The 144,179-nt window shown below is 39.0% G+C and overlaps 3 protein-coding genes across 6 annotated transcripts; 1 reads left to right on the top strand and 2 right to left on the bottom strand.

The window, feature by feature from the left end:
• Positions 1-210: 210 nt before the first annotated feature.
• Positions 211-66,779, bottom strand: LOC100374270 (palmitoyltransferase ZDHHC18-like). 2 transcript variants are annotated; one of them, XM_085505150.1, is made up of 10 exons: positions 66,383-66,779; positions 39,316-39,476; positions 38,928-39,083; positions 33,018-33,155; positions 32,845-32,896; positions 23,248-23,350; positions 22,977-23,086; positions 16,514-16,628; positions 16,369-16,386; positions 211-2,101 (listed from the first exon to the last, which is right to left on the bottom strand). In XM_085505150.1, the coding sequence occupies exons 1-10, from the start codon at positions 66,559-66,561 to the stop codon at positions 1,724-1,726; spliced, it is 1,410 nt and encodes a 469-aa protein (XP_085361276.1). In that variant the 5' UTR covers positions 66,562-66,779; the 3' UTR covers positions 211-1,723. The 2 variants fall into 2 exon arrangements, with proteins under 2 accessions (XP_085361276.1, XP_085361275.1); XM_085505149.1 differs by lacking the exon at positions 23,248-23,350 and adding an exon at positions 23,999-24,101.
• On the top strand, positions 66,113-81,428 carry LOC100374118 (transmembrane protein 242-like). 3 transcript variants are annotated; one of them, XM_078008784.2, is made up of 4 exons: positions 66,113-66,186; positions 79,481-79,581; positions 79,866-80,009; positions 80,705-81,428. In XM_078008784.2, exons 1-4 carry the CDS (start codon positions 66,123-66,125, stop codon positions 80,873-80,875), a joined length of 480 nt encoding a protein of 159 aa, XP_077864910.1. In that variant the 5' UTR covers positions 66,113-66,122; the 3' UTR covers positions 80,876-81,428. The 3 variants fall into 3 exon arrangements, with proteins under 3 accessions (XP_077864910.1, XP_002734265.1, XP_077864911.1); XM_002734219.4 differs by lacking the exon at positions 66,113-66,186 and adding an exon at positions 66,771-67,110; XM_078008785.2 differs by lacking the exons at positions 66,113-66,186; positions 80,705-81,428 and adding exons at positions 66,771-67,110; positions 80,400-80,615.
• Positions 81,429-93,478: 12,050 nt separating this feature from the next.
• Positions 93,479-94,054, bottom strand: LOC102804328 (uncharacterized). Its single transcript, XM_006815808.2, has one exon. The coding sequence runs from the start codon at positions 94,052-94,054 to the stop codon at positions 93,479-93,481; it is 576 nt and encodes a 191-aa protein (XP_006815871.2).
• Positions 94,055-144,179: the final 50,125 nt, after the last annotated feature.

A 144,179-nucleotide genomic window follows, 5' to 3' on the forward strand; every position in this document is an offset into this window, starting at 1 on the left:
GTGTGTTTGTATGTCATCAGCATAGGCATGTCTGTGTGTCCATTCGTCTTAACCAGTAAGTCTCCGTTTTCAGTCTGAAAAGGGACTAAAAAGTACTACATATTTTTGATGCAAGTATAGACTTGTATAATAAACTGGCAGCCCTATGGGTTAGTTGTTTTTACTTCAAGTTGATATAAAATTTTGCTTCAATAAAGTAAAAGAGACAACTTGTATGATCAGCTAGAAATGTTATGATTTATTTTCATCTTGGGCAATAGTTGTATCCCTGCAAACCAACATTACACTGACACTCATAGTACAAGAAATAATAACACTCTGCTACAATATAAACAAATATCACATTCTACAAAAACCACTTTTTTTTAAATTGTACATAATTTTGTGTATTTTTTATTTAATGAAAAAATATCATTTTGCCCTCAAATCTGTACATCTTATGTTAACTGGAGTATTTTGTAAATAATATTTTGTTAGAGAAAGGGGAGGAAAATTGCATGATAATCATAATTCTTGTGACAGCTTTTTCTCCGCCTAGATATGCTAATCATATCTAGTATAAAACATATCACACCTATCAAAGTGAAAAACTATAAACAATTACACCAGGGCCAGATTTTAAGTCAATTCATTTACACAAATCATATAAATTTGTTTTTACAGGGAATTTTACAATAGATGTCACTCTGCATTTGAGTTGTGTTTAGTGAGTGGGTCACACCATAATCTAAAAGTGATCATTCATGTCAGCAAGTTATTGTTCTGGAGGGTTGCCCATACCTAATGTAAATGCTGATACTATTTTTGTTTACTCAATTACTTTTTCATTACATGACTTTTTTTTTAAAGAAATTTGCAATAGCCACAGAGTATGATTTTAGTCACTAGGCTACATAGTGCTATAAAGTCAGCAGTTATAATCATTGCAATCACTATCAAGAAATCATTCTTGTATCCCTATGTGACATCTGTCATTTGCAATCTACACATTTAAAATATGTCAACCCCAATACTAACATAGATCAGTTCACAAAAATGAAACATGGAAGATAATGATTTTATGAATTGTCATCAAAATAGGAACTTTTATGAAGAATATAAATTATCATATGAATGGTGCAGGGTTTGACATCAAAGACAACACACGTATATTAGCACATAGCAATTACATTCATTTACTGTCATTTCATGTACAAAATCCTCACATCATAAAAACAGATGATGTTTCATGGTCATTATCATGAAAATATTGCATACAATTTGCCATACATATTATAGATTACACACAAGAATACTAAAAGCCGATCTGACCCCCTCCCCTTGACATTCACCCCTCCCCACATGATGTGAAACAACCCGCACTGATAAGAGTATTTCAAAAATAAAATAAAATAAAGAGGGGAGTGTTTAAATTATTCAAATAATCCCAATAATTATTATATATACATAGTTGTACTTACATAACAATAAAAAAAGATAAAATCAACCTTTGTGTGAAAGTCTGCACTTCACAGTGGTGGTTGTCTTAAGACATATAGTACAAAATCTACTTATATTCTGAAAATATGCATCACTTTTCAAGTCTTTTCTGAAAATACCATAATTGCCAACACTATCTTATTTTCAAAATCCAACAAAATGTGCTTGGATATTGATACATTGTAATTACTTGAGACAATTGAAGCCTAGTCTTATGGGTTGAGACAACATTGAACAGCAGTCTTCAAACAGTGCTTAACTTTACAAGACCCATTGCACTGTCTTCTTCAAGGGTGTCCATTTCCTGTGATATGCTGTGCTTCACAAAGGGCCTGACAGGTGGATGGGCCCCTGGGGGTGGGGGAGACAGGGGATGCATGACATTGTTCCCGTTATTCTCCTCTGTTTCCCCTCCCACCACAACTGGTAGGTGATTGACAGTTGGAAATACCAGAGATGTCTGACTAACTGGTGTCATCTCATTCACTATGGGTGATGTGGGCTGACTTGTTGCTGCAATGGTTTCATTACAAACAGCATCTATATTATTGCTATCTACTGTGGTTACCAGAGTCAAATTAGTTTTACTATTATCTTCTTTAGTATCATTCATTTCATCTGGCTGCAAAGATATGATAAAAAATAGAAACACAATAAAACTCAGAAGTGAATTAGTTTACATCAGACTATGGATATATTAAAATATACTGGCAATTTTAACACACAAACAAAGAAATAAACATAGTGTAACTATGACAACTTTGCGCATTGAGAATCTAAGGTAAACAAGTCATTGAAAATGACACGGTCCCCATTAAATTTTCAAAAGTATGTGATGTATGTGCCAAATACGAATGAAAATAGTACATAAATTGTGGAAATATAGTAGTAAGGCCAAAAAGTCAGACGGCTGTCAATTGGCCATCCTTGACCAGATTTTGAAACAAATTGTCATGGACATGCATCCTAACATGTATAAAGTACATGTATTGAATGAAAACTGACAGAGCACGTCCAAGTTATCGCATAAAAAAACCCCCAAAAAACAAGATGCCTGCCAGTCGACCATCTTTGATACAATTGCGAAATAAATCGTCATGGACACGTATCCTAACATGTATAATCTATGTACCAAGTTTGAATGACAACTGACAAAGCATGTCCAAAATACAACATTTTCAAAAAACAAGATGGCTGCCAGTCGGCCATTTTGAATCAAATCACTAAACCACTGCATGTGCATATGTCCCACATAAGATACTAGGCACATGCAGAGAATGAACGGGATTGGTCAAAGGGATTCTGAGATATGACTCCGAACGGACGCACATACGCACGGACGGACGGAGACCGAATTATAAGTCCGTTTTAGGACAAACATGGCAGTGATTCTTATATCAAAACCAAACATGGCAGTGATTCTTATATCAAAACCAAACATGGCAGTGATTCTTATATCAAAACCAAACATGACAGTGATCCTCATATCAAAACTAAACATGGCAGCGATTCTTATATCAAAACCAAACATGGCAGTGATCCTCATATCAAAACCAAACATGACAGTGATCCTTATATCAAAACCAAACATGGCAGTGATCCTTATATCAAAACCAAACATGGCAGTGATTCTTATATCAAAACCTAACATGGCAGTGATTCTTTTATCAAAACCAAACATGGCAGTGATCCTTATATCAAAACCAAACATGGCAGTGATCCTTATATCAAAACCTAACATGGCAGTGATTCTTATATCAAAACCTAACATGGCAGTGATTCTTTTATCAAAACCAAACATGGCAGTGATCCTTATATCAAAACCAAACATGGCAGTGATTCTTATATCAAAACCTAACATGGCAGTGATTCTTTTATCAAAACCAAACATGGCAGTGATCCTTATATCAAAACCAAACATGGCAGTGATCCTCATATCAAAACCAAACATGACAGTGATCCTTATATCAAAACCAAACATGGCAGTGATCCTTATATCAAAACCAAACATGGCAGTGATTCTTATATCAAAACCTAACATGGCAGTGATTCTTTTATCAAAACCAAACATGGCAGTGATCCTTACATCAAAACCAAACATGGCAGTGATCCTTATATCAAAACCTAACATGGCAGTGATTCTTATATCAAAACCTAACATGGCAGTGATTCTTTTATCAAAACCAAACATGGCAGTGATCCTTATATCAAAACCAAACATGGCAGTGATTCTTATATCAAAACCTAACATGGCAGTGATTCTTTTATCAAAACCAAACATGGCAGTGATCCTTATATCAAAACCAAACATGGCAGTGATCCTTATATCAAAACTAAACATGGCAGTGATTCTTATATCAAAACCTAACATGGAAGTGATCCTTATATCAAAACCAAACATGGCAGTGATCCTTATATCAAAACCAAACATGGAAGTGATCCTTATATCAAAACCTAACATGGCAGTGATTCTTATATCAAAACCTAACATGGCAGTGATCCTCATATCAAAACTAAACATGGCAGTGATCCTCATATCAAAACCAAACATGGCAGTGATCCTTATATCAAAACCAAACATGGCAGTGATTCTTATATCAAAACTAAACATGGCAGTGATCCTTATATCAAAACCAAACATGACAGTGATCCTCATATCAAAACCAAACATGGCAGTGATTCTTATATCAAAACTAAACATGGCAGTGATTCTTATATCAAAACCAAACATGGCAGTGATCCTTATATCAAAACCAAACATGGCAGTGATTCTTTTATCAAAACCAAACATGGCAGTGATACTTTTATCAAAACAATATATGGCAGTAATCCCCAGTAAATATACCATATTCATCAGACTTGGTGTTCGTTTTGGTATTCACAAGATATCTGGGTCAGATGTTTCTTGTGAAGCCAAAATGACTAGAATTCACGTAGAAATTGTATTGATTGAGTTTTCAGTATCTGTTTTTCTGTATGATCTTTGGACCCTCCTTTATATTTAATATGATGACTATTTTATTCTGTTGACATTATGTCCAAGTAAGCAAGTAAAATTAGAAACATAACAAGATTTCATATGTCCATGCAAACAGTGATTTAGCTGTTTTAGAATCTGACAGATGATGTAACGTTTGAAGTTGGTTCATGGCTCAGTTTGTTTTACATACAATGAATTAGAGAAACTTGTTGTCTTGATTGGTTGGTTCTTGAGATGCATGTATCTGTGGAACAAGATTTAAGCAAACAGTACAACAAAGGAATTGTTTATTTTCTGTCCACTATTGCTAGAACTAAAATCAAGTTGAGTTAACACTGCCAAAAGTCTTCAAAGCCATTTGTTTTAGGTTTAGCTCATATCTGTGATAGTGGCAATAGTGTGGTTTATTCCCAACCTCCTAACAGAGTTGTAGATGAATTGGCAGTTTGCAAGAAAGAGCTTTTAAAGCTAAGTATACTTCATACACAATGCTGATACATGCCTTTCTACCCCTTGTAATATATGTAATATTTTTAATCCTAAAAGTTGAATGAATGGGGTAGATATATTTCTAAGTATGTATCAACATTGCATGTACTTGCTTTAAGCTACTATTTACTGTAATGGCATTTACTTGGTGTTTATTTTCACATGTTAACCTATTCACCACCAGATTTTCTCGACCATTTTTTTTTTACTTTTTTTCTTATAGTCTTCAATATATGATTCTAAATAACCATAATTTTGGAGACAATAGACAAAATTTGAGGTAGAGATGCAGTTTACCTGGCAGGTATTTTAATTACCGGTAGTTATTTAGGAAACCAAGATGACCTCTCTTGTCCACAAAACTACAGAAAGCTTATTGTATGAATTTTAAAGTTTTGTTAGTATTTCTTTAATGGACACTGTAGTTTGAAATATGCACAAAAATGTGCTTTTTTGGTCAAAAGTGATTTAAAAAAAATTAGCTCCTAAACCATGCTTCTGTTTCCTGTCAAAATTTGTTTATGGGTACATCTGTTTACTATGAAGAAAGTGCCGTTTTGAAAACTGTCTACCAGTTGTCAATTTTGCAGGGCAGCAGCTCAAATTTTACTACTTCAAGTTTATGGATAAATTAACACCAAGGCTAGTTGTCTGTACGATTGTTGTAACACAGTTCAACCAAAAACAATGCCCCGACGGTGTTTTGAAGATAAACACATTGTCAATCATTTGTGAAAATTTCAAAACAAAAGGTCAAAGCGTCTAGGAGCTATTTTTTTTTTAAGTTCTGGGATGTGCACTAAAAAGAAGCTGAGATAATTGCTAATTTGCATAACAATTCACTCAGTAAGAAGTTTGCTAATGCTCATAATTAAAATGACTTTAACAGTTAAATATAGTGCATAATATGGAGATCCCGTCATTTCTTTTTTTCACCATGTTTCTTTTTTATTATTTATGTACAGCCTTGCTAAATGTTGCTAAACATTCAAAAGAGAGAATGTTTGCACCTGTTATCTATATTTAAAATTTGTTTTTTTGAGTATGTTCCTCTATTCAAAATCCTACAAACTTTTAACAGGCAATAGCCAAGACTGTTTAGATAATAAAAAGCAAAAAAAAAAAATTCACTCCAAAGTGCTCACGAACCTGCATCTCTACCTTTAGTCAATTTTCAGTTTTTTTACAGAAAAAAAATAGGCTATTTTTGTCCCATTTCCCAAGGAAATGCAGATTATAAACAGGACTATTTTGTGAAGAAAAAGGGGAACTGGTGGTCAAAAGATCAAGCCTACTCACTGAGTTCAAACTATTGCAACATGGAGTTCTATTGTAATTTTACATTATTTAATTTACACTACTTTACCTATCAGCAGAAATAATAAGATTAAAACCCAGTGAATAACTAATGCCTTTACAGTATTGCCATGGTCATTTGAAAACCTTTCTATACAGGTATTATAGAGGGCACTATTCCACATAAAGCAGCAGTTAACAGCAAGTGGACACTAGAAAACACTATTCACACAAAGCAATTATCACAGCAGCATAATAGTTCTCATAAAAGCGATCACAGAAAATATATACAATTAACTGAAAATATTCTCTGTCATATACTAGATGTACAAGACATGAAATGTCACAGTCCCCGTTATTTGATTATAAAGTAGTACAAGGAACATCTGCAAACAGGTGAATAAATATGTACTCTTTGTGGATACAACTCATCATAAAGTGATTTCCCATAATCTAGTTTTGTACTGACAACTAAAAACTTCCACTGACCCATGTTCAGAATCTCAGAGTACACAAGTGCAACAAAACTATTTGTCATACATGTATACTTGCTCAAGAAACTGCATTCATAAATCTGAGTGAACCTTGATGTACATGACTTCTTTGTTAATCAGGTCTTAGTATATTACCAGGACCTGGGTTTGTTTCAACATCACCACTGGGCATCAGAATCATTCTCATGTTGTCAAATACAATTTTTTATTAATACAGTAAGGTTTATTATTTAAAATGTATTCATTGTACATAGAACAACATCTGTTAATTTAAACAATTGTAAAAGCTATGTTTTCAGAGCAAGTACATGTAATAATTAAGGAAGCCAGTAAAGGTTGGTCTGCTCCTAACCTTCAATGGAGAAGTAACAATAATTGTTTGAAGTTTTTTTAGTGCAGTGATATTATTGCATTTCATCATTATTAATGGGTATAAAATACTGTAAACCATTTAATTTTCACTTCTAGATATATTCAGGATTCTATGAAATTTCAATAAAGTCCCTGACACTCCATGTTGTAGGAACCCAGAAAAAATTGCCTTGCAAAATTGAAGCAGTTCACAGCACCACTGTAAAAAAAAAAAGTTTAAAATGAGTATTGTTAAAGATATACACATGTGGGTTCATAAGACATATGTACCAATCTGAGCGGTTCTAGAGATTAGTATCACAAGATTTTACTCTCTGTGATTCAATATCAGCCCTATGTATAACGCTGTGTTGATCAGGCGAACTAATTGACAATGGCCCTACAGGTATCGCTATGCAATCACAGTAGTTTTGTATTATTCTTGGGAAAATTACCTCTTGACTCTTTTATTAAGAAACAAATGATAAAATATGCCAATCGTATTGCAAATTCCACAAATACTCTACTTCAAGAAGCATACTATGTCAATAAAATTATTAAAAGTAAATGGTTTAAAAAACTTGATCTGATATTAAATGAAACAAATATTATCTCATTATCAAAATTAAAAACAATTGATGAGAAATTAAAAGAAGAGTTTACAACTGAGTGGAAAAATGAAATAAATAATGACAATAGGAAAAAATCAAATTCTAAAAATAAACTAAGAACCTACAAACTTTTTAAAACCAAAATAGAACAAGAAAACTACTTAACAATTATGAAAAACAGTGAACTTCGCAAATCCTTAACAAAATTTAGACTTGGTAACCACTGTCTGAAAATTGAAACAGGCCGGCATACAGGATTGGATTTTAAAGACAGAGTCTGCAATATGTGCGACAATGACCATGTTGAAGATGAACAACATTTTGTCATAAATTGTCCTCATTACAACGAAATAAGATTAAAACTTTACATTGTAGCTAATAAATGTATACCAAATTTTGACAAATTTAGTAATGAAAATAAATTCATATCATTACTAAGTGACGAGAAAATGTCTATTCCTTTAGCGCAATATTTAAAAAACTGTTTTAATACAAGACAGCAGCACCTACATAAACTAAGCCAGTAATACATTCCTTGTATTCAAATTATTATCTTTTTTTTTTTTTTTTATGCCTTTTTGTTCCCTTACTTTTTATGTGGTTATTTTTCTTTTACTAATATCTGATTTGTAACCCTTTTCATCCCCTCCGGGGGATGTTGTGTGTTAATAAATAAATAAATAAAGATCTCTTGCATTTCGACCATGGAAAAATATTTGTTTTTGAGAGTGGCCGAATTATTAGAAGAAAAACAGAAACTATTTTTTTTTAGTATAAATTCTAGTAACTGAAATGCAGGATTGGTAAAGAACAAGACAATAAGCAAGATTGATAAACCTTCAGCGAGCACTCCTGAAATTTCAGATCATTGATACCATGTTTTTGGATACATTCAATAAAATTGGGTTATTTATTTGATGTAATGAAACATGCATTCACAGCAGACGGAAATTCGTTTGAGATGTTACTGGATTTTTGTATTCAGTTTTCCATTTCAACCACCATCATCACTTAGTATAAAGCTGAGATCATGCATAAATGCACAGTGTAGTGCCACCAGAAAACCAATTGCTTGAGAATATTTTGCACCATTACACCATTTCAAATATTATATTAATTCACAGACAACAAAATAAAGATTTCAATAACATACAAGTTTTCCCACAGTTGATGATTGTATGGCAATTACATGGCTTCACCAGTTTTACTCTGGAAGAAGTTGGAAACAGATAACAGGAAGGGGCTACATGGCTACATCTTTTTTTTTTGAATTTGAATCAAGCATGATTTTTAAATGTCTATTTCAGGGCAACAGAAACAAAAACAATAAATGTGTAGGTAGGCATTTTAACAATTGCACAACTAATATTGGATGAAAACGTCATTACCGATATAAATCATAATTCTGTTCAAATTAAAAATAAGATCACATTTAATTTAGTCAGTTTTCATAATTAAATACATAATAACATGTACTTATAAATTTGAATAAGGTTCAACGGCTTTTTCATTTAGTGCCAGTTTATACACCATAAAACTTCTGGTTTAGGTGTCACACTCAAAGAGTGAAAGGCCTTTGGTTTGGCATTGCGAAATGTTGGAATTGAATCCCCCCAAAAATTCAGTAAAGTTTACGAAAAGTAAAGTATTTTCTAAAAGAAGTTTCGAATAAATACAAACACGAATACATTGCTTAGTTGTTACATGGAGGGATTTATAGTTCCATGGTTGTTAGTACCGGTAGTAAATGATCACGGTAGCACAATCTGGTCATTCTGTGTTTCGCAAGTGAATAACTTACTTGTTTTCGAAGTATTGCTATTGTTTATTATTATTCAGTAATGATTATAATACGCACAAAAAAATAATTCGTTGAATTTTTATGAATTGGAAGTAATATTCAACTTAGTTTCATCGTAAACGAATGATTTCGGTCGAATGTAAATGCGATGCGATATCCGCCATGTTATTTCAGTACACGTGGTCATTTAAATATGTTAATGACGGCTCAGTGACCTCGTGGTGAACGCAACAGGGGATTCACCGATGTTTAGCAAGATCTTTATGCTTTGATTTTGACGGGGAAAACGGCATGATTTTTTTTAAATCGAAAAATTAGTTGTTTTCAAAAAATAAACTGAGCATTCAAAGAATAATTTAACATTGTTCGCAGAAACAGCTCATTGTCGAAACGAAGCTTACCCATTCACGCTATTCACAATAAACATGATACTCTTGAATAGGTGTCAATGACTACGGTAAAATATAAATTAGACTCTTTTAGGCATCAGGAGTGAATGAAATATCCAAAACATTAAAAAAAAAACTGCAGAAAAAACGGGCGATTTCACGGTCCGTTCACAGACTGTGGTCCGTTGCAGACTGCTCGACCGACCGTCCATACACGTGTTGTCACTGTACATCCGCCATGTTGAATCGCACAAGATCGCCAAAATCTTCATTGCAACTAACAGTTCAATGCTCACAACATAAAAAATACGAATATAATCATAGGCAACCTGCTATTATATCATGAATAAATTGATCGACACAGGGAAATTCTCCCCCCCCCCCCCCGAGTTGTGAATATTTCGGAAATCGCTACACAAGCAAAAGACCGGAAAACGATTTACCGGTACTTGAAAACTATGTCCTCGTGAATTAATCGTTCGTGTACAATAATTTGACAGGGTATACAATTCACAAACTAGTTTCGTAGATTAGAGACAATTGTTTGCTTTTTTTGGTTTTTCACAAGAATATAAAGCTGGCAATCATCATAATATTCACGTCCGTACGCCACGAAATGTACACCAATCGTACCCCAATAAACTGGAAAACTTACCTTTGCAAACACGTCTCTTATGCCGCCTTCTTGAAGTTCTTGAAATCAAATAAAGTTACTAGTTCTTCTAGTAACGAGTGAATGAGACCACTGAGCCGAACAGAATACATGTATAAACAGTACTATAATAAAATGCACGCAATGGAGAAATCACGTGCCGTAATAACAGCAGCCTTACTCACAGATCTAATCTACTGTAAAATATTTTATTTCAGCTGGAATTATCATTCGCTGAAAAGACTTTTTCTGGGTGTTTTGTATTGAATTTATTTTCATTGATTTTTGACAAGTTGACTGTAAAATATAAGAAAAGGGTATATTCGGTGGATTTTATTTTAACTGAAACATTCCTTCAGCGAAAATAGCAAAAAAATGTTGCAAGCAAAAATAAAGTATTTTACAGTAATTAATTTATTCTGAGCATGCGCAGACGTTTTGTCAATGTTGCCGGGAGAGGCAATTTTTGATAAAATCATGAAAAAGACCCACTTGGGATTTTCAGATCTGGAAAAAAAAATTACGTGCATACTCGGAGGGGACATGTTCATCAACCTGCCAAGTTTCACTGATATCTGCTGTAGAATTTCTGAGAAAATGTTGGAGACGGAATTATGGACATAACCTGAATTATTAGTCCCCTTTTCAGGCTGCGCCTGAACGGGGACTAATAACCCTGGTTTGAAAACAGGGAGTTATGTGAACTGAAGATTTCACTTAAAACACATAATAATCTCAAAGTGTCAAGAAAATAAACATGTTATGTTATGATTTCCAGTGGTAAACAGCTCAAAGGTCACATGTTCTCTATTTGAGAAAAACCCACATCATGTAATGCATATGCTTAGTAATTATTAATAAACAGAATGGGGTTGTTCATTGCAAGATATTGGAAATTCTTAAGCATTAAAAAAAATCCCTTTCTAATTGCTCAACCACCTCTAATCAGACCCCTACTGTGGTATGACCTACCTCTACCAGTCAAGAGGACAGCAGTCATCCATAAAGAAATCCAGATTTCAAGCTCTGTAAAGACCTTATATCTACCTGGATGGAGTCAGTAGCCTTTAGTTGGTTTATTATATAGCTGTTAATGTCTAGGCTGGTATCTGTATCTACCTGGATGGAGTCAGTAGCCTTTAGTTGGTTTATTATCTAGCTGTTAATGTCTAGGCTGGTATCTGTATCTACCTGGATGGAGTCAGTAGCCTTTAGTTGGTTTATTATCTAGCTGTTAATGTCTAGGCTGGTATCTGTATCTACCTGGATGGAGTCAGTAGCCTTTAGTTGGTTTATTATCTAGCTGTTAATGTCTAGGCTGGTATCTGTATCTACCTGGATGGAGTCAGTAGCCTTTAGTTGGTTTATTATCTAGCTGTTAATGTCTAGGCTGGTGTCTGTATCTACCTGGATGGAGTCAGTAGCCTTTAGTTGGTTTATTATCTAGCTGTTAATGTCTAGGCTGGTATCTGTATCTACCTGGATGGAGTCAGTAGCCTTTAGTTGGTTTATTATCTAGCTGTTAATGTCTAGGCTGGTATCTGTATCTACCTGGATGGAGTCAGTAGCCTTTAGTTGGTTTATTATCTAGCTGTTAATGTCTAGGCTGGTATCTGTATCTACCTGGATGGAGTCAGTAGCCTTTAGTTGGTTTATTATATAGCTGTTAATGTCTAGGCTGGTATCTGTATCTACCTGGATGGAGTCAGTAGCCTTTAGTTGGTTTATTATATAGCTGTTAATGTCTAGGCTGGTATCTGTATCTACCTGGATGGAGTCAGTAGCCTTTAGTTGGTTTATTATCTAGCTGTTAATGTCTAGGCTGGTATCTGTATCTACCTGGATGGAGTCAGTAGCCTTTAGTTGGTTTATTATCTAGCTGTTAATGTCTAGGCTGGTATCTGTATCTACCTGGATGGAGTCAGTAGCCTTTAGTTGGTTTATTATCTAGCTGTTAATGTCTAGGCTGGTATCTGTATCTACCTGGATGGAGTCAGTAGCCTTTAGTTGGTTTATTATATAGCTGTTAATGTCTAGGCTGGTATCTGTATCTACCTGGATGGAGTCAGTAGCCTTTAGTTGGTTTATTATATAGCTGTTAATGTCTAGGCTGGTATCTGTATCTACCTGGATGGAGTCAGTAGCCTTTAGTTGGTTTATTATATAGCTGTTAATGTCTAGGCTGGTATCTGTATCTACCTGGATGGAGTCAGTAGCCTTTAGTTGGTTTATTATCTAGCTGTTAATGTCTAGGCTGGTATCTGTATCTACCTGGATGGAGTCAGTAGCCTTTAGTTGGTTTATTATATAGCTGTTAATGTCTAGGCTGGTATCTGTATCTACCTGGATGGAGTCAGTAGCCTTTAGTTGGTTTATTATCTAGCTGTTAATGTCTAGGCTGGTATCTGTATCTACCTGGATGGAGTCAGTAGCCTTTAGTTGGTTTATTATCTAGCTGTTAATGTCTAGGCTGGTGTCTGTATCTACCTGGATGGAGTCAGTAGCCTTTAGTTGGTTTATTATCTAGCTGTTAATGTCTAGGCTGGTATCTGTATCTACCTGGATGGAGTCAGTAGCCTTTAGTTGGTTTATTATCTAGCTGTTAATGTCTAGGCTGGTATCTGTATCTACCTGGATGGAGTCAGTAGCCTTTAGTTGGTTTATTATCTAGCTGTTAATGTCTAGGCTGGTATCTGTATCTACCTGGATGGAGTCAGTAGCCTTTAGTTGGTTTATTATATAGCTGTTAATGTCTAGGCTGGTATCTGTATCTACCTGGATGGAGTCAGTAGCCTTTAGTTGGTTTATTATATAGCTGTTAATGTCTAGGCTGGTATCTGTATCTACCTGGATGGAGTCAGTAGCCTTTAGTTGGTTTATTATATAGCTGTTAATGTCTAGGCTGGTATCTGTATCTACCTGGATGGAGTCAGTAGCCTTTAGTTGGTTTATTATATAGCTGTTAATGTCTAGGCTGGTATCTGTATCTACCTGGATGGAGTCAGTAGCCTTTAGTTGGTTTATTATCTAGCTGTTAATGTCTAGGCTGGTGTCTGTATCTACCTGGATGGAGTCAGTAGCCTTTAGTTGGTTTATTATCTAGCTGTTAATGTCTAGGCTGGTATCTCTATCTACCTGGATGGAGTCAATAGCCTTTAGTTGGTTTATTATCTAGCTGTTAATGTCTAGGCTGGTGTCTGTATCTACCTGGATGGAGTCAGTAGCCTTTAGTTGGCTAGTATCTTTTCAGTAACAAACTCTTTCTTAATTTAGCATATGCACTACAGGTTTGTACTTCTTAACGGACAAAACAAACAAAGCAATATCTACATGCACATTCACATGGAATAAAAATAGCAGTATTGGCCAGACCCAAAATATCTTTTGTCCTGTGTGATGTATACAGTGAGTCTTGCAATTTTTACAGCTGGGGCCAGGGTAGTCTTGTACTATACATTTTACACAACCAAAGAGGTGAGGCTTATTTTTCAGTGAAGAATAGTAATTATTAACAATCAATTGACAAGGGGTTGTTGGACAGAATAGAATCATTTCAAATAGAAAGACAAACATAACACTGATTGGGTACTGATTCTGAATCATGGCGAATAGGAGGGTTGCATAGCAACAAGCTACCTATACATCTCACAATACTGATAACACACAGAAACAAGGAAGTTTTAAGGCTGGCAGAAAATTAAGTTGATGAAATAAATAAAAGCAAACTGCCTAAAAAATTAACTAACCTGTGCTGGGATTGGGAATAAGGCACACATTACACAAAGATTATCAAGGTTTGGTTATATCATTTGACACATCACCGTGCTGTGAGTAAGATGACTCCTGCATGCAGGAAAAAAATATAAGGTTTTGGAAAAAAAAAAATATAAATAAATAAATATACATAAATAAAAAGATGGCTGAACATAATCAAATACACACAGATTACAGCTGGAGCAAACAACAAGATAAATATATTTTATTACTCAAGTAGTAGCATTGGCTGACAACACAGCTATATGCAAACAAGAATACAAATTTCTTGTCTTGTGTAGTGGCTGACAATGTTGTGATATTTAGACTAGTTGATGACATTAACAGGAATGCAATTCAAATAAAACTTGCTGTTTTTCAATGTCATGACAGGTAATAAAACATGGCCCACAGTTTCATGTATGTTATTGTTTTTACCATACAAAAAAAAATATTTACCGAGTGATCATAACAGCATACAAGTAAAAATTCAGCTTGTATTCATTGTAAGCCAAATTTTCAGTTGCACGCTAACACTTGACAATGGTTTTTTCATGCATAATTTGACCTGAACTGTGCAGTAGATAGTGCAGCTGAAAATTATCCAGAATTTTTAAATATTGAGGATGGCGAATGCAACACAAAAGTGATTTATCGATATCGATCTTTCAGCATTTTTTGATAAAAAAACCCAGGAATTTAGTAATTTTTGCAAAATAATCTAAACATGGAAAAAGTATTAGACCTTTTTCACAGGTAGTAGGAGCTCATGGTCAAAACTGAGCTTATCCATTCATGCCAGTCATAATAAGTGTAGGTGTCAGTGGCTATGAAAAACATTAATTTGACTTTAATTTAGATGCCAGAAACATTCCAAAAATGGTGCATAAAGTAGAATACTTTTGTCCCCTAGCAAGAAACACATGAACACTGTTGAGAGTGTACACCGGTCTTGTACAAACTATACTTTATCCAGTTTACTTAGTGTAAGGAGAATGTTTAATATATACAATGATATGTTTTTATGACACAATGACAACAACAATGCCAATTCTGTATAAAGTAATACTTCACTGGGCTTTTAGCCATCATCCATGATCACTATGTGATGTCATCTTAATAAAGTTTATGTTCACCAACTGTCAGACTAGATATAAGCAGTCTAGATTATATAGTGAAAGTTATACAGAGGCTATGAAACTCCATGATCAGCAGACTCAGTAACATTTCTTCAAACATACACATTGTGTGACAGACAAATCGTCTTGATGTTATTTCACATTCACTTACAAAGCAAACATACACATTGTGTGACAGACAAATCGTCTTGATGTTATCGCTATCACCCATACAATACTCCAGCTTGACTCCTACATGTATATGATTTTCTTTTCACAAACTTAGTTACAATATTCATATGACCTTTGAACTGACCCTGATAACCAATCGCATTGTACCACAGATGTCACTCATAAATAAACATACCATATTCCTTGCCGTATTTGGAATATAGTGGATAATTCAACATTGTTGAAATTTTTCAATTTGACCCAATGTGCTGTTGGGAAGGAACTGACTCTGCTTGTGTCACATGACTATGTTTACTAAGATAGAATACATGATTGGCAACCAGTTCATCAGTATTCCATCAATAACATATGTATCTACTTTTTAGATATGCACATACCCATTATTATATAGGAATCAAGCTGAAGTCTTGTGTTGGCGATAGCGATAACACTGCAATCAATGGTCTTTGGAAGTAAAAGAGCAACCGAAGAGCATTAACATGTGCCTAAATTGATACGAGATCTACCAGTATATTCAAACCACCTGTCTATAGTGATCCCTTTTAGGCAGTCTCAAGGCATAATGTAAGAGCAACCTATGTATAAAGACTAATGTGACCACCTGCAATATTTTTGCAAATTTTCTTTTGATTAGAGACCAAAATAATAATCACAGTTAGCGTGTGCTGGTTAGAATCACCAATAAATGCAATCACCATATCAACCCATTACATGTGACATACTAATCAAAACAATGACCAAGAAAAATTAAAGTTACACTTACACTGTCTTCCCCATCACTCTAAATAAAAATAAAAATGAGAAACAAAACAGAACAAAACATAAGCCATCTGCAGACAAACTTAAATACCTAAAGCTACATTCAGTAAGAGTCAGTCAATTTTAAAGTAACTTTGAGACATACTCACCCTTGGTTCAGTAAATGTAGTTGCTCCATAGTTTTGAGGCGATGGCTGACCTGATCCTGTTGTGCTGTCTGGTGTGACTATTTCTGGCACTACCACACCTCTCCTGTCCATTAAGCTAAGAGAAAAGTAAATAGATTTTATCAAAGAAAGGTAGATACACAGCAATAAGAAATTGAGATGGATACAGGTAAAAACACATGTAAATATGTATTGTATAAATGTGCATAGCTTGGTGTTAACCAATCCTTAATTTGTTTAATGTGCAAATTGCTGAAACCACACTCCATGTTTCAAAATTCTTGTCATAACAGCATTATAGCAACTTAATGCACAATGAATGCATCAACCTGGCCCAGTAAAGCATAGGCATCTGTAGACTGTAACCAAGGTGCTTCTGTTAGTGAGTGAATCTGCGCTAGTGACAGTGACCTCCCCACTGAGCCTACTGCAAACTCAGCCAGGTGGAGAACAATCACAGACACAACCACGGTTCATGGGTATGGCACAACCACTGATCATGGGTATGGTACAACCACCAATCGTGGGTATGGCTCAACCAGCAATCGTGGGTATGGCTCAACCAGCAATCGTGGGTATGGCTCAACCAGCAATCGTGGGTATGGCACAAGCACCAATCGAGGGTATGGCACAACCACCAATCGTGGGTATGGCACAGCCACCAATCGTGGGTGTGGCACAACCACCAATCGTGGGTATGGCACAACCACCAATCGTGGGTATGGCACAACCACCAATCGTGGGTATGGCACAACCACCAATCATGGGTATGGCACAACCACCAATCATGGGTATGGCACAACCACCAATCATGGGTATGGCACAACCACCAATCGTGGGTATGGCACAACCACCGATCGTGGGTATGGCACAACCACCGATCGTGGGTATGGCACAACCATCGATCGTGGGTATGGCACAACCACAAATCGTGGGTATGGCACAAGCACCAATCGTGGGTATGGCACAACCACCAATCGTGGGTATGGCACAACCACCAATCGTGGGTATGGCACAGCCACCAATCGTGGGTATGGCACAGCCACCAATCGTGGGTATGGCACAGCCACCAATCGTGGGTATGGCACAGCCACCAATCGTGGGTATGGCACAGCCACCAATCGTGGGTATGGCACAGCCACCAATCGTGGGTATGGCACAGCCACCAATCGTGGGTATGGCACAGCCACCAATCGTGGGTATGGCACAGCCACCAATCGTGGGTATGGCACAGCCACCAATCGTGGGTATGGCACAGCCACCAATCGTGGGTATGGCACAGCCACCAATCGTGGGTATGGCACAACCACCAATCATGGGTATGGCACAACCACCAATCATGGGTATGGCACAACAACCAATCATGGGTATGGCACAACAACCAATCATGGGTATGGCACAACAACCAATCATGGGTATGGCACAACAACCAATCATGGGTATGGCACAACAACCAATCATGGGTATGGCACAACAACCAATCATGGGTATGGCACAACAAGCCATCATGGGCATGGCACAACCAGCCATCATGGGCATGGCACAACCACCAATCGTGGGTATGGCACAAGCACCAATCGTGGGTATGGCACAAGCACCAATCGTGGGTATGGCACAACCACCAATCGTGGGTATGGCACAACCACCAATCGTGGGTATGGCACAGCCACCAATCGTGGGTATGGCACAGCCACCAATCGTGGGTATGGCACAGCCACCAATCGTGGGTATGGCACAGCCACCAATCGTGGGTATGGCACAGCCACCAATCGTGGGTATGGCACAGCCACCAATCATGGGTATGGCACAGCCACCAATCGTGGGTATGGCACAGCCACCAATCGTGGGTATGGCACAGCCACCAATCGTGGGTATGGCACAACCACCAATCATGGGTATGGCACAACCAACAATCATGGGTATGGCACAACAACCAATCATGGGTATGGCACAACAACCAATCATGGGTATGGCACAACAACCAATCATGGGTATGGCACAACAACCAATCATGGGTATGGCACAACAACCAATCATGGGTATGGCACAACAACCAATCATGGGTATGGCACAACAACCAATCATGGGTATGGCACAACAACCAATCATGGGTATGGCACAACAACCAATCATGGGTATGGCACAACAACCAATCATGGGTATGGCACAACAAGCCATCATGGGTATGGCACAAGCAGCCATCATGGGTATGGCACAAGCAGCCATCATGGGTATGGCACAAGCAGCCATCATGGGTATGGCACAACCAGCCATCATGGGTATGGCACAAGCAGCTATCATGGGTATGGCACAAGCAGCTATCATGGGTATGGCACAAGCAGCCATCATGGGTATGGCACAACCACCAATCATGGGTATGGCACAACAACCAATCATGGGTATGGCACAACAACCAATCATGGGTATGGCACAACAACCAATCATGGGTATGGCACAACAACCAATCATGGGTATGGCACAACAACCAATCATGGGTATGGCACAACAACCAATCATGGGTATGGCACAACAAGCCATCATGGGTATGGCACAACCAGCCATCATGGGCATGGCACAACCAGACATCATGGGTACGGCACAACCTGCCATCATGGGTACGGCACAACCTGCCATCATGGGTACGGCACAACCTGCCATCATGGGTATGGCACAAGCAGCTATCATGGGTATGGCACAAGCAGCCATCATGGGTATGGCACAACCTGCCATCATGGGTATGGCACAAGCAGCTATCATGGGTATGGCACAAGCAGCCATCATGGGTATGGCACAACCAGCCATCATGGGTATGGCACAACCAGCCATCATGGGTATGGCACAAGCAGCTATCATGGGTATGGCACAAGCAGCCATCATGGGTATGGCACAACCAGCCATCATGGGTATGGCACAACCAACAATAATGGGTATGGTACAACCACTGATCATGGGTATGGCACAACCACCAATCATGGGTATGGCACAACCAACAATCATGGGTATGGCACAACCAACAATCATGGGTATGGCACAACCACCAATCATGGGTATGGCACAACCACCAATCATGGGTATGGTACAACCACCAATCATGGGTATGGCACAACCACCAATCATGGGTATGGCACAACCAACAATCATGGGTATGGCACAAGCAACAATCATGGGTATGACTCAACCAACAATCATGGGTATGGCACAACAACCAATCATGGGTATGGCACAACAACCAATCATGGGTATGGCACAACAACCGATCATGGGTATGGCACAACAACCGATCATGGGTATGGCACAACAACCGATCATGGGTATGGCACAACCACTAATCATGGGTATGGCACAACCACTGATCATGGGTATGGCACAACCAACAAGCATGGGTATGGCACAACCAACAAGCATGGGTATGGCACAACCACCAATCATGGGTATGGCACAACCACCAATCATGGGTATGGCACAACCAACAATCATGGGTATGGCACAACCAACAATCATGGGTATGGCACAACCAACAATCATGGGTATGGCACAACCAACAATCATGGGTATGACTCAACCAACAATCATGGGTATGGCACAACCAACAATCATGGGTATGGCTCAACCAACAATCATGAGTATGGCTCAACCAACAATCATGAGTATGGCTCAACCAACAATCATGGGTATGGCTCAACCAACAATCATGAGTATGGCTCAACCAACAATCATGGGTATGGCTCAACCAACAATCATGGGTATGGCTCAACCAACAATCATGGGTATGGCACAACCACCAATCATGGGTATGGCACAACCACCAATCATGGGTATGGCACAACCACCAATCATGGGTATGGCACAACCACCAATCATGGGTATGGCACAAACACCAATCATGGGTATGGCACAACCACCAATCATGGGTATGGCACAACCACCGATCATGGGTATGGCACAACCACCGATCATGGGTATGGCACAACCACCGATCGTGGGTATGGCACAACCACAAATCGTGGGTATGGCACAACCACAAATCGTGGGTATGGCACAACCACAAATCGTGGGTATGGCACAAGCACCAATCGTGGGTATGGCACAAGCACCAATCGTGGGTATGGCACAACCACCAATCGTGGGTATGGCACAGCCACCAATCGTGGGTATGGCACAAGCACCAATCGTGGGTATGGCACAACCACCAATCGTGGGTATGGCACAGCCACCAATCGTGGGTATGGCACAGCCACCAATCGTGGGTATGGCACAGCCACCAATCGTGGGTATGGCACAGCCACCAATCGTGGGTATGGCACAGCCACCAATCGTGGGTATGGCACAGCCACCAATCGTGGGTATGGCACAGCCACCAATCGTGGGTATGGCACAGCCACCAATCGTGGGTATGGCACAGCCACCAATCATGGGTATGGCACAACCACCAATCATGGGTATGGCACAACCACCAATCATGGGTATGGCACAACAACCAATCATGGGTATGGCACAACAACCAATCATGGGTATGGCACAACAACCAATCATGGGTATGGCACAACAACCAATCATGGGTATGGCACAACAACCAATCATGGGTATGGCACAACAACCAATCATGGGTATGGCACAACAACCAATCATAGGTATGGCACAACAACCAATCATGGGTATGGCACAACAACCAATCATGGGTATGGCACAACAACCAATCATGGGTATGGCACAACCAGCCATCATGGGCATGGCACAACCAGACATCATGGGTACGGCACAACCTGCCATCATGGGTACGGCACAACCTGCCATCATGGGTATGGCACAAGCAGCTATCATGGGTATGGCACAAGCAGCCATCATGGGTATGGCACAACCAGCCATCATGGGTATGGCACAACCAGCCATCATGGGTATGGCACAACCACTGATCATGGGTATGGCACAACCAACAAGCATGGGTATGGCACAACCACCAATCATGGGTATGGCTCAACCAGCAATCATGGGTATGGCACAACCACCAATCATGGGTATGGCACAACCACCAATCATGGGTATGGCACAACCAGCAATCATGGGTATGGCACAACCACCAATCATGGGTATGGCACAACCAACAATCATGGGTATGGCACAACCAACAATCATGGGTATGACTCAACCAACAATCATGGGTATGGCACAACCACCGATCATGGGTATGGCACAACCAACAATCATGAGTATGGCTCAACCAACAATCATGAGTATGGCTCAACCAACAATCATGGGTATGGCTCAACCAACAATCATGGGTATGGCTCAACCAACAATCATGGGTATGGCACAACCACCAATCATGGGTATGGCACAACCACCAATCATGAGTATGGCTCAACCAACAATCATGGGTATGGCACAACCAGCCATCATGGGTATGGCACAACAAGCCATCATGGGTATGGCACAACCACCAATCATGGGTATGGCACAACCAACAATCATGAGTATGGCTCAACCAACAATCATGGGTATGGCTCAACCAACAATCATGAGTATGGCTCAACCAACAATCATGGGTATGGCACAACCACCAATCATGGGTATGGCACAACCACCGATCATGGGTATGGCACAACCAGCCATCATGGGTATGGCACAACCACCAATCATGGGTATGGCACAACCAACAATCATGAGTATGGCTCAACCAACAATCATGGGTATGGCTCAACCAACAATCATGAGTATGGCTCAACCAACAATCATGGGTATGGCACAACCACCAATCATGGGTATGGCACAACCACCGATCATGGGTATGGCACAACCAACAATCATGAGTATGGCTCAACCAACAATCATGAGTATGGCTCAACCAACAATCATGGGTATGGCTCAACCAACAATCATGGGTATGGCACAACCACCAATCATGGGTATGGCACAACCACCAATCATGGGTATGGCACAACCAACAATCATGGGTATGGCTCAACCAACAATCATGAGTATGGCTCAACCAACAATCATGGGTATGGCACAACCAACAATCATGGGTATGGCACAACCAACAATCATGAGTATGGCTCAACCAACAATCATGGGTATGGCACAACCAGCCATCATGGGTATGGCACAACCAGCCATCATGGGTATGGCACAACCAGCCATCATGGGTATGACACAACCAGCCATCATGGGTATGGTTCAACCAACAATCATGGGTATGGCACAACCAGCCATCATGGGTATGGCACAACCAGCCATCATGGGTATGGCACAACCAGCCATCATGGGTATGACACAACCAGCCATCATGGGTATGACACAACCAGCCATCATGGGTATGGCACAACCAGCCATCATGGGTATGGCACAACCAGCCATCATGGGTATGGCACAACCACCGATCATGGGTATGACAACCATCATTCACACTTTATGCAAACCACCACAGAGCTTTGAAATGCATCTTTACCTTGCATGTGTAGGTCCACATAAAACACCACAGCAATTCTTACATATAGAGCCATAACTGTAAGGATTGTAATTATTTTCTCCCCTCTTTGATGACCATGAACCTTTAATCTGAAATGAACATAGTATATAGTGAGACAACAATGCAGTATCTAAACACTAGAATCCATCACCATGTTAATTCATGCAATGGGTGTACACTGCTATCACATTCATAGGAGTGAGAAGAGTAAAACAGTGAATAAAAGGTGATGTCAAGTGTGGACACTTACGTCTTCATTGGTCGTACTATTAGTGCAGGCCAAATACGTATGGTACCCTACCAACCCAATAACGGTGATGAAAGAAAAGATAGCAACAATACCAACAATAACATTGCAAACGCAGTCAAGGAAATAACAAACCAATAAATAACATGCAGTCTTTCACTCATCAATGTGGATCTATCATTCCATCTTACTCTACATAGTGCTCTATAGTAAACCATACTCTTAATCATCTTTTCTTTCAATCAATACATTTGTGCACTTTAAATGCATAATTTGTTTTTTGATTTTTTCCAAATTATGAAAGTTTATTTTCCCAGTTAAATAACTGATACTTAATCATGTAGCACAATGAACATTTCAGGCATAAAACATTTTCAATTTACTACAAAAAACAGAATTGGTCTTCAACACTACATTGACCTTTGGCATACTACTGCATATATTCCTATATTTACTCAAATGTGTAAAGGCAGATAGAATTAAATTAATTCTATTTTGAGAAGATAAAAGAAGAATTATGAAAGTCAAAGGTCAGTACAATATTACAATGTTATTTTACATCTGGCATCTCACTTATTACCAGCTTTCAGCTAATATTGTTCAAATTCAAATAAAATAAAATAAAATAACTTTTTTGTAATATAGATGGACAGAGCTTGAAAATCACTAAGAAAGAGAATAAACTAGTTGTACTAAAAGCATCATAAGCAAAGCATAGACAATCCTGTGAATACTATGGTGTGAATTAACTTACATCTTCATTAGTAGTCTGATTAGACGTTATCAGGTAGGTGTGAAATCCTGCCAAGCCAAGAATAGACCAGATAGAAACAAAGCAAATTACGGCTTCCAAGATGGTGCACAAAGTGAACGTCAAGGAAATTATTGACAATGGGTTAACAACATATATACAACAACTAGTAGTAGTAGTAGTGAATGAACACATTATTATTTGCTACTTGTGGGATATTTAAAATTTATGACACAACACTCCCTGTGATATTGCTGTAATTAAAAACTGAGTGATATCATGGGGTTGTCATGTAACAATCTCTTCATCATGTATAGTTTTACAATCTATAGTTTTACAGATTATTTTACATGATTTTGATATCCTTTGTAACAAAATGCATACTACGAATAAAGCATAAGCATGCATGGTCTTGGACAAAGTTAATGGAACAAATTTAATAATTGAAATTGCAATTTTGAAATTCATAAATCAATTTTGTTTAGCAGGACTGCTTTATAACATTCACTACACAATTTTGCAATTCGGTTTCCAACAAAATAAAGTTAACTGCGGTTAAGATACACCTGCATGATAAATGAAATGTCAGAGTGAGAGTGAATACAAAGTAATAACATTGCATTCCAAGTATGATGCTGTAGTTTGCACTGTTCAATTTCCAATCTCCACAAACTGTCATGTTTTCCATTTGATTACTCATTCTCATTCAATCATAAAATACCAGCTAGAACATGGCCAGTGCACAAAACAATCAGTTGTAAAACATTTAAACATGCAGTGGTTTTTTTTATGGGCATGGTGATAACCAATAGATCAGACCCAACAGTAAAAATATTTTCTGACAACTCAAATATAAAATCTTATTTTACAATTCCTGCAAGATGTGAAGTAGAGCTGTGACAAGTAATGGTGCATATTGGTATATTTTTATATGATGAACAGTATAGTAAACAGTGTAAATCACACTTATTGTTAGTAATATTTATACATAATATACCGGTAGTTGGTAACATACAGAAAACATAGTAAAATAAATGTCAATGGGAAAACAAAAGACAAAGCAAGAATGCACAATCACAAGAGTTACCAGATCAATGTTCAACCCAGGTAGCATTTGACTTCCCTAAACCATGAATGGAACAGGCCAGTCAAGGTAAAGTCAGATCTACTCTTGAATCAGCTCATTTCTAAAACAAATAATTGGTGAAATGCTGTTTATTCACACACATGTATGGTGTGACAATATAATTATTATTATACTAGTACAATGTATATCATTGCCATGAATACATCAGAATTTTGATTTGACAGGACCCTGTCTTCAGATGATAGTTGAAATCATAAATAGTTTAATATATTGGCCTGTAGTGAGATAATATAGTGAGATAATAAAATGAAATGAAGTCATTGTCATAACAAGTCCCCGCCTAGTTTTTAGTGAGTGATTGATAGTATTAGTGCCTAATAATTATTTACACAAATGTGACAGACATTATACAATGTTGAGCCAGTTTATTTGCACGATTTTGTGCAAATGTGTAAATATGGCTCTAAAAACATGTCCACTAAAAACAAAATGGCCATCATTCAGGTGTATCAAGAACCCATTATGTCTGATGGACATCCCAAGTTTAAATCAAATATGTCTAGCACAACCAAAATCCAGTTCTGGAATGGCAGAAATGATTTTGATGAATTTTTAGCACTAAAATGGCCACCATTCAGCCATCTTGAATCAAATCATGACTCAAATGCATGTGCACATAAGCCAATATAATGTATGATGTATCTGCAGTTTAGTCCAAGTGTGTGTTTGAGATACAGCTAGATACGGATGAACAGATGCATGAAGGTCAATCATAAATCCCTATTTTCAGACTTTATCAAAACACATACACATACATGTATCCCTGATATGGGTATATATGACTGCTAGACAAATATAAAATCACAAGGTAGGAAAGCTTTGCAGACCCCGAATCTATAAAAAAATTAAAATAAAATATTATCTGGACATTTAAGCTTACAATCAGTGATGGGAGAATGCACTTGATATCATGCAAAATCTGGCACTTTTTTTGAAAAAAAGACTAAACTCCCTGTGATTGGCAATTTTGAAAATAGTATTGCACATATGCGCAGATGATCCAGGGCTAACATTAATGTCACAACATTTTTTGTGCATTTGCACATTGGATCCACCATGTTTTCTTTGCAATGAGTTACTTGCCAGTGTCCTTTGACCTGATAGGTCGAAAATGCCAATAACCAATCATGAAACCACATTACTGCCGATAGATTACAACATCTTTTGAATATTGTTGATTATAGATTGTGGAAGTAAATTTAATTATTATTAAAGTTGCAGCATGATCTAAGAGTTTTTCTGCACGACTTTAAAAAAAATGCAATTAGCACTTTTTGAACGGTAATTATGAGTATTGAGAGATGATAATTTATTCATGCTACAAACTGCAAGTCTTTACTACGATGCTAACTTAATCCTAATCTGTTTATTTTCGGCCATTAAACTACCTACCTACACTACCTACATTTTTTTTAATCACTGAATTCAACTAACCTTGCTGTTTCTTAGAACTAATTATTCAAATATGATAATTTTTACAGTAATTTATGCAGGCCATTGTTAAAATTTAGCAATATTGCCAGACATTGATATGGGTTGTGGTTTTGTGATTTGGCACTAGAATATGCATGGAAAATATTAATAATAAGTCATTATCTATTGAACATTGACTTTAATTCAGTTTAATGCTGGGAAAACAAATAAATGGCATTATGAAAGATGGTCAGTTTATATAAAAGTGAAAAGAAAGTCACTTTTCTGAAAAACAGTCAGCAACCCAGCCAACCAAATGCTGTATACAATTGTTCACTCAAGAGAAACAACAAATTCGCATTCAAGGTTCAATAACTTATAATTTTCAAAAATGTTATTCTGATGACATCAAACCTATCAATGTCTTGGTAAAGACAAGCCATGCATGGCACAGTCCCCCTTAGTTATCAAATTCAAAATATATAGTTTTGTTTATAGTAATATAGCTGGAATATAACCATGTCAGGAATATGATTTTTTTAACATTACAAGACATGACATGTCATGTCATAGCCCCCGCTCAGAAAAAAATTTAAAAACTTGTATTGAACTTAGTTTGTGTCAGAGTGAATTAATTCATTATGAGCTGTATTAAAATTTAGTTATTAAATGTTCAGAATTGTTGTGTTACAATTTTAGGGGGTGGGGTAAAAATTTATTCATTTGGCTTTTCTGAGACAATTTATAACTTGTTAAACATATAATGCGATGTGCACTTGTAAACAATTATTACCTGTCCCTGTACCAACTTTGAACAAAACTGGATGATACATATCTGAGTGTTAACAGCTAGAAAAAGCTCGTTTTTTTTTAGATTTTTGAGGGAAAAAATGGCCTCCAAGTCGTAAAACTTTATCCAATCAAACAGGACATGAATGACACTGAAAGTTGCAACATATAATTTGTCCAGTTTTTGGCATGGATGTAAATTGGCAAACATGATTTCTATGGCATTTTCAAGTTTATAGCACTCTCCATCCTGGTCTCAGCAAGAACACCAGAGAGCAACAAACAAGTACAACAGGTAAAATGACATGCAAGTATGCAAATCAGATCTGCAAATATGTTGAAGAGTCAGTGTTGTGTCTGTTTGGATAAACTTCCTTGTACAACTGTATTCCTAATACAAGAACACTGTCAATCACAGAACTTTTCCAGCGAAAAACTTCTGATATTTCAAACAGTAACAGGGCAAAGATACTGTTTGTCATACAAGTACTAGCACCAGATGAGGAACTGAGAAACTGCAATGATCCTTGGTGTACATTACATGTGTCAACAAACTTTACTTCCCATGTACTTCATATGTACAGATCTACATGTAGTTTGTGGCCCTGAATTAGTTTCAATATCTCTAAATAAGGACAAGAGTACTTCTCATATGACAATGATACAAATAAAGTGCAAGAATCCAGAAAAATATTATCAAGTTTTTATTATCATACATTAATATTAACAAATCGTGTGAAATTAAACTTTTATGTACAGAGAAACACATATTTATGCTTTGGTTGACAGCACTTCTCAAAAAAAAAAAAAAAGACGACCTGCAAAACTTTATACAATTGTCAGACATGCAGCGAATAGTATGCTTTTGTAATATATGCAGTTTCAGTGGCTTTGCTTTCTGAGAAAAAAATTCTGGCTCTGCACCTGAAAAAAACAAAAAAACATTTAGTCAAAAGTAAGCAGAGGTTGTAGCATATATGCTCCCATTAGCTGTTAAATTTAATTAAAAAAGATATTTGTGTATCGTCTTTTCAGTACGAAAACATATTACTTAATATATTTATACCAGCCAGAAAGAAATTGCAAGTTTTCACTGAGCAATTAGGAATATACATGGACAACAATTGATACATGTCTAGCAATATACTGTTTGAAAGGCTGCAAGATGTAATGAAATAGCAAACCAATCACTACTCGAGTCAGACTGGCTGGGAAACTACACAATACCCCCCCCCCCCCGGTACATACAAAAATGTATGCAAATGATATATGAGCAGCTCCACCAAATATAAAAATATTCTTTCCATAGTTATGACTCTAATGTGAATGTGATTTTCCACTCCTTAGCAATAGTAGTTAGAGTATTGTATTGTACTGTATCGTACAAGTTTATTGTGATTCTATATGTGTTTGTGATATTAGTTAGCTTTATTAAGCATTCTGTTTAGTTGGTTAACTTTAGTGTATCTTAATGTAGTTTATTTTATTTTTATACAAACATAGAACAACTCACTATAGTTTGTTTTTAATGTTGAATAAAAATTAAATCAGTCACTATATAGCGGTGACGTATTGCGCGAAATTGTTGCAAGGACAATACTTGTCTCGATTTGCGTGTCATCGTGCGTCGATAAAAAATGCATGTGTCGATTAAGTTCGTCTAGTGTGACATTCGTGGCTGGCGACAAGATGCCGTATAATCGTTTAAATAGGCGTCAAGAAGGAGTGAAAGGCCCTAATTTGGTTCTACGTCATGAAATGTTGGAAAATTACAGTCAATCAAAAAAACTGTTCACATGACAACAAAAAATATTCACTATATTTATTATGCATTATTTTTTGTTGGTATCAAATGATCATGGTACGGTAGCTTACTTGTTTTCGAAGTGTTGTAATTGCTGATTAGTACTCAGTAGTGATTATATTAACGTACAAAAAATAAATTCGTTGAATTGTTATGAAATGCAAGTAAAATTCAACTTAGTTTTATCGTAAGCAAATGTTTTCAGTTACATGTTAACGCTCGATGAGACGATATCCGCCATGTTATCCATGCCCACGACGCGTGTTTATTGACCAGATAGGTCAAGTCGTTAATCAACCAATCAAAATGCTGGATGGTGCCCATGTGCTCAAATTATCATAAAGCATTTAAATATGACAGTTCAGCGACCTCATGGTGAAAGCAACACAGAAGACCAGATTTACCGATGTTTTAGTGCGATCTTTTGGCTTCGTTTCGCATGAGGAAAAAGGCATGATCTTTTTTAATCGGATTTAGAAAAATAAATAAACGTACCGTCCCAAATAAAAATGTACCGGGTGGAATTTTTCTGTGGAAAAAATAAACGTACCGGTACGTTCAGCGTTTTGGGCAAGCTCTCCTGAGTAGCGACATATTTTCAACTTCGCCTATTGGGTGATCAGTGGATTACGTAAATAAACCAACACTTTCAATGAGTACATGCCGACCCAACTAAACTTGTTTATGGCTGTTTATGAACAGCGAGGACGCATCTCATAGAACAATAGCTGTGGAAATCATAAACAAATGTAAATGTTGCGGAAATCAAGCATGGCGATAATGATTTTGAGCGAGGCAGAATCTGGCAAGCGTCTCAAAGCAGCATTGCGCCAACACCACCACGACGTTTGAATCCCGGTGAGAGCACTGCAAACCTCTTAAATCACGAGGTAAACTTTCAATTTACACAATACATAATCAGTTCCTACAACCACAATAAAAAGGCAGTTTTTCTGGCGAAACTCTCGCCAGGTTAGCAATAGTTTCTCACGATCACCAAACCCGAGACACAAACGATAGTGTATAAATACCATAACAAGCACAGTTTCTTACCTTTGAAATTGACAAGACACAATTTTGTCCATATAAGCGTTGCGCAAATAAAGATACAATATCCTCACAAAAATGACTGATTTCCACCGAGACGAGAACTGCGTAAGCGTCATCTAAAACTCGGATTAAACTCGGGTAATTTCGGGAAAAGTCGGATTTTGAAGGGAAAATGTTAAAAATCAAGAGAAAAACACAGTGAAACTTTGAAGAATCGAAAAAATAACTTGATGTGCATAATAGCACCATCAATTTCTGTCTCAACCAACTCTGAACTGAATTGGTTCACACATGTGTGAGAAAAAGCTGGTAACATGAAAATGTGCACACACATTTGCACAGACACAACCCAAATTAATACTCCCCGCCCGGATCGCAGATCCGGCGGGGGCTAAAAATGATTGACATTTGTATCTGATCGTCAAACAAGTACTTGTCCACATTGAGAGATATTGCTCTGGAACAGCATTCAAAATCAGCCATTTTGAATATATGTATATATATAACATGATGTATAACGAATATATAAAATTTAAATATAATAAGTCAAAGCATTTAAGAGATATGGATCTAAAAGCCCAATCATTAAAACAAAATGGCCGCCAGTCAGCCATTTTGAATCCAATCTGAAACAAAAAATGACGAGCATCAGGAACCCGTAATGTCTAATGTATGTACCAAGTTTGAACGAAATCCACCCATAAATGCTTGATATTTGATGATTTTTTAGCACAAAAAAGACTATCATTCGGCCATTTTGAATAGGATAGTCAAACCAATATATCTGTTTATCTATGACATGATGTATAATGAATATTTAAAATTTGAAAATATTATCAGTCAAAACAAGTCAGAGATATGGGTCTGGAAGTCCAATCATTAAAACAAAATGGCCGCCAGACAGCCATTTTGAATCCGCTCTGAAAAATGAATGATGTGCATCAGGAACCTGTAATGTCTAATATATGTACCAAGTTTGAACAAAATCCATCCATAAATGCCAGAAATGCTTGATATTTGATGATTGTTTAGCACAAAAAAGGCCGTCATTTGGCCATTTTGAATAGGATCGTCAAACCAATATTTCTGTCTATGACATGATGTATAATGAATATTTAACATTTGAACATAATCAGTGAAAGCAAGTCAGAGATATGGCACGAGAACCACATTCATTAATACAAAATGGCCACCAGTCGGGCTTTTTGAATCTTATCTGAAAAACAAAATTATTTGCATCAAGGTTCCATAATGTCTAATGTATATACCAAGTTTGAACAAAATCCATCTGTAAACAGCCGAGAAATGGTTGATTTTTAGCACAAAAATGGCCACCATTCGGCCATCTTGAATCAGATTGTAAAACAAAATAATATGCATCAAGGTCCTATAATGTCTAATGTATATACCAAGTTTGAACAAAATCCATCTGTATACAGCCGAGAAATGCTTGATTTTGATGATTTTAGCACAAAAATGGTCGCCATTCGGCCATCTTGAATCAGATCGTGAAACAAATTGACGTGTATATGTATAATATCATGTATGATGTATGTGTGAAGTTTGATTGTGATTGTTCCAGGCATTTCTAAGATACAGGTCCAGACGCACGCACAGACACACGCACGCACGAACACACGGAGGTCAAAATGTAAGTGGACTAAACAGGGACTAAAAAACATTTTAGAACAAACATACTGGTAATTTTGAATATGGAAAGTAATCATTTACATTACTACTTAGTGTACTCATCTCAAATGGTAAAACACTAGTTCCAGGGACCTACTTTAATTTATGCAAGGTTTACTTGCAATTAGATAGTGTTTTTGATTTAAGGCATGAACTTTCCTATGTTGTTTATGCATACTTCATGACAGGGTAACATTGCTTAACACATTGCCTACTGACGCCATCCTATTTCCAATTATTTTGCCTATCTGTGACGACCTATCTATGATGACCAATCTGTGACGACTTTTAGCAGGTGATGTGTAAACAGAGTCATGGACAAATTTAGCAGATGTTTTGCCAATGACAATGAACCAGGCAGCTCCAAGGACAGCTGTTATCTTATTGTATGAATACAAGACAAAATAAAGCAATAGTCAAATGCACACATGACTCACATCTTCATTGGTGGTTAAATTGGAAGCTGTGAGGTAGCTATGGAAGCCAGTCAGTGCCAGCACAGACCATACAGAGAAGAAACAGAGCAAGATTTCTATAATGGTGAAAATAAATGTTAAGGAAGACGAGGATGCAAGATACAATGGTGATGTGTAGAAAGATAATGACATTTTAACAATAGAACGAATGATAAGAGAAGATGACATGCAATGGAGGAAGGAGTAAGCAAGATGTAAAGTGAGTAATAGCAAAGCAGGATGAAAACTAAATTAATAAAATTGTTGACCTTCTCTAATCTTATTCAATAAATGTAGAGGTATTCACACATATATCCACATACATGTAATAGTAACTACGCTACAAGTACATGTCATATAAATGTACATGCAACAAATTAATAGAAACCTATTATCTAAACCATGCCTATATCAACACAAACCAAAGCAAAAAAAAATCGAAACCAGTCTGTCATGAGAATGAATGTTAGAAAAATTTATGTAAAAACAAACAAAAGGATATCTGGCAGGTGTCTGTTTAATTGCATCAAGAAAACTCCCAGCTTCATTTGTTCCTGGAAAAAATTAACAGTAAATTAACAGCATTAGAAGTACATTGCTTGATAAAAAGCATGGTACATAAACATAGATTGTCTAAAATGCAGAATACTGATTTAAGTTATAAGATATACTTACTGAGAATAAGATGCGTAATAACACATGCAAATACAAACACACATAAGAACGCCAGTGATAAAATAAACATATAGAAGTATCTGTAGTTTCTTTTTCCAACACAATTACCAACCCATGGACAATGGTGATCAAATCTCTCTGAAAAACAAAGGGCAATATGTTAAGGTAGCGGAATAGTTTTTTGGGCACTTTTCACATTTTTTTTTGAAAATCACAAGCATAGCTCCATAAGGCATGCCACATACATTAGTGTATTTATTTTATTGAAAAAATAATATCTTGTACAAGTAAACTGGTTTTTTCCTTGTGTGCAAACAAATACCCAAGTTTTTTGTTTATCCAGTGTACACCCCATGAGTGCTTCTCATTAATATTCATGGTTAACAAACATAACTGAACTGGGGCTAAGCTATTTACAAACAACTGATAAGATATCTGTTTGTAGTTTACACACAGCTGATAAGATGTGTGCACTGCTTCGTTTCAAGAGGAGGAAGCTGTACAGCAAAAACAAAAACAAAAAACACTTTCGAAACACAACAAATTTTGTATAAACAAAATAGTACATGAGTGTATCACATGTTACCGGATTTTGCCATAAATTCGCCCGGGCCGTTTAACGGCAGTTTGGTATTTTTTAAGATTTTTTTAAAAATATTTTGGGAAGACAAATTTATGTTCTAAATGTTATTTTAATAAATCTGTTGTCAAAATAAAAGTACACTGTCACAGTTGGAGATTTTTTATTTCTGTTTGATACATTATATGCTTTTTAGGATCAGATCGGGGGGCCTTGACCTTTACCGAGTTCCGTGTTGATTGACATTCAACGAGATCCGAATTTTTAATTTGATGGCTGGTTTGAATATATCCACTTTTACAGTGATCAATATAAGCGTTTGGAAATAGCATAATTATATTGCGTGAGTGAAAGAAGCCAGTGAAACAGCGTGTTCTATTTATTTCTAACGCGCGTGGTCGGCGTCTTTGATTGCGATTGTTTTGTATTTTTGTCTTCGAAATGTATCACTCGCTGCGTTTTTTTTTTTGGGTCACGTCTCGCAACTGAAAGTCCAAGCTGACTTTGTTTTGGCTGTAAAACTAAAAGCCCCCAACGTCGGATTCGTCAGCGTCATTCACAAATACTTGAAGGGCATCTGTGATATCTTCACCTTCAAACTGTCTTCGTCTAAAAAGTCAAATTCGTCATCTTCTTCTCCACAGTTAGCTTCCCCAGCTAACACCTCTTGAAGTTTGCTGTTCAGTAATTTACTTTCATTGACTCCACCGTCATTCACAGCAGTTTTCGTTTCCTCAACGGCGGTACTCACAATGGTAAAGGATGTTTCCCAAGATAGTACACGTATTCAATGCGTAAGTGTGAATTATAAACAGACCAGAAAAGTCCGGTTAAAGCAACAAAAAGACGACAAAAAGACACTTTGAAGCCCCGTCATAGCCATAACAAGAAACCACGTGGGGTTGTTTAGTGTCTGTCAATATTTTAGAACACTGCATTTTCATTGGTCGAATTACGTTGAAAGAGTCGTCAATTGAAACAAATATTACAGTCTGTTGACAGTGATTGATCACTGTTATCATCATGAGAAAAAAGAGTTATCCGCAATATACTTGCTGTTGGGGAGCCACACTACGGTAGCTTCCTTTGCCGAGATCGCCAGAATCTTCACGATAAAGTGGCAAGTTTAAAACTTGATGCAGCACAATTATTTGCGAACATAATGGACTTGAATTTAGCTGATGGTGGTTGTTACTATCTTAAAATAAAATAAAACCAAAGTCCGACGTACCTGCAAAAAGAGTGCATGTAAATGTGCTGTAAGACGAACACTTTGGTAAGGAGGGGCAGTGTTTCCTTCGAATTTGTCTGCAAATCGCTTTAGGCTTATTCAGGTAAAATGAAAACTCAACTTGTACGAACACTACAAAAGGTCCCTCCCGAAAATAACAAGTCCAACAAAAACAGTCTCGTCGGATGATGATTTACAATATTTTCGTGTTGAAAATTTACTCTGCATTTCTTCCAATTCCACACATAAAAAAACTTACCCCACAGCCGTCATTCCATTTTCTTATTCTACCGTAATCTGCGCAAGTTTGCTCGCGGGAGTCTGATAATTATTGTCGGAAAGTGTTCTTGTGTCTCTAAAAGACTTTGAAACTTGTGGAATACTCAAGAAAATAAGTTTGCAAATAAAACGACCCAAACATAAATACGCTATGTTGACAAACACTTCAACTGCCCAGTGTAGTATTTGTGTTGTTTGCTACCTGCAAACAGAACCGCCCACTTTGCATAATCCCAGCTGTAATGAATGACGTCACCGTTCGTTATCAGCACAGACAGTGTCAAAACTCCATAGCGTGAAAGAAAACGGTAAAAATACAGTTTTTTCACAGACATAAATGTCGAGTCATGATTTTTTCTGAAAACAACCTTCAAGGTAATTTATTTACTGCCAATCTATATAATTGTTGCTGCTAAAACGGGAGTTAACCTTGATTGAAGTTTAAAATCATAAAAGTGCCGATTTCTCGGTGTTCGATTTCTGGCAATTGCCGTTGACCTAATTTTAAATGGCGTTTCAATGAGTAGCGCTACGATGTCGCCGTTTGGCTTTCCGTACTCTCGAATATGTTGGCTTCGTATCCGTATTTACATTTTTGCGAAATTCTATCGCGTATTTTCACAAACCTCGCGCAAACCACCGGTATACACTAACTTCAACACCAAAAAACGTGCTTGAAATTTTCCATTTTCGGAGAGGAAAAAAAAACTTAATTTAAAAAATAGAAATACGGATTTAAACTTCATGACCTTTGCTTCAAAACAGTGTAAAGTTTTTGGCCGCATGCATGACCGTAGAGCTGACATTTAAAAATGTATTCACGTTAGTTGATTATCAGCCGCGCCGATTTTCAGAATCACGTGACGCTAAAACAAACACAGTGTTCACAAAATATTAATAATAGAAAAGTACAAGTCAAGGGCTTTCCAAACATGTATAGGTTCTTGTAAAATTTACTCCGATTATAGATGTTTACATTTTCCATGCCAAAAAACTATCTCGCTACCTTAATACTCAGTCTCTTCTATTCTTTTTAGCTCATGACAGACAATCAACAAGCCAATTTTTTATTCATAAGTGTCCTTCTTAGTATGGCATATTTGCTGGATATTCTTGGTTTCAACATATAGAATAAAGAATATCTCATGATGACATTAGAATAACAAATTCATGAAATGAGTGTAGTAATTTTCATAACATTCACTAGGGAGGGGGTCAAATTCACGTAATCATCAATTTTAATGATGTTGACTTAAAGTGCCTGTGCAATGCCCACCCCCACGTTTCCCATTTTAGATCTGTGTCCCACTGAAATGGGCAGATATTGATTTTTTTGCTAAAAATAATTACTCGTATCCAAGTAAATTTGGGTTATTTCTCGTGTTGTAGCCACGCCCACCTATCCTGAAACGGTCGACTGTTTCCGGATTTCCGACTCTCGCCGAAAGTGCGCCACCAAATGCCAAAATGTGAGAGGAAGTCATACCCCTGAGCTGTAATAACAATGGTCATTCAGTATACTTTTAAACGATATACATTTTTCAGTCGGCGTTTTTTTTTCTTTCTTTTTTTTTGAGAGAGAGTTTTTAGATGTCGTGTTGTGGGCAGTTGCAGTGAAACGTATAGTCATAGTGTAAGTATTCACACGTTTCTAATCGACCCGAAGGTTCGACATCAGTGGACGAAAGCCACTTAACCACAGATTCCTTTTTTTTTGGGGAAAAATTGTCCTTGTTCATGAAAAAAACAACTAGGTTTAAAGAGAAATGCCGACAACATAAACCTGGCGCAACACTTTTGAAAGAAATAGATTCCGGACCATGATCACCGAGGCGGATTTCAGAAGAGAGAGGGACGTCCGGCAAGTGTTTCAAATGAGTTGACTTTTTTTGCGATCCTGATTATTGTTTTATAGAGACCATTTAGTTCCTGTTAAGTAAAAGGTAGCAATAATTTTGACAGTGACACGAAAACGAAGCGTCGGACAAACAGGAAATTACACAGCCCTTAAAAACTGCCAATTGTTTTCATTTTCGAAGGCTAAAAGTTTCAGAATTGTTTGGTGATTGGTGTTGAATGTCGAATTCACACCTCTAGCTTGATCTGCGTAATAATTTATGAAATAAGAATCCGGGCTTGGTCAATGTGTTTCCACCAAATAAAGTTTTAATATGGTGTTTTAATTATGACAATCACGCCATGGATCACGCTAACTCGAATCCACTCTGAATTTATCTGTACGTGTGTCGATCTCGATTATTTTTGTTATCCAATTAAACGCCGCTTTTACAGACTGTAACGCACTTGCCCTCGTTGTGACCCGACGCGTTCACCTATTTCAACAAAATTTCAATTTATTTCCACGCGGCTGTCATTTATTTAGTAACTGTGATGTCGTTTTTTTAATTATTTTATAGTGATCACTATAGTCTAATGTTTAGAATGTCAAAATATGTTCTCTTTTATTTTAATTTTAAAAGTTTTACTCAGACGATCGATGAAAAAGAACAGTGTAGTGACGTGCCTAGTGACCTGCTAAATAACGAGATAATTCCGACGTCAAATTCTATTTTGTCCAGCAACAGTGTACAAACGTGCGCCGCTGATGATCACGGTGACCAGCTACACCAGAACAGACATATTTCGCATCAAACTCAACCCCATGCAACAAAAATTGATACTATGTGTTCATTGAGGCTCATTCCTTCTCGACGAAAATATACATAAGTGAAAATTTAGTCAAAGATGAGAAAACTGCAGAAGAAATTTGCCTTATTTACACGTATCGGCGATGCAAGCTGCCATGCGACTTCCCCTTCTGACGTCACAAGGGGAATTTCTGTATGCAAATAAGAAGCTAATGAGGAGCCTCGTTTTAAAATACACAAAAATAAAGTTGCCGTAGATTGAGTTTAAAACACATTTTTTCACTTAAAAATATAATTCATGCTTAGAAACATAAAAATTAATAATATTTATGTATCAATGGATAATTTTAGGCGTGAAAATAGCAGCCATTTCACAGGCACTTTAAGATCTATTTTACATCAGTAATTCAGCAAATCAAATTGTTTCGTACAGTGATTCCCACATCAAATACGAGTGTATTCAACTACAGTGAAATGTATTCACACTGTCACAGTTCTGGCCCTCAACTTTTCACACTGACCACTTGCTTGCGTTCAGTTAAAAGATATATCGTTTTCATGAGTGACATTTGTACTTGAAAGTTAAAACCATTTCATTGACACTCTTAATCTATTTGTATGAAACTCATCATAAAATTCATTTAAAGTAAGATAAAAATAGAAATAAAGTTTGTTGTACAACGTTTTAGTCATGTTTATTAATTGCTTTAAAACAATAGATCTTAAAATTTTCTTTGTAACATGAATATATTACATGTTCAAAAGATTTAAGTTTGCATAAAGCTATACATGAATGGACGTCTTTGATTGGTTAACTAATTGACCCATATTTCTTGTGTATGATCCAAGCTTGCCTGAATTTTGCAGTTATGTAATTTCTACTTGAGTATATAAGTTATTTTGACAATTTCCTTGTACCATAACATTTTGGGAAAACAGATTACACTGTTATCTCAGTGAGTTATGTTCATTTATCATTTCGTCATTTAAACTAGAAAATAAAAGACACTACTAAGAATAAATGCAGAACACAGTTGCATCAAATAATTCAGCAGAATAGAACAGGATATTGATTTTAAAAGGTCATTTGTTGAAGGGAGAGAGGCAAAACATGAATATGTTAACTGTACAAGGGTGTGCCTGTACCTAATTGATCTACAGTAAATACTTACCTACACAATTATCACATATACTACAATGTGAAGCTCTGGGTGGTCTAAATATCTTACATGTGAAACAATATTTAAGTTTAACTGTCTGTCCATTTATAATGACTTCTTTAACCCTAGGTGGTGGTCTGTATGTGGGGTTGTTGGGATTAGGCACCTCTGAAATGAGACAAACACATGTACTATATTACAAATGAACACAGTATGGTATATGGAGTACATTGTTGTTTTTGTGAACTATACTATTGGTATAACAACACAAAGCCCTATCAGACACAGTAGTATACTCCAGTATATACCAGATGAGCTGGCTGGTAAAGTTAGTGATACAGCAGTACTGTTGTGAAGATAAGAATATGTCAAGTCTATGATACGTAATGTTCCAACTCACCAATTTGTTTTTCTATATCAGCTGCTTCATCTGGGGTAGCTCTGGGAATGACTCCTGGGTCGCTAAAAGCAGTTCGAAGTAAAGTCGCCATGACGAATAAAAATAGTAAAATAGCTACGATTGGGATGGCTGGAGTAAGATTCTCTGCTAGGTATGGGCAACTGTGGAGAGAAAACAACAGCCATAAGAGAATGTTGAAATTCATGTACCGTACTTCCCCCGAGTATAAGCCCACCTCTCTGTTTTTGGACATTTAACAAGTTGAAGGCATCCCCGAGTATAGGCCCAGGGTGTTTTTACCGGGCGTTGACGATATTTATTAAAATATGCATATAACAAGCCATGCATGGCACAGTCCCCTTTAGTTATCAAATTTTAGATATATAGTTTTGCTTATAGTAATATAGCTGGAATATAACCATGTCAGGAATATGATTTTTTAACATTAAAATGATTGACATTTGTATCTGATCGTCAAAAAAGTACTTGTCCATATTGAGAGATATTGCTCTGGAACAGCATTCAAAATCAGCCATTTTGAATACATGTATAGATATAACATGATGTATAACGAATATATAAAATTTGAATATAATCAGTCAAAGCATTTAAGGGATATGGCTCTAGAAGCCCAATCATTAAAACAAAATGGCCGCCAGACAGCCATTATGAAACCGATCTGAAAAATAAATGATGTGCATCAGGAACCTGTAATGTCTAACATATGTACCAAGTTTGAACGAAATCCATCCATAAATGCTTGATATTTGATGATTTTTTTAGCACAAAAATGGCCACCATTTGGCCATTTTGAATAGGATCGTCAAACCAATATATCTATGACATGATGTATAATGAATATTTAAAATTTGAACATAATCAGTAAAAGCAAGTCAGAGATATGGCACGAGAACCACATTCATTAAAACAAAATGGCCGCCAGTCAGCCATTTTGAATCTTATCTAAAAAACAAAATTATTTGCATCAAGGTCCCATAATGTCTAATGTATATACCAAGTTTGAACAAAAAATGCTTGATTTTGATGATTTTTTAGCACAAAATGGCCGCCATTCAGCCATCTTGAATCAGATCGTGAAACAAATTGATGTGCATATGTATACTATCATGTATGATGTACGTGTTAAGTTTGATTGTGATTGGTGCAGGCATTTCTAAGATACAGGTCCGGACGCACGCACAGACGCACGCACGGACGGACGGACACACAGAGGTCAAAACATTAGTCCCCGTTTTTGAACTGTGTCCGAACGGCGACTAAAAAGGGAACTTCATTGCATAAAAATCATGATTGGTACGGTAGTTTGGTTCCAGTTCTACGAGAAAACTTAATTTCAGAGTGCACGGCGGGCAAACGTACGTGATGGAACATAGTTCACACGTTTTATAATCTGTTATTTATTCAGGATGAACCACGATGTTGCAATACTGAAATATTCCATATTTCTTTTGAGTAGTAGTTTTACAAACAGCAAAAATCGATAAGTCGTGAAACGTGGTCACTGATCATAGTTTCACTTCTCCAAATAATCTTGTCCATTGCGTCTATCATGAATGGGGTGTGAACGAGCAAACTATTCTTCGACATGACTTTTTGGAGGCTGTGAAAGGTTTAAATACTTCCCTCACCCTTCCTTTCAAATCAACAGCTTTTAGGTGAAAAAATCACTGTTTTTTTGTCAAAATCAGTGTTAACAGATCGCATTTCAACATCGCAGTAATTCACTTCTGCAATGCGTTGAAATAAATACTTCGTCAATAATTGGTAAACTTTGACTGTATGACACAACATTTTCATTGGTTATCGAAGACGTGACCTGTTAGGTCAAAGGAAGTTGTTCAGGTCAAATTATGATAAAACCATGGTGGAAATAGCTTTGTATCAAGTTTGCGTACGATCTTGCCTTCGACCGTTTTCCTACAGACCCTACCCATTTTTGCACTGTAAATTCAGACCGCATGTAAACCGTATTGTAATAAATTGTTTGTATTTTTATGAACATGTTTGTTTCTTCATTGTAAAAAGTGTTGTTGAAATCAATGGCAACTCGCTTCTCATTTCTTCCCTCAAAAAGACGTAATATTCCTCTGAGACCGGCACTGTAAATGAAAAATGTAATTTGGATAATGTTTCGAGGTTGGGAAGATGGTTACAGTTTTAAATGCACCAACAAAATATTTTTTTTTCTGAGGTGGTCTTTGAGTATAAGCCCACCCCTTACTTTTTAAACCCTGGGGAGTACGGTACTACACTTTACTATTACTGAATTGAACAACAAATGTATGTATGTGTGTGTGTATGCAAGGCCATCTTGCTGAGTCGCTACATGTACAGTGTATACACATATTTCATCATGTACACTAAACTAGCATGCCATTTGACTAACCCAGCATGGTCTATATGTCGATCTTACTTGTTACTGTAAGACAAAAATACTGATATACTGACCATTTTAAAAACATTCAATTCCCACTGCTATGAATGTGATTCAACAAGTCATTGTTAATTAGTTGCATTTAGGAGAAATGTTATTCATGCCTACAATAAACATTGACAAAAAGCAAGATGGGTGCAAGTCTGTTGTCTTTTATCTAATCACAAATTGAATTGTAATGGACATCTATATGCTATAAGAAAACAACGTAGGCAAATCAGTGGTTATATGATCAGGTGAATGAATCTATAGTGTATTAACAGTAAATGAGATTGAATATTAGACCAGTTAATATCGTCAAAAAATCAGATGTATCTTTGATCCATTTGAAACAAAACATGTATACCGTAATGTACGTACCAAATTTGAACAAAAACGAACAAAGCATATAACATTTTCAACAACAAAAATGGCTGCCAGTCTACTACACGTGCATATATCCCACATAAAATATTAGGCATACCGGTATGCATATATCCCACATCAAATATTAGGCATACCGGTATGCATATATCCCACATAAAATATTAGGCATACCGGTATGCATATATCCCACATCAAATATTAGGCATACCGGTATGCATATATCCCACATCAAATATTAGGCATACCGGTATGCATATATCCCACATAAAATATTAGGCATACCGGTATGCATATATCCCACATAAAATATTAGGCATACCGGTATGCATATATCCCACATAAAATATTAGGCATACCGGTATGCATATATCCCACATAAAATATTAGGCATACCGGTATGCATATATCCCACATAAAATATTAGGCATACCGGTATGCATATATCCCACATAAAATATTAGGCATACCGGTATGCATATATCCCACATAAAATATTAGGCATACCGGTATGCATACATCCCACATAAAATATTAGGCATACATCCCACATAAAACATTAGGCATACATCCCACATAAAACATTAGGCATACCGGTATGCATATATCCCACATAAAATATTAGGCATACCGGTATGCATATATCCCACATCAAATATTAGGCATACCGGTATGCATATATCCCACATAAAATATTAGGCATACCGGTATGCATATATCCCACATAAAATATTAGGCATACCGGTATGCATATATCCCACATAAAATATTAGGCATACCGGTATGCATATATCCCACATCAAATATTAGGCATAATGGTATGCATATATCCCACATAAAATATTAGGCATACCGGTATGCATATATCCCACATAAAATATTAGGCATACCGGTATGCATATATCCCACATAAAATATTAGGCATACCGGTATGCATATATCCCACATAAAATATTAGGCATACCGGTATGCATATATCCCACATAAAATATTAGGCATACCGGTATGCATATATCCCACATAAAATATTATGAACATGTTTGTTTCTTCATTGTAAAAAGTGTTGTTGAAATCAATGGCAACTCGCTTCTCATTTCTTCCCTCAAAAAGACGTAATATTCCTCTGAGACCGGCACTGTAAATGAAAAATGTAATTTGGATAATGTTTCGAGGTTGGGAAGATGGTTACAGTTTTAAATGCACCAACAAAATATTTTTTTTTCTGAGGTGGTCTTTGAGTATAAGCCCACCCCTTACTTTTTAAACCCTGGGGAGTACGGTACTACACTTTACTATTACTGAATTGAACAACAAATGTATGTATGTGTGTGTGTATGCAAGGCCATCTTGCTGAGTCGCTACATGTACAGTGTATACACATATTTCATCATGTACACTAAACTAGCATGCCATTTGACTAACCCAGCATGGTCTATATGTCGATCTTACTTGTTACTGTAAGACAAAAATACTGATATACTGACCATTTTAAAAACATTCAATTCCCACTGCTATGAATGTGATTCAACAAGTCATTGTTAATTAGTTGCATTTAGGAGAAATGTTATTCATGCCTACAATAAACATTGACAAAAAGCAAGATGGGTGCAAGTCTGTTGTCTTTTATCTAATCACAAATTGAATTGTAATGGACATCTATATGCTATAAGAAAACAACGTAGGCAAATCAGTGGTTATATGATCAGGTGAATGAATCTATAGTGTATTAACAGTAAATGAGATTGAATATTAGACCAGTTAATATCGTCAAAAAATCAGATGTATCTTTGATCCATTTGAAACAAAACATGTATACCGTAATGTACGTACCAAATTTGAACAAAAACGAACAAAGCATATAACATTTTCAACAACAAAAATGGCTGCCAGTCTACTACACGTGCATATATCCCACATAAAATATTAGGCATACCGGTATGCATATATCCCACATCAAATATTAGGCATACCGGTATGCATATATCCCACATAAAATATTAGGCATACCGGTATGCATATATCCCACATCAAATATTAGGCATACCGGTATGCATATATCCCACATCAAATATTAGGCATACCGGTATGCATATATCCCACATAAAATATTAGGCATACCGGTATGCATATATCCCACATAAAATATTAGGCATACCGGTATGCATATATCCCACATAAAATATTAGGCATACCGGTATGCATATATCCCACATAAAATATTAGGCATACCGGTATGCATATATCCCACATAAAATATTAGGCATACCGGTATGCATATATCCCACATAAAATATTAGGCATACCGGTATGCATACATCCCACATAAAACATTAGGCATACATCCCACATAAAACATTAGGCATACATCCCACATAAAACATTAGGCATACCGGTATGCATATATCCCACATAAAATATTAGGCATACCGGTATGCATATATCCCACATCAAATATTAGGCATACCGGTATGCATATATCCCACATAAAATATTAGGCATACCGGTATGCATATATCCCACATAAAATATTAGGCATACCGGTATGCATATATCCCACATAAAATATTAGGCATACCGGTATGCATATATCCCACATCAAATATTAGGCATAATGGTATGCATATATCCCACATAAAATATTAGGCATACCGGTATGCATATATCCCACATAAAATATTAGGCATACCGGTATGCATATATCCCACATAAAATATTAGGCATACCGGTATGCATATATCCCACATAAAATATTAGGCATACCGGTATGCATATATCCCACATAAAATATTAGGCATACCGGTATGCATATATCCCACATAAAATATTAGGCATACCGGTATGCATATATCCCACATAAAATATTAGGCATACCGGTATGCATATATCCCACATAAAATATTAGGCATACCGGTATGCATATATCGTTCAAACAGAACTAATAAATTGAGGGAGTTTGTAGGAATGAAATTTAACTAAAGTGACCATGACTTCCTGCCTAATTTTTTGACTATTTTTAATACAATTTACAATCTAAACAAGCAGCCAGTCGGCTGAGATAGCTCCGCTGTTAGCAATGCACATTGCAATTAAAGAACAGAAGATATCATTAGAAAATGAACAATATGTATAGTATCAGAGCAACAGGACTTACTGTTTTCAACAAGAATTCAAAAATATCACTTTTTCACCAAAAATAATCATCAAAATTAGAAATTTAAGATATCACCACACAATTAACAAATCAGAATGAGGTCCACATGTAGTACCTACTGTAACAGGATTAATTATTCACTATGTTTTAATTATGCTTATTTCGCTGACTGGAAAATGCGCTAAATTAAAACCCAGTGAATATGTAAAATTTAGCATAGAAGACATTATCTAAATGATAGAACAGTGAATTTAAAACTCACTGAATATGCCCAGAATGGTAAATCAGCGTAATTTAAACCCAATGAAAATTTGTCATTTTACAGTATATATGCAATATAAAAGCAATCAGACTTGTGGTTTTTAACAAGTGGAAAAAATAACTTTTTACCAAAAATTAAAAAAATATTCACTAAAATTAGAGAATTAAAGATATCATCATGAAATGAACAAATCTGAGAAAGGTCCACATGTAGTACCTATATATGTAATATCAAAGCAATTGGACTTGCGGTTTTAACAAGAAGTCAAAAATTACCGGTACACTTTTTACCAAAAATGACAAAAATATTCACCAAAATTAGAGAATTGAAGATATCATCACAAAATGAACAAATCTGAGAGAGGTCTACCCAAGGTACATATACACCAAATATCAAAGCATTCAGGCTTGTAGTTTTCAAGAAGAAGTCGAAAAAGTAAAACATTGACACGGACGACGGACAATCACTCATATGATAAGCTCGGCTCGACAAAGTCGACAGCGGAGCTAAAAATAGACCAATGGCCTGTTGCTCAACGGCTATTGTACAACAGATTAGTGCTGTATATGACAAATACCCCAAAAGGCAGTGAGTGAGACAATAAAACATAATGCTAAAAGTGGAATTTTTTCCAAAAATAACAGAAATATTCAATAAAATTAGAATCAAAGAGAGCTTAAAAAAAATTCCAGCGTGTTGAGAGAATAACATAACATGATATTTGCAATTATCTGATTTCGTAATACATGTATATACCAAGTTTTGTTGAAATATGTTGAATAGTTCTTGAAATAGCACCCAAATAGCTTGAATTTCACTAGCTGATATTATCTAATTTGCATAAATTTCCACCAAAAACTAAATATATCTGGAAACTGCCCCAACACATCTATGCACCAAGTGTTATAAAAACATATTAAATGATTCTCAAGATGTCACCAAAATAGCCTAAATATGGGTATGTAAATTAGGCAATTTGCATAATTTTCCACCAAAATCAATCATGTCTATACATATTTAAATATGTTGAGTGGTTATGTTTTCATTACAATCACAATACACCAATCAAAGAAAACTTAGAACTCCCATGTGCTATGTGAGAATGAGAAACAGTTGACAGAACAAATGGGAAACATTACATATCTCCCTGTGAGCATATAATTTCAATATGGCATCATTGTATAATCTTCCCAAGTTTTGTCCATTTTCCGACAACTGTAGTGCATTAAGGTAATAAAAAAAATCATGAATTTTTGAAATTTTTGATAAATTTTGCCACTTTTACTGACTGGGTGAAGTGTTATCCAAGCTACATGTGTACCAAGTATCAAAGAATTTGGACTACTGGTTTTGAAGAACAAGTCAAAAGTACTATTTTTGATGAAAAATGACAAAATATTTGCTAAAAATAGAGAATTGAAGATGTCAACACAAAATGAACAAATCTGATAGAGGTCTAACCAATGTACATGTGTATATACCATACTGGTTTGAGAGCAATCGGACTACGAATTTCAGAGAAGAAGTCGAAAATAGCATTTTTGACCAAAAGTGCCCCAAACATAGGGAATTGTAGATATGGTCACAAAATGAACAAATCCGAGAGGGAACCACCCAAGATGCATTCTAAGAAAATTTGACAGCCATACAGTTTGTGGTTTACAAGAAGACGATGAAAATGTAAAGTTGACGACAATGGACAATCAGTAATACCATAAGCTCCGCTTGATGTTGTCTACAGCAGAGCTAATAAATGATAAGGTGTCTGGAGAAAAATGAAAACTATTTTACAATGTTGCAATAATTTTTTGCCAGTTTTCCATTCAATGCTGGCCATGATTTTTTTCAAATGGTCCATCGCACTTATGGGTAAGAACATCAACAGGATAAACACAGTGATAGGATACAACATATGCTATCCATTTATTGTCAACTTCAAGATAAAACTACAGATATACTGGAACAAGATAGCAAGATACTGATCTAAAAAATGATACATGTGATATGATATATTTGTGCTAATAAACATTCATTCACTGGTAATAGTATTAGAATCATGGCCGAGGCAAGCACCAATGGGGGTGAATAGTGCATGGCGAACACTATTCACATAACGTCTCAATGGGTCATGCTTTTTTATTATACTGAGCCTATGATGCTCAGTTTCATCAGTTACTGGAGTCTTCTGCAAAAGAAAAAAGGAAATATTAGCAAAAGTATTTTAGATGGGGCATTTTGACAAAATGAATAATGCTCTTTAGTCCAGCTTTGATTGGCCACCATACACTACTTTTCTACTTTTACAAATTGACAATAAATGGTAACTTTCAAACTGCCTACAAACAAGACAAGAAATGTTACAGTCCCCGTTATTTGATTATAAAGTAGTACAAGGAACATCTGCAAACAGGTGAATAAATATGTACTCTTTGTGGATACAACTCATCATAAAGTGATTTCCAATAATCTAGTTTTGTACTGACAACTAAAAACTTCCACTGACCCATGTATACTTGCTCAAGAAACTGCATTCATAAATCTGAGTAAACCTTGATGTACATGCCTTTTTTGTTAATCAGGTCTTAGTATATTACCAGGACCTGGGTTTGTTACTGGATATTTGTATTCAGTTTTCCATTTCAACCACCATCATCACTTAGTAAGCTGAGATCGCGCATTGGGACACTGACTGTGCATAAATGCGCAGTGTAGTGCCACCAGAAGACCAATTGCTTGAGAATATTTTGCACCATTACGCCATTTCAAATATTATATTAATTCACTAACAAAATAAAGATTTTCAATAACATACAAGTTTTCCCACAGTTGATGATTGTATGGCAATTACATGGCTTTGCCAGTTTTACTTTGGAAGAAGTTGGAAACATAACAGGCTACATCATTTTTTTTTCTGAATTTTAATCAAGCATGATTTTTTAATTTTTTTTTTTACAAATGTCTATTTCAGGGCAACAGAAACAAGACCAATAAATGTGTAGGTAGGCATTTTAACAATTGCACAATTAATATTGAATGAAAACGTCATCACCGATATAAATCATAATTCTGTTCAAACAATTAAAAATAAGATCACATTTAATTTAGTCAGTTTTCATAATGAAATACATAATAACATGTACTTATAAATTTAAATAAGGTTCAACGGCCTTTTCTTTTATTGCCAGTTTATACACCATAAAACCTCTAGTTTAGGTGTCACACTCAAAGAGTGAAAGGCGAAATGTTGAAATTGAATCCCTCAAAAAATTCACATAATGTAATATGCATTACTTTTTTTATAATTTTGTTGATAACGAAAAGTAAAGTAGGTTCTAAAAGAAGTTTCGAATAAATACAAACACGAATACATTGCTTAGTAACGGTCGCAAATGATCACGGTAGCACAATCTGGTCATTCTGTGTTTTGCAAGTGAATAACTTACTTTAACTTAATACTTGTTTTCGAAGTATTGCAATTGTTGATTATTCAGTAATAACGCACAAAACAGAAAATTAATTCGTTGAATTTTTATGAATTGGAAGTAATATTCAACTTAGTTTCATCGTAAACGAATGATTTCGGTCGAATGTAAATGCTCAATGCGATACGATATCCGTCATGTTTCCATTACACGTGGCTCATTTAAATATGTTAATGACGATTCAGTGACCTCGTGGTGAATGCAACACAGTACTGTAGAGATTCACCAATGTTGTAGCAAGATCTTTATGCTTTGATTTTGACGAGGAAAAAAAATTAGTTGTTTTCAAAAAATAGACTGAGCATTCAAAGAATAATTTAACATTGTTCACAGAAATAACAGCTCATTGTCGAAACGAAGCTTACGCTATTCACAATAAACATCATACTCTTGAATAGGTGTCAATGACTACGGTAAAATATAAATTAGACTCTTTTAGGCGTCAGGAGTGAATGAAATATCCAAAATATTTAAAAAACAACAACAAAATCTGCCGAAAAAACGCTGGGCGATTTCAAGGTCGTTGCAGACTACTCAATCGACCGTCCATACACGTGTTGTCACTGTACATCCGCCATGTTGAATCGCACAAGATCGGCGAACAGTTTAATGCTCACAACATAAAAAATACGAATATAATCATAGGCAACCTGCTATTATATAATGAATAAATTGATCGATACAGGGACATTCCCCCCCCCCCCCCCAGTTGTGGATATTTCGGAAATCACGACACAAGCAAAAGACCGGAACACAATTTACTTGAAAACTATGTCCCCATGAATTAATCGTTCGTGTACAATAATTTGACAGAGTATATAATTTACAAACTAGTTTCGTAGACTGGAGACAATTGTTTGCTTTTTTGGGCTTTTCACAAAAATATAAAGCTGGCAATCATAATATTCACGTCCGTACGTCACGGAATGCACACCAATCGTACCCCAATATACATTCAATTTTACTAAAACTGGAGAACTTACCTTTGCAAACACGTCTCTTATGCCGCCTTCTTGAAGTTCTTGAAATCAAATAAGGTTACTAGTTCTTCTAGTAACTAGTGAATGAGACCACTGAGCCGAACAGAATACATGTATAAACAGTACTATAATAAATTGCATGCAATGAAGAAATCACGTGCGGTAATAACAGCAGCGTTACAGATCTAATCTACTGTAAAATATTTTATTTTAGCTGGAATTTTCATTCACTGAAAAGATTTTTTCTGGGTGCTTTGTATTGAATTTATTTTCATTGATTTTTGACAAGTTGATTGTAAAATATAGGAAAAAGGGTATATTAGCTAGATTTCATTTTAACTGAAACATTCCTTCAGTGAAAATAGCAAAAAAATGTTGCAAGCGAAAATAAAGTATTTTACAGTAATTAATTTATTCTGAGCATGCGCAGACGTTCTGTCAATGCTGCCGGGAGAGGTAATTTTTGATGAAAATCGTGAAAAAGACCCACTTGGGGCTTTTCAGATCTGGAAAAAAAGTTATGTGCTTACTCGGCAGAGACTTGTTCATCAACCTGCCAAGTTTCACTGATATCTGCTGTAGAATTTCTGAGAAAATGTTGGAGACGGAAAATGGAATATGGAAAACGGACATTTGATAAAACGTGAATTATAAAGTCCCCTTTTCAGGCTGCGCCTGAACGAAGACTAATAAAGTAGATACAAGTAGAATAAATAACAGACAGACTTATACTGTGTACAATTATCCATCAATTCCAAGAGTAATATGTGTAGTACTGTGTAACAGTGATGCATTACTGACAATGAATCTGTGTACATATTTAGATTGGGCTGAAAGATTGAATTCAGTTCATACCCCCTGATTATTAACATAAGGTGGTAAATTTGGTGATTAAGACCTTAATAAGGATTACAACACCTCTACATATACATAAAGATATATTTCCTTGTGACTTGTGAATTAATAATTGACGCCAAATAAATGAATAAATAAACAAAGCTGCACCATATGCAACCAAATGGTTCCACCATCCAAAACACACAAGTTCCATGCCTATATCTGAGTAACTTCAGAAAATTATCACCGCAAATGAGTAAAATAAAAATTGATATTTAAAATACATTATCACATACAATTCTGGGTCCTGCTAATAAAGTAATAGCCTATAAAAGTACATAGGAACATTGTCTGTAATGCATCTTTCTGCAGCTCTGACTGGCCTACGTTGAGCTAAACAGCCTGGGAGCTGCAGGTTCATGCGTAGAGTAAACGTACAGTTCGCCGCCCCTAAATCTGGGGGTGGGGGCACTTGATTTTCATGCAGTTCTACTTAATTTCATAACACTAAATACGATTGAAGCATAAATACATTATTGCATGCTAATTTTTTTAACCATTAATCCAGTGTGAAGACAAATGAAATGTTTTAAGAGATTACTTGGACGTGAATTTACAAATGATGAACGACAAAAAATCCAACATGGCCGATGTGAAAGAAATTGATCGCAATACTGAGGAAAAATAATAATTGCGTTTCCAATAACCCAACCTACCCATATTTTTGATGAACTTTTATTCAAACTTTTACTTTATGCAAATTAGCCAATTTTTATTTTTATGTAAATTAGCTATCCTGTGTCCATAAAAATAAGTTTCTTAATTTATTTTGTCAGATTTAGTGGATGACCAGAACAGAAATCAACTATTATCACAAACTTGTGATTAATGGTCACTCTTAATTTTAATTTTAAGTTTGAATGAAATAAACAACTGTGATGATGATGATCTCATAAAAGGTAGTCCATTGCCAAAGAAAAAAATATTATGCAAATTAACTAATTAATATGCATGGATGTCAACTAAAAACTAATCAGGTCTGCGCATTAGCCCAGACCATCTATATATAAGTACGCTTCTTGTATATACTCGTTGAGCACTCTATGATTATCCGACATGGAGGAATTAAATCTTGGCTACTCCACGAAGAACATACCAATACCTACCCAGAAAGATTATCTACATCGCCTTATAGAGAAAACAGCACACTTCATACGAAGAATGCGATGGAAAGCTTACTTCTTCCTTCACCCGAACAAAGCCTCAACCACCAAGCAGAACTACGGCTTCAATTCAACAAAAAAACCCCACCCATAGACGAACTAAAAGAATTTGAGAATGGCATGATTAACATTATCAGATCCACCAAGTTTAAACAAGTACCGGTAAGTAGTAATTTTTTCAATGATCTCAACAGCGACATCAAACGCATCAGAAACAGCAGCACATTGACTGTACCGGCCGACAAAACAACAAACTTCTACAAGATGGACCCAACAACGTACAGCAAACTACTGGAGAAAAACATAACTAAGTCTTACAAAAAAAACACAGAAGATACGGCTAGAAAAATTAGACAAGAAGACAAGAATATTGCAGTGAAATTAAACAATTAAACCGCAAATAGAGAGGCCTTCATCACCCTGAAAGACCACAAACCAAATTTTGCAAATAATCCTGCGTGCAGATTGATCAACCCTACCAAACCAGAAATCGGCAAAGTAAGTAAACAAATTTTGCTTTGATATAGTAGAATTCTACCCATCCATTAACAAAGATCTTCTGAAAGCGTTACACTTCACCTCTTCATACGACCATATTTCGGAAGAAGAAATAAATATTATTCTACATTCAAAAAAGTCCTTGTATAATGGCTACTACTGGCTGAAGAAGAGCACTAGCTCATTCGACGTAACTATGGACTGTTTGGACGGCGCAGAGACGTGTGAATTAGTTGGATGCTTTTTATTGTCACAGCTACATGATATTTGCGGGAAAAAGATCGGCCTGTACAGAGATGATGGCTTAGCCGCTGTAGACAACACACCCAAAGAAATAGAAAGATTAAAAAAAGCCATCTGTTGTATTTTCAAACTACACGGTCTGAAAGTCACAATCGAAGCTAATAAAAATATTGTCCACTTCCTGGACATCACATTCAACCTCACTGACAGCTCTTACAATCCATATATTAAACTCAACAGCCACCCACTATACGTACATAGAGAGAGCAACCACCCACCCTCCATCACAAAGAATATACCGGCAGGAATCAACAAACGATTGTCATATCTTTTATCAGACGAAAAACACTTTGATCGCGCCGCTCCACCCTACCAAACAGCTCTAAATCAAAGTGGATATGATTATCACCTCAAATTCGAACCCCCCACAGAAAGAAGAAGAACAAACAGACCCCGTAACAACATCCTCTGGTTTAACCCCCCTTCAGTAAAAATGTCACTAACAGCGTCGGGAGAAGATTCCTCGCCCTGGTTGATAAGTGTTTCCAGCAGGAAAACAAACTCAGGAAAATGTTCAGCCGTGACACCATCAAATTGAGCTACAGTTGTACGAATAACGTGAAGCAAATCAATGCAATCAAAACAAAACAAACAACAACTTACAGCGGCCAACACCAATACACCCAGTACCGAGATTGACAGATTATGTAACTGCCGTAAGAAATCTGAATGTCCCTTTAGTAGTCCAGAGTTTTAAATCCGGTTTTGTCCCCGAAGACGAGGGTGGCCGGATTCACCTTAAACTAGTGGCAATCGCTCTTACCCCCTCCCTCCACTTTGCACGATTTAAAGCATCCCTCATCCTCATCCCAACCTTCCCACTCTCCTCCTCCACTTGCATCTTCCACGTCTTCTTTGGCCTTCCCCTTTTCCTTGGACCACTCACCTCTAAATCAAGGGCCCTTCTTAATACATGCCCATCCTCCCTCCTCAGCACATGCCCATACCAACGTACCCCATTTGCCTTCGCCAACCGATCTACCGCTTCCTTCAAACCCAACATCTGCATCAAGTCCTCAGTTACTTTTCTGTCCATCAACTTCACCCCACACATCACTCTCACCATCGCTCTCTCTGTCCTCCTTAAAATACCCTGCTCATTTTCACTCAAATACCATGTCTCGCTCCCATACAGCAATGCTGATCTCACACAACTCTTATAAACTATTCCTTTCATCTCCAAGGGAAATCTCTTCCCATATAGTAACTCTCCACATTCCCTAAACTTCACCCAAGCAAACCTTGCTCTAGCTGTCACAGCCGCCTCACACCCACCCACACTTACCTTGTCCCCCAGGTATGTAAACTCCTTCACTGACTCAACCTCATCACACAACTTTTCTTCCTGTTCCACCACCCTTCCAACTCCATTCTTACATCTTCCACATGCAAAATCCCTTGCCAATCTTTGGGTTACACTCTTCATCTTTGCACATCTCCCATGTATCCACTTCCCACATTTCACACACCACACTGAATTTGCCTTTACCCTCTTTCCACACATGCCACATGGGTCAACCTTACTCACCAAGGCTTTCTCCTCCGTCCCACTCACCATCACTTTTGTCTTTCCCAGATTTACCTTCAAACCCTTACTCTCAAATGCTTTTTTCCATTTCACAAACTTCTCCCTCAATCCCTTTAATAGACGGAAATTGTTTACAATCGACCTTGGTTTACCAAGCTAATAATATCAGACGGCTAGACATCAAGTGTGAAACATATGTGGGACTAACAGGAAATGAATTTAAAACCCGGTACAGAAACCACACTGCATCGCTACACAACCAATCATTGAGAAACGCAACAGAGCTCAGTAAAGACGCTTGGTCATTAAAAGACAATAACATCGATTATGACATCAAATGGAGAGTGTTATCGCGTGCTGCACCATATAATACTTCAAGCAAACGTTGCAACTTATGCATTAGAGAGAAATATATTATAATTTTCCAACCACACTACTGTAGTTTAAATAAAAGAAATGAGCTTTTTTTCTTCCTGTAGACACAGAGCCAAATCGTTGCTATGCAACAACTAGTTTTAATATCGTAAACCCACTCCATTGTTATGCAAATCTGTAGCGCTTATAATGTAGTCTGTTCCGGTGGTTTATTTAATAAAGTCTTAACTCCTGATGAGTGAGGTACTCCATGTACCTTACGAAACAGTACTGTAGAGTGAACTTTACTCATGTAGTCATGTCTTAAGGTAGCGAGAAGGTTTTGTGACGTTTTTAAATAAAACATTCTCTGTCTGTGGTCTCGTTCAGAACAGTAATTTAGGTTATATATATCAAAAGACTAAGTATAGAGGTGCAAGTTCGCACAAACTGGACAGTCATTGTTTACATAATTATCACGTGACATCAAAAATGGCGAACCTTGTAAAAATGACTAAGTTCGCGATTGCGAGAGCACACTGCGGAATTTCCTGCTGAAATTTACGTCATACATTGTCTGTAATCAAGTCCATTGAAATGCGTCTCCGATAATCAAAAGACCTATTATTCCGATTTCTATGCAGGTTTGTTTTTTTGTCCTCAAATTATTTCATACTTAGCACCTTTAACAGACTATTATTCTGTGACAAAGCATTTTCTTTAAAAACCTAGACATATTTCGCACCATCATTATCTTTTGAACGATAACTGCGAGTTTGAATGTCCTAGTCCGAACGCACTTGATTTGGCGGCGGTCCCAATGAGTCGTACTCGATCACAACTTCAACTCGAGAAAAACGCGAAAAACTGTTTTGGTTAATAAAACACTGTAGATTTGCTGCATTATTATAAATATACACTAAAAATGGCCAAACATACTAACCACTGGTATCATAGAACTCATAAAGAGTGTCAGATAATGAATAATTTCAAGCTCGAGCGAGAAAAATGAAGAAAACTGCTGGCATTTGAGTCCGTACTCCAGGAACGTTCGGGTTTTCCATTGTTATGCAAACGAACAACGAGGGATAATCCTCTGACAAACATTACTGTCCCACTGTACACGCTGACAGTTTACAAACAAGCTAATCCTTCAAGTGTCTCTGATAAGACAACTAATAAAACGATTTTCATGGTGAAACAAAATGGCCGATGTTTGAAAAAAAAATGCTGTGGCAGAGTGCGACACTGAGTGGCAGATTTTTCTTTGCCTCGTCTGTCAACGCTTTCTTTCTTTTCTTCGCCATTGCGTTTGAAAAATATCACCGCCCACCTGCTCGCTCACGCGCATTTAAAATTCGGACTAACAGAATAATTTCCGAGGTTCACATTGTCTTATAATTGTCTTTCTGGTTTTTATAGATGTTGAACAGCTGACAAAAATTCAAATACTTTTTGTTTTAACTATCTATAATTATATGCACGCAACCTGATCCTTTGACCTCGATTTGGCTTGGACTGAATATTTTATTTTAAACAATATTCTGACGTGAAATACAAAATGTATTTCAACACGACATGGTTCTTTCCTGATTGTTGAGTCTTCGCAATGTGTTTTGTATAATTATTGTTGTTTTCCCCCGATGCTGAAGGACCGTAAGGCTAAATGGCAGTTACATGCATGGGCTGAGTGAAAGAAAATATTTCTAAGCCTAAAATAAAACCTAATATTACACCTCTTTGTGTATTTGTTAATTTTACATATGTTTGTCATGACAGTATGTTTGTAAATATCTAGAAAAATCTCGTCTTTCGTTGATAATATCGATTGTTTGTTTGGAATGTCGATCCCCGTTGGTTTCTCCATACTGAGTTCAGGTAAGGCGTAAAATAAAAATTCGAAGAGCATCAGGGAAATAATCATCCTTATCAATCGCTTGCTTTATTTTATTCGAATCCATGAAATTCACGATTTTTTTTACATTTGTTGGCAACTTCACTTAGTTTTTTGTGCTGTGACAGGCTTCAAAATTATTCGCTGAAAAACATATTTTGACAAACTGGTGGAATTTGACCTTAGTTCAAAAAGAAAATACTAGGCTAAGATACATTAGAGTTCACGCGAATCAGTTTTCTCTGCAAGTTGTGAAATAAAGTAAACCAGAGTAGGGTCGATGATTTTCAGCCTAGCTGCGGTTCCGTCACGGTAGTTCTTTGGTGCGACCTACAATCGAATTTCGCCCTAACAATTTCATTTGGACGTCTTTTTTTTAATTTTGTTGTACGTCGAACATAGAACCTATGGGCCGGCCAGAGTCAGTCACGTAAATAATGCGGTCGGCAACATAGGGCTATGATTCCACAGCTATTTTAAGCCTTGAAGGACTTCCGTGTGAATCCTGAGTTTCGAATTGTTCATCGACTGGCCACCAAATAGTTATGGCTATAACTAAATTTGACACGTTTTTCTTTTAAGCCCAATAAATTATTCATACATGTCAAGCTCTGTTCGATTTTTTCAGGGCATATGGCTGTTTTTAGTCGAAAATATCTTTTGTGGGAACACTTTTACGGTATAGACCGAACTCATTCAATGATCGTGACTTAATTTTAAAAATTGAATGTCAAATTTTACCAGACATGGACCGATGTGGATTCGGTATAGTTATTTTTGGAATTAATCCCTAACATTTCCTCGTTTCTCTGCTCTGTCAAAAGGAGTTACCTAGGCTTTTTTCACGTAACTGTCTCATTAAAATTAAAAACAAAATATTACAACTAGAACAAGCACCCAAAACACGTAACAAGAGGTCCCAGTTCAGTTGCTTTCACGATACAAGTGTAATACAACTATTAGTCTAAGATTTGAAGTGTCGTCCAGAATGAAATAATAGTTAATACTAGTTGTATGTTCACACTTTACTATCAAAACCACCAATGAGCGAGCGAGCGAAAAAAAAAAAACGCGATTAAAATGCGGTCGGTTTCCGGTCAGACAAGACCGCATGGTCGGAAATTAAGCGATAAGCGATCGATGTAAAAGCGGAATGAGTACTGTATGACCATGTTTCTCCGACGAAGTCTCGACTGACAATAATGCTGACAATAGACGTTAGATAAACACGCATTGTTTGCAACTGGAAGCTTATCACCCGTTATATCAGAATCGTCAACAACAGAGTATACAAATAAGATGTTATCATTTAAACCCTTTCAAAGATAAACATTATGCAAATATCCATGAAACGCCAGTTGTAGTCTTTTCTGCTAGTGTTTTAAAACACTAATTTAAGCAACGTTATTTCGCAATTTCGATCTTTTGTAAACCTGGGGTGATGTATCAAGGTCTAGAGTAACTGTTTTATCAATTTTTGAAAAATCAAGAAAAAAGTGAAAATTTCCCTTCTCGCTACCTTAATTTCTCTGTCCACGTATGTATATATATATATATATATGCATTAGAGATATATACCCGGTATATATATACATACATGGACAGAGAAATTAAGACACGACTACTACATGAGTAAAGTTGACTCTACAGTACTGTTTCGTAAGGTACACTGAGAGTGCTACCAAATCCGACTTCAGGCATCGCTACACATTGTCAGTGAAACGTGACTTCAGGCATTGCTACACATTGTCGATGAAACATCGAATCGTCGTATTTATTTGACATTTGTTATACCCATAACAGTATTTTTACAGAATAAATTAATTGCAATGATACATCATTAATAATTACTTGTCTGTTTTGGTTGTGTGTGTGTTTGCCTATCCCCTTCCCTATTTCACAATGAAAAAGTTTGATGACCCTGGTTTAAGAGCCACTGGCTACAGGGTTGTCAACATGTTACCTCAAATAAGCACCACCCAGAAATGAAAGTGTTACAAAGTGGCTCTTATTTGAGGGTTTTTACGGGAGTACCTGAGATATCAGTGTGAAAGTTGGAAATTGGTTAATTATGCAAATTAGGTGATTAATATGCACAAATATTTATCAAAAACTAATTGGGTCTCTGCATAATTTTAGATTCATTGAAATGTGATGATTAGTACTTTAGATATCAGTAGAAAAGCTGAAAATTAATTATGCAAATTAGGTAATTAATATGCACAATTATTTACCCTGAAACTAATCAGGTCTCTGCATAGTCCTAAAGGATCTATGTACCAAGTTTCATTGAAATGCGATGATTAGTACTTGAGATACCCGTGGAAAAGCTGAAAATTAAATAATGCTAGTCGTCCTTTAAATTATTTTTTTTTTGCACTTTCATACACCATTTTTCTGCTTCTCGTTGAGCTATTAATCTATCACAGTATTTCTTTACTCTGCCAAATATATATTAGGGCATGTACCTCTTCGTCAAGCCAGAATTTACAAACAATGTTTTTCCCGCCATAATTGAAATGAGAGGTTACAATCCAAGGCTTTTGCACTATCAATATCAGCACTGTAGACTACTTAGTGTCATACATGTAGTAACAATATCAGCACTGTAGACTACTTAGTGTCATAGTAGCAATATCAGCACTGTAGACTACTTAGTGTCATAGTATCAATATCAGCACTGTAGACTACTTAGTGTCATAGTATCAATATCAGCACTGTAGACTACTTAGTGTCATAGTAGCAATATCAGCACTGTAGACTACTTAGTGTCATAGTATCAATATCAGCACTGTAGACCACTTAGTGTCATAGTAGCAATATCAGCACTGTAGACTACTTAGTGTCATAGTATCAATATCAGCACTGTAGACCACTTAGTGTCATAGTAGCAATATCAGCACTGTAGACTACTTAGTGTCATAGTAGCAATATCAGCACTATAGACTACTTAGTGTCATAGTATCAATATCAGCACTATAGACTACTTAGTGTCATAGTAACAATATCAGCACTGTAGACTACTTTGTGTCATAGTAGCAATATCAGCACTGTAGACTACTTAGTGTCATAGTAGCAATATCAGCACTGTAGACCACTTAGTGTCATAGTAACAATATCAGCACTGTAGACTACTTAGTGTCATAGTAGCAATATCAGCACTGTAGACCACTTAGTGTCATAGTAGCAATATCAGCACTGTAGACTACTTAGTGTCATAGTAGCAATATCAGCACTGTAGACTACTTAGTGTCATAGTATCAATATCAGCACTGTAGACTACTTAGTGTCATAGTAACAATATCAGCACTGTAGACTACTTAGTGTCATAGTAGCATAGAATTTTTTTTAGAGTTTTGGGGGGGCTAATATGCATAATTTGGGCAGATCGACTTCTCATGAACAAATTACCATCTACACTCATCAAGGCATCCACACACCAAAAATGACCACATCCACTTTAACAATCAACAGAACTTTGAGTTACGAGCAACATATATTTTTATTTTTGTTAAACGTCTACATTTAGTACCTCAAACCTTAAATAACAGTTAACTAAACTTTGAGTTACGAGCAACATATATTTTTATTTTTGTTAAACGTCTACATTTAGTACCTCAAACCTTAAATAACAGTTAACTAAACTTTGAGTTACGAGCAACATATATTTTTATTTTTGTTAAACGTCTACATTTAGTACCTCAAACCTTAAATAACAGTTAACTAAACTTTGAGTTACGAGCAACATATATTTTTATTTTTGTTAAACGTCTACATTTAGTACCTCAAACCTTAAATAACAGTTAACTAAACTTTGAGTTACGGGCAACATACATTTTTTGTTTTGTTTAACATTAGTACCATAAAAACTTGATTAATTCGCGGTAGTAAAAATAATTATTTTTCAAGTGCGCGAGTTAATAGCGTAAAAACGGAAATTATTGGTTTTTGGTGCGCGAATTAAAAGAGTACTTTTAGATGGATTCAAAAAGGAGCTGTTTTCATAAATTTATTAGTGATTTGTTTTGTTTTCCAAAGAACAGGATTACAGAACGTTTTTTAGTGCCTCTGAGACTCGTGGCTAGCATCATTCATGGCTTATAGTCGTGCAGAGAACACGCACTGCGTCAAGGACAACGCACCATGTTACACTTGAAATTAAACAGTGAAATGGCAAAGCTCACTCTGTACACAAACAAACAATGAACACGTGGCTACAAAGTAGCCGTCTGGCTACACTGCCTTTTTTTTTTAAGACATCGCCCGGGCGATGTTATGGCAGATATTACAAAGCCCATCTTGTCTGGAAAAACAAGTCATTGTCAATGACACGTCCCCGCTCCGTTCATATTTGAGTGACATATACATTCAAAGCAGATCATGACCGAAATGCACCTGCATATGTGTTATTGTACTAAATCTGAACAAAATCCATCCATGCATGACTGAGATCCGGTTCCGGAATTGTGAAAATACGTGATTTTGATGCATTTTCGGCCTTAAAATGGCCACCATTCAGCTATTGTTAAGCGGATCATGAAACAAATGCACATATCTATTTGTGACATGATGCACCATGTGTGTGTGAAGTTTGAACTTGATCAATCCAGACATGTCTTGAATACGGATCCAGAACTGAATTCTTTAAAACAAAATGGCCACCAGTCGGACATTTCGAACTTGATCCGAAAAAGAAAAATGACGTGCATCAAGGTCCTATTATGTTTAATGTATGTATCAAATTTGAACAAAATCTGTCCATGCATAACTGAGATCCGGGTTCGGAATGGTGAAAATGTGCGATTTCAATGCATTTGCGACCTTAAAGAGGCTGCCATTTGGTTATCATTAATGAAATCATGAAACAAATGCACATACATATTTGTGACATGATGTACCTTGTGTGTATGAAGTTTGAACTTGATCAATCCAGACATGTCTCGGATACGGATCCAGAACTGAATTCTTTAAAACAAAATGGCCGCCAGTCGGCCAATTCAAACCCGATCCCCCCCAAAAAATGACGTGCATCAAGGTCCTATTATGTTTAATGTATGTACCAAATTTGAACAAAATCCGTCCATGCATAACTGAGATCCGGGTCCGGAATGGTGAAAATGTGTGATTTTGATGCATTTTCGGCCTTAAAATGGCCGCTATTCGGCTATCGTTAATCAGATCATGAAAAAAATGCATGTGCATATGTCCCATATAATGTGTGATGTATGAGTGAAGTTTGAACTTTATCGGTCCATGCATGTTCGAGATACAGGTGATCACGCACGCACGCACGGACGCACACAGGGCAAAACATAAGTCCCCGTTTTCGGACTACGTGCGAACGGGGACTAATAACCCTGCGTTGATAAAAATGATCTCAGAAAATGTTTAGAAAAAATAATGTTTCGCGTTGACCATATAATCATGCAAAGAATTCAAAGTGTTTCAATACATTGGTGAGAGGTCGCATTTTACATGAACAAGAACATGCACTATTAATAAAGAAGGAAAAGCAAGCCAAAGTCGAAACGGGGTGCATCATGGACATGACACAACACACGCTGCGACAACTGAGTGATCAGCGACATCATTTTGGGACGCAATTGAACTTCAAGTACGTCTTTGCGAAACTTGCTGCATGGCGATGCTGACATCAAGTGTGAGTTGAATGAAGTTCGACCCCCAAGTCACCTTAGCTACCTTTTTTTTTTTTCGTGCTATGCGTGTAGATCTAGTACAATTGTTATTATACACGTATCTGAAAGTACTGAAATTACATAACTTTAGACTGGCGCAGTCGGGGCGATTAATTTGTTTTTGTAGTTTAAATAAAATTAAATAAATTGCGAAATGGAGGTGTTAGCGCAAAATCCCTTGTAACTGTGAATTCACCCCGACTGGTTTACTCTGCATGGCCCTCTATCGACACTGCAGGAACCCGTCGATTTTTCAACAGGTAATTATGTTAATGAGTGTTCTAATTGACAATCATCTGAGCCAATCACAGCGTCTCTTCAACTGACCTCTGACCGAGAAGACGTCGGCTGATTGTAGCAGTCGATATTCATTTAATTCTACGACTAGTACGAGTTACTTTTATACACATTGTGATGAATTAGAAACGACGACTACGACAAACTTGAATTTCAACGAGCCGCCATGTTGTGTCTGCAGTGTGACCTTTACCATGTTGACCTCATTATGCACGTATTTCCGCACCCACCTCATTATAATATGCGCATCATGAATATTTAATAGCAATGAATTTCTTGCAGAATAAACCAGTCGGGGTGATTTCGCGCTAACACCTATTATTTTATTTAAACTACAAAAACAAATTAATCGCCCCGACTGCGCCAGTCTAACATAACTTCGATGGAGTTTGCCACCAACCTTTGGGCTGCATTCTCAAACAACCCGACTCCCGGAAGCCTCCGACGGCGTGGGCCTCACACCCTTATTTGTATTAAATATTGGAGATATTTTTTGCCACCTATTGCAAATGTGCAATAGACTGTGAAAAAACTCTCTCCATGAGTTGGTTTTGAAACCCAGTCTAGTATTCCCATGGGATTTGGGAGATACATTACCAACAATATTAATACAAGATAAATGATTTGCTTCATTGATTGAACACATACAACAATGTATATTTCCACTGAGATCAGTGACCTTTGAATGTGTATCACCAGTGATCAGTCAAGTAGAAACAGTCAAAATATTTTATAAGATTTTCTCAATTTTTGCATGATATTTTCATACAGGACTTCTCATACTCAGGGAAGACTTTATAATGACGAATAAGGTGACCAAGTTTGATGAAGTTTGGAATAGAATTAGTAAAGTCATGTGCACACAATAACAATTATTAACGACGGCGATGGACAGAAATTTTTCCCTTAATATACCTTTCCCTTCCATCTTTGATGGTACGGGCAAGGTAAAAATCGTGATTGGTATGGTAGTTTGGCTCCTGCTTTTACGAGAAAATAACATTATTTTCAGAGCACATGGTGGGGACGGAACACGGTTTGCACCTTTTCTATTCTGTTATTTAGTTAGGATGAAACTCGATGTTGCAATACTGAAGTAAACCATATTTCTTTTAAGTAGTAGTTTTAGAAACGCCAAAAATGTGATCGAATGAATGGGGTGTGAACGAGCAAGCTATTCTTCGACATGACTTGTTGGCGACCGTGAAAGGTTGAAATACTTCTTCCACTCTCAGTTTACCTTTCAAAAATTGCGAATCAACAGCTTTTAGGGAAAAAACTGTTTTTTTTTGTCGAAATCAGTGTTAACATTTTTACATCACGGTAATTCATTTCCGCATTACGTTGAAAAAATTTCTTCGTCAGTAATCGGAAAATTTCGTCATTAAGAAAGATAATAATAAAGATCTTGCCTTTGACTTATTTCCCACAGACCATACCCATTTTTACATATTCAGATGGTATAATGTAAATCACATTGTAATAAAATGTGCATATTTTTATGAACATGTTTGTTTCTTTATTGTAAAAAAGTGTCATGGAAATCAATGACGACTCAATTGTTTCTCATTTTTTCCCCTCACAAAGACGCACAATTTGCACAATTGTTCATAGATAGGAAGATGGTTACAATTTTTAACCCACCAAAAAATGATCTTTTCTGAGGTGGTCCTTGAAGCCCACCCCCTAATTTTCTTGATTTTACATGTTCAGGCATCTGGGCTTATGATCGGGGAAGCAGAAACTGTTGTTTTCATCTCGGAAATATTTTATTTTGGGATTTATTTTTTTATTTTATGTATTCAAGTTTCAAGGATATCGGTAAATCTGTGTACAAAATGATATCACACTTGCATTTAGAGTATCGCAAACTAATTTTAAAAAGTTTAATGACCCACGTACGTTTATTTGTGAACCATTTTTTTTCTACCATATCAACTCTGAGTGTTTCGAAAAAATTGCAAAAGGGTCATGTTTTACTTTTTCTTCATGGAAGCCTGTGTATCAATTTTACAGTTAAGCATGGGATTTTCTCAAAAACATTATCATAGTCAATGAAAAATGATGACCCTGAAAGTGTTAAACAATAAATATTCTATTAATTATTAGAGTGTCCCATGTTATGATTGGACAAGGTAAAATATTAAATAAAAACTGTTAGTAAAACTCATGGAGATCAATTAGGTCAAAGGTCAAATCAGGCTTATTTTTAGCACAAATAAAAGCACATGTGACATAAATGTGGGTAATTAGTGTCAAATATAGGTCATAGTGACCCATTAAAGAAGAATGAACAAATCCACACTGAATCATAGTCCATTGTAGTCACATCACATACTAAAGTGAAAACACATATGCAGCACATGTCTTGACCCAATCTATTTAATGTCACCTATACATTATTACCACCACCACTATATTAAAATAAATTTTAAATGGAAGAAGTTGCATATTAACAGGAGTAACATAGGTAATGTACAATTTTAATCTTACATACAACTTACAAGTAATTTGAGACTCAATGTAAAGCTACTCAATGCATATCAGGGTGTTCAAATCAATTATTTAGAATAGGATAGACACATTTATGGTTTACATTCACATTTATAGTCGCGTGAGTTGCGCCCTCCGCGGTGCTCCAATACTATAGTGTAGTTTTTACTTCCCCGGGCAATTTTTTGTCGGTACCAATCAAATTGCAGGAACATCAGATAGTGACGGCTATCAAGGAGTAACCATTCACGGCAGAGTTTATTTGTTGACAGGTGACAGAAAGAACAGAAAAGACAGATGATTTGGTCTTCTGCTGCTAAAAATGAACACCTGTACATTTTTGTACAACTGAAAAAATACCATATTTACTCTAGTAGTAATGTAAGTGCTTATTTTAATTACAGTGATTTTTCTATGATCAAAATAAGCAATATTCTAATGATTCTATTGAGTATACAGTCAATGATATGTTTGCTTTATATGCACTTCTAATAGAGCAAATAGGGTATTGAGTTGTAATCACATAAATGCCAAAAAAACATATAAACAGAGAGCTTGGAAAGATACTGTTTTTCCTATATATGGCTTTCGTACATGTCAGCAGATGAATGTACACATTTGGAACCTCATTAAGCACAGAGGTCTTGCAACAATTTGTATACTCCAAAATTGATATAACAAAATGAATTACAAAGAAACCCTTCACACACACACACACACACACACACACATACACACACACACACGCACACACATGTTAATTATGTATTGTTTATCAACTGATGTTTCACATAAAGCTGTGATTTGTTTCAGTGAGACAATTATTTGTTTTCCACGATTGAATTCATTTTTCCGCGAGATACAATTATGAAAAATATAAACTGATTAATAAAATAGTTTACCCGAACTATGAGTGAGTCATTGGTTAATGACTTGAAGTACGTCAGAAGGCAACGTCCATGATGAACATGAATCATGACTCACCCTAGACATGTCGCACTCAGTTTCAAAACAGAGATATAGTACCAATAAAGCCGATACGAGTCAAGCACACGGTAAGCAAATGCAACAACGTCCCATGTTCAGCACCAAAAATAAACCGTACATACCGTATGGTTTGTTTGTTTGTACAAGGGAATTTTAGTGACGCGAGTCGATGGCTTGGAATTAGTGTATTAATAGCGATCAGACAAATATTTCGTCCACATACAAAGCAGCCTGGAAATGAAAATACGATAGGGCAATACTTACTCAAAACCAAAGAAGAGACCCATAGTGATCACGATGAGTCCGACTGTAAAATAAAATACACTGGTTGATCGTGCCATCATAATTCGGCCATTGCAATAAAACTTATTTCGGCCCGGGTGGACCTCCCATTTCCTTTTGGGCATGGCGATTGGTGTGTACGTTGTTTCCGACCCGACCATGTACGCCCAGTTTAAGCGAGAATATCACGTTGAAAGAGACAAAACAGAAGTACGAACGACAGAAGTTAGCGGGGCAATGTTCTTAAATCTTCATGGAGTACCAGATCAGAATCGATTTCGAGCATGTTTCACCTAAAACGAACAGGATGAGTACAATTTTTCATGCTTTTTGTATGTGTTGGCAAGCAAAAATTGTACAGTAAAACTGAGCATGCGCAATATTGAGAGGTCAAAGGTTAGTTGAAAGCGAGGTCCACAAATATTGGGTTCATTCTACAACAAATACAACCGCAAGTTGGAGAGAACTGAATTTATCAAAGTTGAATTATTGTTATTGGTTTGACGATATTACCTTCAGTTTTATGTGAATTCGTTGGACATTGAAAACAGAACACGTGGTTAAAGGCTGGGGAACTCTTAGACGAAAACGAGGCAGTGCAGGGGATTCCATCATGGCTGACAACGTAGGAACACCACCTTTGCTGAAAGAAAATAATGAGCTCCTTGAGTCAGCCACAAAAACACAGCAAAGAATGACAATGGCCAAAGGTATGAATTTCAATAAATCAACAATTATTGACAGAAAACCATTCACATAAGTGCGTTTTAATAATTCAATACGTATAAAAGTAATCTTGAAATGTTAAATTACTTACTACACAGCTGAAAAATTTCGTTTTTAAAAAAGTTATAATAACCAAAATCAAAGAAAGCTTAGAAAGAACTCCCGTGTGCTGAGGGAATAGGGATCATGATGTAATATTCGGGAATATTTGAAAATGATAAACAAATTATGAATAATCTATTAAATTTGGAACCACCAGTAGTCATCTACACACATAGACATCGTATACCTACAATAAGCCTACTTAAAAATATGCATAAAAAGTCTACACAAAATTGAAACATTAAAAAGAAAACTGAAATAATTCATAAAACATTGGGGGAAATGAAATGCAACAAAAATAGTAAACAAATAAATACCCAAAATAAACTTATAGGGCATTTAAAAATATTTTAGAAATTTAATTAACACATAAAACGTAAAGTAGCAAGAACAACTATGTAAATTTCTGACAAACAATCACAATCTAAATATCTAAAATTCAAATCTTAATATCAAATCTTAGTATCAATATGTGTGTCAATAAATATTATATTTTTTTTTTTTTTTTAGTTACGCATATTAATAAGGAAGGCATCACAATCTTTAGAGCCCCTTCGATTGGTTCGTATATTCCGAAAATCGACATGGTAAAATTACAACCATCATACAGCTCAGTACCATAACAAATATTAATAATTTACGGCAGACTTCTCGGTACATAAAATTCATAGTAATCCCCAACGCGTCTCATTTGTTACTGCGTATGAATTGACACTATCTGGGGCACGTCGCACGCGATGAGTACCAACCCAAAATACATACAGGACATTTTAAGTGACTCAAAACAAAACCTGTTCACTAATTTTCGTTTTGAAAACATCTACGACAGCTTAAAACCCTGCACCCCGTCCCGCATGTTTGTATTTTTTACCAGACAGGAGACGCCGGTCAGCGTGGTGTTGCCCCAGTGGTTTCCACTGTGCATCCAGTAGTTAATGCCGACATCACGGTCTATACATTCCACATGAAGCATGGTATTCAGCTTAACCATATTTTCTTTTTTGCTCCATGGCTTATCTTAATAGGAACAGCAACTCGAGCAATAAATGTGCATTCTGATTTGAGGGATATCGTGCCGTGTAATATTCAATTAAACAAATAGTGAAACACGAGACCCAAGCTGGGGGCCCACATAAAGTGTAAATAGCTCCATGATATAACAAAGCCAGACTCCGATTGTTTCTTTTGCTAGGTAAAATCAATGTACAGAATACTCGGATGAAACAACTAAAGTAAACTAGGATATATTAGAGCCAATGAATTTGTAATTTCCGACAAAAAGGGCCGGGAAAAAATACCCCTCATAACAAATCACCGTGTTGAGGGGGCGGTGAACAAATGAGACATCGATTGTCAAATTGTTTTGGTAATCATCGCATGTCGATTCATTTCATTTGTACAGGGTACTCTGACACAAAAATAAGGTAATCAAGCCTACTTAGTGCTAATGATTTTGTGATTTCCCACACGAAGAACGTTCTCAGAAATAATCCAACATGCTGATTAGCCCACCAACAATCGGCACCAAAATTGATCACAGCTGTCACGGTAAATTCGGTATGTTTCAAGAGTTTTTTTTTTCCAAATCCCAACATATATTTACACATGTAGGCGAATTTTGTCAGCTCTGTGTAAAAAGATATTTTTACTGGGAATGTGCCCCATTTTACGTACGAGAAGCCCTTACCCAACGCAGTAGTCATCAACACGCATAGACATTCTATACCTACTAATCGACTTGATAGCTTCGTAATTTGGAGAGGGTGGGGGTGAAAGTGCACCATGCAAGTTTCCAAATGTGTATATATATAATTCATAAAGGAAAGAAGTACAATACAATGTTGGTAAGCAATACAAAGGAAATATCTCCTTACGGCAGCGACTTGATACAACTACATTGATGCTGGAGGTCACCATGTTTGTTCTCGCGTTCAATAATACGGTGATAAATCAGGATTCACAAGTACAACGAATTTACACAACATTTTACCATGAAATCGAACCTACTAACCATCTTCATATCTTCAACACTGCCATGTTTTTGGCGATGATGAATCTCACATTCATTATTTTCTTGACTGGGCTCACACAGGGTTCAATGGTCTGTGGCTTGAATGTAATTGTACACCACACGTGAATGTAAACTAGCTTGCACAGTAATTCGTTTCACAGTCATTGAGGTTTCATTTGTTCAATTACTTGTTTATTTATTTACTTGTACGAAATAAAAAATCATACATGTAATTTCTTAGACCTTTTCATAATGTAAACTGATACATGTCATCTCCCGGGCGGTTGCTTCGTTTTTGTACAACACACTGGAAATAACAAAATGGCTGACACCATCATAAATTGCTGGTCATAAAAAATAGAATACGCATGCGCATCATTATGCAAATTAGTCCACTCACAGATTCCTATTAGTTGTATTCATGCAATTGGGCAGAAAAAATAAAAAAAAAAAATAATAAAAAAATACATAAAAAATGCTAAATTTTAATTAAAATGTAAAATACAACAATGAATTGCAGCAGCCAATCATTAGTAACATTCTTACCAAGTTACATAAAAATCGTTTTAATGCTTCTTGAGATATAACTGAAATAGCTTAAAATTCACACATTATTATGTAGATGAGCTCATTAATATGCATGGATGTCAATCAAAAACTAATAAATTCTGCGCATTGCCCCAGACAAGTTGTATACCAAGTTTCATTGAAATCAGAACATTGGTTCTTGAAAATTCGATGGAACAGACACACAGACAGACACACTAACTGTAAAGACTTCCTTTTTGTGCATGCACACAGGAGTAAAAAATGAGTCCAACTTTATAACATTACTATATTATGCATTTACAATGTAAATAATTATGTTATAATGACGTAATTTACATACTGTATTTTAACACTACAATATCTCCATGTCACCAAGCTCGGTCAGAAATACCTTCGTCCTGCTACTCCATCCATAATCGTGCACTGGCATACAATTAAATGCAATGAAACTATCTTATTTGAATATTCACAATACTATTTTACTACACATGACACTATTACAAACGCGTTAAATAAATACAACTCAGGACGTGACACATTCAATGTCCTAACCAGGGTACCCCTGATCAAAACAGGGATAAATTAAACGATTCTATACTATATAATGAGTGGTCGACACAACTCAACGAACCGAGATTACATTAAATTAACAATATCACTAGCCTACAAACAAATGACAAGTACTGGTTTCAATAAGCTCACAATATAACAAGTAATTGTCCTACACAACAATTAATAGAGCGACGGCGTTGCGGCGTGTATACCGGTTCCTTTGTGACTTCTTCCACGTCAACTTTGCTAGGATTCGAACCTAGACTTCTCAATCCATTACGAGTGTGCTCCCGTTACACCACCAGTTACGTAGTAGTTCACTAGAACGCAGACCAGACTAGTAACACAATGTACACGTCAGCTTCTACCCGGTGTCCCAGTAGACTTTGTTGACACCACGGTACCACGTTTCCAAAGCGTGCTCCACACCACACGGTTGTCTAAGAGCAAATAAACGCATGATAATAGCAAAGTAATTTACTCCTTATGATAATAAGCATATTCGGGGCGTATAATAATTATTACGTACAACTGTTGACACGAGGTCAAGGCTTCATTCAACAAATCGGGTAACTCGTTCAGTTCAGTTCAGTTCAATTCAATTCAATTCGGTTCCATTTAAATTACAGGTCACTTACTTGCCAATGACTTTAAACCAGAGTTTCACCTGTAACTTGACTCAGTGAACATTACCATGGCTGATCTAAACTGACGGCAACGATCGTACAGCAAGCATGTACTCTCCAACAACCTCTGGCAAAAGTGCCCGACCACACGCATGTGTGAAGTTTAAATACGTTAATTAATTCCATAACCCCAGGTGGTTCCAACAATCAATGCACTAGTGGCAACACGCCATCTGGTTTGCATTGTCCAATCACGTATAATGTATCACTACATTACGTGCACCCAATCACGAATATAAATTAAATACCAAAAGTGTGACACACCATTTACACAAAAAAATACATTGTATTACAATTGGGACCGAATACGAAAATATGAGTTGTTCTATATGTAAGGTAGGTTCTCAGGTCAGCAAGTTGACAAAAGACACTATTCCCCAAATTAATTTAGAAACGTAGCACAGGGTGACCGATGTGATATTCGGATACTGTAAAGGGGGTAATTATTCACTGGGTTTTAATTTAGCTTATTTTGCTGACTGCAAAATGCGCTAAATTAAAACCCAGTGAATATGTAAAATTTACCATAGAACACATTATCTAAATGACGAAACAGTGAATTTAAAACCCACTGAATGTGCCTGAAATGGTAAATCAGCGAAATTTAAACCCAGTGAAAATTAATCATTTTACAGTAACTAAACTAATGCATTGAAGCGTCACACACCACAACGATTGATCAAGAACGAGACTAATATGATATATGTCAAAGGTCACTAGCATTTATTCAACCTTGCATGCAAATGGGGAAAATGGATTCCTGTACAGAGTGATACTATGGGGCAACCTCAACATACACTTTAGTTTGCAATAATGTACAACAATTATTAACAGTCAACAAGAGTTCACTAAATATCAGAATATACACCAATTATTGACAACAAGAGTTCACTAACATATGCAATTATTAACAGCAATAGTTCACTAATATATACAATGTCCACGATGTCCTAACAACAGGGCTGTGCTTCGTCGTTGCTAAGGTAGTAATGTCACGACACGTTGTTCAGCAATGTCGAGGTTCACGCATGGTCACACACATAACGGTCACGCACTCTTAACAAATTCAGGCATAGCCTCTGGCCTCTAGATCGACTTCGGCGATTAATATACACACTTGTTGGCGAATATGGACGAGTTGTATTTACTCGCGTATTGTAGAGCACAATGTTGATGAAGGGTATATTAACTTAAATAAAGTCTTGACCATGCGTTCGTTGAAATCTTCGTAAACAGATTCACGGAGCGTAGATTGTTCGTTCACTTTCTTTACGTTAAGAGATTCACACAGTAATGTCACTCATTGACGATATACACAATATATATATATATATGAGGAATACACGGTACTGTCACTTGTTGACAGCGTACACAGCGTGAGGCATTCACGGTAACGTTACTCGTTGACGATAGTCGCACTAAAACTAAGAGGTACTCACGGTAATGTTACTCGTCGATAATCTTCGTGATTAAGACTCTGTCATTCATAGATGATTTCTGGGTGAATGGGAACTTCACATGTAAACAATGCCAGTCCAGCAATACTGCCACTTCCGGGTTCGCAGACGAGTAGTCTCGCGGAAAATCGTCCGATGCAAATCAGAGTGATGCCATCTCACAATTCAGCAACTTTCCAGTGATGAAAGTGCTCCCTTTAGTCAGCGACTTTCAGTTTTTCCAACCATGTTCCCTCGTCAGTGAATTCCTCCTCTCCCACATGGTTTCCTTTTTACCCCTTCTGTCAATCCACGAGTGTGCGACTAGTTATCTCAAATTGACTAATAACGTGAATGAATCCCGTGATAATAAGCAGAATAAACAGATTAATTAGAACAAATAATAGGTCACTCATCAATATGACAATAAACACTGGGTATGGTACAATACAATCAGAACTATTTTCTAAGCCGCATCACATGCACTCCTTGATAGCTAAGTGTAGAACTATTTCACAACGCCACAACTTGTACATGTACATTTCTGTATGTACCATAATATCTCTATTAGGCTGATCAGTCATAAAATAACTTATCCACTATGTTTTGCTAGCATAGAAATTACACATGGTTACATATACTTGTGTAATTTCCACACAAAAATCTTGATTTTCCGTCAATAGCACTTGGACATATCATCATTTAATTTCCTTTTCCAACAACATTATTCTGAAACACAAAGAAAGCAAGAAATGTTACGAAAGTAAGTTCATTCAAATACAATTTGTCCCCGAACCACCAACACAGGGAAGAACAAAATTCAAATTTGCCAGCAACTTCAAAATGGTTGGTTTCTGCCTCGCGTAGCAACCATCTTTCTGATTGATAAGTTTGAATAATCATAGTTTTCTGAGTAAAATCTTTGTCTGAATCATATATATTAATATTAATATACAACCTGTATAGATTATACAACTATTTCACCACTTACCATGCGAAGAATGAAGAAAACGCCGGCAACAGTTACATCCACGAGTTTTATCGTTGCGGGAAAGCCAGCGGACTGAGCATGCTCAGTACTGAGCTTATGGTCCATACCATTTTTTGGATAGGGGTGCAAAGATAAAAACTGTATTTATCCGCAATTAAATGGCACTATAATAACGTTTTCATCAAAAAAATAATAATATTATTTAACAATTACGATACATCTTTAAAATATTATAGAGTGTGATTGATTTAACTCGTTGTTCTTAAAAATTAAGAGTCTACACAGCTATAGGTAAAAATTGATTAGATGCTAATAAATTACGTTATAATAACGTTTTAGAATATTATAACTATGAAATAAAACATGTTTTCAATATACTTTAATGTTGAAAATGGCAAGTCGTTACAAAACACTAATATAACAGTTTTGTGAAAATTGTGATTTGAACGTAATACAATTATGCTATAATAAAGTTTATGTTTGAGACCAGTATAATAGCAGTATATAACATTGCATTATAAATTTTTAGTTTAGCGGGGGTATTAATTTGGGTCGTGTCTGTGCAATGTGTGTGCACATTTTCATGTTACCAGCTTTTTCTCACACATGTGTGATCCAATTCAGTTCAGAGTTGGTACAGAGACAGAAATTGATGGTGCTATGGTGCACATCAAGTTATTTTTTCGATTCTTCAAAGTTTCACTGTGTTTTTCCTTGATTTTTAACATATTTCCTTCAAAATCCGACTTTTCCCGAAATTACCCGAGTTTAATCTGAGTTTTGATGACGCTTACGCAGTTCTCGTCTCGGTGGAAATCAGTCAATTTTGTGAGGATATTGTATCCCGGAATTGTATCTTTATTTGCGCAACGCTTCTATGGACAAAATTGTGTCTTGTCAATTTCAAAGGTAAGAAACTGTGCTTGTTATGGTATTTATACACTTTGTATTATCGTTTGTGTCTCGGGTTTGGTGATCGTGAGAAACTATTGCTAACCTGTCGAGAGTTTCGCCAGAGAAACTGCCTTTTTATTGTGGTTGTAGGAACTGATTATGTATTGTGTAAATTGAAAGTTTACCTCGTGACTTAAGAGGTTTGCAGTGCTCTCACCGGGATTCAAACGTCGTGGTGGTGTCCGCGCAATGCTGCTCTGAGATGCTTGCCAGACTCTGCCTCGCTCAAAATGATTATCGCCATGCTTGATTTCCGCAACATTTACATTTGTTTATGATTTCCACAGCTATTGTTCTATGAGATGCGTCCTCGCTGTTCATAAACAGCCATAAACAAGTTTAGTTGGGTCGGCATGTACTCATTGAAAGTGTTGGTTTATTTACGTAATCCACTGATCACGCAATAGGCGAAGTTAAAAATATGTCGCTATTCAGGTGAGCTTGCCCACAACGCTAAATGTCCCAATATAAACGTACCGGTACGTTTATTTTTTCCACAGAAAAATTCCACCCGGCACATTTTTATTTGGGACGGTACGTTTATTTATTTTTCTAAATCCGATTAAAAAAATCATGCCTTTTTCCCCATGAGAAACGAAGCCAAAAGATCGCACTAAAACATCGGTAAATCTGGCCTTTCGTGTTGCTTTCACCATGAGGTCGCTGAACTGTCATATTTAAATGCTTTATGGTAATTTGAGCACATGGGCACCATCCAGCATTTTGATTGGTTGATTAGCGACTTGACCTATCTGGTCAATAAACACGCGTCGTGGGCATGGATAACATGGCGGATATTGTCTCATCGAGCGTTAACATGTAACCGAAAACATTTGCTTACGATAAAACTAAGTTGAATTTTACTTGCATTTCATAACAATTCAATGAATTTATTTTTTGTACGTTAATATAATCACTACTGAGTACTAATCAACAATTACAACACTTCGAAAACAAGTAAGCTACCGTACCGTGATCATTTGCTACCAACAACAAATAATGCATAATAAATATAGTGAATATTTTTTGTTGTCATGTGAACAGTTTTTTTGATTGACTGTAATTTTCCAACATTTCATGACGTCTATTGTACATGTAGCACCAAATTATGGCCTTTCACTCCTCCTTGACGTCTATTTAAACGATTATACGGCATCTTGTCGCCAGCCACGAATGTCACACTAGACGAACTTGATCGATACTGCCGACCATTCCATGCATTTTTTATCGACGCACGACGACACGCAAATCGAGAAAAGTATTGTCCTTGCAACAATTTCGCGCAATACGTCACCACTATACAGTGACTGATTTAATTTTTATTCAACATTAAAACAAACTACAGTGAGTTGTTCTATGGTCGTATAAAAATAAAATAAACTACATTAAGATACAGTAAAGTTAACCAATTAAACAGAATGCTAAATAAAGCTAAATAATATTACAAACACATATAGAATCACAATAAACTTGTACGATCACATTAGAGTCATAACTATGGAAAGAATATTTTTATATTTGGTGGAGCTGCTCATATATCATCTGCATACATTTTTGTATGTATTGTGCAGTTTCCCAGCCAGTCAGACTCCAGTAGTGATTGGTTTGCTACTTCATTACATCTTGCAGCCTTTCAAATAGTATATTGCTACACATGTATCAATTGTTGTCCATGTATATTCCTAATTGCTCAGTGAAAACTTGCAATTTCTTTCTGGCTGGTATAAATATATTAAGTAATATGTTTTCGTAGTGAAAAGACGGTACACAAATATCTTTTATAATTAAATTTAACAGCTAATGGGAGCATATATACTACAACCTCTGCTTACTTTTGACTAAATGTTTTTTTGTTTTTTTCAGGTGCAGAGCCAGAATTTTTTTCTCGGAAAGCAAAGCCACTGAAACTGCATATATTACAAAAGCATACTATTCGCTGCATGTCTGACAATTGTATAAAATTGTGCAGGTCGTCTTTTTTTTTTTTTTGAGAAGTGCTGTCAACCAAAGCATAAATATGTGTTTCTCTGTACATAAAAGTTCAATTTCACACGATTTGTTAATATTAATGTATGATAATAAAAACTTGATAATATTTTTCTGGATTCTTGCACTTTATTTGTATCATTGTCATATGAGAAGTACTCTTGTCCTTATTTAGAGATATTGAAACTAATTCAGGGCCACAAACTACATGTAGATCTGTACATGAAGTACATGGGAAGTAAAGTTGTTGACACAGGTAATGTACACCAAGGATTGTCATTCATGACCTGTTTGATTGGATAAAGTTTTACGACTTGAAGGCCATTTTTCCCTCAAAAATCTAAAAAAAACAAGCTTTTTCTAGCTGTTAACAGCTTTTTCTCAGATATGTGTCATCCAGTTTTGTTCAAATTTGGTTACAGGGACAGGTAATAATTGTTTACAAGTGCACATCACATTATATGTTTAACAAGTTATAAATTGTGTCAGAAAAGCCAAATGAATAAATTTTTACCCCACCCCCTAAAATTGTAACACATCAATTCTGAACAATTAATAACAGAATTTTAATACAGCTCATAATGAATTAATTCACTCTGACACAAACTAAGTTCAATATAAGTTTTTAAATTTTTTTCTGAGCGGGGGCTATGACATGTCATGTCTTGTTTAAAATAGTTCATATTGAGCCTCATTTTATTACGTTATAACGTTTGAAATAAAAACATCAAAAATAAGTTATATGAAAACATTGGCGGGAAATTATTTAATGGTAGTCCAATATTGACCTTTAATAACATAATAAATACCTTGTAGAAAATTACGTTATAATGAACTAATTATAAAATGTTTCGATGTCATGTTTTTTCAGATCGTTTTTATGGAGTCTCAAAAATACGTTGTATAATTATAGTTATAAACATCATAATGACGTTTTCAAAAAACGTATTTTCACCATAGCGAAAAATAACGATATAATTACGTAATTAATTACATCACAATAACGTTTCATTCGATAACTCTATAATTACAGTTTTCAATCAGCTGTGTACCTTATACTAAAATATGTTTGGATATTTAGAGTACTAAGAAATTGACACTCTCGGTCCAGTTAAACTTAAAATACACCCAGATATAATTTTTGGTATGTGTTTTATGTATTTTCCTTGCACTGTACTTCATTTAGTAATTCGTACTTTCCCAGTTTGCGTTTGAGTTTCGTGATTTCGACATCAAAATTGCCTTTGCTTCATTATTTGCTGAGGGACGGTCGCTTAGGTATGTGCTCTGTAACTTATAGCACATGAACCTAAAAACATTAGGTAATCAAACAAAAATTACGTTGTACTAAAGTCCACAAAGTATGTTCAATTTTTTCGTAGCATTAAAAAGATTTACTCCCTCGCTTATTGTGACACCCACAAATCAACTAATTTTATTCCCCTCAAGAGTCAAAATGGTATGTGCCTCCATTTTACGTCATGACTCGAAAAAGTCTTTTTCGCTTGACGTGTTCATTTGCAAAACATTTTGGTTCAAATTCACTTAGATATCGCCAAGAAAACTCAAATTTTCAACTAAAGCTAATTTGCATAACAATGTTTTGGCCCTTTGTCACCATATTGGACACCGCTTACAACTAATGAAATTCACTTGCATTAAATTGTGTTTGCCGTGATAGGCAAAAATGTATTTGTACTAAAGTACGTTCAAGATCTGCACTTTCTCATAGCATAAACACGGTTTTTACCCTCGATTACTAAAAGCAAAATATAATCGATGTAGCTATTTTTCGCTTGGAAAGGTATTCACGCTAAATTTTGGATTTGGTAAATAGTCTCTCACCCTTTGGTTATTACACAGGGACTGTAGTTATTACAGGTATCACTGATTTTTCACCGCCGGAGTGATTCACTTTCCAAATTTTGGTTTTACGGGCGTCTCTAATAAATTACTTGACCTATCCTATTTTTGGCCTCAACTTTTTTTCGCTCGGAAGGCAAAGACGATAAGACTAGATTCTCAAGGACGTAGGTCGCTTGGATCGGACAATTTCTTTTGTTTCGAATTCGTTGTACGCCTAGAAACATGGCAACATTATTTTTTGGTGAATATATATAACATGTTCTGTTCCAATAAAGGATTTTGATATGCATAACAATTTCTTACTGAAACATTTCCTGTACTCTCTAAAATTTGACAATGAGTGATATTTTTCGACTTCTTGTTAAAAACCAAAAGTCTAATTGCTTTGATATTACATATAGAAGTACTACATGTGGACCTTTCTCAGATTTGTTCATTTTGTCATATCCTCAATTCTCTAATTTTAGTGAATATTTTTGTCATTTTTGATAAAAAGTGATATTTTTGATTTCTTGTTAAAAACCGCAAGTCCAATTGCTTCGATATTACATGTATAGGTACTACATGTGGACCTCTCTCAGATTTGTTCATTTTGTGATGATATTTTCAATTCTCTAATTTTGGTGAATATTTTTGTCATTTTTGGTAAAAAGTGATATTTTCGACTTCTTGTTAAAAACCGCAAGTCCAGTTGCTTCGATATTACATATATAGGTGTACTACATGTGGACCTCTCTCAGATTTGTTCATTTTGTAATGATATCTTTAATTCTCCAATTTGATGAATATTTTTGTCATTTTTGGTAAAAAGTGATATTTTCGACTTGTTAAAAACCGCAAGTCCGATTGCTTTTATATTACATATATAGGTACTACATGTGGACTTCTTTCAGATTTGTTCATTTCGTGGTGATATCTTTAATTTTCTAATTTTGATGATTAATTTTGTCATTTTTAGTGAAAAGTGATATTTTTGAATTCTTGTTGAAAACAGCAAGTCCCATTGCTCTGCTACTATACATATTGTTCATTTTCTAATGATATGTTTATTTGAAATGTGCATTGCTAACAGCGGAGCTATCTCAGCCAATAGGCTGCTTGTTTTTAATATGAAACCATATTATTTATTTTCCGATTGCGAAATTGAAAACTTTGTCCTGTCTTTAATGACTTGGTGGTTTATTCATTCATCTTATGTGTCATATAAACATTTTTTGATAGGTTTATTTTTATTGACTGGTGTAGCTGGTGCAGCTATGTTATTTGGGTTCACTACAACACTTGCAATGACCAAAAAAAGAAGCCCTACAATGTTTAACAAGGTTAGTTGACAAATACTACACAAACAGAAGAACTCTTCATTCCAACACAATCAGATGGGGTTTTAGTGTATGTTAAAGCATTAATTATCTTACCAGTAAGTACAATAGCAAACATTTGCTGATTGATATACTGAGTAATTGATTTCTTGACATGGAAAACAAATAGCTAAAGAACTGTTTTTAACAAGTCTGTTTTAAATTTTTGAAACTTAGCTTTTCTCACTTATTCCATATACATCATGACATGCAAGGCTAGTTTCTTTTTCTCTGTTTACTTTTTATAGGGGTTTCTGCCAGTAGCCTCGTCTGAAATGCCAGAGAGTGGTGCTGCATTGGGATTGAGGGCACTGGGATGGGGCACACTATTCTCAGTGTCTGGGGTAGGCTTCCTGACTGTTGTCTTCTGTAAAGTGTTTTCCATTCAAAGTGTAAGTACTCATTTCTGATACTAAAGTTAAATGTTAACCTGCATTAATTTCTAGCTACATGTATGTGCTTTATCTTGTGAGTATTAATGGCTGTGTCACTTTGCAAATCACTATATGTTTACTTATTCAATATACAGGCAAGTATTTTTACTTCCTATATTCTTTGCAAATTACTATCATTTGTTCAAGCAATGTTAGACTTATTTTCTGTTTGGCAATATGTGTGTATGTGAAAACAAAAATAAATAGCATTACCATCTATAAACCACTTTACTAGAAGTCTAAGATATGCCGTTTCACGAACTAGGTATGAGGTGTAATGTAAACATGCACACATGATATTGTGTTTCTGAGTGTACCAATCAACGTCATGTTTGTATTTTTTTGCAGAAGGTGTAGAGGGTGCTATATAAACATCACCTCCATGCATAGAGGGCACTGTAATGTTCTATCTCTGAAAATTATAGTACTATTGAAAAGATGGAATCAGTATTTTAGTTAATATTTTCAAATCAACATTATTACTTCGCTGTCTTCAGAGATGTATATATTGTCCATCCCATATTACATTAACTTTTGCCATAAAGCACTTCTTGACAACTAGAAGTCGAATTTGTATTTGATAATGTAGGTTACACCTATCAGATAAGTTCATTTTGTGATGATTCTTTATTTTTAAATATTTTTTCTCCTAGATTTCAGATTTCAAAGACACAATACAGTCCATAGCACCTACAATAAAAAGAAATGAAGTGGTCTTGAAAGAACTATCTTGGAGTGATGCTCTTAGTTCAAAAAACAAAAAAACAGAATCAACTTCTGATGATTTGAAATCAGATGCGATAAATACTGCTCATTCCAGATGATAGAATATATGACACGCCATACATCTCGTATCACAATGTAAAAATGCCAATTTTGATCATTTTCCCTGACATTCATATGTGTTGAAAAATAATCTGGTGATCCTATTTGTTTTTCATTTTCAGTATCCTGATGTCATGTAGCCATGATATTGAAATTATGACGAACATGCCATATCTTAAATTTGGCTCAAACTTGGAAAATTGTCTTTTCCTGTCATTCAGTTTTAGCACCATACACTAGATACATGTATTGGTGTTGAGATTATCAATTGAATGACATGCGTCTGTAAATTGTTCTGTATAATTTTTACGGTTTGTAAAATAATGCTCCAGAAAAACTGTTTACCTTCGCAACAGTGTCTAGCACACTCACCTAGCTTTCGACTCAATGTCAATTTTATTTTGTTGCCATTCTGAAGGCTTAATAAATATTATTATTATTACACAGTAATCATCAGTAACTGATCACTAGAAAAATTTATTTTCCCATTCAGAATTTATTTCTATTATTTCTCTGAAATTGTTTGTAAATAAATGAAATTAACACACTGAATTGTGTTGTGCTTTAATATTTACACAGATATTTAGTTGATTGTTTGTTTTAATACCTAGTCATATTATAGATTGAGAGAAAGTATTCAAGCTAAAATTTTGGTTCATAAACAATTATGTAAACTTTGATTATTCTCAACCATCCAAGTATTTTTACTGCCTGTACATTTGATTGTAAAGATGAAATAGTCACATCATGGCCAGAAATGTGAAGGTTCTATTAAGAGGGGGAAAGATTTTATAAACATAAAAGTACTATAGTATGTAGTGATGACGAAGTATCATACAAAGGGTGCTTTGGAAGGTAGAGAAAGCCAAAAAATTTGATTAGAAATGTTGGAAAGTAACTACTGGTACCTGATAGTTTTATTACTGTTTATAGTGTGCCACTAGAGGGCACCATTTACAAGGAAATGATCAGCTTCCAGAGTAATACCGGTACACTGCACATGGGAACAAGTCTCGCGTTAGCCTCCTTATTGGCATTAGATTCAAAACACAGCCTAAAATTTCAATGTATGCTACAACATTCAATATTCTGTACAATATGTATAGTCAAGGAATCGAAATAATATCTTTTATTTATCCTTTTTAATTTTATTGTTTTTTTTTTATATGTATTTAACTATCTTGCTTTTTACCTTGCCCGTACCATCAAAGATGGAAGGGAAAGGTCTATTAAGGGAAAAATTTTGTCCGGCGTTGTCGTTGTTGTCGTCGTCGTCGTTAATAATTGTTATTGTGTACATAATAACTTTACTAATTCTATTCCAAACTTTATCAAACTTGGTCACCTTATTCATCAGTTTAAAGTCTTCCCTGAGTTTGAACAACAGATGTCCTGTATGAAAATATCATGCAAAAATCGAGAAAATCTGATAAAATATTTTGACTGTTTCTACTTGACTGATCACTGGTGATACACATCAAAGGTCACTGATCTCAGTGGAAATATGCATTGTTGTATGTGTTCAATGAAGCAAATCATTTATCTTGTAATAATATCCTTGGTAATGTATCTCAGAATCCCATACTGGGTTTCAAAACCAACTCATGGAGAAATTGCACAGTCTGATACACATTTGCAAACCTTCCAATAAAATCTTTACAGAAAACAAGAAAATCAATATAAGCACTCCTATGAACTGGGTGCCAAACTTTGATCAAGATGTGAAGCTAATAGAAAATCTGTTTAGTTCAAAGTTATCAAATCAAAAACAATACATTAAAAATACATAAAAAAGAAAAACATTTCATCCACATTTTAAAAAGAAAATTGTTTTAAAATATATGTATTCTGTATTTGACAAACAGTTCATTCGACAAATGAAAACTCACAGGAATATGTTTCAGCTATTAGAACAGAATGATAGAGTTTTTATAATACTAGTTTAAAAACGCACTTCAAAGATTGCAGAGTTTGAAGATGTAGATTCTCAGGAGGCAACAGTACTGTTGACTTCTCCCTCCACTGGACACCAAATAACTATTTAAGTTGATTTGCATACAAAGCAGAGCTTGCAATATGATAGCTATTCATAAAGGTTTTTTTTTTTTACTTTTCATATAATACAGTAGTCACACAATGAGGCAGTTCATATTTGTCTCAGTGAATCATTAATTTTTGACAGACACCTGTACAAAATACTTGGACAAAAGCCAGCTAAGATTTTCTGTTATCTTGCATGTTTTATGAATCTATTCACGTCTAAATGCAGCACTTTTTTTTTTGCGATGAGGCATTTGTTTTTATAATAAAATATCTGAATTACTTTGAATAAAGCTAGAAATTATGTCCCTTAAAATAATTAAACAAGTAAGGCACCAATGTTTTTGTAAGATATTTACATCTTTAAAGGACATTCGGTAGACTGATTCCCCACTGTTGGTTCAACCCCAAAACTTGTTTGTATTCAAAATTAATAATGACAATGCATATTTATATTGAAACAAACTATGATAAAGGGAATTATATAATATAACAAAGGGCAAGGTCACCAGAGTTCAACTATGTTTTTGAAAGCAGTTAAAATAAAATATAAAATAACAAAAAGTTTGAAACAAAAATTGCATGCCACAAGATGCGTCAGATTTTGAACAGATTGGCCCAAGAGTATGATGTTGATTATAATTACCGGTATAGTATACTGTTGCATTCTAGACTAAACATAGGATTTGATCAATACCTGTTTTTAGATGTTAGATTATAGTGAAAATCCGTAACTGGGTTTTGAGGTGACAATCTATTCGGGGAAATAAAATTAAAAATACATTCTGATAATTGTTGTAACAACTTACTTGGAGGAAACATACAAAATTCTTCATAAAACTAATTTTAATAAAACCCAAATATGTCAACCAAATAATTTATGTCCAATCCACCATGTTATTTTTGTGTTTTTGTTCACAAACTCCTTGTCGTTGGGTCTGACTGTCTAAAAATGACATCGTTACACTACTTATATATTAGTATAGTTTGTTGGGACAATAAGCACGGTGCATGTGTGACATTTGTGTTGATAAACACTAATTTTCCCACAATCCAATGTGCTCTTCTAGGAAATCAGAAGTATGAGATTTGACCTGGGTGTAACGTGCACTAATTACCACGGATACCTAAAAAATACCTACTTAAAGCTTGGTAAGGTCTCAATTCACTACGTTCAATTACCCACCATAGACTCCGGTCAGTCAAAATGACTATTTTGAACTGTAGGCATTAATCAGCGATTCTGCCGGTGACAGAGAGATAGAATCTAGGTCAGGGGAAGTCCAGTGACCCCAAGATTCTTTTACCCTTTGCGTCACGAACCCACGTTACCGAGCCCACATGGCAGCCGTACAATCACTCTTCTTTCATCTCCGCCTCCCGGGAATGATTCTGAGCGGCTCTGCCTGGCTCTGTTGCTTTTTCCTGTCTGGGTTTCCAGCGTGGGTTGGTGCCGCTGCATGGCATCCGAAATTGTAGCTGGTAGGATAAGTTTTCCTTGTCATTTTCCCCCTCGTGTTGTTTTTTCACAACAAAGAAATATAAACCTGGTGCCACTACGTAACCACTTGCTGGTTTCGTGTGTTCTGAGGCCTGAGATTTTCTTTCAGAGCCATCAAAATCGCTGAGACTAACCGCATCACAGCAAGGTCGCGCGTCTAGTAAACAAATCGGTTAAAGTGAGTTGCATGTTTTGCATGAGTGGAAAGTCCTCACACTCGGCTACCGGTGCTTCGTGTACAAGGACATCGAGTAGGAGGCCCGATGGTGGAGGTACCAATATTTTTCTCGGTCTCCCCCCGCTGATCGGAGTGCATCCTCACAGTGTGTTTTTTTAGGTGGTGGTTTACCGGATTTTACCAGCTGCAGCGAGGCTGTGCCCCTAGAGGCTTTCTTCCTCTGGGGCTCGTTGCGGGTCCCTTTGTGGATCCTTCCTCGTACGGTGCCGGGTTTGCCTCCGAGTTGAGGGCTTTGGTCAAAGGACTGTCGGGGCAATTGCGTCCCAGGAAGGCCAGGTAGATCAGACCTTGGTGGGCAAGCAGGAAGAAACACGTAAGCATGTTTGCATTCAAACACGTCTCTTCCAGGGAACCCCCGTTCCCAGCCGCGGCTCTCCCAATATTTTTGGGGGAGGCCGAGGCTCAGGTTAATTGCACCGGGCCTCCTCTGGAGCCTTGGGCACTGAATGCCAACTGGGTGCTGTCAGCCAAGCCTACAATCTCGGGGCAGGGCTTTCAGGGCAGGGCACACGTTGACCCTCCTCTACTTTCAGCCAGCTAGGGTTCATCACGCAGTAACGGTACAACAGTAACGAATTTATCCTTGTGTCCGGTCTCCGCTGTGGGTTTTGACTCCCTTCTTACCGACCCACGGGCGTCCCCAGAGGGAACCGACCCTGTCATGAGACGCTCAGTCGAACACGCTCCCTCTCACATATTTAAAGTGAAAGGAGACGCAGTTAGCTTGTGTCGAATACAACCGGTACTCCGGGCGGTCCCTCAGAGTCTTCCATCCGTATGACTCGGTGAGTCGCGCTTTTGGGGTGATGCGGAGTATCATTGATTCAGTGATACAATGTAAATACCCCCACTCTTGATCCTAAGGCGACCACCTAAGGTTGCTTCAAAGCTTATGGGATCACAGGCGTCGGGATCCAAAGCAACCCTGTCGGCACATCTCTCCCTGTCCGTCCGAGTGTGGAGTGGGGCGCAGAGCATGCAAACAGTGTTGATGGGCGGCGCTGGTAAGCCGCTGAGGATGTAACGCTTAAGGCCCCCAGGTGGGGAAAACATTAGGCAACACTTCCCGCTGGACCAAACGCTACCCGGTCGGTGTGGTTTCGGGATCAGACCCCATAGCGTGGGATGAGACCAAAACGCCCCCAACCAGATTCTAAGGCTCCTTTCCCAGACCCCGGTACCACGAATTTGGCAAACCAGGCAAAGGGGGACAGCCGCGTTCCATGGGCGTCTTTGCCAATCGAAGACGACCCACCCAGCCCAGAGGGCAGAGCTGCTTGAGCGCATTATTGTGCGTGCCCAGGACTCTGGAGACCTTGGAGGCAGAACACACCAGCCTCCTAGACCAGGCGACATTTTTACTGGTGGGCCACCGCACATCTACGTGCGACACCCCCTAGTGTCACCTGCCTCCCTTGGCCAGGGCCACTACTGTGCTACGAGATGCGGCCTTAGACGCACATGTTTTCGCTGACAAGCTGAGTCAGGGTACGTCCCTACCTCAGTGACGCAGACTGGACATCCTCCACCCTCTTTGTTCAGGGAATGGTGGGTACAGTCTTGGAGCTTCGAAGTGCAAAGAACCGGAGGGTTCAGATCGAATCCGCTAGCCAGTTGGCCCTGCCAAGCGCAAGCGAAGGGCACCCCAAGCACAGAAATCACAACGCCCTAGGGTGTCGTCCGCTAGCCAGAGTCACACAGGAGGCAAACGCTCATACCCTTCCATGGGAGGGAAGATTAGTGGCGCGCCCCCAGGGAGGAAAGAGCCAGGTGGTGGCTCCACACCCTCCCTGGGCGGACGTCTACCCAGCAGCGGGGGAAGCATGTTTGACGCTCACCTCTGCAACGGGGGAGGGGGGGTCGGCGACTGGCCAGGTCACAACTTAGTGACTACTTCAGGTCTTGGGGAACTCACCTCATGGGGGAAAGGAGCACCCCCCTCGCAACTGCCGAACCCATGGCCACATATCCTTGTCTTACACAGGTTGCCCCGGTGTAGTCTGGTTTGGAGACAGCGGGTGACCGTTCCCTGGACCTTTCCAGGTGGTGACATCCTGTTACGGGATACCGCTGAAATCTCCATTTCCCCCGTCAGTATCTACCCTATTGGGCACTGCCAGGGGACTCAATCAGACAGAAAGTAGCAGTTTGCTGGGAAAATAGGCGCCATACACAGGTTAATCAGCCGGTACTAAGTCCAGGCTTCTACTCAAATGTGTTTGTAGTACCAAATCTACAAGTTGCGGCCTTCCAGTTCTGGACCTAGGCAGACTGAATCAGTACATGCTCTTTGATCGGTTCCACATGGAGACACCATTCAGGGTTCTCCTCTCCAGTATAACACTTGTTATAACGCCGAGCTCTCCTATGGGAACTAGATAGGCGGGTTTCGATCTCGGACCAAGTGAAGGAAGCCCTGCCCTGGTGGTCGTCACTGGCCAACCTCGGACAGGGGGGCCCCTTGGACCCGCTCGCCGCAGGTATGACTTGCGTAACAGATGCCTCCCCCCAGGGTTGGGGAGCCCATCTATTGGACGAACAAGCCCAAGGATATGGCCCCCGCATTAGTTTTGGGACTACCATATCAACCGGCTCGAACTGAGAGCAGTGTACCTAGCACTACCACGCTTTCTACCCATAGTTCGAGACCACAGAGTCCTGCTTCGCACAGGCAACGCAGCAGTGGTCTCCTTCAAGATGGAGTGGGGAAGCATTCCCCATCGTTGTCAGTCCTAGTGGAGCAAATCCTCCTTTGGTGCCTGGAATACAATGTGGAGCTAACCGCACACCACCTTTCAGGGGTGAGGAACAGTCTGGCGACGCCCTTTCAGAACGGCTCCGTCTCCAGAACACTGAGTGGCTGATACCCCAGTGGGTAGCCTCCAGGCTGTTTCGCTGTGGGACGGTCCAGGGTTGGACCGGTTTGCCGCACCCTGGAACGCCAAGCTCCCAACGTATGTAACACTCTTGCAGACTCCAGGAGCCTGGGCCAAGGTCGCTTTGCTAACCCCGTGCACCCACTTAGTTGTGTACACCTTTCCTCCCTTCCCACTAGTTCACCGGGCACCGGAGAAAACCTTGACAGGTGCACACCTGCATATTATCATGGGTCGCACCCAATTGGCCGAGCAAGGCCTAGTTTCCACTTTTGTTGGAAATGCTAGTCGAAACACCAGCAGTGCTTCCGGACTTACCGGACCTGCCGTCCCAACCAGGCGGCGCACTACCAATGAGCCCAGCAGGTATCACTTACACACATAGAGGCTCTCAGTAGACCCGCACATATGAAAGCCTTATCTGTGCGGGCTGCCAACATCCTGGCCAGGGCGAACAGGGATTCCACCAACACAGCCTACATTTCTAGGCTGCGAACATACACTAATTGGTGTAGCAGAAAGGAGATTGATCCATACCATCCCTCTATTGGCCAGGTAGCAGGCTACTTTGTCCACTTGTTTGACGAAGTGGGTTTGTCATATGCAGCGATCGTTGGCTACAGGTCGGCCTTGTCCCCCACCACTCAAAACGTACGGGAACAAGACTAGCCGATTGTCCTATTATTAGGAGAATATTTACTGCTTTTCGGATGCCAAGACCCCATACAAGGGAGCCACCCAACTGGGACTCGTCGGCTAAGTTGTCTGCTCTAAGCAGACCACCCTTTGAGCCTCTCCAATCAGCACCACTCAAATTTTTGACATGGAAAATAGTCTTCCTACTGGCCCTTGCCTTAAGTAGGCGTTGACCAGAGCTGGAGCATTGTTCTTCTCGGATGATGTACCACCGTTATGGAAAATCAAGTTGTGATAAAGACACGAATCGGGTTTCCCGCCTAGAACCAAATCCCAGGACACGATCCTCACCCGATCGTCATCCCCCGGCTGTCAAATTTTGTCTGCACAGAGGGTCAGGAGGAATTGCTTCTCTACCCAGTTCGAGCACGGATTTGCCACCAAACCGTACTAAGGATTTGGAACGGGGTTTCAGGCACAAATCTTTGTGTTATGGCCCAGGCAGGCATGATAGACCGGCCTCCCCAACTTCCATAACCAGGTGGTTTACTGCGACTGTATTAGAGGTCTATAATACTTTAACTTCCTCGACACAGAGCTTGCAGAGACACCAAGGACGAGCGCATGAAGTCTGTGCCATTGCTCACTCACTAGTGCTAGCGTCAGGCGTCTGGAGAACGCAGAACGTCTTTATCAACTACCACCTAAGAGACACCGAATCCATTGAAAAGGGTCTCTCTAGGTTGGGTCCCGTCATAGCGGGTCAGTCTTGGTTTGCTGACCCAGCCTGAATGACCACTAGGGTCCCTGCGCATAGGCAATAAGTCAGTCCGGCATTTTATGCGGACAGATTTTTCTACCATCAACACTCCCCTGGAAGCTCCCAGGTCCAGCTTTGCGGCCTATGCCCTCATGCAGAACTGTTTCGATCTTTACTTCAAAAGCTTACTACCCCCCAGAATTGGGTTGGGGTCTAGCTTTATCGGCACATCGAACCCTGTCACCGTAGCAGCATTTTGGCTTCTTGCTCTGATAACAGCGCAGGCAAGGTAAGACACCACGCTTTTTTGGTTTGTTTTCATTCGGACTGGGAAAAGAAATTCATCATTCTTTCTGTTTGCTAGGAAAAACCCGCCACCTATCGGCGTCTGACTCTGCCTACAGTTCAAAATAGTCATTTTGACTGACCGAAGTCTATGGTGGGTAATTGAACGTAGTGAATTTAGGCGAGGGTTTTTCCAAACCCGCCTATTCACATAGTTCATACCCACCATAGACACCGGGTCCTCCCCAACCACCACACTCTTTCCGTAGTGTCGAGGCAGAGAAAAGGAACCAGAGTGATTGTACGGCTGCCTATAGCGCTACCATGTGGCCTTGGTCACGTGGGTTCGTGACGTAAAGGGTAAAAGAATCTTGGGGTCATGGGGCTTCCCCTGACCTAGATTCTATCTCCTTGTCACTGGCAGAATCGCTGATTACTGCCTATAGTTGAAAATAGTCATTTATGGTGGGTATGAACTCTGTGAATAGGCGGGTTTGGAGAACCCTCGCCTAGGTTTGTACTTGTTGATCTGTGCATATACCAAGTTATTGCAGGTGCATTAGATACACTGCATAATCAGCTTATAAATATTTATTACCAGTACTAAACTAAATGTGACAGGTTACAAAATACAACCACTGATGATTTCCTAGTAAACCAAAGGACAAGGCGCTTGTCTTTGTGTTTGTATATATTGAACTAGTGAGGATGTAATTGTTAAGTTAATGTCTCCTGATAACAAAGATGTCTAGAGGCCAGTTTTGTAAATTATATTTGCAAACCATATGCGTTTTCAATCATCTTGGTGGTAAATTGTTAAAGGGCGGTGGCCGTCACGCAGCGTCCTGTTCGATATGGGACTCATAGCGACGTATACAACGTGTGTAAAATACATTGTTTATTTACATGAAATTCAAACACGCGCTGCACAACGACCACCGCGCTTTAACAACTGAATGTACAATACGAAAATAATGTATAAGCATCATTAGGAAGGGGGGTGGCAGAATTGAAAAAAAAGTGCACAGAGAAAAAAACATGAAAAAATCCAGCAGATTTAGACCGCTAGTCTGTGCACAGTCCCTCTATCGTGTACCCGTGCTATGGATCTTGACGGGTTTTTAAAAACAATGGTCAGATTTAACATGCAGTTAAAGTTTCTTAGCCCGTACTAAGCAATTGTGCAGATGCCCTTACCCCGTGAAACCCAACTTTTAAGAATTGCATATCACCACAGCATGACGTCATATCTAAGTGATAACAAGTCAATGTACTACCGTACTTCGATGCTGAGGATTAAATGAATTAGCGCCCTCTACAGTCCAACCTATTAAATTTGCAATATGAAGGTAATGCCACTATTGCTTAATGAAAAGTATAGTAACACTTCCAAATTTCAGTTCATTCCCATTTCGTTTTCCCAGAAAGACTAGTCACCTGAAGCGAATTCTGAATCCGAACTTTGCATTGAAACTTAGGAGCTGAATATGAAGTTAACTTGACACTCATGGGTAATCCCCGCTACATGTAAAAATCTACACTGTAGTTTCTAAATTATAAATAAATTTCAGTACTCATGCATGCATATCAACAGGTACTGACAATGTTACAAACCAGAAAATCGTATTATATTATAGCTAATATAATTTTTTATTTGTTTTGAAATTCATTATATAATACTGAACGAGTTTTTTTTATCCATTGAAAATCCATCCTGTGTTTTATCTATTTCTTGTTGCAATGCTAGATTGAACATAATACTTGAGAGAGCCCGTTGATTTGAAAATTGTAATTCGATCAAATGTAGAGCGCCCTTCTTTTTTTTAGCTCTTTGAATTCGACAATTTCATTGTACAAATGGTCGTATGTGGGCTAAATACAAAGAAGACATTTGTATGGTCGTATGTGGGCAAAATACAAAAAAGACACCTGTATGTCCGTATGTTGGCAAAATAAAAAGAAGACACTTGTATGGTCGTATGTGGGCAAAATACAAAGAAGACACCTGTATGTCCGTATGTTGGCAAAATACAAAGAAGACACTTGTAGGGTTGTATGTGGGCAAAATACAAAGAAGACACTTGTATGGTCGTATGTGGACAAAATACAAAGAAGACACTTGCATGGTCGTATGTGGGCAAAATACAAAGAAGACACTTGTATGGTCGTATGTGGGCAAAATACAAAGAAGACACCTGTATGTCCGTATGTTGGCAAAATATAAAGAAGACACTTGTAGGGTCGTATGTTGGCAAAATACAAAGAAGACACTTGTATGGTCGTATGTGGGCAAAATACAAAGAAGACACCTGTATGCCCGTATGTTGGCAAAATACAAAGAAGACACTTGTAGGGTCGTATGTGGGCAAAATACAAAGAAGACACTTGTATGGTCGTATGTGGACAAAATACAAAGAAGACACTTGTATGGTCGTATGTGGACAAAATACAAAGAAGACACTTGTATGGTCGTATGTGGACAAAATACAAAGAAGACACTTGTATGGTCGTATGTGGACAAAATACAAAGAAGACACTTGTATGGTCGTATGTGGGCAAAATACAAAAAAGACACCTGTATGTCCGTATGTTGGCAAAATACAAAGAAGACACTTGTATGGTCGTATGTGGACAAAATACAAAGAAGACACTTGTATGGTCGTATGTGGGCAAAATACAAAGAAGACACCTGTATGTCCGTATGTTGGCAAAATACAAAGAAGACACTTGTAGGGTCGTATGTTGGCAAAATACAAAGAAGACACTTGTATGGTCGTATGTGGGCAAAATACAAAGAAGACACCTGTATGCCCGTATGTTGGCAAAATACAAAGAAAACACTTGTAGGGTCGTATGTGGGCAAAATACAAAGAAGACACTTGTATGGTCATATGTGGACAAAATACAAAGAAGACACTTGTATGGTCATATGTGGACAAAATACAAAGAAGACACTTGTATGGTCGTATGTGGACAAAATACAAAGAAGACACTTGTATGGTCGTATGTGGGCAAAATACAAAGAAGACACTTGTATGGTCGTATGTGGGCAAAATACAAAGAAGACACTTGTATGGTCGTATGTGGGCAAAATACAAAGAAGACACTTGTATGGTCGTATGTGGGCAAAATACAAAGAAGACACTTGTATGGTCGTATGTTGGCAAAATACAAAGAAGACACTTGTATGGTCGTATGTGGGCAAAATACAAAGAAGACACTTGTATGGTCGTATGTGGGCAAAATATAAAGAAGACACTTGTATGGTCGTATGTGGGCAAAATACAAAGAAGACACTTGTACAGTCGTATGTGGGCAAAATACTGTGGTAGGGGAAATACATCGGTCGGGAAAGACGATATCACGGATAGACGTTCGATTGATGGTTGAAAGAACTCTGCTTTATTCTGTAAATGGTCACGCAGCGGCCAAAAGTAATCAAACGATATCGAAATAAACTAGTTCTAAATAGCATACTTGGCGAGTTAAATTCTGATCAAATAATTATCAAGTAAATACATTCAAAATAATCAAGAAGGTAAACGATAATTATAAGCAAACACTAAAAGCTCAATACACAAATTGTTTCTAATTTAAAATTATAACAAAGATAAACACAATGTGAGTTAATAATGTTCGTATAGATTCACGATGCAATAGGATCATTGTGCGAGATCTTGAATTTGTAATCTCACGATAGTAGCAGCAGTTCTACACGGGCGCGATGCCATGTTATTAGCGACACGTTGTGGCGATGTTCCGACATCGGCGATATTTCCGGGCCGGCGAGCAAGTCGATATGGTGTTCTGGTTCGGCGGTTGATAATTCTAGCGGATATAGTTTCGAAATAGGGCGACTACTTTTGCCTGATTTAAGACGAACGTCCGCTGATCTAACTAATCCGTCGTTACCAGAGTTGAGCTTTTCCACAACAGCAAGACTTTTCCGAAATTGTTGGATGAAGGCCTTGGCGTGGACATGCACCGGTGACAGATACCCTAAAGGATCAAATGTACTTGATGTGTACCGTACGATTTCACGCTTGATTACAGTGTTGCCAAGGTGACGTTGATTGCTGATATTGTCCGAGTAGTGCAAAGTATCATGGGAAGTATTCCATCGTAATCCGAGTACGTTGACTAGCGTTGATTTGTCAGCAGCGTTGTCGTTATTCAATAAATTACGAAGTGTTGTGTTGTTTGTTGCCCATGATCGTAGATTAAAACCGGCGTTCTTCATTATTTCTTTAGAGTCGCGGTAGTACTTTATGCTTCTTTCTGATTTTCAGTTCCGGTCAATACGTTGTCGATGTAAATATTGTTCTTTAGATCGTTGGCTATTTGCGATGACTGTGCTTCGAGGTTTGTTTTAATAACTGCATTCAACATGAATGGCGAACTAGTTGAACCAAATAAAACTGATTTAAACTGGTAAACTTCAAAGTCGTTTTCAGGATCGTCGGCGTTTTGTAGCCAGAAAAACTTCGTATATTGGCGATCTTCATCGGCAAGGTTGACATTCAAAAACGCTTTTTCAATGTCACTAGTCAGTCCAATTTGAGGTGTCCGGAAACGAAGCAATATGTCTAGCATATCGTTGGCGATAGCAGGACCGGATTCTAAACGGTCATTGAGGCTGGGTTGATCACGGTATTTAGCGCTACAGTTGTAAACTACTCTAACTGGAGTTGTTGACGACTGTTTTTCAACGGGGTGATGCTGGATAAAATGGCCACGTGAGATATCGTCATCAATTACCTTTTCAATAAATCCTCGGCGTAGTTGCTCTGTTATGACTGAATTGTAGACTTTCCGTAATTCGGGTTTAAGCCGTATTACCATTGCTCTTGTTCTGTTTGTCGCCAGTACATAATTTGTTGGTAGAATGTCACAATTTTCTTCCCATGGTAGGCCGGCTGTGTATTTATTACCATCGCGTTGAATTTTTGTGTCCCGATACTCTTCAAACGTTGTGGACTGTAGTAAAGAGTGGTCAACACAGAAACAGTAACTGAAGTTAAGACTGGTCAACACAGAAACTGTAGTAGAGACTGGTCAACACAGAAACTGTAGTAGAGACTGGTCAACACAGAAACTGTAGTAGAGACTGGTCGACACAGAAACTGTAGTAGATACTGGTCAACACAGAAACTGCTGTAGAGACTGGTCAACGCAGAAACTGTTGTAGAAACTGGTTCCCACATAAACTGTTGTAGCGACTGGTCATTACATAAACTGCAGTAAAGATTGGTCGACACAGGGGCTGTAGGAGAGACTGGTCAACAAAGAAACTGTAGTAGAGACTGGTCAACACAGAAACCGTAGTAGAGACTGGTCAACACAGGGACTGTAATAAAGATTGGTCAACACCTAAACTGTAGTAAAGACTGGTCAACATAGGGACTGTAGTAGAGACTGGTCAACACAAGGACTGCAGTAGAGACGGGTCAACGCAGAAACTGTAGTAGATACTGGTCAATACAGAAACTGTGGTAAAGACTGGTCAACAAAGACAATGTAGTAAAGACTGGTCAACCCAGAAAATCGTAGTAGAGACTGGTCAACACAGGGACTGTAATAGAGACTGGTCAACACAGGGACTGTAGAAGAGATGGGTCAACATAGAAACCATAGTAGAGACTGGTCAACACAGAAACCGTAGTAGAGACTGGTCAACAGAGAAACTGTAGTAGAGACTGGTCTACACAAGAACTGTAGTAGAGACTGGTCAACACAGGGACTGTAGTAGAGACTGGTCAACACAAGGACTGTAGTAGAGACGGGTCAACGCAGAAACTGTAGTAGATACTGGTCAATACAGAAACTGTGGTAAAGACTGGTCAACAAAGACAATGTAGTAAAGACTGGTCAACACTGAAACTGTAGTAAAGACTGGTCAACACAAAAACTGTAGTAGAGACTGGTCAACATAGAAACTGTAGTGGATACTGGCCAACACAGAAACTGTAGTAGAGACTCGTCAACCCAGAAAATCGTAGTAGAGACTGGTCAACACAGGGACTGTAATAGAGACTGGTCAACACAGGGACTGTAGCAGAGACGGATCAACATAGAAACCGTAGTAGAGACTGGTCAACACAGAAACCGTAATAGAGACTGGTCAACAGAGAAACTGTAGTAGAGACTGGTCTACACAAGAACTGTAGTAGAGACTGGTCAACACAGAAACTGTAGTAGAGACTGGTCAACACAGAAACTGCAGTAGAGACTCTCAACACAGAAACTGTAGTAGAGACTCGTCAACATAGAAACTGTAGTAGATACTGGCCAACACAGAAACTGTAGTGGAGACTCGTCAACACAGAGACTGTAATAGGGACTGATCAACACAGGGACTGTAGTAGAGACTGGTCAACATAGAAACCGTAGTAGAGACTGGTCAACACAGAAACCGTAGTAGAGACTGGTCAATAGAGAATCTGTAGTAGAAACTGGTCTACACAAGAACTGTAGTAGAGACTGGTCAACGCAGAAACTGTAGTAGAGATTGGTCAACACAGAAACAGTAGTAGAGACTGGACAACACAGAAACTGTAGTAGAGACTGGTCAACACAGAAACTGTAGTAGAGTCTGGTCAACACAGAAACTGTAGTAGAGACTGGTCAACATAGAAACTGTAGTAGAGACTCGTCAACACAAAATCTGTAGTATAGACTGGTGAACACAGAAACTGTAGTAGAGACTGGTCAAAACAGGGACTGTAATTGAGACTGTTCAACACAGAGACTGTAGTAGAGACTGGTCACAAAGAAAATGTAGTAAAGACTGGTCAACACTAAAACTGTAGTAAAGACTGGTCAACACAGAAACTGTAGCAGAAACTGGTTTACAAAGAAACTGTAGTAGATACTGGCCAACACAGAAACTGTAGTGGAGACTCGTCAACACAGAGACTGTAATATAAACTGGTCAACACAGGGACTGTAGTAGAGACTGGTCAACATAGAAACCGTAGTAGAGACTGGTCGACACAGAAACCGTAGTAGAGACTGGTCAACACAGAAACCGTAGTAGAGACTGGTCAACACAGAAACTGTAGTAGATACTCGTCAACACTGAAACTGTAGTAGAGACTGGTCAACACAGAGACTGTAGAAGAGTCTGGTCAACGCAGGAACTGTAATATAGACTGGTCAACACAGGGACTGTAGTAGAGACTGGTCAACAAAGAAAAGGTAGTAAAGATTGGTCATCACTGAAACTGTAGTAAAGACTGGTCAACACAAAAACTGTAGTAGAGACTGTTCAACATAGAAACTCTAGTAGAGACTGGCCAACACAGGAACTGTAGTAGAGACGGGTCAACACAGGAACTGTAGTAGAGACGGGTCAACATAGATACCATAGTGGGGACTGGTCATCACAGAAACCGCAGCAGAGACTGGTGAACACAGAAACCGTAGTAGAGACTGGTCAACACAGAAACCGTAGTAGAGACTGGTCAACACAGGGACTGTAATAAAGACTGGTCAACACCTAAACTGTAGTAAAGACTGGTCAACATAGGGACTTTAATAGAGTCTGGTCAACACAATTTCTGTAGTAGAGTCGTGTTAGCACAAGAACTCTAGTAGAGACTGGTCAACACAGGACTGTAGTAGTGACGGGTCAACACAAGGACTGTAGTAGAGACTGGTCAACACAGGGACTGTAGTAGAGACTGGTCAACACAGAAACTGTAGTAGAGACTCGTCAACACAGAAACTGTAGTAGAGACTGGTCAACACAGGGACTGTAGTAGAAACTGGTCAACACATAAACTGTGGTAAAGACTGGTCGACACAGGGACTGTAGTAGATACTGGTCAACACAGAAGCTGTAGTAAAGACTGGTCAACACAGAAACTGTAGTAGATACTGGTCAATACAGAAACTGTGGTAAAGACTGGTCAACGCAGAAACTGTAGTATAGACTGGTCACCACAGAAACTGTAGTAGAGACTGGTCAACACAAGAACTGTAGTAGATAGCGGTCAACACAGAAACTGTTGTAGATACAGGTCAACACAGAAACTGTAGTAAAGACTGGTCAACACAGAAACTGTAGTAGATACTAGTCAACACAGAAACTGTAGTAAAGACTGGTCATTACAGAAACTGTGGTAAAGACTGGTCAACGCAGAAACTGTAGTACAGACTGATCACCACAGAAACTGTAGTAGAGACTGGTAAACACAGAAACTGTAGTATAGACTGGTGAACACAGAAACTGTAGTAGAGACTGGTCAACACAGGGACTGTAATAGAGACTGTTCAACACAGGGACTGTAGTAGAGACTGGTCAACAAAGAAAATGTAGTAAAAACTGGTCAACACTGAAACTGTAGTAAAGACTGGTCAACATAGAAAATGTAGTAGAGACTGGTCAACATAGAAACTGTAGTTGATACTGGCCAACACAGAAACTGTAGTGGAGACTCGTCAACACAGAGACTGTAATAGGGACTGATCAACACAGGGACTGTAGTAGACACTTGTCAACATAGAAACCGTAGTAGAGACTGGTCAACACAGAAACCGTAGTAGAGACTGGTCAATAGAGAATCTGTAGTAGAGACTGGTCTACACAAGAACTGTAGTAGAGACTGGTCAACGCAGAAACTGTAGTAGAGACTGGTCAACACAGAACTGTAGTATAGACTGGTCAATAGAGAATCTGTAGTAGAGACTGGTCTACACAAGAACTGTAGTAGAGACTGGTCAACGCAGAAACTGTAGTAGAGACTCGTCAACACAAAAACTGTAGTATAGACTGGTGAACACAGAAACTGTAGTAGAGACTGGTCAAAACAGGGACTGTAATTGAGACTGTTCAACACAGAGACTGTAGTAGAGACTGGTCACAAAGAAAATGTAGTAAAGACTGGTCAACACTAAAACTGTAGTAAAGACTGGTCAACACAGAAACTGTAGCAGAAACTGGTTTACAAAGAAACTGTAGTAGATACTGGCCAACACAGAAACTGTAGTGGAGACTCGTCAACACAGAGACTGTAATATAAACTGGTCAACACAGGGACTGTAGTAGAGACTGGTCAACATAGAAACCGTAGTAGAGACTGGTCAACACAGAAACCGTAGTAGAGACTGGTCAACACAGAAACTGTAGTAGAGACTGGTCAACACAGAAACCGTAGTAGAGACTGGTCAACACAGAAACTGTAGTAGATACTCGTCAACACTGAAATTGTAGTAGAGACTGGTCAACACAGAGACTGTAGTAGAGTCTGGTGAACGCAGGAACTGTAATATAGACTGGTCAACACAGGGACTGTAGTAGAGACTGGTCAACAAAGAAAAGGTAGTAAAGATTGGTCATCACTGAAACTGTAGTAAAGACTGGTCAACACAAAAACTGTAGTAGAGACTGTTCAACATAGAAACTCTAGTAGAGACTGGCCAACACAGGAACTGTAGTAGAGACGGGTCAACACAGTAACTGTAGTAGAGACGGGTCAACATAGATACCATAGTGGGGACTGGTCATCACAGAAACCGCAGCAGAGACTGGTGAAAACAGAAACCGTAGTAGAGACTGGTCAACACAGAAACCGTAGTAGAGACTGGTCAACACAGGGACTGTAATAAAGACTGGTCAACACCTAAACTGTAGTAAAGACTGGTCAACATAGGGACTTTAATAGAGTCTTGTCAACACAATTTCTGTAGTAGAGTCGTGTTAGCACAAGAACTGTAGTAGAGACTGGTCAACACAGGACTGTAGTAGTGACGGGTCAACACAAGGACTGTAGTAGAGACTGGTCAACACAGGGACTGTAGTAGAGACTGGTCAACACAGAAACTGTAGTAGAGACTGGTCAACACAGAAACTGTAGTAGAGACTGGTCAACACAGGGACTGTAGTAGAAACTGGTCAACACATAAACTGTGGTAAAGACTGGTCGACACAGGGACTGTAGTAGATACTGGTCAACACAGAAGCTGTAGTAAAGACTGGTCAACACAGAAACTGTAGTAGATACTGGTCAATACAGAAACTGTGGTAAAGACTGGTCAACGCAGAAACTGTAGTACAGACTGGTCACCACAGAAACTGTAGTACAGACTGGTCAACACAAGAACTGTAGTAGATAGCGGTCAACACAGAAACTGTTGTAGATACAGGTCAACACAGAAACTGTAGTAAAGACTGGTCAACACAGAAACTGTAGTAGATACTGTTCAACACAGAAACTGTAGTAAAGACTGGTCATTACAGAAACTGTGGTAAAGACTGGTCAACGCAGAAACTGTAGTACAGACTGGTCACCACAGAAACTGTAGTAGAGACTGGTCAACACAAGAACTGTAGTAGATAGCGGTCAGCACAGAAACTGTTGTAGATACAGGTCAACACAGAAAGTGTAGTAAAGACTGGTCAACACAGAAACTGTAGTAGAGACTGGTCAACACTGGACTGTAGTAGTGACGGGTCAACACAAGGACTGTAGTAGAGACTGGTCAACACAGGGACTGTAGTAGAGACTGGTCAACACAGAAACTGTAGTAGAGACTCGTCAACACAGAAACTGTAGTAGAGACTGGTCAACACAGGGACTGTAGTAGAGACTGGTCAACACATAAACTGTGGTAAAGACTGATCGACACAAGAACTGTAGTAGAGACTGGTAAACACAGAAACTGTAGTATAGATTGGTCAACACAGAAACTGTAGTAGAGACTCGTCAACACAGGATCTGTAATATAGACTGGTCAACACAGGGACTGTAGTAGAGACTGTTCAACCCAGAAACCGTAGTAGAGACTGATCAACACAGGGACTGTAATAGAGACTGGTCAACACAGGGACTGTAGCAGAGACGGTTAACATAGAAACCATAGTAGAGACTGGTCAACACAGAAACCGTAGTAGAGACTGGTCAACAGAGAAACTGTAGTAGAGACTGGTCTACACAAGAACGGTAGTAGAGACTGGTCAACACAGAAACTGTAGTAGAGACTGGTCAACACAGAAACTGTAGTATAGACTCGTCAACAAAGAAACTGTAGTATAGATTGGTCAACACAGAAAATGTAGTAGAGACTGGTCAACACAGGGACTGTAGTAGAGACTGATCAACACAAGAACTGTAGTAGAGACGGGTCAACGCAGAAACTGTAGTAGATACTGTTCAACACAGAAACTGTAAAAAGACTGGTTAACACAGAAACTGTAGTAGATACTGGTCAACACAGAATCTGTGGTAAAGACTGGTTGACACAAGGACTGTAGTAGAGACTGGTAAACACAGAAACTGTAGTAGATACTGGTCAATACAGAAACTGTGGTAAAGACTGTTCGACACAGGGACTGTAGTAGAGACTGGTAAACACAGAAACTGTAGTATAGACTGGTGAACACAGAAACTGTAGTAGAGACTGGTCAACACAGGGACTGTAATAGAGACTTTTCAACACAGGGACTGTAGTAGAGACTGGTCAACAAAGAAAATGTAGTAAAAACTGGTCAACACTGAAACTGTAGTAAAGACTGGTCAACATAGAAACTGTAGTAGAGACTGGTCAACATAGAAACTGTAGTAGATACTGGCCAACACAGAAACTGTAGTGGAGACTCGTCAACACAGAGACTGTAATAGGGACTGATCAACACAGGGACTGTAGTAGAGACTGGTCAACATAGAAACCGTAGTAGAGACTGGTCAACACAGAAACCGTAGTAGAGACTGGTCAATATAGAATCTGTAGTAAAGACTGGTCTACACAAGAACTGTAGTAGAGACTGGTCAACGCAGAAACTGTAGTAGAGACTGGTCAACACAGAACTGTAGTAGAGACTGGGCAATAGAGAATCTGTAGTAGAGACTGGTCTACACAAGAACTGTAGTAGAGACTGGTCAACGCTGAAACTGTAGTAGAGACTGGTCAACACAGAAACTGTAGTAGAGACTGGTCAACACAGAAACTGTAGTAGAGACTGATCAACACAGAAACTGTAGTAGAGACTGTTCAACACAGAAACTGTAGTAGAGACTGGTCAACACAAAAACTGTAGTATAGACTAGTGAACACAGAAACTGTAGTAGAGACTGGTCAGCACAGGGACTGTAATTGAGACTGTTCAACACAGAGACTGTAGTAGAGACTGGTCACAAAGAAAATGTAGTAAAGACTGGTCAACACTAAAACTGTAGTAAAGACTGGTCATCACAGAAACTGCAGCAGAAACTGGTTTACAAAGAAACTGTAGTAGATATTGGCCAACACAGAAACTGTAGTGGAGACTCGTCAACACAGAGACTGTAATATGGACTGGTCAACACAGGGACTGTAGTAGAGACTGGTCAACATAGAAACCGTAGTAGAGACTGGTCAACACAGAAACCGTATTAGAGACTGGTCAATAGAAAAAAACTGTAGTAGAGACTGGTCAACACAAGGACTGTAGTAGAGACTGGTCAACACAAGAACTGTAGTAGAGACGGGTCAACGCTGAAACTGTAGTAGATACTGGTCAACACAGAAACTGTAGTAAAGACTGGTCAACATAGAAACTGTGGTAAAGACTGGTCGACACAGGGACTGTAGTAGAGACTGGTAAACACAGAAACTGTAGTAGATACTGGTCAATACAGAAACTGTGGTAAAGACTGTTCGACACAGGGACTGTAGTAGAGACTGGTAAACACAGAAACTGTAGTATAGACTGGTGAACTCAGAAACTGTAGTAGAGAATGGTCAATACAGGGACTGTAGTAGATACTGGTCAACACAGAATCTGTGGTAAAGACTGGTCGACACAAGGACTGTAGTAGAGACTGGTTAACACAGAAACTGTAGTAGATACTGGTCAACACAGAAACTGTAGTAAAGACTGGTCAACACAGAAACTGTGGTAAAGACTGGTCGACACAGGGACTGTAGTAGAGACTGGTAAACACAGAAACTGTAGTAGATACTGGTCAATACAGAAACTGTGGTAAAGACTGTTCGACACAGGGACTGTAGTAGAGACTGGTAAACACAGAAACTGTAGTACGGACTGGTGAACACAGAAACTGTAGTAGAGAATGGTCAATACAGGGACTGTAGTAGATACTGGTCAACACAGAATCTGTGGTAAAGACTGGTCGACACAAGGACTGTAGTAGAGACTGGTTAACACAGAAACTGTAGTAGATACTGGTCAATACAGAAACTGTGGTAAAGACTGTTCGACACAGGGACTGTAGTAGAGACTGGTAAACACAGAAACTGTAGTATAGACTGGTGAACATAGGAACTGTAGTAGAGACTGGTCAACACAGGGACTGTAATAGAGACTGTTCAACACAGGGACTGTAGTAGAGACTGGTCAACAAAGAAAATGTAGTAAAAACTGGTCAACACTGAAACTGTAGTAAAGACTGGTCAACATAGAAACTGTAGTAGAGACTGGTCAACATAGAAACTGTAGTAGATACTGGCCAACACAGAAACTGTAGTGGAGACTCGTCAACACAGAGACTGTAATAGGGACTGATCAACACAGGGACTGTAGTAGAGACTGGTCAACATAGAAACCGTAGTAGAGACTGGTAAACACAGAAACCGTAGTAGAGACTGGTCAATAGAGAATCTGTAGTAGAGACTGGTCTACACAAGAACTGTAGTAGAGACTGGTCAACGCAGAAACTGTAGTAGAGACTGATCAACACAGAAACTGTAGTAGAGACTGGTCAACACAGAAACTGTAGTAGAGACTGATCAACACAGAAACTGTAGTAGAGACTGTTCAACACAGAAACTGTAGTAGAGACTGGTCAACATAGAAACTGTTGTAGAGACTCGTCAACACAAAAACTGTAGTATAGACTGGTGAACACAGAAACTGTAGTAGAGACTGGTCAACACAGGGACTGTAATTGAGACTGTTCAACACAGAGACTGTAGTAGAGACTGGTCACAAAGAAAATGTAGTAAAGACTGGTCAACACTAAAACTGTAGTAAACACTGGTCAACACAAAAACTGTAGCAGGAACTGGTTTACAAAGAAACTGTAGTAGATACTGGCCAACACAGAAACTGTAGTGGAGACTCGTCAACACAGAGCCTGTAATATGGACTGGTCAACACAGGGACTGTAGTAGAGACTGGTCAACATAGAAACCGTAGTAGAGACTGGTCAACACAGAAACCGTATTAGAGACTGGTCAATAGAAAAAAACTGTAGTAGAGACTGGTCAACACAGGGACTGTAGTAGAGACTGGTCAACACAAGAACTGTAGTAGAGACGGGTCAACGCTGAAACTGTAGTAGATACTGGTCAACACAGAAACTGTAGTAAAGACTGGTCAACATAGAAACTGTAGTAGATACAGGTCAACATAGAAACTGTGGTAAAGAATGGTCGACACAGGGACTGTAGTAGAGACTGGTAAACACAGAAACTGTAGTAGATACTGGTCAATACAGAAAGTGTGGTAAAGACTGTTCGACACAGGGACTGTAGTAGAGACTGGTAAACACAGAAACTGTAGTATAGACTGATGAACACAGAAACTGTAGTAGAGAATGGTCAACACAGGGACTGTAATAGAGACTGTTCAATACAGGGACTGTAGTAGAGACTGGTCAACAAAGAAAATGTAGTAAAAACTGGTCAACACTGAAACTGAAGTAAAGACTGGTCAACACAGAAACTGTAGTAGAGAATGGTCAACATACAAACTGTAGTAGATACTGGCCAACACAGAAATTGTAGTGGAGACTCGTCAACACAGAGACTGTAATAGGGACTGATCAACACAGGGACTGTAGTAGAGACTGGTCAACATAGAAACCGTAGTAGTGACTGGTCAACACAGAAACCGTAGTAGAGACTGGTCAATAGAGAATCTGTAGTAGAGACTGGTCTACACAAGAACTGTAGTAGAGACTGGTCAACGCAGAAACTGTAGTAGAGACTGGTCAACACAGAAACTGTAGTAGAGACTGGTCAACACAGAAACTGTAGTAGAGACTGGTCAACACAGAAACTGTAGTAGAGACTGTTCAACACAGAAACTGTAGTAGAGACTGGTCAACGCAGAAACTGTAGTAGAGACTCGTCAACACAAAAACTGTAGTATAGACTGGTGAACACAGAAACTGTAGTAGAGACAGGTCAACACAGGGACTGTAATTGAGACTGTTCAACACAGGGACTGTAGTAGACTGGTCAACAAAGAAATGTAGTAAAGACTGGTCAACACTAAAACTGTACTAAAGACTGGTCAACACAGAAACTGTAGCAGAGACTGGTTTACAAAGAAACTGTAGTAGATACTGGCCAACACAGAAACTCTAGTGGAGACTCGTCAACACAGGGACTGTAATATGGACTGGTCAACACAGGGACTGTAGTAGAGACTGGTCAACATAGAAACCGTAGTAGAGACCGGTCAACACAGAAACTGTAGTAGAGACTGGTCAACACAGAAACTGTAGTAGAGACTGGTCAACACAGAAACTGTAGTAGAGACTGGTCAACACAGAAACTGTAGTAGAGACTGTTCAACACAGAAACTGTAGTAGAGACTGGTCAACGCAGAAACTGTAGTAGAGACTCGTCAACACAAAAACTGTAGTATAGACTGGTGAACACAGAAACTGTGGTAGAGACAGGTCAACACAGGGACTGTAATTGAGACTGTTCAACACAGGGACTGTAGTAGACTGGTCAACAAAGAAATGTAGTAAAGACTGGTCAACACTAAAACTGTACTAAAGACTGGTCAACACAGAAACTGTAGCAGAGACTGGTTTACAAAGAAACTGTAGTAGATACTGGCCAACACAGAAACTCTAGTGGAGACTCGTCAACACAGAGATTGTAATATGGACTGGTCAACACAGGGACTGTAGTAGAGACTGGTCAACATAGAAACCGTAGTAGAGACCGGTCAACACAGAAACCGTATTAGAGACTGGTCAATAGAAAAAAAACTGTAGTAGAGACTGGTCTACACAAGAATTGTAGTAGAGACTGGTCAACGCTGAAACTGTAGTAGAGACTAATCAACATAGAAACTGTAGTAGAGACTGGTCAACACAGAAACTGTAGTAGAGACTGGTCAACACAGAAACTGTAGTAGATACTCGTCAACACTGAAACTGTAGTAGAGACAGGTCAACACAGAAAGTGTAGTAGAGACTCGTCAACACAGAAACTGTAGTAGAGACGGGTCAACGCAGAAACTGTAGTAGATACTGGTCAGCACAAAAACTGTAGTAAAGACTATTCAACACAGAAACTGTAGTAGATACTGGTCAACACAGAAACTGTAGTAGAGACTCGTCAACACAGAAACTGTAGTAGAGACTGGTCAACACAGTGACTGTAGCAGAGACGGGTCAACATAGAAACCGTAGTAGAGACTGGTCGACACAGAAACCGTAGTAGAGACTGGTCAACAGAGAAACTGTAGTAGAGACTGGTCTACACAAGAGCTGTGGTAGAGACTGGTCAACACAGAAACTGTAGTAGAGACTGGTCATCACAGAAACTGTAGTAGAGACTCGTCAACACAGAACCTGTAGTAGAGACTAGTCAACACAGGGACCGTAGTAGAGACTGGTCAACACATAAACTGTGGTAAAGACTGTTCAACACAGGGACTGTAGTAGAGACTGGTCAACAAAGAAAATGTAGTAAAAACTGGTCAACACTGAAACTGTAGTAAAGACTGGTCAACATAGAAACTGTAGTAGAGACTGGTCAACATAGAAACTGTAGTAGATACTGGCCAACACAGAAACTGTAGTGGAGACTCGTCAACACAGAGACTGTAATAGGGACTGATCAACACAGGGACTGTAGTAGAGACTGGTCAACATAGAAACCGTAGTAGAGACTGGTAAACACAGAAACCGTAGTAGAGACTGGTCAATAGAGAATCTGTAGTAGAGACTGGTCTACACAAGAACTGTAGTAGAGACTGGTCAACGCAGAAACTGTAGTAGAGACTGATCAACACAGAAACTGTAGTAGAGACTGGTCAACAAAGAAACTGTAGTAGAGACTGATCAACACAGAAACTGTAGTAGAGACTGTTCAACACAGAAACTGTAGTAGAGACTGGTCAACATAGAAACTGTTGTAGAGACTCGTCAACACAAAAACTGTAGTATAGACTGGTGAACACAGAAACTGTAGTAGAGACTGGTCAACACAGGGACTGTAATTGAGACTGTTCAACACAGAGACTGTAGTAGAGACTGGTCACAAAGAAAATGTAGTAAAGACTGAAGAACACTAAAACTGTAGTAAAGACTGGTCAACACAAAAACTGTAGCAGAAACTGGTTTACAAAGAAACTGTAGTAGATACTGGCCAACACAGAAACTGTAGTGGAGATTCGTCAACACAGAGACTGTAATATGGACTGGTCAACACAGGGACTGTATTAGAGACTCGTCAACATAGAAACCGTAGTAGAGACTGGTCAACACAGAAACCGTATTAGAGACTGGTCAATAGAAAAAAACTGTAGTAGAGACTGGTCAACACAGGGACTGTAGTAGAGACTGGTCAACACAGGGACTGTAGTAGAGACGGGTCAACGCTGAAACTGTAGTAGAGACTGGTCTACACAAGAACTGTAGTAGAGACTGGTCAACGCAGAAACTGTAGTAGAGACTGGTCAACACAGAACTGTAGTAGAGACTGGGCAATAGAGAATCTGTAGTAGAGACTGGTCTACACAAGAACTGTAGTAGAGACTGGTCAACGCAGATACTGTAGTATTGACTGGTCAACACAGAAACTGTAGTAGAGACTGGTCAACACAGAAACTGTAGTAGAGACTGATCAACACAGAAACTGTAGTAGAGACTGTTCAACACAGAAACTGTAGTAGAGACTGGTCAACACAAAAACTGTAGTATAGACTAGTGAACACAGAAACTGTAGTAGAGACTGGTCAGCACAGGGACTGTAATTGAGACTGTTCAACACAGAGACTGTAGTAGAGACTGGTCACAAAGAAAATGTAGTTAAGACTGGTCAACACTAAAACTGTAGTAAAGACTGGTCATCACAGAAACTGCAGCAGAAACTGGTTTACAAAGAAACTGTAGTAGATATTGGCCAACACAGAAACTGTAGTGGAGACTCGTCAACACAGAGACTGTAATATGGACTGGTCAACACAGGGACTGTAGTAGAGACTGGTCAACATAGAAACCGTAGTAGAGACTGGTCAACACAGAAACCGTATTAGAGACTGGTCAATAGAAAAAAACTGTAGTAGAGACTGGTCAACACAAGGACTGTAGTAGAGACTGGTCAACACAAGAACTGTAGTAGAGACGGGTCAACGCGGAAACTGTAGTAGATACTGGTCAACACAGAAACTGTAGTAAAGACTGGTCAACATAGAAACTGTGGTAAAGACTGGTCGACACAGGGACTGTAGTAGAGACTGGTAAACACAGAAACTGTAGTAGATACTGGTCAATACAGAAACTGTGGTAAAGACTGTTCGACACAGGGACTGTAGTAGAGACTGGTAAACACAGAAACTGTAGTATAGACTGGTGAACTCAGAAACTGTAGTAGAGAATGGTCAATACAGGGACTGTAGTAGATACTGGTCAACACAGAATCTGTGGTAAAGACTGGTCGACACAAGGACTGTAGTAGAGACTGGTTAACACAGAAACTGTAGTAGATACTGGTCAACACAGAAACTGTAGTAAAGACTGGTCAACACAGAAACTGTGGTAAAGACTGGTCGACACAGGGACTGTAGTAGAGACTGGTAAACACAGAAACTGTAGTAGATACTGGTCAATACAGAAACTGTGGTAAAGACTGTTCGACACAGGGACTGTAGTAGAGACTGGTAAACACAGAAACTGTAGTATGGACTGGTGAACACAGAAACTGTAGTAGAGAATGGTCAATACAGGGACTGTAGTAGATACTGGTCAACACAGAATCTGTGGTAAAGACTGGTCGACACAAGGACTGTAGTAGAGACTGGTTAACACAGAAACTGTAGTAGATACTGGTCAATACAGAAACTGTGGTAAAGACTGTTCGACGCAGGGACTGTAGTAGAGACTGGTAAACACAGAAACTGTAGTATAGACTGGTGAACATAGGAACTGTAGTAGAGACTGGTCAACACAGGGACTGTAATAGAGACTGTTCAACACAGGGACTGTAGTAGAGACTGGTCAACAAAGAAAATGTAGTAAAAACTGGTCAACACTGAAACTGTAGTAAAGACTGGTCAACATAGAAACTGTAGTAGAGACTGGTCAACATAGAAACTGTAGTAGATTCTGGCCAACACAGAAACTGTAGTGGAGACTCGTCAACACAGAGACTGTAATAGGGACTGATCAACACAGGGACTGTAGTGGAGACTGGTCAACATAGAAACCGTAGTAGAGACTGGTAAACACAGAAACCGTAGTAGAGACTGGTCAATAGAGAATCTGTAGTAGAGACTGGTCTACACAAGAACTGTAGTAGAGACTGGTCAACGCAGAAACTGTAGTAGAGACTGATCAACACAGAAACTGTAGTAGAGACTGGTCAACACAGAAACTGTAGTAGAGACTGATCAACACAGAAACTGTAGTAGAGACTGTTCAACACAGAAACTGTAGTAGAGACTGGTCAACATAGAAACTGTTGTAGAGACTCGTCAACACAAAAACTGTAGTATAGACTGGTGAACACAGAAACTGTAGTAGAGACTGGTCAACACAGGGACTGTAATTGAGACTGTTCAACACAGAGACTGTAGTAGAGACTGGTCACAAAGAAAATGTAGTAAAGACTGGTCAACACTAAAACTGTAGTAAAGACTGGTCAACACAAAAACTGTAGCAGGAACTGGTTTACAAAGAAACTGTAGTAGATACTGGCCAACACAGAAACTGTAGTGGAGACTCGTCAACACAGAGACTGTAATATGGACTGGTCAACACAGGGACTGTAGTAGAGACTGGTCAACATAGAAACCGTAGTAGAGACTGGTCAACACAGAAACCGTATTAGAGACTGGTCAATAGAAAAAAAACTGTAGTAGAGACTGGTCAACACAGGGACTGTAGTAGAGACTGGTCAACACAAGAACTGTAGTAGAGACGGGTCAACGCTGAAACTGTAGTAGATACTGGTCAACACAGAAACTGTAGTAAAGACTGGTCAACATAGAAACTGTAGTAGATACTGGTCAACACAGAAACTGTGGTAAAGAATGGTCGACACAGGGACTGTAGTAGAGACTGGTAAACACAGAAACTGTAGTAGATACTGGTCAATACAGAAAGTGTGGTAAAGACTGTTCGACACAGGGACTGTAGTAGAGACTGGTAAACACAGAAACTGTAGTATAGACTGATGAACACAGAAACTGTAGTAGAGAATGGTCAACACAGGGACTGTAATAGAGACTGTTCAATACAGGGACTGTAGTAGAGACTGGTCAACAAAGAAAATGTAGTAAAAACTGGTCAACACTGAAACTGAAGTAAAGACTGGTCAACACAGAAACTGTAGTAGAGAATGGTCAACATACAAACTGTAGTAGATACTGGCCAACACAGAAATTGTAGTGGAGACTCGTCAACACAGAGACTGTAATAGGGACTGATCAACACAGGGACTGTAGTAGAGACTGGTCAACATAGAAACCGTAGTAGTGACTGGTCAACACAGAAACCGTAGTAGAGACTGGTCAATAGAGAATCTGTAGTAGAGACTGGTCTACACAAGAACTGTAGTAGAGACTGGTCAACGCAGAAACTGTAGTAGAGACTGGTCAACACAGAAACTGTAGTAGAGACTGGTCAACACAGAAACTGTAGTAGAGACTGATCAACACAGAAACTGTAGTAGAGACTGTTCAACACAGAAACTGTAGTAGAGACTGGTCAACGCAGAAACTGTAGTAGAGACTCGTCAACACAAAAACTGTAGTATAGACTGGTGAACACAGAATCTGTAGTAGAGACAGGTCAACACAGGGACTGTAATTGAGACTGTTCAACACAGGGACTGTAGTAGACTGGTCAACAAAGAAATGTAGTAAAGACTGGTCAACACTAAAACTGTACTAAAGACTGGTCAACACAGAAACTGTAGCAGAGACTGGTTTACAAAGAAACTGTAGTAGATACTGGCCAACACAGAAACTCTAGTGGAGACTCGTCAACACAGGGACTGTAATATGGACTGGTCAACACAGGGACTGTAGTAGAGACTGGTCAACATAGAAACCGTAGTAGAGACCGGTCAACACAGAAACTGTAGTAGAGACTGGTCAACACAGAAACTGTAGTAGAGACTGGTCAACACAGAAACTGTAGTAGAGACTGGTCAACACAGAAACTGTAGTAGAGACTGGTCATCACAGAAACTGTAGTAGAGACTCGTCAACACAGAAACTGTAGTAGAGACTAGTCAACACAGGGACCGTAGTAGAGACTGGTCAACACATAAACTGTGGTAAAGACTGTTCAACACAGGGACTGTAGTAGAGACTGGTCAACAAAGAATATGTAGTAAAAACTGGTCAACACTGAAACTGTAGTAAAGACTGGTCAACATAGAAACTGTAGTAGAGACTGGTCAACATAGAAACTGTAGTAGATACTGGACAACACAGAAACTGTAGTGGAGACTCGTCAACACAGAGACTGTAATAGGGACTGATCAACACAGGGACTGTAGTAGAGACTGGTCAACATAGAAACCGTAGTAGAGACTGGTAAACACAGAAACCGTAGTAGAGACTGGTCAATAGAGAATCTGTAGTAGAGACTGGTCTACACAAGAACTGTAGTAGAGACTGGTCAACGCAGAAACTGTAGTAGAGACTGATCAACACAGAAACTGTAGTAGAGACTGGTCAACACAGAAACTGTAGCAGAGACTGATCAACACAGAAACTGTAGTAGAGACTGTTCAACACAGAAACTGCAGTAGAGACTGGTCAACATAGAAACTGTTGTAGAGACTCGTCAACACAAAAACTGTAGTATAGACTGGTGAACACAGAAACTGTAGTAGAGACTGGTCAACACAGGGACTGTAATTGAGACTGTTCAACACAGAGACTGTAGTAGAGACTGGTCACAAAGAAAATGTAGTAAAGACTGAAGAACACTAAAACTGTAGTAAAGACTGGTCAACACAAAAACTGTAGCAGAAACTGGTTTACAAAGAAACTGTAGTAGATACTGGCCAACACAGAAACTGTAGTGGAGACTCGTCAACACAGAGACTGTAATATGGACTGGTCAACACAGGGACTGTAGTAGAGACTCGTCAACATAGAAACCGTAGTAGAGACTGGTCAACACAGAAACCGTATTAGAGACTGGTCAATAGAAAAAAACTGTAGTAGAGACTGGTCAACACAGGGACTGTAGTAGAGACTGGTCAACACAAAAAAAGTAGTAGAGACGGGTCAACGCTGAAACTGTAGTAGATACTGGTCAACACAGAAACTGTAGTAAAGACTGGTCAACATAGAAACTGTAGTAGATACTGGTCAACACAGAAACTGTGGTAAAGACTGGTCGACACAGGGACTGTAGTAGAGACTGGCAAACACAGAAACTGTAGTAGATACTGGTCAATACAGAAAGTGTGGTAAAGACTGTTCGACACATGGACTGTAGTAGAGACTGGTAAACACAGAAACTGTAGTATAGACTGATGAACACAGAAACTGTAGTAGAGAATGGTCAACACAGGGACTGTAATAGAGACTGTTCAATACAGGGACTGTAGTAGAGACTGGTCAACAAAGAAAATGTAGTAAAAACTGGTCAACACTGAAACTGAAGTAAAGACTGGTCAACACAGAAACTGTAGTAGAGACTGGTCAAAATACAAACTGTAGTAGATACTGGCCAACACAGAAATTGTAGTGGAGACTCGTCAACACAGAGACTGTAATAGGGACTGATCAACACAGGGACTGTAGTAGAGACTGGTCAACATAGAAACCGTAGTAGTGACTGGTCAACACAGAAACCGTAGTAGAGACTGGTCAATAGAGAATCTGTAGTAGAGACTGGTCTACACAAGAACTGTAGTAGAGACTGGTCAACGCAGAAACTGTAGTAGAGACTGGTCAACACAGAAACTGTAGTAGAGACTGGTCAAAACAGAAACTGTAGTAGAGACTGGTCAACACAGAAACTGTAGTAGAGACTGTTCAACACAGAAACTGTAGTAGAGACTGGTCAACGCAGAAACTGTAGTAGAGACTCGTCAACACAAAAACTGTAGTATAGACTGGTGAACACAGAAACTGTAGTAGAGACAGGTCAACACAGGGACTGTAATTGAGACTGTTCAACACAGGGACTGTAGTAGACTGGTCAACAAAGAAAATGTAGTAAAGACTGGTCAACACTAAAACTGAACTAAAGACTGGTCAACACAGAAACTGTAGCAGAGACTGGTTTACAAAGAAACTGTAGTAGATACTGGCCAACACAGAAACTCTAGTGGAGACTCGTCAACACAGAGACTGTAATATGGACTGGTCAACACAGGGACTGTAGTAGAGACTGGTCAACATAGAAACCGTAGTAGAGACCGGTCAACCAAGAAACCGTATTAGAGACTGGTCAATAGAAAAAAACTGTAGTAGAGACTGGTCTACACAAGAACTGTAGTAGAGACTGGTCAACGCTGAAACTGTAGTAGAGACTAATCAACATAGAAACTGTAGTAGAGACTGGTCAACACAGAAACTGTAGTAGAGACTGGTCAACACAGAAACTGTAGTAGATACTCGTCAACACTGAAACTGTAGTAGAGACAGGTCAACACAGAAAGTGTAGTAGAGACTCATCAACACAGAAACTGTAGTAGAGACGGGTCAACGCAGAAACTGTAGTAGATACTGGTCAGCACAAAAACTGTAGTAAAGACTATTCAACACAGAATCTGTAGTAGATACTGGTCAACACAGAAACTGTAGTAGAGACTCGTCAACACAGAAACTGTAGTAGAGACTGGTCAACACAGTGACTGTAGCAGAGACGGGTCAACATAGAAACCGTAGTAGAGACTGGTCGACACAGAAACCGTAGTAGAGACTGGTCAACAGAGAAACTGTAGTAGAGACTGGTCTACACAAGAGCTGTGGTAGAGACTGGTCAACACAGAAACTGTAGTAGAGACTGGTCATCACAGAAACTGTAGTAGAGACTCGTCAACACAGAAACTGTAGTAGAGACTAGTCAACACAGGGACCGTAGTAGAGACTGGTCAACACATAAACTGTGGTAAAGACTGGTCGACACAGGGACTGTAGTAGAGACTGGTAAACACAGAAAATGTAGTATAGACTGGTCAACACAGAGACTGTAGTAGAGTCTGGTCAACACAGGAAGTGTAATATAGACTGGTCAACACAGGGACTGTAGTAGAGACTGGTCAACAAAGAAAAGGTAGTAAAGACTGGTCAACACTGAAACTGTAGTAAAGACTGGTCAACACGAAAACTGTAGTAGAGACTGTTCAACATAGAAACTGTAGTAGATACTGGCCAACACAGAAACTATAGTAGAGACTCGTCAACACAGAAACCGTATTTGAGACTGGCCAACACAGGAACTGTAGTAGAGACGGGTCAACACAGGAACTGTAGTAGAGACGGGTCAACATAGATACCATAGTAGAGACTGGTCAACACAGAAACCGCGTAGAGACTGGTGAACACAGAAACCGTAGTAGATACTGGTCAACACAGAAACCGTAGTAGAGACTGGTCAACACAGGGACTGTAATAACGATTGGTCAACACCTAAACTGTAGTAAAGACTGGTCAACATAGGGACTTTAATAGAGTCTAGTCAACACAATTTCTGTAGTAGAGTCGTGTCAGCACAAGAACTGTAGTAGAGACTGGTCAACACGGAACGGTAGTAGTGACGGGTCAGCTCAAGGACTGTAGTAGAGACTGGTCAACACAGGGACTGTAGTAGAGACTGGTCAACACAGAAACTGTAGTAGAGACTCGTCAACACAGAAACTGTAGTAGAGACTGGTCAACACAGGGACTGTAGTAGAGACTGGTCAACACATAAACTGTGGTAAAGACTGGTCAACGCAGAAACTGTAGTAGAGACTGGTCACCACAGAAACTGTAGTAGAGACTGGTCAACACAAGAACTGTAGTAGATAGTGGTCAACACAGAAACTGTTGTAGATACAGGTCAACACAGAAACTGTAGTAAAGACTGGTCAACACAGAAACTGTAGTAGATACTGGTCAACACAGAAACTGTAGTAAAGACTGGTCAACACAGAAACTGTAGTATATAGTGGTCAATATAGAAACTGTGGTAAAGACTGATCGACACAGGAACTGTAGGAGAGACTGGTAAACACAGAAACTGTAATATAGATTGGTCAACACGGTAACTGTAGTAGAGACTGGTCAACACAGGAACTGTTATATAGACTGGTCAACACAGGGACTGTAGTAGAGACGGGTCAACAAAGAAAATGCAGTAAAGACTGGTCAACACTGAAACTGTAGCAAAGACTGATCAACACAATAACTGTAGTTGAGACTGGTCAACATAGAAACTGTAGTAGAGACTCGTCAACCCAGAAACCGTAGTAGAGACTGATCAACACAGGGACTGTAATAGAGACTAGTCAACACAGGGACTGTAGCAGAGACGGGTCAACATAGAAACCGTAATAGAGACTGGTCAACACTGAAACTGTAGTAAAGACTGGTCAACACAGAAACTGTAGTAGAGACTGGTCAGCATAGAAACTGTAGTAGATACTGGCCAACACAGAAACTGTAGTGGAGACTCGTCAACACAGAGACTGTAATAGGGACTGATCAACACAGGGACTGTTGTAGAGACAGGTGAATATAGAAACTGTAGTAGAGACTGGTCAACACAGAAACTGTAGTAGAGACTGGTCAACACAGGGACTGTAGTAGAGTCTGGTCAACACAGAAACCGTAGTAGAGACTGGTCAACACAGAAACTGTAGTAGATACTCATCAACACTGAAACTGTAGTAGAGACTGTTCAACACAGAAACTGTAGTAGAGACTGGTCAACACAGAAACTGTAGTAGAGACTGGTCAACACAGGGACTGTAGTAGAGACTGGTCAACACAAGAACTGTAGTAGAGACGGATCAACGCAGACACTGTAGTAGATACTGGTCAACACAGAAACTGTAGTAAAGACTGGTCAACACAGAAACTAGTAGATACTGGTCAACACAGAAACTGTGTTAAAGACTGGACGACACAGGGACTGTAGTAGAGACTGGTAAACACAGAAACTGTAGTAGATACTGGTCAATACAGAAACTGTGGTAAAGATTGTTCGACACAGGGACTGTAGTAGAGACTGGTAAACACAGAAAATGTAGTATAGACTGGTCAACACAGAGACTGTAGTAGAGTCTGGTCAACACAGGAAGTGTAATATAGACTGGTCAACACAGGGACTGTAGTAGAGACTGGTCAACAAAGAAAAGGTAGTAAAGACTGGTCAACACTGAAACTGTAGTAAAGACTGGTCAACACGAAAACTGTAGTAGAGACTGTTCAACATAGAAACTGTAGTAGATACTGGCCAACACAGAAACTATAGTAGAGACTCGTCAACACAGAAACCGTATTTGAGACTGGCCAACACAGGAACTGTAGTAGAGACTGGTCAACACAATGACTGTAATTGAGACTGTTCAACACAGGGACTGAAGTAGAGTCACAAAGAAAATGTAGTAAAGACTGGTCAACAGTAAAACTGTAGTAAAGACTGGTCAACACAGAAACTGTAGTAAAGACTGGTTTACAAAGAAACTGTAGTAGATAGTGGCCAACACAGAAACTGTAGTAGAGACTCGTCAACCCAGAAACCGTATTAGAGACTGGTCAATAGAAAAAAAACTGTAGTAGAGACTGGTCAACGCAGAAACTGTAGTAGAGACTGATCAACACAGAAACTGTAGTAGAGACTGGTCAACACAGAAACCGTATTAGAGACTGGTCAATAGAAAAAAAACTGTAGTAGAGACTGGTCTACACAAGAACTGTAGTAGAGACTTGTCAACACAGAAACCGTAGTAGAGACTGGTCAACACAGAAACTGTAGTAGATACTCGTCAACACTGAAACTGTAGTAGAGACTGGTCAACACAGAAACTGTAGTAGAGACTGGTCAACACAGGGACTGTAGTAGAGACTGGTCAACACAGGAACTGTAGTAGAGACGGGTCAACATAGATACCATAGTAGAGACTGGTCAACACAGAAACCGCGTAGAGACTGGTGAACACAGAAACCGTAGTAGATACTGGTCAACACAGAAACCGTAGTAGAGACTGGTCAACACAGGGACTGTAATAAAGATTGGTCAACACCTAAACTGTAGTAAAGACTGGTCAACATAGGGACTTTAATAGAGTCTAGTCAACACAATTTCTGTAGTAGAGTCGTGTCAGCACAAGAACTGTAGTAGAGACTGGTCAACACAGAACGGTAGTAGTGACGGGTCAGCTCAAGGACTGTAGTAGAGACTGGTCAACACAGGGACTGTAGTAGAGACTGGTCAACACAGAAACTGTAGTAGAGACTCGTCAACACAGAAACTGTAGTAGAGACTGGTCAACACAGGGACTGTAGTAGAGACTGGTCAACACATAAACTGTGGTAAAGACTGGTCGACACAGGGACTGTAGTAGATACTGGTCAACACAGAAGCTGTAGTAAAGACTGGTCAACACAGAAACTGTAGTAGAGACTGATCAACACAGGGACTGTAATAGAGACTGGTCAACACAGGGACTGTAGCAGAGACGGGTCAACATAGAAACCGTAATAGAGACTGGTCAACACTGAAACTGTAGTAAAGACTGGTCAACAGAGAAACTGTAGTAGAGACTGGTCAATATAGAAACTGTAGTAGATACTGGCCAACACAAGAACTGTAGTAGATAGTGGTCAACACAGAAACTGTAGTAGAGACTGGTCAACACAAGAACTGTAGTAGATAGTGGTCAACACAGAAACTGTTGTAGATACAGGTCAACACAGAAACTGTAGTAAAGACTGGTCAACACAGAAACTGTAGTAGATACTGGTCAACACAGAAACTGTAGTAAAGACTGGTCAACACAGAAACTGTAGTATATAGTGGTCAATATAGAAACTGTGGTAAAGACTGATCGACACAGGAACTGTAGGAGAGACTGGTAAACACAGAAACTGTAGTATAGATTGGTCAACACGGAAACTGTAGTAGAGACTGGTCAACACAGGAACTGTAATATAGACTGGTCAACACAGGGACTGTAGTAGAGACTGGTCAACAAAGAAAATGTAGTAAAGACTGGTCAACACTGAAACTGTAGCAAAGACTGGTCAACACAATAACTGTAGTAGAGACTGGTCAACATAGAAACTGTAGTAGAGACTCGTCATCCCAGAAACCGTAGTAGAGACTGATCAACACAGGGACTGTAATAGAGACTAGTCAACACAGGGACTGTAGCAAAGACGGGTCAACATAGAAACCGTAATAGAGACTGGTCAACACTGAAACTGTAGTAAAGACTGGTCAACACAGAAACTGTAGTAGAGACTGGTCACCACAGAAACTGTAGTAGAGACTGGTCAACACAAGAACTGTAGTAGATAGTGGTCAACACAGAAACTGTTGTAGATACAGGTCAACACAGAAACTGTAGTAAAGACTGGTCAACACAGAAACTGTAGTAGATACTTTTCAACACAGAAACTGTAGTAAAGACTGGTCAACACAGAAACTGTAGTATATAGTGGTCAATATAGAAACTGTGGTAAAGACTGATCGACACAGGAACTGTAGGAGAGACTGGTAAACACAGAAACTGTAGTATAGATTGGTCAACACGGAAACTGTAGTAGAGACTGGTCAACACAGGAACTGTAATATAGACTGGTCAACACAGGGACTGTAGTAGAGACTGGTCAACAAAGAAAATGTAGTAAAGACTGGTCAACACTGAAACTGTAGCAAAGACTGGTCAACACAATAACTGTAGTAGAGACTGGTCAACATAGAAACTGTAGTAGAGACTCGTCAACCCAGAACCCGTAGTAGAGACTGATCAACACAGGGACTGTAATAGAGACTAGTCAACACAGGGACTGTAGCAGAGACGGGTCAACATAGAAACCGTAATAGAGACTGGTCAACACTGAAACTGTAGTAAAGACTGGTCAACACAGAAACTGTAGTAGAGACAGGTCAACATAGAAACTGTAGTAGATACTGGCCAACATAGAAACTGTAGTGGAGACTCGTCAACACAGAGACTGTAACAGGGACTGATCAACACAGGAACTGTTGTAGAGACAGGTGAATATAGAAACTGTAGTAGAGACTGGTCAACACAGAAACTGCAGTAGAGACTGGTCAACACAGGGACTGTAGTAGAGTCTGGTCAACACAGAAACCGTAGTAGAGACTGGTCAACACAGAAACTGTAGTAGATACTCGTCAACACTGAAACTGTAGTAGAGACTGGTCAACACTGAAACTGTAGTAGAGACTGTTCAACACAGAAACTGTAGTAGAGACTGGTCAACACAGAAACTGTAGTAGAGACTGGTCAACACAGGGACTGTAGTAGAGACTGGTCAACACAAGAACTGTAGTAGAGACGGATCAACGCAGACACTGTAGTAGATACTGGTCAACACAGAAACTGTAGTAAAGACTGGTCAACACAGAAACTAGTAGATACTGGTCAACACAGAAACTGTGGTAAAGACTGGACGACACAGGGACTGTAGTAGAGACTGGTAAACACAGAAACTGTAGTAGATACTGGTCAATACAGAAACTGTGGTAAAGATTGTTAGACACAGGGACTGTAGTATAGACTGGTGAACACAGAAAGTGTAGTAGAGACTGGTCAACACAGGGACTGTAATAGAGACTGTTCAACACAGGGACTGTAGTAGAGACTGGTCAACAAAGAAAATGTAGTAAAAACTGATCAACACTGAAAATGTAGTAAAGACTGGTCAACACAGAAACTGTAGTAGAGACTGGTCAACCAGGAAACTGTAGTAGATACTGGCCAACACAGAAACTGTAGTGGAGACTCGTCAATACAGAGACTGCAATAGGGACTGATCAACACAGGGACTGTAGTAGAGACTGGTCAACATAGAAACCGTAGTAGAGACTGGTCAACACAGAAACCGTAGTAGTGACTGGTCAATATTGAATCTGTAGTAGAGACTGGTCTACTCAAGAACTGTAGTAGAGACTGGTCATCGCAGAAACTGTAGTAGAGACTGGTCAACACAGAAACCTTAGTAGAGACTGGTCAACATAGAAACTGTAGTAGAGACTGGTCAACACAGAAACTGTAGTAGAGACTGTTCAACACAGAAACTGTAGTAGAGACTGGTCAACGCAGAAACTGCAGTAAAGACTCGTCAACACAAAAACTGTAATATAGACTGGTGAACACAGAAACTGTAGTAGAGACTGGTCAATAGAAAAAACTGTAGTAGAGACTGGTCTACACAAGAACTGTAGTAGAGACTAGTCAACACAGAAACCGTAGTAGAGACTGGTCAACACAGAAACTGTAGTAGATACTCGTCAACACTGAAACTGTAGTTGAGACTGGTCAACACAAGGACTGTAATTGAGACTGTTCAACACAGGGACTGAAGTAGAGTCACAAAGAAAATGTAGTAAAGACTGGCCAACAGTAAAACTGTAGTAAAGACTGGTCAACACAGAAACTGTAGTAAAGACTGGTTTACAAAGAAACTGTAGTAGATAGTGGCCAACACAGAAACTGTAGTAGAGACTCGTCAACCCAGAAACCGTATTAGAGACTGGTCAATAGAAAAAAAACTGTAGTAGAGACTGGTCAACGCAGAAACTGTAGTAGAGACTGATCAACACAGAAACTGTAGTAGAGACTGGTCAACACAGAAACCGTATTAGAGACTGGTCAATAGAAAAAAAACTGTAGTAGAGACTGGTCTACACAAGAACTGAAGTAGAGACTTGTCAACACAGAAACCGTAGTAGAGACTGGTCAACACAGAAACTGTAGTAGATACTCGTCAACACTGAAACTGTAGTAGAGACTGGTCAAAACAGAAACTGTAGTAGAGACTGGTCAACACAGGGACTGTAGTAGAGACTGGTCAACACAGGAACTGTAGTAGAGACGGGTCAACATAGATACCATAGTAGAGACTGGTCAACACAGAAACCGCGTAGAGACTGGTGAACACAGAAACCGTAGTAGATACTGGTCAACACAGAAACCGTAGTAGAGACTGGTCAACACAGGGACTGTAATAAAGATTGGTCAACACCTAAACTGTAGTAAAGACTGGTCAACATAGGGACTTTAATATAGTCTAGTCAACACAATTTCTGTAGTAGAGTCGTGTCAGCACAAGAACTGTAGTAGAGACTGGTCAACACAGAACGGTAGTAGTGACGGGTCAGCTCAAGGACTGTAGTAGAGACTGGTCAACACAGGGACTATAGTAGAGACTGGTCAACACAGAAACTGTAGTAGAGACTCGTCAACACAGAAACTGTAGTAGAGACTGGTCAACACAGGGACTGTAGTAGAGACTGGTCAACACATAAACTGTGGTAAAGACTGGTCGACACAGGGACTGTAGTAGATACTGGTCAACACAGAAGCTGTTGTAAAGACTGGTCAACACAGAAACTGTAGTAGAGACTGATCAACACAGGGACTGTAATAGAGACTGGTCAACACAGGGACTGTAGCAGAGACGGGTCAACATAGAAACCGTAATAGAGACTGGTCAACACTGAAACTGTAGTAAAGACTGGTCAACAGAGAAACTGTAGTAGAGAGTGGTCAATATAGAAACTGTAGTAGATACTGGCCAACACAAGAACTGTAGTAGATAGTGGTCAACACAGAAACTGTAGTAGAGACTGGTCAACACAAGAACTGTAGTAGATAGTGGTCAACACAGAAACTGTTGTAGATACAGGTCAACACAGAAACTGTAGTAAAGACTGGTCAACACAGAAACTGTAGTAGATACTGGTCAACACAGAAACTGTAGTAAAGACTGGTCAACACAGAAACTGTAGTATATAGTGGTCAATATAGAAACTGTGGTAAAGACTGATCGACACAGGAACTGTAGGAGAGACTGGTAAACACAGAAACTGTAGTATAGATTGGTCAACACGGAAACTGTAGTAGAGACTGGTCAACACAGGAACTGTAATATAGACTGGTCAACACAGGGACTGTAGTAGAGACTGGTCAACAAAGAAAATGTAGTAAAGACTGGTCAACACTGAAACTGTAGCAAAGACTGGTCAACACAATAACTGTAGTAGAGACTGGTCAACATAGAAACTGTAGTAGAGACTCGTCATCCCAGAAACCGTAGTAGAGACTGATCAACACAGGGACTGTAATAGAGACTAGTCAACACAGGGACTGTAGCAAAGACGGGTCAACATAGAAACCGTAATAGAGACTGGTCAACACTGAAACTGTAGTAAAGACTGGTCAACACAGAAACTGTAGTAGAGACTGGTCACCACAGAAACTGTAGTAGAGACTGGTCAACACAAGAACTGTAGTAGATAGTGGTCAACACAGAAACTGTTGTAGATACAGGTCAACACAGAAACTGTAGTAAAGACTGGTCAACACAGAAACTGTAGTAGATACTTTTCAACACAGAAACTGTAGTAAAGACTGGTCAACACAGAAACTGTAGTATATAGTGGTCAATATAGAAACTGTGGTAAAGACTGATCGACACAGGAACTGTAGGAGAGACTGGTAAACACAGAAACTGTAGTATAGATTGGTCAACACGGAAACTGTAGTAGAGACTGGTCAACACAGGAACTGTAATATAGACTGGTCAACACAGGGACTGTAGTAGAGACTGGTCAACAAAGAAAATGTAGTAAAGACTGGTCAACACTGAAACTGTAGCAAAGACTGGTCAACACAATAACTGTAGTAGAGACTGGTCAACATAGAAACTGTAGTAGAGACTCGTCAACCCAGAACCCGTAGTAGAGACTGATCAACACAGGGACTGTAATAGAGACTAGTCAACACAGGGACTGTAGCAGAGACGGGTCAACATAGAAACCGTAATAGAGACTGGTCAACACTGAAACTGTAGTAAAGACTGGTCAACACAGAAACTGTAGTAGAGACTGGTCAACATAGAAACCGTAGTAGATACTGGCCAACATAGAAACTGTAGTGGAGACTCGTCAACACAGAGACTGTAACAGGGACTGATCAACACAGGGACTGTTGTAGAGACAGGTGAATATAGAAACTGTAGTAGAGACTGGTCAACACAGAAAGTGCAGTAGAGACTGGTCAACACAGGGACTGTAGTAGAGTCTGGTCAACACAGAAACCGTAGTAGAGACTGGTCAACACAGAAACTGTAGTAGATACTCGTCAACACTGAAACTGTAGTAGAGACTGGTCAACACAGAAACTGTAGTAGAGACTGGTCAACACAGAAACTGTAGTAGAGACTGGTCAACACAGGGACTGTAGTAGAGACTGGTCAACACAAGAACTGTAGTAGAGACGGGTCAACGCAGACACTGTAGTAGATACTGGTCAACACAGAAACTGTAGTAAAGATTGGTCAACACAGAAACTAGTAGATACTGGTAAACACAGAAACTGTGGTAAAGACTGGACGACACAGGGACTGTAGTAGAGACTGGTAAACACAGAAACTGTAGTAGATACTGGTCAATACAGAAACTGTGGTAAAGATTGTTCGACACAGGGACTGTAGTATAGACTGGTGAACACAGAAAGTGTAGTAGAGACTGGTCAACACAGGGACTGTAATAGAGACTGTTCAACACAGGGACTGTAGTAGAGACTGGTCAACAAAGAAAATGTAGTAAAAACTGGTCAACACTGAAACTGTAGTAAAGACTGGTCAACAGAGAAACTGTAGTAGAGACTGGTCAACATAGAAACTGTAGTAGATATTGGCCAACACAGAAACTGTAGTGGAGACTCGTCAATACAGAGACTGTAATAGGGACTGATCAACACAGGGACTGTAGTAGAGACTGGTCAACATAGAAACCGTAGTAGAGACTGGTCAACACAGAAACCGTAGTAGTGACTGGTCAATATTGAATCTGTAGTAGAGACTGGTCTACTCAAGAACTGTAGTAGAGACTGGTCAACGCAGAAACTGTAGTAGAGACTGGTCAACACAGAAACCGTAGTAGAGACTGGTCAACATAGAAATTGTAGTAGAGACTGGTCAACACAGAAACTGTAGTAGAGACTGTTCAACACAGAAACTGTAGTAGAGACTGGTCAACGCAGAAACTGTAGTAGAGACTCGTCAACACAAAAACTGTAGTATAGACTGGTGAACACAGAAACTGTAGTAGAGACTGGTCAATAGAAAAAACTGTAGTAGAGACTGGTCTACACAAGAACTGTAGTAGAGACTAGTCAACACAGAAACCGTAGTAGAGACTGGTCAACACAGACACTGTAGTAGATACTCGTCAACACTGAAACTGTAGTAGAGACTGGTCAACACAAGGACTGTAATTGAGACTGTTCAACACAGGGACTGAAGTAGAGTCACAAAGAAAATGTAGTAAAGACTGGTCAACACTAAAACTGTAGTAAAGACTGGTCAACACAGAAACTGTAGTAAAGACTGGTTTACAAAGAAACTGTAGTAGATAGTGGCCAACACAGAAACTGTAGTAGAGACACGTCAACCCAGAAACCGTATTAGAGACTGGTCAATAGAAAAAAAACTGCAGTAGAGACTGGTCAACGCAGAAACTGTAGTAGAGACTGATCAACACAGAAACTGTAGTAGAGACTGGTCAACACAGAAACCGTATTAGAGACTGGTCAATAGAAAAAAAACTGTAGTAGAGACTGGTCTACACAAGAACTGTAGTAGAGACTTGTCAACACAGAAACCGTAGTAGAGACTGGTCAACACAGAAACTGTAGTAGATACTCGTCAACACTGAAACTGTAGTAGAGACTGGTCAACAGAGAAACTGTAGTAGAGACTGGTCAACACAGGGACTGTAGTAGAGACTGGTCAACACAAGAACTGTAGTAGAGACGGGTCAACGCTGAAACTTTAGTAGATACTGGTCAACACACAAACTGTAGTAAAGACTGGACAACACAGAAACTGTAGTAGATACTGGTCAACACAGAAACTGTGGTAAAGACTGGTCGACACAGGGACTGTAGTAGAGACTGGTAAACACAGAAACTGTAGTATAGACTGGTGAACACAGAAACTGTAGTAGAGACTTATCGACATAGAAACTGTAGTAGATACTGGCCAACACAGAAACTGTAGTGGGGACTCGTCAACACAGAGACTGTAATAGGGACTGATCAACACAGGGACTGTAGTAGAGACTGGTCAACATGGAAACCGTAGTAGAGACTGGTCAACACAGAAACCGTAGTAGAGACTGGTCAATAGAGTATCTGTAGTAGGGACTGGTCTACACAAGAACTGTAGTAGAAGCTGGTCAACGCAGAAACTGTAGTAGAGACTGGTCAACACAGAACCTGTAGTAGAGACTGGTCAACACAGAAACTGTAGTAGGGACTGGTCAACACAGAAACTGTAGTAGAGACTGTTCAACACAGAAACTGTAGTAGAGACTGGTCTATAGAAAAAACTGTAGTAGAGACTGGTCTACACGAGAACTGTAGTAGAGACTAGTCAACACAGAAACCGTAGTAGAGACTGGTCAACACAGACACTGTAGTAGATACTCGTCAACACTGAAACTGTAGTAGAGACTGGTCAACACAAGGACTGTAATTGAGACTGTTCAACACAGGGACAGAAGTAGAGTCACAAAGAAAATGTAGTAAAGACTGGTCAACACTAAAACTGTCGTAAAGACTGGTCAACACAGAAACTGTAGTAAAGACTGGTTTACAAAGAAACTGTAGTAGATAGTGGCCAACACAGAAACTGTAGTAGAGACTCGTCAACCCAGAAACCGTATTAGAGACTGGTCAATAGAAAAAAAACTGTAGTAGAGACTGGTCAACGCAGAAACTGTAGTAGAGACTGATCAACACAGAAACTGTAGTAGAGACTGGTCAACACAGAAACCGTATTAGAGACTGGTCAATAGAAAAAAAACTGTAGTAGAGACTGGTCTACACTGAAACTGTAGTAGAGACTGGTCAACACAGAAACTGTAGTAGAGACTGGTCAACACAAGAACTGTAGTAGAGACGGGTCAACGCTGAAACTTTAGTAGATACTGGTCAACACACAAACTGTAGTAAAGACTGGACAACATAGAAACTGTAGTAGATACTGGTCAACACAGAAACTGTGGTAAAGACTGGTCGACACAGGGACTGTAGTAGAGACTGGTAAACACAGAAACTGTAGTATAGACTGGTGAACACAGAAACTGTAGTAGAGACTTATCGACATAGAAACTGTAGTAGATACTGGCCAACACAGAAACTGTAGTGGGGACTCGTCAACACAGAGACTGTAATAGGGACTGATCAACACAGGGACTGTAGTAGAGACTGGTCAACATGGAAACCGTAGTAGAGACTGGTCAACACAGAAACCGTAGTAGAGACTGGTCAATAGAGTATCTGTAGTAGGGACTGGTCTACACAAGAACTGTAGTAGAAACTGGTCAACGCAGAAACTGTAGTAGAGACTGGTCAACACAGAACCTGTAGTAGAGACTGGTCAACACAGAAACTGTAGTAGAGACTGGTCAACACAGAAACTGTAGTAGAGACTGTTCAACACAGAAACTGTAGTAGAGACTGGTCAACACAGAAACTGTAGTAGAGACTGGTGAACACAAAAACTGTAGTAGAGACTGGTCAACACAGGGACTGTAATAGAGACTGTTCATCACAGGGACTGTAGTAGGGACTGGTCAACAAAGAAAATGTAGTAAAGACTGGTCAACTCTAAAACTGTAGTAAAGACTGGTCAACACAGAAACTGTAGTATATAGTGGTCAATACAGAAACTGTGGTAAAGACTGATCGACACAAGAACTGTAGTAGAGAATGGTAAACACAGAAACTGTAGTGGAGACTGGTCAACACAGAGACTGTAATAGGGACTGGTCAACACAGGGACTGTAGTAGAGACTGGTCAACATAGAAACCATAGTAGAGACTGGTCAACACAGAAACCGTATTAGAGACTGGTCAACAGAGAAACTGTAGTAGAGACTGGTTTACACAACAACTGTAGTAGAGACTGGTCAACACAGAAAATGTAGTAGAGACAAGTCAACACAGAAACTGTAGTAGAGACTGGTCAACACAGAAACCGCAGTAGAGACTGGTGAACACAGAAACCGTAGTAGAGACTGGTCAACACAGAAACCGTAGTAGAGACTGGTCAACACAGGGACTGTAATAAAGACTGGTCAACACCTAAACTGTAGTAAAGACTGGTCAACATAGGGACTTTAATAGAGTCTAGTCAACACAATTTCTGTAGTAGTGTTGTGTCAGCACAAGAACTGTAGTAGAGACTGGTCAACACAGAACGGTAGTAGTGACGGGTCAGCTCAAGGACTGTAGTAGAGACTGGTCAACACAGGGACTGTAGTAGGACTGGTCAACACAGAAACTGTAGTAGAGACTCGTCAACACAGAAACTGTAGTAGAGACTGGTCAACACAGGGACTGTAGTAGAGACTGGTCAACACATAAACTGTGGTAAAGACTGGTCGACACAGGGACTGTAGTAGATACTGGTCAACACAGAAGCTGTAGTAAAGACTGGTCAACACAGAAACTGTAGTAGAGACTGATCAACACAGGGACTGTAATAGAGACTGGTCAACACAGGGACTGTAGCAGAGACGGGTCAACATAGAAACCGTAATAGAGACTGGTCAACACTGAAACTGTAGTAATGACTGGTCAACAGAGAAACTGTAGTAGAGACTGGTCAATATAGAAACTGTAGTAGATACTGGCCAACACAGAAACTGTAGTGGAGCCTCGTCAACACAGAGACTGTAATAGGGACTGATCAACACAGGGACTGTAGTAGAGACAGGTGAATATAGAAACTGTAGTAGAGACTGGTCAACACAGAAACTGTAGTAGAGACTGGTCAACACAGGGACTGTAGTAGAGTCTGTTCAACACAGAAACTGTAGTAGAGACTGGTCAACACAGAAACTGTAGTAGAGACTGGTGAACACAGAACCTGTAGTAGAGACTGGTCAACACAGAAACTGTAGTAGAGACTGGTCAACACAGAAACTGTAGTAGAGACTGTTCAACACAGAAACTGTAGTAGAGACTGGTCAACACAGAAACTGTAGTAGAGACTGGTGAACACAAAAACTGTAGTAGAGACTGGTCAACACAGGGACTGTAATAGAGACTGTTCATCACAGGGACTGTAGTAGGGACTGGTCAACAAAGAAAATGTAGTAAAGACTGGTCAACTCTAAAACTGTAGTAAAGACTGGTCAACACAGAAACTGTAGTATATAGTGGTCAATACAGAAACTGTGGTAAAGACTGATCGACACAGGAACTGTAGTAGAGAATGGTAAACACAGAAACTGTAGTGGAGACTGGTCAACACAGAGACTGTAATAGGGACTGGTCAACACAGGGACTGTAGTAGAGACTGGTCAACATAGAAACCATAGTAGAGACTGGTCAACACAGAAACCGTATTAGAGAATGGTCAACAGAGAAACTGTAGTAGAGACTGGTTTACACAACAACTGTAGTAGAGACTGGTCAACACAGAAAATGTAGTAGAGACAAGTCAACACAGAAACTGTAGTAGAGACTGGTCAACACAGAAACCGCAGTAGAGACTGGTGAACACAGAAACCGTAGTAGAGACTGGTCAACACAGAAACCGTAGTAGAGACTGGTCAACACAGGGACTGTAATAAAGACTGGTCAACACCTAAACTGTAGTAAAGACTGGTCAACATAGGGACTTTAATAGAGTCTAGTCAACACAATTTCTGTAGTAGAGTTGTGTCAGCACAAGAACTGTAGTAGAGACTGGTCAACACAGAACGGTAGTAGTGACGGGTCAGCTCAAGGACTGTAGTAGAGACTGGTCAACACAGGGACTGTAGTAGAGACTGGTCAACACAGAAACTGTAGTAGAGACTCGTCAACACAGAAACTGTAGTAGAGACTGGTCAACACAGGGACTGTAGTAGAGACTGGTCAACACATAAACTGTGGTAAAGACTGGTCGACACAGGGACTGTAGTAGATACTGGTCAGCACAGAAGCTGTAGTAAAGACTGGTCAACACAGAAACTGTAGTAGAGACTGATCAACACAGGGACTGTAATAGAGACTGGTCAACACAGGGACTGTAGCAGAGACGGGTCAACATAGAAACCGTAATAGAGACTGGTCAACACTGAAACTGTAGTAAAGACTGGTCAACAGAGAAACTGTAGTAGAGACTGGTCAATATAGAAACTGTAGTAGATACTGGCCAACACAGAAACTGTAGTGGAGCCTCGTCAACACAGAGACTGTAATAGGGACTGATCAACACAGGGACTGTAGTAGAGACAGGTGAATATAGAAACTGTAGTAGAGACTGGTCAACACAGAAACTGTAGTAGAGACTGGTCAACACAGGGACTGTAGTAGAGTCTGTTCAACACAGAAACTGTAGTGGAGACTGGTCAACACAGAAACTGTAGTAGAGACTGGTGAACACAGAACCTGTAGTAGAGACTGGTCAACACAGAAACTGTAGTAGAGACTGGTCAACACAGAAACTCTAGTAGAGACTGTTCAACACAGAAACTGTAGTAGAGACTGGTCAACACAGAAACTGTAGTAGAGACTGGTGAACACAAAAACTGTAGTAGAGACTGGTCAACACAGGGACTGTAATAGAGACTGTTCATCACAGGGACTGTAGTAGGGACTGGTCAACAAAGAAAATGTAGTAAAGACTGGTCAACTCTAAAACTGTAGTAAAGACTGGTCAACACAGAAACTGTAGTATATAGTGGTCAATACAGAAACTGTGGTAAAGACTGAACGACACAGGAACTGTAGTAGAGAATGGTAAACACAGAAACTGTAGTGGAGACTGGTCAACACAGAGACTGTAATAGGGACTGGTCAACACAGGGACTGTAGTAGAGACTGGTCAACATAGAAACCATAGTAGAGACTGGTCAACACAGAAACCGTATTAGAGACTGGTCAACAGAGAAACTGTAGTAGAGACTGGTTTACACAACAACTGTAGTAGAGACTGGTCAACACAGAAAATGTAGTAGAGACAAGTCAACACAGAAACTGTAGTAGAGACTGGTCAACACAGAAACCGCAGTAGAGACTGGTGAACACAGAAACCGTAGTAGAGACTGGTCAACACAGAAACCGTAGTAGAGACTGGTCAACACAGGGACTGTAATAAAGACTGGTCAACACCTAAACTGTAGTAAAGACTGGTCAACATAGGGACTTTAATAGAGTCTAGTCAACACAATTTCTGTAATAGAGTTGTGTCAGCACAAGAACTGTAGTAGAGACTGGTCAACACAGAACGGTAGTAGTGACGGGTCAGCTCAAGGACTGTAGTAGAGACTGGTCAACACAGGGACTGTAGTAGAGACTGGTCAACACAGAAACTGTAGTAGAGACTAGTCAACACAGAAACTGTAGTAGAGACTGGTCAACACAGGGACTGTAGTAGAGACTGGTCAACACATAAACTGTGGTAAAGACTGGTCGACACAGGGACTGTAGTAGATACTGGTCAACACAGAAGCTGTAGTAAAGACTGGTCATCACAGAAACTGTAGTAGAGACTGATCAACACAGGGACTGTAATAGAGACTGGTCAACACAGGGACTGTAGCAGAGACGGGTCAACATAGAAACCGTAATAGAGACTGGTCAACACTGAAACTGTAGTAAAGACTGGTCAACAGAGAAACTGTAGTAGAGACTGGTCAATATAGAAACTGTAGTAGATACTGGCCGACAGAGAAACTGTAGTGGAGCCTCGTCAACACAGAGACTGTAATAGGAACTGATCAACACAGGGACTGTAGTAGAGACAGGTGAATATAGAAACTGTAGTAGAGACTGGTCAACACAGAAACTGTAGTAGAGACTGGTCAACACAGGGACTGTAGTAGAGTCTGGTCAACACAGAAACCGTAGAAGAGACTGGTCAACACAGAAACTGTAGTAGATACTCGTCAACACTGAAACTGTAGTAGAGACTGGTCAACACAGAAACTGTAGTAGAGACTGGTCAACACAGAAACTGTAGTAGAGACTGGTCAACACAGGGACTGTAGTAGATACTGGTCAATACAGAAACTGTGGTAAAGACTGTTCGACACAGGGACTGTAGTATAGACTGGTGAACACAGAAACTGTAGTAGATACTGGTCAATACAGAAACTGTGGTAAAGACTGTTCGACACAGGGACTGTAGTATAGACTGGTGAACACAGAAACTGTAGGAGAGACTGCTCAACACAGGGACTGTAATAGAGACTGTTCAACACAGGGACTGTAGTAGAGACTGGTCAACAAAGAAAATGTAGTAAAAACTGGTCAACACTCAAACTGTAGTAAAGACTGGTCAACACAGAAACTGTAGTAGAGACTGGTCAACATAGAAACTGTACTAGATACTGGCCAACACAGAAACTGTAGTGGAGACTCGTCAATACAGAGACTGTAATAGGGACTGATCAACACAGGGACTGTAGTAGAGACTGGTCAACATAGAAACCGTAGTAGAGACTGGTCAACACAGAAACCGTAGTAGTGTCTGGTCAATATTGAATCTGTAGTAGAGACTGGTCTACTCAAGAACTGTAGTAGAGACTGGTCAACGCAGAAACTGTAGTAGAGACTGGTCAACACAGAAACTGTAGAAGAGACTGGTCAACATAGAAACTGTAGTAGAGACTGGTCAACACAGAAACTGTAGTAGAGACTGTTCAACACAGAAACTGTAGTAGAGACTGGTCAACGCAGAAACTGTAGTAGAGACTCGTCAACACAAAAACTGTAGTATAGACTGGTGAACACAGAAACTGTAGTAGAGACTGGTCAATAGAAAAAAACTGTAGTAGAGACTGGTCTACACAAGAACTGTAGTAGAGACTAGTCAACACAGAAACCGTAGTAGAGACTGGTCAACACAGAAACTGTAGTAGATACTCGTCAACACTGAAACTGTAATTGAGACTGTTCAACACAGGGACTGAAGTAGAGACTGGTCACAAAGAAAATGTAGTAGAGACTGGTCAACACAGAAAATGTAGTAGAGACAGGTCAACACAGAAACTGTTGTAGAGACTGGTCAACACAGAAACCGCAGTAGAGACTGGTGAACACAGAAAACGTAGTAGAGACTGGTCAACACAGAAATCGTAGTAGAGACTGGTCAACACAGGGACGGTAATAAAGACTGGTCAACACCTAAACTGTAGTAAAGACTGGTCAACATAGGGACTTTAATAGAGTCTAGTCAACACAATTTCTGTAGTAGAGTCGTGTCAGCACAAGAACTGTAGTAGAGACTGGTCAACACAGAACGGTAGTAGTGACGGGTCAGCTCAAGGACTGTAGTAGAGACTGGTCAACAAAGGGACTGTAGTAGAGACTGGTCAACACAGAAACTGTAGTAGAGACTCGTCAACACAGAAACTGTAGTAGAGACTGGTCAACACAGGGACTGTAGTAGAGACTGGTCAACACAGAAACTGTTGTAGAGACTCGTCAACACAGAAACTGTAGTAGAGACTGGTCAACACAGGGACTGTAGTAGAGACTGGTCAACACATAAACTGTGGTAAAGACTGGTCGACACAGGGACTGTAGTAGATACTGGTCAACACAGAAGCTGTAGTAAAGACTGGTCAACACAGAAACTGTAGTAGAGACTGATCAACACAGGGACTGTAATAGAGACTGGTCAACACAGGGACTGTAGCAGAGACGGGTCAACATAGAAACCGTAATAGAGACTGGTCAACACTGAAACTGTAGTAAAGACTGGTCAACAGAGAAACTGTAGTAGAGACTGGTCAATATAGAAACTGTAGTAGATACTGGCCAACACAGAAACTGTAGTGGAGCCTCGTCAACACAGAGACTGTAATAGGGACTGATCAACACAGGGACTGTAGTAGAGACAGGTGAATATAGAAACTGTAGTAGAGACTGGTCAACACAGAAACTGTAGTAGAGACTGGTCAACACAGGGACTGTAGTAGAGTCTGTTCAACACAGAAACTGTAGTAGAGACTGGTCAACACAGAAACTGTAGTAGAGACTGGTGAACACAGAACCTGTAGTAGAGACTGGTCAACACAGAAACTGTAGTAGAGACTGGTCAACACAGAAACTCTAGTAGAGACTGTTCAACACAGAAACTGTAGTAGAGACTGGTCAACACAGAAACTGTAGTAGAGACTGGTGAACACAAAAACTGTAGTAGAGACTGGTCAACACAGGGACTGTAATAGAGACTGTTCATCACAGGGACTGTAGTAGGGACTGGTCAACAAAGAAAATGTAGTAAAGACTGGTCAACTCTAAAACTGTAGTAAAGACTGGTCAACACAGAAACTGTAGTATATAGTGGTCAATACAGAAACTGTGGTAAAGACTGATCGACACAGGAACTGTAGTAGAGAATGGTAAACACAGAAACTGTAGTGGAGACTGGTCAACACAGAGACTGTAATAGGGACTGGTCAACACAGGGACTGTAGTAGAGACTGGTCAACATAGAAACCATAGTAGAGACTGGTCAACACAGAAACCGTATTAGAGACTGGTCAACAGAGAAACTGTAGTAGAGACTGGTTTACACAACAACTGTAGTAGAGACTGGTCAACACAGAAAATGTAGTAGAGACAAGTCAACACAGAAACTGTAGTAGAGACTGGTCAACACAGAAACCGCAGTAGAGACTGGTGAACACAGAAACCGTAGTAGAGACTGGTCAACACAGAAACCGTAGTAGAGACTGGTCAACACAGGGACTGTAATAAAGACTGGTCAACACCTAAACTGTAGTAAAGACTGGTCAACATAGGGACTTTAATAGAGTCTAGTCAACACAATTTCTGTAGTAGAGTTGTGTCAGCACAAGAACTGTAGTAGAGACTGGTCAACACAGAACGGTAGTAGTGACGGGTCAGCTCAAGGACTGTAGTAGAGACTGGTCAACACAGGGACTGTAGTAGAGACTGGTCAACACAGAAACTGTAGTAGAGACTCGTCAACACAGAAACTGTAGTAGAGACTGGTCAACACAGGGACTGTAGTAGAGACTGGTCAACACATAAACTGTGGTAAAGACTGGTCGACACAGGGACTGTAGTAGATACTGGTCAACACAGAAGCTGTAGTAAAGACTGGTCAACACAGAAACTGTAGTAGAGACTGATCAACACAGGGACTGTAATAGAGACTGGTCAACACAGGGACTGTAGCAGAGACGGGTCAACATAGAAACCGTAATAGAGACTGGTCAACACTGAAACTGTAGTAAAGACTGGTCAACAGAGAAACTGTAGTAGAGACTGGTCAATATAGAAACTGTAGTAGATACTGGCCAACACAGAAACTGTAGTGGAGCCTCGTCAACACAGAGACTGTAATAGGGACTGATCAACACAGGGACTGTAGTAGAGACAGGTGAATATAGAAACTGTAGTAGAGACTGGTCAACACAGAAACTGTAGTAGAGACTGGTCAACACAGAAACCGTATTAGAGACTGGTCAACAGAGAAACTGTAGTAGAGACTGGTTTACACAACAACTGTAGTAGAGACTGGTCAACACAGAAAATGTAGTAGAGACAAGTCAACACAGAAACTGTAGTAGAGACTGGTCAACACAGAAACCGCAGTAGAGACTGGTGAACACAGAAACCGTAGTAGAGACTGGTCAACACAGAAACCGTAGTAGAGACTGGTCAACACAGGGACTGTAATAAAGACTGGTCAACACCTAAACTGTAGTAAAGACTGGTCAACATAGGGACTTTAATAGAGTCTAGTCAACACAATTTCTGTAGTAGAGTTGTGTCAGCACAAGAACTGTAGTAGAGACTGGTCAACACAGAACGGTAGTAGTGACGGGTCAGCTCAAGGACTGTAGTAGAGACTGGTCAACACAGGGACTGTAGTAGAGACTGGTCAACACAGAAACTGTAGTAGAGACTCGTCAACACAGAAACTGTAGTAGAGACTGGTCAACACAGGGACTGTAGTAGAGACTGGTCAACACATAAACTGTGGTAAAGACTGGTCGACACAGGGACTGTAGTAGATACTGGTCAACACAGAAGCTGTAGTAAAGACTGGTCAACACAGAAACTGTAGTAGAGACTGATCAACACAGGGACTGTAATAGAGACTGGTCAACACAGGGACTGTAGCAGAGACGGGTCAACATAGAAACCGTAATAGAGACTGGTCAACACTGAAACTGTAGTAAAGACTGGTCAACAGAGAAACTGTAGTAGAGACTGGTCAATATAGAAACTGTAGTAGATACTGGCCAACACAGAAACTGTAGTGGAGCCTCGTCAACACAGAGACTGTAATAGGGACTGATCAACACAGGGACTGTAGTAGAGACAGGTGAATATAGAAACTGTAGTAGAGACTGGTCAACACAGAAACTGTAGTAGAGACTGGTCAACACAGGGACTGTAGTAGAGTCTGGTCAACACAGAAACCGTAGTAGAGACTGGTCAACACAGAAACTGTAGTAGATACTCGTCAACACTGAAACTGTAGTAGAGACTGGTCAACACAGAAACTGTAGTAGAGACTGGTCAACACAGAAACTGTAGTAGAGACTGGTCAACACAGGGACTGTAGTAGAGACTGGTCAACACAAGAACTGTAGTAGAGACGGGTCAACGCAGAAACTGTAGTAGATACTGGTCAACACAGAAACTGTAGTAAAGACTGGTCAACACAGAAACTAGTACATACTGGTCAACACAGAAACTGTGGTAAAGACTGTACGACACAGGGACTGTAGTAGAGACTGGTGAACACAGAAACTGTAGTAGAAACTGGTCAATACAGAAACTGTGATAAAGACTGTTCGACACAGGGACTGTAGTATAGACTGGTGAACACAGAAACTGTAGGAGAGACTGGTCAACACAGGGACTGTAATAGAGACTGTTCAACACAGGGACTGTAGTAGAGACTGGTCAACAAAGAAAATGTAGTAAAAACTGGTCAACACTCAAACTGTAGTAAAGACTGGTCAACAGAGAAACTGTAGTAGAGACTGGTCAACATAGAAACTGTAGTAGATACTGGCCAACACAGAAACTGTAGTGGAGACTCGTCAATACAGAGACTGTAATAGGGACTGATCAACACAGGGACTGTAGTAGAGACTGGTCAACAAAGAAACCGTAGTAGAGACTGGTCAACACAGAAACCGTAGTAGTGTCTGGTCAATATTGAATCTGTAGTAGAGACTGGTCTACTCAAGAACTGTAGTAGAGACTGGTCAACGCAGAAACTGTAGTAGAGACTGGTCAACACAGAAACTGTAGAAGAGACTGGTCAACATAGAAACTGTAGTAGAGACTGGTCAACACAGAAACTGTAGTAGAGACTGTTCAACACAGAAACTGTAGTAGAGACTGGTCAACGCAGAAACTGTAGTAGAGACTCGTCAACACAAAAACTGTAGTATAGACTGGTGAACACAGAAACTGTAGTAGAGACTGGTCAATAGAAAAAAACTGTAGTAGAGACTGGTCTACACAAGAACTGTAGTAGAGACTAGTCAACACAGAAACCGTAGTAGAGACTGGTCAACACAGAAACTGTAGTAGATACTCGTCAACACTGAAACTGTAGTAGAGACTGGTCAACACAGGGACTGTAATTGAGACTGTTCAACACAGGGACTGAAGTAGAGACTGGTCACAAAGAAAATGTAGTAGAGACTGGTCAACACAGAAAATGTAGTAGAGACAGGTCAACACAGAAACTGTAGTAGAGACTGGTCAACACAGAAACCGCAGTAGAGACTGGTGAACACAGAAAACGTAGTAGAGACTGGTCAACACAGAAATCGTAGTAGAGACGGGTCAACACAGGGACGGTAATAAAGACTGGTCAACACCTAAACTGTAGTAAAGACTGGTCAACATAGGGACTTTAATAGAGTCTAGTCAACACAATTTCTGTAGTAGAGTTGTGTCAGCACAAGAACTGTAGTAGAGACTGGTCAACACAGAACGGTAGTAGTGACGGGTCAGCTCAAGGACTGTAGTAGAGACTGGTCAACACAGGGACTGTAGTAGAGACTGGTCAACACAGAAACTGTAGTAGAGACTCGTCAACACAGAAACTGTAGTAGAGACTGGTCAACACAGGGACTGTAGTAGAGACTGGTCAACACATAAACTGTGGTAAAGACTGGTCGACACAGGGACTGTAGTAGATAATGGTCAACACAGAAGCTGTAGTAAAGACTGGTCAACACAGAAACTGTAGTATATACTGTCAATACAGAAGCTGTGGTAAAGACTGGTCAACGCAGAAACTGTAGTAGAGACTGGTCACCACAGAAACTGTAGTAGAGACTGGTCAACACAGAAACTGTAGTAGATACTCGTCAACACTGAAACTGCAGTAGAGACTGGTCAACACAGAAACTGTAGTACATACTGGTCAACACAGAAACTGTAGTAGAGACTGACCAACACAGAAACTGTAGTAGAGACTGGTCAACACAGAAACTGTAGTAGAGACTGGTCAACACAGAAACTGTAGTAGATACTCGTCAACACTGAAACTGCAGTAGAGACTGGTAAACACAGAAACTGTAGTACATACTGGTCAACACAGAAACTGTAGTAGAGACTGATCAACACAGAAAGTGTAGTAGAGACTGGTCAACACAGAAACCGTAGTAGAGACTGGTCAACACAGAAACTGTAGTAGATACTCGTCAACACTGAAACTGCAGTAGAGACTGGTCAACACAGAAACTGTAGTACATACTGGTTAACACAAGATCTGTAGTAGACACGGGTCAACGCAGAAACTGTAGTAGATACTGTTCAACACAGAAACTGTAGTAAAGACTGGTCAACACAGAAACTGTAGTAGATACTGGTCAACACAGAAACTATGGTAAAGACTGGTCGACACAGGAACTGTAGTAGAGACTGGTAAACACAGAAACTGTGGTAGATACTGGTCAATACAGAAACTGTGGTAAAGACTGTTCGACACAGGGACTGTAGTAGAGACTGGTAAACACAGAAACTGTAGTATAGACTGGTGAACACAGAAACTGTAGTAGAGACTGGTCAACACAGGGATTGTAAAAGAGACTGTTCAACACAGGGACTGTAGTAGAGACTGGTCAACAAAGAAAATGTAGTAAAAACTGGTCAACACTGAAACTGTAGTAAAGACTGGTCAACACAGAAACTGTAGTAGAGACTGGTCAACATAGAAACTGTAGTAGATACTGGCCAACACAGAAACTGTAGTGGAGACTCGTCAACACAGAGACTGTAATAGGGACTGATCAACACAGGGACTGTAGTAGAGACTGGTCAACAAAGAAACCGTAGTAGAGACTGGTCAACACAGAATCCGTAGTAGAGACTGGTCAATAAAGAATCTGTAGTAGAGAATGGTCTACTCAAGAACTGTTGTAGAGACTGGTCAACGCAGAAACTGTAGTAGAGACTGGTCAACACAGAAACTGTAGTAGATACTCGTCAACACTGAAACTGCAGTAGAGACTGGTAAACACAGAAACTGTAGTACATACTGGTCAACACAGAAACTGTAGTAGAGACTGATCAACACAGAAAGTGTAGTAGAGACTGGTCAACACAGAAACCGTAGTAGAGACTGGTCAACACAGAAACTGTAGTAGATACTCGTCAACACTGAAACTGCAGTAGAGACTGGTCAACACAGAAACTGTAGTACATACTGGTTAACACAAGATCTGTAGTAGACACGGGTCAACGCAGAAACTGTAGTAGATACTGTTCAACACAGAAACTGTAGTAAAGACTGGTCAACACAGAAACTGTAGTAGATACTGGTCAACACAGAAACTATGGTAAAGACTGGTCAACACAGGAACTGTAGTAGAGACTGGTAAACACAGAAACTGTAGTAGATACTGGTCAATACAGAAACTGTGGTAAAGACTGTTCGACACAGGGACTGTAGTAGAGACTGGTAAACACAGAAACTGTAGTATAGTCTGGTGAACACAGAAACTGTAGTAGAGACTGGTCAACACAGGGAATGTAAAAGAGACTGTTCAACACAGGGACTGTAGTAGAGACTGGTCAACAAAGAAAATGTAGTAAAAACTGGTCAACACTGAAACTGTAGTAAAGACTGGTCAACACAGAAACTGTAGTAGAGACTGGTCAAGACAGGGACTGTAGTAGAGACTGGTCAACACAAGAACTGTAGTAGAGACGGGTCAACGCAGAAACTGTAGTAGATACTGGTCAACACAGAAACTGTAGTAAAGACTGGTCAACACAGAAACTAGTACATACAGGTCAACACAGAAACTGTGGTAAAGACTGTACGACACAGGGACTGTAGTAGAGACTGGTGAACACAGAAACCGTAGTAGATACTGGTCAATACAGAAACTGTGGTAAAGACTGTTCGACACAGGGACTGTAGTATAGACTGGTGAACACAGAAACTGTAGGAGAGACTGGTCAACACAGGGACTGTAATAGAGACTGTTCAACACAGGGACTGTAGTAGAGACTGGTCAACAAAGAAAATGTAGTAAAAACTGGTCAACACTCAAACTGTAGTAAAGACTGGTCAACAGAGAAACTGTAGTAGAGACTGGTCAACATAGAAACTGTAGTAGATACTGGCCAACACAGAAACTGTAGTGGAGACTCGTCAATACAGAGACTGTAATAGGGACTGATCAACACAGGGACTGTAGTAGAGACTGGTCAACATAGAAACCGTAGTAGAGACTGGTCAACACAGAAACCGTAGTAGTGTCTGGTCAATATTGAATCTGTAGTAGAGACTGGTCTACTCAAGAACTGTAGTAGAGACTGGTCAACGCAGAAACTGTAGTAGAGACTGGTCAACACAGAAACTGTAGAAGAGACTGGTCAACATAGAAACTGTAGTAGAGACTGGTCAACACAGAAACTGTAGTAGAGACTGTTCAACACAGAAACTGTAGTAGAGACTGGTCAACGCAGAAACTGTAGTAGAGACTCGTCAACACAAAAACTGTAGTATAGACTGGTGAACACAGAAACTGTAGTAGAGACTGGTCAATAGAAAAAAACTGTAGTAGAGACTGGTCTACACAAGAACTGTAGTAGAGACTAGTCAACACAGAAACCGTAGTAGAGACTGGTCAACACAGAAACTGTAGTAGATACTCGTCAACACTGAAACTGTAGTAGAGACTGGTCAACACAGGGACTGTAATTGAGACTGTTCAACACAGGGACTGAAGTAGAGACTGGTCACAAAGAAAATGTAGTAGAGACTGGTCAACACAGAAAATGTAGTAGAGACAGGTCAACACAGAAACTGTAGTAGAGACTGGTCAACACAGAAACCGCAGTAGAGACTGGTGAACACAGAAAACGTAGTAGAGACTGGTCAACACAGAAATCGTAGTAGAGACTGGTCAACACAGGGACGGTAATAAAGACTGGTCAACACCTAAACTGTAGTAAAGACTGGTCAACATAGGGACTTTAATAGAGTCTAGTCAACACAATTTCTGTAGTAGAGTTGTGTCAGCACAAGAACTGTAGTAGAGACTGGTCAACACAGAACGGTAGTAGTGACGGGTCAGCTCAAGGACTGTAGTAGAGACTGGTCAACACAGGGACTGTAGTAGAGACTGGTCAACACAGAAACTGTAGTAGAGACTCGTCAACACAGAAACTGTAGTAGAGACTGGTCAACACAGGGACTGTAGTAGAGACTGGTCAACACATAAACTGTGGTAAAGACTGGTCGACACAGGGACTGTAGTAGATAATGGTCAACACAGAAGCTGTAGTAAAGACTGGTCAACACAGAAACTGTAGTATATACTGTCAATACAGAAGCTGTGGTAAAGACTGGTCAACGCAGAAACTGTAGTAGAGACTGGTCACCACAGAAACTGTAGTAGAGACTGGTCAACACAGAAACTGTAGTAGATACTCGTCAACACTGAAACTGCAGTAGAGACTGGTCAACACAGAAACTGTAGTACATACTGGTCAACACAGAAACTGTAGTAGAGACTGATCAACACAGAAACTGTAGTAGAGACTGGTCAACACAGAAACTGTAGTAGAGACTGGTCAACACAGAAACTGTAGTAGATACTCGTCAACACTGAAACTGCAGTAGAGACTGGTAAACACAGAAACTGTAGTACATACTGGTCAACACAGAAACTGTAGTAGAGACTGATCAACACAGAAAGTGTAGTAGAGACTGGTCAACACAGAAACCGTAGTAGAGACTGGTCAACACAGAAACTGTAGTAGATACTCGTCAACACTGAAACTGCAGTAGAGACTGGTCAACACAGAAACTGTAGTACATACTGGTTAACACAAGATCTGTAGTAGACACGGGTCAACGCAGAAACTGTAGTAGATACTGTTCAACACAGAAACTGTAGTAAAGACTGGTCAACACAGAAACTGTAGTAGATACTGGTCAACACAGAAACTATGGTAAAGACTGGTCGACACAGGAACTGTAGTAGAGACTGGTAAACACAGAAACTGTGGTAGATACTGGTCAATACAGAAACTGTGGTAAAGACTGTTCGACACAGGGACTGTAGTAGAGACTGGTAAACACAGAAACTGTAGTATAGACTGGTGAACACAGAAACTGTAGTAGAGACTGGTCAACACAGGGATTGTAAAAGAGACTGTTCAACACAGGGACTGTAGTAGAGACTGGTCAACAAAGAAACTGTAGTAAAGACTGGTCAACACTGAAACTGTAGTAAAGACTGGTCAACACAGAAACTGTAGTAGAGACTGGTCAACATAGAAACTGTAGTAGATACTGGCCAACACAGAAACTGTAGTGGAGACTCGTCAACACAGAGACTGTAATAGGGACTGATCAACACAGGGACTGTAGTAGAGACTGGTCAACAAAGAAACCGTAGTAGAGACTGGTCAACACAGAATCCGTAGTAGAGACTGGTCAATAGAGAATCTGTAGTAGAGAATGGTCTACTCAAGAACTGTTGCAGAGACTGGTCAACGCAGAAACTGTAGTAGAGACTGGTCAACACAGAAACTGTAGTAGATACTCGTCAACACTGAAACTGCAGTAGAGACTGGTAAACACAGAAACTGTAGTACATACTGGTCAACACAGAAACTGTAGTAGAGACTGATCAACACAGAAAGTGTAGTAGAGACTGGTCAACACAGAAACCGTAGTAGAGACTGGTCAACACAGAAACTGTAGTAGATACTCGTCAACACTGAAACTGCAGTAGAGACTGGTCAACACAGAAACTGTAGTACATACTGGTTAACACAAGATCTGTAGTAGACACGGGTCAACGCAGAAACTGTAGTAGATACTGTTCAACACAGAAACTGTAGTAAAGACTGGTCAACACAGAAACTGTAGTAGATACTGGTCAACACAGAAACTATGGTAAAGACTGGTCAACACAGAAACTGTAGTAGAGACTGGTAAACACAGAAACTGTAGTAGATACTGGTCAATACAGAAACTGTGGTAAAGACTGTTCGACACAGGGACTGTAGTAGAGACTGGTAAACACAGAAACTGTAGTATAGTCTGGTGAACACAGAAACTGTAGTAGAGACTGGTCAACACAGGGAATGTAAAAGAGACTGTTCAACACAGGGACTGTAGTAGAGACTGGTCAACAAAGAAAATGTAGTAAAAACTGGTCAACACTGAAACTGTAGTAAAGACTGGTCAACACAGAAACTGTAGTAGAGACTGGTCAACATAGAAACTGTAGTAGATACTGGCCAACACAGAAACTGTAGTGGAGACTCGTCAACACAGAGACTGTAATAGGGACTGATCAACACAGGGACTGTAGTAGAGACTGGTCAACAAAGAAACCGTAGTAGAGACTGGTCAACACAGAATCCGTAGTAGAGACTGGTCAATAGAGAATCTGTAGTAGAGAATTGTCTACTCAAGAACTGTTGTAGAGACTGGTCAACGCAGAAACTGTAGTAGAGACTGGTCAACACAGAAACCGTAGTAGTGACTGGTCAATATTGAATCTGTAGTAGAGACTGGTCTACTCAAGAACTGTAGTAGAGACTGGTCAACGCAGAAACTGTAGTAGAGACTGGTCAACACAGAAACTGTAGAAGAGACTGGTCAACATAGAAACTGTAGTAGAGACTGGTCAACACAGAAACTGTAGTAGAGACTGTTCAACACAGAAACTGTAGTAGAGACTGGTCAACGCAGAAACTGTAGTAGAGACTCGTCAACACAAAAACTGCAGTATAGACTGGTGAACACAGAAACTGTAGTAGTGACTGGTCAATAGAAAAAAACTGTAGTAGAGACTGGTCTACACAAGAACTGTAGTAGAGACTAGTCAACACAGAAACCGTAGTAGAGACTGGTCAACACAGAATCCGTAGTAGAGACTGGTCAATAGAGAATCTGTAGTAGAGAATGGTCTACTCAAGGACTGTTGTAGAGACTGGTCAACGCAGAAACTGTAGTAGAGACTGGTCAACACAGAAACTGTAGTAGATACTCGTCAACACTGAAACTGCAGTAGAGACTGGTAAACACAGAAACTGTAGTAGAGACTGGTCAACACAGAAACTGTAGTAGAGACTGATCAACACAGAAAGTGTAGTAGAGACTGGTCAACACAGAAACCGTAGTAGAGACTGGTCAACACAGAAACTGTAGTAGATACTCGTCAACACTGAAACTGCAGTAGAGACTGGTCAACACAGAAACTGTAGTACATACTGGTTAACACAAGATCTGTAGTAGACACGGGTCAACGGAGAAACTGTAGTAGATACTGTTCAACACAGAAACTGTAGTAAAGACTGGTCAACACAGAAACTGTAGTAGATACTGGTCAACACAGAAACTATGGTAAAGACTGGTCAACACAGGAACTGTAGTAGAGACTGGTAAACACAGAAACTGTAGTAGATACTGGTCAATACAGAAACTGTGGTAAAGACTGTTCGACACAGGGACTGTAGTAGAGACTGGTGAACACAGAAACTGTAGTAGAAGCTGGTCAACACAGGGAATGTAAAAGAGACTGTTCAACACAGGGACTGTAGTAGAGACTGGTCAACAAAGAAAATGTAGTAAAAACTGGTCAACACTGAAACTGTAGTAAAGACTGGTCAACACAGAAACTGTAGTAGAGACTGGTCAACATAGAAACTGTAGTAGATACTGGCCAACACAGAAACTGTAGTGGAGACTCGTCAACACAGAGACTGTAATAGGGACTGATCAACACAGGGACTGTAGTAGAGACTGGTCAACAAAGAAACCGTAGTAGAGACTGGTCAACACAGAATCCGTAGTAGAGACTGGTCAATAGAGAATCTGTAGTAGAGAATGGTCTACTCAAGAACTGTTGTAGAGACTGGTCAACGCAGAAACTGTAGTAGAGACTGGTCAACACAGAAACTGTAGTAGATACTCGTCAACACTGAAACTGCAGTAGAGACTGGTAAACACAGAAACTGTAGTACATACTGGTCAACACAGAAACTGTAGTAGAGACTGGTCAACACATAAACTGTGGTAAAGACTGGTCGACACAGGGACTGTAGTAGATAATGGTCAACACAGAAGCTG

Source organism: Saccoglossus kowalevskii, chromosome 11 (genome assembly GCF_978046115.1).
Source record: "Saccoglossus kowalevskii chromosome 11, keSacKowa6.1, whole genome shotgun sequence".
NCBI lineage: Eukaryota > Metazoa > Hemichordata > Enteropneusta > Harrimaniidae > Saccoglossus > Saccoglossus kowalevskii.

Excerpts from the sequence above, each read along its gene's own strand:
- LOC100374270 (XM_085505150.1), bottom strand. The coding sequence starts at position 66,561 with ATGGTCGGGTCGGAAACAACGTACACACCAATCGCCATGCCCAAAAGG. Across the intron at positions 39,477-66,382 it reads GGTCTCTTCTTTGGTTTTGA|TTGCCCATACCTAGCAGAGA; the intron begins GTAAGTATTGCC and ends TTCTCTCCACAG. Across the intron at positions 23,087-23,247 it reads ATAGTACGACCAATGAAGAC|ATTAAAGGTTCATGGTCATC; the intron begins GTAAGTGTCCAC and ends TGTTCATTTCAG.
- LOC102804328 (XM_006815808.2), bottom strand. The coding sequence starts at position 94,054 with ATGGTAATACGGCTTAAACCCGAATTACGGAAAGTCTACAATTCAGTC.
- LOC100374118 (XM_002734219.4), top strand. The coding sequence starts at position 67,014 with ATGGCTGACAACGTAGGAACACCACCTTTGCTGAAAGAAAATAATGAG. Across the intron at positions 79,582-79,865 it reads GCCCTACAATGTTTAACAAG|GGGTTTCTGCCAGTAGCCTC; the intron begins GTTAGTTGACAA and ends TACTTTTTATAG. Across the intron at positions 80,010-80,704 it reads AAGTGTTTTCCATTCAAAGT|ATTTCAGATTTCAAAGACAC; the intron begins GTAAGTACTCAT and ends TTTTTCTCCTAG.